The 123,393-nt window shown below is 35.4% G+C and overlaps 1 protein-coding gene across 1 annotated transcript; it reads right to left on the minus strand.

The window, feature by feature from the left end:
- Positions 1-39,840: 39,840 nt before the first annotated feature.
- Positions 39,841-121,659, minus strand: LOC145665993 (uncharacterized). Its single transcript, XM_081733099.1, has 5 exons — positions 121,228-121,659; positions 100,379-100,570; positions 48,344-48,528; positions 47,614-47,721; positions 39,841-40,051 (listed from the first exon to the last, which is right to left on the minus strand). Exons 1-5 carry the CDS (start codon positions 121,657-121,659, stop codon positions 39,877-39,879), a joined length of 1,092 nt encoding a protein of 363 aa, XP_081589225.1. The 3' UTR covers positions 39,841-39,876.
- Positions 121,660-123,393: the final 1,734 nt, after the last annotated feature.

Here is a 123,393-nt window from a genome sequence, read left to right on the forward strand (position 1 = left end):
TTTATTTCGTTTAGTTCTGTCAATAGATTCTCTGAAATCCTTCGATGGACAACCGCCAGGATTTGATTGACGTACCATCTGTCTCCGGAATTTAAATGTCAGTTCTTCATCAAACCATTCTGTATGTGTCTTTAGGAAGATGTCATGATTTCTGCCACTCTTATACAGTTTTTGGTACACTTAGCTTCAAAACCTGGAAACAGTTCGTCAAATGTCTTCAGTAACGTGGGCTGGGAGATCACCAAGGTCCAATTACGTCAAAACACAGGTCTGGACATGCCGTGTTTGTTCCTTTTGACAACGTACTTACATTTCTTTCATTTTCGTATTGACCTGGATGCGTCTCAGCATCATTATGAACTATAGATGTCCTGCACGTAAAAAGTAGGAGTAATTAATTTCAGTGTCCTCTCACCACACACAATCACAAAGGAACACATATTTCACGAATTCGCATATATTCGCACCTAAAATTCCTGAAAAACAATTCATTATGGATTATTCTTTCAGGCCATTTCAATAACTCTGCTGGGGAATGCTGGGCACTATACTAAATCTCTGTAGTTTTGTGGATCTTTTGCTAAAGGAAATTAGATTTTGTCACATTAACATATTTTGTTCAAGGAAACGTACATATGGAAGATACTACATAGCCACTTTGGACAGTTGCAGTCCTTGAGAGGTATGTTGGTGCCATATACAACAAATGTTTCTTGTAACCACTTATTCTCATATACCAAGCCATGAACTTGAATGACAAATACTCTATTTCGCAGCTATTTCACAGATATGTCCACAATGGTTCACTTTCACCCTTTCTAACTCACATGTTACGTGTTACTCGTATTCATTATTTGCATATAAGAAACTATGGATATTTCGTAACCCATACACTAAACCAGTGTCCTTCTAACGCAGTTTTCAAAAATTGGGTTTTGGCCAATATTGCACGCATACTAAACAGGCGGCTGGAAAGTAAGATAGGTGAGCGGTTAGAAGAAGATCAATTTGAATTCCGAAAAGAAAATACATCAGAGATGCTATTAGATTGATGAGAATTATATGGGAATTACATCAGAAAGAATTCTTGATGTAAATGAAGAGTTGTGTTTATGCTTCATCGACTGGCGAAAAGCTTTAGACGAGTCAATTGGGCGAAACTTCTGGAAATACTTAAAGAAATCGGAGTCAACTGGAGAGATCGACGACTCATTCGAAACCTGTACATAGGACAACGAGTGGAGTTGCGCTTGAATGAAGGGAAAACCAATAGTGTGGAGATTCGAAGAGGAGTCAGACCAGGATGTAGTATGTCGACTCAATTATTCAACATTTACAATGAATGTTTAATGAAGGAAGCATTAATGGGAATTGGAGATTTCAAGATTAGAGGGCAGATCATTAACAAGATCAGGTATGCAGATGATAAGGTTATAATAAGTAAAACCGAAGGAGGACTACAGGAGATGATTGACAAAATAGTTGAACCTGGAAAACTATATGGAATAGAAATCAACATTGAAAAGTCGAAAGTCATGAGAATATCCCGTGGAAACGCGCCCTTACGGATCAGAGTAGAACAAAGACAACTTGAAGAGGTCGATAATTTTAAGTATCTGGGAAGCATTTTGACGAGAGACATTTACTGCAACAAAGAGATCAGGTCAAGGATTGCCATAGCTAAAGAAGTATTCAACAAGAAAAGATCACTCCTAACTAGCAGGCTGCATATTGGACTTAAGAAGAAGTTGGTCAAGTGCTATATATGGAGCATTGGACTGTATGGTTCAGACTTGGACATTACGGAAGATAGAGAAGAAATATTTATAGAACTTAAATGTGGTGTTGGAGGAAGATGGAGAAGATTAAATGGACGGACATGAGTAGTAGTCCCCCCGTTATGGCGAACTGAGTCAGCAAAAATTTTTGTGACGTCATAGGTCAAAGGTCAATGACCTTGGCCCGGGGTCAATGACCTAGGGGTACCTAGGACCACCCCCTCTAAATTTTGGCAGGGGTACCATGGCTCACCCCCTAAATTTTGGCAGGGGTACCTAGGACCACCCCCCTTAAATTTTGGAAATTGCCAAATCTAAAAATTTGGTATGGTAGCCTAGGACCACAGTATGTACCTCTATCAGTATTGGGGGTCTATGTCGTTCCCTTTTATGGGTAAAAAATTGCCAAAAATTGAATTTTCGGAGGTTTTTGACCTAATTTATCCCCTTCGATGAGGTGTTTTTTACCCTATATGGTTATATGGGCGTATACAGGGGTCCATTAGCTTTCATAACATATGGGTATATTAATGCACCCCTTGAAAAATTTGGGAGGGGTACCTTAGCCCACCCCTTAAATTTTGGAAATTGCCCAATTTAAACATTGGGTATTATAGTACAGGACCCTAATATGTATCATGATAAATTTGGGTGGTCCACCTCGTCCCCTTTTAGGGGTACAAAATTGCCAAAAATATAAACGTAAGCCATACGTTATACCACGTGTTTGGTTTTCGGCCTAATTTATCTCCTTGGATGAGGTCCTATTACCTTATATAGTTATATGGGCGTATACAGGGGTCCATTCCCTTTCATAAGACATAGGTATATTAATGCACCCCTTGAAAAATTTGGGAGGGGTACCTTGGCCCACCCCTTAAATTTTGGAAATTGCCAAATCTAAAAATTGGGTGTGGTAGCCTAGGACCATAGTATGTACATCTATCAGTATTGGGGGTCTATGTCGTTCCCTTTCATGTGTAAAAAAATTGCCAAAAATTCAAATTTCGGGGGTTTTTGACCTAATTTATCCCCTTTGATGAGGTGTTATTACCTTATATGGTTATATGGTCGTATACAGGGGTCCATTCCCTTTCATAACATATGGGTATATTAATACACCCCTTGAAAAATTTGGGAGGGGTACCTTGGCCCACCCCTTAAATTTTGGAAATTGCCCATTTTCAACATTGGGTATTATAGTACAGGACTCTAATATGTATCATGATAAATTTGGGTGCTCCACCTCGTTCCCTTCTAGGGGTACAAAATTGCCAAAATATAAACGTAAGCAATACGTTATACCACGTGTTTGGTTTTTGGTCGATTTTATCCCCTTTGATGAGGTGTTATTATTCTATATAGTTATATGGTCATGTATAGGGGTCCATTACCTTTCATAAGATATGGGTATATTTGTGCACTCCTTTAAAAATTTGGGAGGGGTACCTTGGCCCACCCCTTAAATTTTGGAAATTGCCCAATTTATATATTTGGTATTATAGTACCGGACCCTAACATGTATTATGATAAATTTGGGTGGTCCACCTCGTTCCCTTTTAGGGGTACAAAATTGTCAAAATATAAACGTAAGCAATACGTTGTACCACGTGTTTGGTCTTTTGGCCCAATTTATCCTCTTGGATGAGGTTCTATTACCTTATATGGTTATATGGTTATGTATAGGGGTCTATTCCCTATCATAAGACATAGGTACATTTGTGCACTCCTTTAAAAATTTGGGAGGGGTACTTTGGCCCACCCTTAAATTTTAGAAATTGCTCATTTTATATATTTGGTATTATAGTACTGGACCCTAACATGTATTATTATGATAAATTTGAGTGGTTCACCTCGTTCCCTTTTAGGGGTACGAAATTGCCAAATTTTACTACAACCACGTGTTTGGTATTTTGGTTCAATTTATCCCCTTGGATGAAGTCCTATTACCTTATATGATTATATGGTTATGTATATTGGTCCATTCCCTATTATAAGACATGGGTATATTGATGCACCCCGGGAGGGGTACCTTGGCCCACCTCTTTATTTTGGAAATTGCCCAATTTAAACATTTGGTATAATAGTATAAGACCCTAATATATATTACTATAAATTTGGGTGGTCCATCTTGTTCCCTTTCATGGGTACGAAATTGCCAAATTTTAGTACAACCACATGTTTCGTTTTTGACCTAATTTATTCCCTTGGATGATGTCCTATTACCTAATATGATTATATGGTCTTGTATAGGGTCCATTTTCTATCATAAGACATAGGTACATTGATGCACCCCGGGAGGTGTACCACAGCCAATCCCTTAAATTTTGGAAATTTTTCAATTTAAGCATTCGCTATCATAGTACATGACCTTAATATGTATCATGATAAATTTGGGTGGTCCACCTTGTTCCCTTTCATGGGTAAAAAAATTGCCAAAATATAAAGATAAGCAATATGTTGTATCACGTGTTTGGTTTTTGGCCCAATTTATCCCGTTTGATGCGGTCTTATTACCGTATATGTTTATATGGTCATGTATATAGGTTCATTTCATAAGACATGAGTACATTGATGCACCCTTTAAAAATTTGGGAGGGGTATCTTGACTCATCCACTCAGTTTTAGAAATTGTTTAATATAAGCATTTGGTATCTTCGTACAGGTCTTCAATATGTACCACTATAAATTTGGATGGTCCACATCGTTCCCTTTCATGGGTAAAGAACTACCAAAAATCAAATTTCGGAGGTTATTGACCCCTATTTAATACGTTATATGGTTTATTACCTCTATATGTTTATGTTCTCTTTTAAATTTGGGAATTATCAAATAACAAAATTCGGTAAACGTTTTCTAGGACCCATTGGTATTCCTCTTATGACCAAATATTCAAAATTTAAAGGTTATTGACTGGCTTTATTATTGAATAAGTACAGGATTTATTACTTTTTCATAAGACACAGGTGTATTTGTGTACCAATCTTAAATTTTGGGGGGGTACATTTCTTATTGTCATATCAATAATTGGTAATTGTTCTTTGGGTAAATCATTGTGATCACGTGATCAGTTATTGACCTATGATGGGATTAGGAGTCCAGGACATTGGTACATTTAAACTTTGTAGGATAATTTGAGAATGCGTCATTGGTATTGATTATTACAGCCAAATATAAACGTAAGCAATACGATGTACCACGTGATTGACCTTGATGAGGTAGTGTACAGGGATACATAGCTAACCTTATTGAATCTTATGACTCATAGTCTTAAGGGAATATATGCTACAACACTAGCAAAGTTATTGTTAATGCAATTTGATTGGATGATCACTATCTTTCGTGCAATCTGATTGGTTGATCACTATCTTTCGTGCAATCTGATAGGTTGCTGATTTTCAAATCTTTGCTGCATTCAGTTTTAAGTTTTGTTTAACATTTAAAAATCTTGGTTTCGTTCAACATTTTGCACTCACTGATAAATATGATCAAAACCGTTTATTTGTTAATCGAATAGTTAAAAACCGGATAAAGTTTGACGGTTAACCGTGAAACGTAAAATTTTTTTGTTTGAAATTTTTGTTTGAAAATTCTTGCTTTCAAATTTTTGTTTGAATTTTTTGTTTGAAATTTTTTTGACAACTTTTGTTTCAAAATTTTTTTGTTTAAAAATTTTTCGTTTGAAATTTTTTAAAATTTTTTCGTTTCAAAATTTTGTTTAAAATTTTTGTTTGAAATTTTTCGTTTCCAAATTTTTTTGTTTGAAATTTTTTGTTTCAAAATTTTGTTTGAAATTTTTTTTCGCTTCAAAATTTTGTTTGAATTTTTTTCGTTTCAAAATTTTGTTTCAAAGATTTTTTGTTCTAAATTTTTGTTTCAAAGTTTGGTTTGACATTTTTAAAAGTTTGTGCACCCATTAGTAAAGAACCGGAACTGTTTAGAACAAAAACCTCTGGCAACATTGTGGTGCAATAGTACACGTCAGGACATGATAATGCAACGTCATCAGTTTTTCATCATCGTTCGAGTTAGTATTCATGATAACGTCATCATGGCTACTTGTCTGCAGTTTCTAAACACGCGTGATGTGATGAAATCATTTACCAAGATTACTGATTTACAACAGAATGTACCTTATAGAATCTTAGCTAGCCAAATGATCCCTACAGAGTTTGGATTAAGAATCGTAGTGAAGCTTGAAAATGATAAGAATATAATTTTACCAGCAAGATATTTACCCATGGAGGCATCAAAACAAGAAGAACTGTTACGTTTCTTAAATACTGGATCTGTATCTTTATGCTATAAAAGACTCTTGGGTCGAAGTTATCAGTTTGAATTTAGTACACAGCCGGATTCGTCAGCAATTGTGATGAAATCATGAATTCAAACGTCAGCACATTTCTTTCCAATGACGTCAGCCGTAGTTGTATGAATGTGGTTGGTCGGCATGACGTCAGCAACTGTGATGAAATCATGAATTCAAATGTCAGCACATGACGTCAGCAATAACTATAAACCAGCAAATACAGTGTCATCCCACGAAATCATTTGAGCAAGTGCTTTTCAGGAGGAAAGATGTGTACTTCTAACGATAAAGAGTTTATCTTCGCAAGCTATTATCCAATAAATATATTTCAAACAAAACATGTGATGATTGGTATCAGTGCTAGAACATTTGAACCTGTGATTCGATTGGGCAAAGCAGAACAATTTGGTGTACAACTGACCTGTGAAGAATGGCAAATATTATGATCACGAATCGACCAAATGAACGATTATTTTCATGATGAGCTAAATGTGACCATAGTCAAATCATTAGGCTCAAATCATGAAGTGGTGCTGCGTACAGTTTTCGAAGAGAAGATGGTGCTGTTACGTAAAAAGAGTACATTTCATGTCCCTCGTAACATGGTGTATCTAACGGAAACAGAATGGAACAAATTTATCAGCGTATTTCAGTGTGTGAAACATGCAGTGGAAGTGTGCAACAAAACTAGTATATTCCTGAAAAAGTACTATTTTGAAAAATGTGTTATGCATATTGTACAACATGTATCTAGATATTGTGATGGTTGTCAACATCGTTCGTGGGTGCATACCTGTATTGATAAACAGTTTATTTGTGATCAAATGGACATTGAGTTTCCACCAATTGATATTGCATTAGACCTTAAAAGACTTCAATTGGAATTAAAATTATATGCTAAAGACAAACTAGTGCAAGAAGTTCAAAATACATTGTATCGACAATATCCAGAACCACAATCTGGTATGGATGTATGTGGAGTGTAATAAAATGATCCATTTCAATGAATTGTGTTTTTTTTTCATTTCAAGTTCAACCCCAGGTTCTGACGTGTACTATTGCACCACAATGTTGTCAAAGGTTTTTGTTCTAAACAGTTCCGGTTCTTTACTAATGGGTGCACAAACTTTTAAAAATGTCAAACCAAACTTTGAAACAAAAATTTAGAACAAAAAATCTTTGAAACAAAATTTTGAAACGAAAAAAATTCAAACAAACAATTTCAAACGAAAAAAATTCAAACAAAATTTTGAAGCGAAAAAAAATTTCAAACAAAATTTTGAAACAAAAAATTTCAAACAAAAAAATTTGGAAACGAAAAATTTCAAACAAAAATTTTAAACAAAATTCTGAAACGAAAAAATTTTAAAAAATTTCAAACGAAAAATTTTTAAACAAAAAAATTTTGAAACAAAAGTTGTCAAAAAAATTTCAAACAAAAAATTCAAACAAAAATTTGAAAGCAAGAATTTTCAAACAAAAATTTCAAACAAAAAATTTTAAACTAAAAAAATTTTACGTTTCACGGTTAACCGTCAAACTTTATCCGGTTTTTAACTATTCGATTAACAAATAAACGGTTTTGATCATATTTATCAGTGAGTGCAAAATGTTGAACGAAACCAAGATTTTTAAATGTTAAACAAAACTTAAAACTGAATGCAGCAAAGATTTGAAAATCAGCAACCTATCAGATTGCACGAAAGATAGTGATCAACCAATCAGATTGCACGAAAGATAGTGATCATCCAATCAAATTGCATTAACAATAACTTTGCTAGTGTTGTAGCATATATTCCCTTAAGACTATGAGTCATAAGATTCAATAAGGTTAGCTATGTATCCCTGTACACTACCTCATCAAGGTCAATCACGTGGTACATCGTATTGCTTACGTTTATATTTGGCTGTAATAATCAATACCAATGACGCATTCTCAAATTATCCTACAAAGTTTAAATGTACCAATGTCCTGGACTCCTAATCCCATCATAGGTCAATAACTGATCACGTGATCACAATGATTTACCCAAAGAACAATTACCAATTATTGATATGACAATAAGAAATGTACCCCTCCCAAAATTTAAGATTGGTACACAAATACACCTGTGTCTTATGAAAAAGTAATAAATCCTGTACTTATTCAATAATAAAGCCAGTCAATAACCTTTAAATTTTGAATATTTGGTCATAAGAGGAATACCAATGGGTCCTAGAAAACGTTTACCGAATTTTGTTATTTGATAATTCCCAAATTTAAAAGAGAACATAAACATATAGAGGTAATAAACCATATAACGTATTAAATAGGGGTCAATAACCTCCGAAATTTGATTTTTGGTAGTTCTTTACCCATGAAAGGGAACGATGTGGACCATCCAAATTTATAGTGGTACATATTGAAGACCTGTACGAAGATACCAAATGCTTATATTAAACAATTTCTAAAACTGAGTGGATGAGTCAAGATACCCCTCCCAAATTTTTAAAGGGTGCATCAATGTACTCATGTCTTATGAAATGAACCTATATACATGACCATATAAACATATACGGTAATAAGACCGCATCAAACGGGATAAATTGGGCCAAAAACCAAACACGTGATACAACATATTGCTTATCTTTATATTTTGGCAATTTTTTACCCATGAAAGGGAACAAGGTGGACCACCCAAATTTATCATGATACATATTAAGGTCGTGTACTATGATAGCGAATGCTTAAATTGAAAAATTTCCAAAATTTAAGGGATTGGCTGTGGTACACCTCCCGGGGTGCATCAATGTACCTATGTCTTATGATAGAAAATGGACCCTATACAAGACCATATAATCATATTAGGTAATAGGACATCATCCAAGGGAATAAATTAGGTCAAAAACGAAACATGTGGTTGTACTAAAATTTGGCAATTTCGTACCCATGAAAGGGAACAAGATGGACCACCCAAATTTATAGTAATATATATTAGGGTCTTATACTATTATACCAAATGTTTAAATTGGGCAATTTCCAAAATAAAGAGGTGGGCCAAGGTACCCCTCCCGGGGTGCATCAATATACCCATGTCTTATAATAGGGAATGGACCAATATACATAACCATATAATCATATAAGGTAATAGGACTTCATCCAAGGGGATAAATTGAACCAAAATACCAAACACGTGGTTGTAGTAAAATTTGGCAATTTCGTACCCCTAAAAGGGAACGAGGTGAACCACTCAAATTTATCATAATAATACATGTTAGGGTCCAGTACTATAATACCAAATATATAAAATGAGCAATTTCTAAAATTTAAGGGTGGGCCAAAGTACCCCTCCCAAATTTTTAAAGGAGTGCACAAATGTACCTATGTCTTATGATAGGGAATAGACCCCTATACATAACCATATAACCATATAAGGTAATAGAACCTCATCCAAGAGGATAAATTGGGCCAAAAGACCAAACACGTGGTACAACGTATTGCTTACGTTTATATTTTGACAATTTTGTACCCCTAAAAGGGAACGAGGTGGACCACCCAAATTTATCATAATACATGTTAGGGTCCGGTACTATAATACCAAATATATAAATTGGGCAATTTCCAAAATTTAAGGGGTGGGCCAAGGTACCCCTCCCAAATTTTTAAAGGAGTGCACAAATATACCCATATCTTATGAAAGGTAATGGACCCCTATACATGACCATATAACTATATAGAATAATAACACCTCATCAAAGGGGATAAAATCGACCAAAAACCAAACACGTGGTATAACGTATTGCTTACGTTTATATTTTGGCAATTTTGTACCCCTAGAAGGGAACGAGGTGGAGCACCCAAATTTATCATGATACATATTAGAGTCCTGTACTATAATACCCAATGTTGAAAATGGGCAATTTCCAAAATTTAAGGGGTGGGCCAAGGTACCCCTCCCAAATTTTTCAAGGGGTGTATTAATATACCCATATGTTATGAAAGGGAATGGACCCCTGTATACGACCATATAACCATATAAGGTAATAACACCTCATCAAAGGGGATAAATTAGGTCAAAAACCCCCGAAATTTGAATTTTTGGCAATTTTTTTACACATGAAAGGGAACGACATAGACCCCCAATACTGATAGATGTACATACTATGGTCCTAGGCTACCACACCCAATTTTTAGATTTGGCAATTTCCAAAATTTAAGGGGTGGGCCAAGGTACCCCTCCCAAATTTTTCAAGGGGTGCATTAATATACCTATGTCTTATGAAAGGGAATGGACCCCTGTATACGCCCATATAACTATATAAGGTAATAGGACCTCATCCAAGGAGATAAATTAGGCCGAAAACCAAACACGTGGTATAACGTATTGCTTACGTTTATATTTTTGGCAATTTTGTACCCCTAAAAGGGGACGAGGTGGACCACCCAAATTTATCATGATACATATTAGGGTCCTGTACTATAATACCCAATGTTTAAATTGGGCAATTTCCAAAATTTAAGGGGTGGGCTAAGGTACCCCTCCCAAATTTTTCAAGGGGTGCATTAATATACCCATATGTTATGAAAGCTAATGGACCCCTGTATACGCCCATATAACCATATAGGGTAAAAAACACCTCATCGAAGGGGATAAATTAGGTCAAAAACCTCCGAAAATTCAATTTTTGGCAATTTTTTACCCATAAAAGGGAACGACATAGACCCCCAATACTGATAGAGGTACATACTGTGGTCCTAGGCTACCATACCAAATTTTTAGATTTGGCAATTTCCAAAATTTAAGGGGGGTGGTCCTAGGTACCCCTGCCAAAATTTAGGGGGTGAGCCATGGTACCCCTGCCAAAATTTAGAGGGGGTGGTCCTAGGTACCCCTAGGTCATTGACCCCGGGCCAAGGTCATTGACCTTTGACCTATGACGTCACAAAAATTTTTGCTGACTCAGTTCGCCATAACGGGGGGACTACTACTACATGTTTTAAAACGGATGGGAGAGAAGAGGACACTTCTAGCCAGCATCCTTCGTAGGAGGCCAATTGGGTTGGACACATCTTGCGAAGAAATTGTCTTCTTCACACTGCCATAAGAGGAAAGATGGAAGGGAAGCGAGGAATAGGAAGAACACAACTGATCGATGATTTGAAAAATAGGAGAAAATATTGAGAGTTAAAAGAAGAAGCTGAAGTTCGAGAAACGTGTAAGAAACATTTCCAGGCCCAAATCTAAAATTAAATGAGAATCCTCATTAGTCGCAGGGCGTGCCGATAGCCAGAACACCTTAATAATAATAATAATAATAATAATAATAATAATAATAATAATAATAATAATAATAATAATAATAATAATAATAATAATAATAATAATAATAATGCATTCAGCGTTGCAAGAATAGGTAATATCTCCGTTGTTACATCTTAATTGAAACCAGGATTTAGCAACATCGGTTACAATATGGAATCTCCAACATGTAATGTACTTCCACAATATGAAAGATAACTCACTTGTAAAATCCTTAGTAGGTACGCTAATCACATGAAAAATTGTTAAAATATGGTAAAAAGTCTCTATTATCATTTACTATGAACTTGAATCTTTGGTAAAGTGAGATGATAAAAACAATCTCAGGTAACTAATATATTCAAAATTTCACTTCAATTGGTTCAGTCCTTTTATCATTTTAATATAACATACAGCATTTCTTTTTTTAAAGAATAATAATACACTAAGTGCACAGGAAGAACAGGTTAATTGAAAATATTTGGATCCACATGACCTTAGCATGCGCATTTCAATGAAAGTGTAATGGCAGGAAAAGTATAAGATACTCCACTTTTGCATATAATTTAAGAATCTCTATCCCCCTTAGGGTACGTCCTTTACTCTAAGTGGCGTGACTCAAACCCAGCTTGAGGTAACACTAAGAAAGCTGCAAAGATAATTTTGAACGGTTCATTCGTTTATCCCAAATGCTATCCCAAATAACAAATAACGTCAATTGAAGGGGTGAGCGCAACAGTGTTCTAACCCACATTTTTTTTTTTAAAAAATGAAGAAAAATCAACTTAAAGTTAAGCACATGTGCTTTTTGTACAATACACCAAAAGCAACCAGAAGTAGTTGAATGTGTCATACGTTGTACACTCCGCATAAAAAAATGCGACAGCTAACGCCACCAAATTAGGCCACCCAATAAACACCTTCTTATCCCATAATCGTGTCAGATAAAGAGACCCCCTCTCTCCCCTCCTTTCTTCTCTCCCATACTAAAATTAGATAACAAAATGAGCACAATTCTAATTTCAAACTACGCATGTATTAGTTTCGATAAAATGAAACAACCAAACCGAGACGAAACAAGATTCATAGGTTGATGTATGGAGAAACTGAAACACACACAATGAAAAATTGAAACCAATACGTGTCTATTAAACAGAGATTCAGAAATGAGGCAGAGAGAGAGAGAGAGATTAAGAGAAGAGGAGAGAAGAAGGAAACGAAAAGGTAGAACAGATAAAAATGTGAAATTCAAACGTAGTAAGAAAAGAACCTAACATTATAAAGTTCCGTTTCCACAAACCCAACAGTAATATAGCAATAACGTTTGTTTTTATATTTTTTGGAACTATTCGAATATATATAGCATGCTTTAAACATTCATTAAGTCACTTTCATAAATGACAGCATACTCAATTTCCAGTAGAACAGTAGATCTCCGAGACACATCTAGGATATACCTAATGTCAAAAGTTTAACACACATGCTTTGTTTCCGCATGGTTCGATTTCAAATTTGGTAGTGTTCATTGGAAGTACTGATCCAAAATACAGTCTAATAAATCCAGTAGGTAGCGTTGGTCATATCCTCCATTTCAGACTACTCATGCAAACTGAACAAAAAAAAAGCGAAAAGAAAAAGGAAGAAAGAGAAAATTGAATGAGTGCTATTTTACTGCTAAATTTCTATCAGAAATACTCTATATTAAAATCCAAACTATATTTAATGAAAAGTTACAAATGTTCGAAAGGAAAAGTTTATGTTTCTCATAGATGTAGCATATTTCAAATTTCAACGTGAATGAAACACATTGAATTATAGGATGGAAACAAATTTTGTGTCGAGCTAGTATAAATAAAATTTTGTTTTCAAATAACCAAAGAGGTTACCATTTTCTAGTCTTTCCGAATATTTATCTGTTCCGATCATCCAGCATCAATTTCCTCTCTTGCGGATATAACGTAATTTGCACGGATAGAATGAACACGCTAGACCTCAAACAGATTATCGTGTCAGTCGGATTATGTTGGTTAGATTATGGGTCGAGGATTCAACCCCATAATGACCCGTAGTGATTCGGTAATTCTACTGAGACTCGGTAACCCAGAGAATAAAAAAGATATTTTACGTATTCGCTTGCGTTTTAACAGTATTTTTGTCAGAAATGACTAGGACTGGAGATGTTATCCACAGAGCACGAAGAACACGACGCCGAAATTCCCAGTTAATTAGATTTTCTTGCTCCGTTTTAACTTTGGAACATGCACACGCACGGGTGTGTGTGTGAGAGAGATAGAGTGGGAAGAAGTGAAAGATACAAAGACAGAATATGGAATCATCAAGGAAGAGAGAGAGGGGGATGAATATAAATATGAAACATACTTATCATTACAACGTATGATATAGAATCCACAGACTGTTTATTCGAATTATCGCCAATGATGCCTTCAATTGCCCTTTCCCAACCAACTTTCGTAAATCGTCTCTATCATGATACACGTGTTGATTGGGCGTGTTGTTTCTTTTACGAAGAATCAACTTATCTTACTGGACAAGCAATACCTAAGAATGTGAAAGCAAACACCTGTATCATGATGGAGACGATTTACGAATGTTGGTTGGGAAAGGGCAATTGAATTGCCAGGACATTCCAAACACATCATTCATCTGTAGTATTCACTTTTCGTGTTATCGTTCTCAGAAAGAAACACTACACCATTTGTTAAACAAGGTTTTGTTAAAGCAATTGATTGTGTAGCGGTAAAGTGCTAGACTTCCAAATGGAAAATCTTGGTCCGATTCCCCTTCAGGTAGTATGATTTTTTTTCGCATAAAATAATGGCTGCAGATATTCATCTTCTATTGGAGAACTTACAAGGCATCACTGGCGATAATTCGAATAAACGGTGTGTGCGTTCTATATCATACACTATAATGATAAGTATGTTTCATATTTATATTCGTCCCCCTCTCTCTTTCTTGACGTTTCCTATCCTGTCTTTGCAGTTGTCACTTCTCCTCTCCTCTCTCTCTCTCTCTCTCTCTCTCTCTCTCTCTCTCACACACACACACACACACACACGCACTTCATGTGCGTGTGCGTGTTCCAAAGTTAAAACGGAGCAAGAGCCCGATATACCTCGTCTGGAAAATCTAAGAAACTGGGAACTTCGGCGTCGTGTTTTTTTTGCTCTGGGGATAATATCTTCAGTCCTGGTCATCTCTCACAGAAATACTGTTTAAACGCAAGGGAATTTATAAAATATATTTTTTATCCGGGTCACTACGGGTTTGAATCCTCGACCCAGTGGTGGTCTATAACCTAACCAACATCATCCGACTGACACGATGATCCCTTTCAAGATATATCCGCAAGAGAGGAAATTGATGCTGGATGATCGGAACAGATAAATATTCGGAAAAGACTAGAAAATGGTAATCTCTTTGGTTATTTGAAAACAAAATTTTATTTATACTAGTTCGACACAAAATTTGTTTCCATCCTATAATTCAATGTGATTTATTCACGTTGAAATTTGAAACATGCTACATCTATGAGGAACATATTTTTTTTCCTTTCGAACATTTGTAACTTTTCATTACGATACAGTTTAGACTTTAATATAGGGTATTTCTGATAGAAATTTAGCAGTAAAATAGCACTCATTCAATTTTCTCTTTCTTCCTTTTTCTTTTCTTTTCGTTTTTTTTTTTTATTCAGTGTGCATGATTAGGCTGAAATGAAGGCTACCTACTGGGTTTATTAGGCTGTATTTTGGATCAGTACGTCCAATGAATACTACCAAATTTGCAAGCACACGGAAACAAAGCATGTGTGTTAAACTTTTGACATTAGGTATATCCGAGATGTGTCTCGGAGTTCTACTGTTCTACTGGAAATTGAGTATGCTGTCCTTTATGAAAGTGACTTAATGAATGTTTAAAGCATCCTCTATATATTCGAATAGTTCGAAAAAAATAATAAAAAAAAGACGATTATTTCTATATTACTGTTGGATTTCTGGAGCAGAACTTTATAATGTTAAGTTGTTTTATTACTACGTTTGAATTTCACATTTTTATCTCTTCTCCCTTTTCGTTTCCTTCTTCTCTCCTCTCAATCTCTCTCTCTCTCTGTCTCTCTCTGTCTCTCTCTCTGCCTCATTTCTGAATATCTGTGTAATATACACCTATTGGTTTCAATTTTTCTGTTATTCTGTTTCAGTTTCCCTCTACATCAACTTATGAATCTTATTTCGTCTCGATTTGGTGGTTTTATTTTATCGAAATTAATACATGTGTATTTTGAAATAAGAATTGCGCTTATGTTGTTAGCTAATTATAGTATAGAAGAGAAGAAAGGAGGAGAGAGAGGAGGTATCTTTACCTGACACGATTATGGGATAAGGTGTTTATTGGGTGGCCTAACTGCATGTCGTTAGCTGTTGCAATTTTTTTGATGCGGAGTGTACATATACGTATATATTGTACAAAAACCCACATATGTTTAACTTGATTTTTTCTCCATTTTTAAAAACGTGGGTTAGACCACTGTTGCGCTCATTCCCTCAATTCCACTAGGCAAATATATATATATATATATATATATATATATATATATATATATATATATATATATATATTAAAATACTCCTCCCTGGAAGTAAATCTAGAATTTCAGAAAACGCTAAGCACATGTCTACATCTCTGTAATGAGAAGTTTATATGACATTTAATCTTCTTAACTTGGTTTAGTCGTGATAATATACCCTACTTTTTGCGTAAATATTAAACCATCCCTAATCCCTATAAAAATAACATGACAAAAACATAGCTCAAGACCTGTACTAACTATGTTCCAAAAATTCATGTTAAATTGTTGTTTTTTCTTTATGCGATCACAAACAGGACACAAGATCGTTTCAATATGGCAAAAATATAGGAAATGTCCCTCTTCCCCCATTTAAACGGAAAGTTTATAAAACGCTGGAACATATTTCCACTTATTTTTAATGAGAAGTTTATATGTCGAATTTCATCATCCTAATTTGATTGGATCGTGAGAAACCCTATTTTTTAATATCTTCTTTGTTTTCCCTACCCTCTTAAGATTTGCCTTTTAATCAAAGTGGTGTGAGAAAAGCCTAGCTCAAGGTATGTATCATGTAACCTCTTTCAGAATTAATTTCGAATTGTCGTAATTCTTAATGTGATCACAACCAACAAACAATACCAATCCTATACCAATACCACAGAAAATTTTCCTTTTGAACCCCTTCTCCCTCCTTAGGATAGCCATTTTAGTCAAAGCGACATGATAAAAATAACAGTTGGAAGTACGTACGGTATTAACTGTGTTCAGAAATTCATTTCAAACGATATATTTCTCTTTCTTTTGTCTGTAATGCTGTAGCAGACATCAATTTTATTTGTATATATATTTAGATGCTTATGTAACATTACAATATTTCGCTCAATGGGAGTCTTTCAGTAAGAAAATAAATGGGTACTACATTATTATTAATAATACAACCACTACTGTAAAATATCCCAATCTTATCAGTATAACACCTAGTAATAGAGTAAAGCCTCGATTATCCTAGCCCGACTAACCTAGTAGGGACTAACTGAAGGGATCCTAAAAGAACCAAAAGAAAGAATAAAGAAAATATATCCTCGGTTTGTTTCTGTTACTGTTATGTTGACAATGTAACCTCTATACCGTCTTGAATCCGGTATCATGCAGTATACCAGTTTTTGCATGTCAATTTGTATATTTACTACGCAGCAACGTTCAGATGGTCTAATTCTATTAAAGAATAATCATGTTGCTCTATAACAGAATGAAGGGAAAATATAGTAAACTTTCCTTGTAAACAGACCCAAAGGACATGGAACAAGGTTCAACATTTTGGATTTAGTCTCTAGAAGGCAGTCTACATGTCTGTGAGCAAAAGTGTATCATCATCTCAAATTATATAATCTTTACTGTCACTATATCAAACTCTATGACTATCTTGAAATCAAATCTCTTGCAGCAACAAAGGAATACAAGAACACAGTGTTCATTGATAAATAATTGGAGACAAAATAAACAGACAGTTTACTTTAACCGAATGTATTATTCCGAATTTCACCTCACTAAACAACAAAAATCTATTATATATAAAGAAAAATAAACAATCACTCCTGAAAGTATTTATAAGAGATTATAATATATTCTGTACAATTTGGTGTTATCTGAAAGTCTAAACTGCTCATAGCCTTCACTAAGAGAAACTTTATAATATGCTTTGCAAATTGTAAATGGTAACGGAAAGTACATTAGTATGTACTATACTTGTTTGTACAGCTTTATTATAATGGTATTCCTATTAAAGTAGCTTTCTATTTTATAAATTTCCAGTATGTTATCCAAGCAGAATGTATATTTTCATGATAATTACTTCATCATTTGCATCTGTATTCAATCAATCTATAAAATATAGTGGCTTCTGGTTGTTTTTAGTACTACACATTCCATTAAATTAGAGCAGAGAAAACCTTTTAATTGATGTAATCATATTAGTAGCAACTGTGTACTTTTGTCCTAATAATTTAAAACTTTGTTCAGTCAATGTTCATTACGGAAAACATTTAGTATAAATCATATAATATAAAATACTTACAGAAATATTAATTTTATAATTTCTTCTACAATTTTCTTCCTTGGAACGTTTACTTGTGTCGCTTCGCAAATTGTTTGCAGAACACATGCTCGTCCATCAAGATTCTGACTGTGAAAAAAAATCTTCAATTTCAGTGGACATCTCGATTTTAAATTTTAAAAGTACATGGCTGATTAAGGAAAACATTTTAAAAAGTACTTTCGCATTACAATTGTATTTTATCCTATAAATGTTGTTTTTGATTAACGGATTGCAGTTTCTCCTGCTTTTACACACCCATAATAATAATAATAATAATAATAATAATAATAATAATAATAATAATAATAATAATAATAATAATAATAATAATAATAATAATAATAGTAATAATAATAATACGTGTTGTTATACACAATGATAAAACTGTTATCTTAGTGACTGGCGTCTCTTTTTAAAGTAAAGGTTATAAATGAAAATTATAAATGAAATAGAAAAATGTGATTGGTGAAAGGATATAAGGAGAAACTTAGTAGATGAGATTACTGCATAATGTTTCACCTTGTACAGCTCAATGTGTTTAGATAGAAAAACAATGTCTATAAATGTTGCAGTAGCAATAAAATATACTATATGTAAAAATAAAGATTGTTTGCCCATTGTTACTTACGAGTAAAGCATTCTCTCCACTTTGCTATACATGAGAAATCTATCCCTTCTCTTCCTAGCAACAGACGATGAAATTGATCTACGAAAAGGTACACTGTAATCGGTAGGCAGAGGGTATCCAATTGTCATGTCGTAGCCATATGCCCATAATTCTAAATGATGCATCCAGTTAGTTGTTAAACAAGCTGAGAGCTAAGAAAGAAGGAAGAAAGAAAAAAAAGACATTGTGGTGATACTTTTGCCTCCGTTATTATTACACCAGAAGGAGCCAAATAAAAGTGGACCTTCTCACCAGGTTCTTACGATGCTGGATGTTATAACACAAGTTTTCTTATTTGGCCTTTTATCCTATCTTTTGTCCAGGTTCTTCTGATAAGGAAATAATTTCGGAAACCTTTATTAAATAAAAAAATACGTTCTACTTTAAAACTCAATGTCACAGGGAAAAATCATACAATTCAAACAATATAGGAGTGTGGAACACACCAAAAGTAAAAGAACCTGTATACGTATATAAAACATACTGTATATATATATTAGACAATTTTCCTCCTGGTGTAACACATTACTTCTAAAAGTGAATCCGATAGGAGTGGATAGATAACATTTTCCATAAAGAAAAATATAGAATAATATTGTAAAATTTTCACATCTCATACAATATAAATGGTTCGTCCATCACGAGAGTCAATACTCATAAAGATCTCGGAATTACTTTTGAAACAAAACTAACTTTCACAGAACATGTAAACAGCATCATTAAGCGATCGGTGCGCATACTAGGACTTCTGTACAGATTAACATAAATACGGAACCTCTCTACCTTAGCAACATTCTACAAGGCAATAATTTCTCCTAAAATGGAATATTGTTCACCTGTCTAGACAATAGCAGCTCCCATAAACCTATCCAGGCTAAACTGTTATACATTTCTTCCTTGCAGTAGTACGTATTAGAGTGCTTCGCACACGTGCGATGACAAAACGCGAACTGTTACAAACACTAAATATTCAACTACCTGACACTCGTCATAAATCAGTGACCTCCCAAATATCTCTATAAACTCACACACGGTCAACTCAGATTCGAAACACTACTTTCATATCTGTATTTCCGAATTCCATTGAGACAAACACGTAACACACGTCTTTTTCATATAGTTCGACCTAGACTTTCAATAGTTCTCTGTTTTACAGGCTTCCTAAACTATACAACGAATTGTCACACACACCTGTAGATTTATTTAATTCTGAAGCTGCATATAACTCTGCACTATGACGTCATTTTAGGGGCTCAACTTTAAAATCTTTTTAAGTTTTAGGCTATGCCAGCTAAGCTAAAGGAGACGGTGATAATGAGTAATGAATGAAATGGTGGAATGAAGAAAGTAGATAAACTTTAGTCAACTATTTCTTGTTATTACGTAGAAATTATTATGTTATATTATTATTATTATTATTGTGTTATGTTACCATCTGCTAGATTTCCTAGATATTCCAGTGTAAACTGTCATTCAGCTGTATCTGGAATTATGTTCGTAAAATAAATATATAAATAAATAAATAATTTGTGTTGTATAAAAGTTTCCATGCCTGTTACTTCCAATAACCTTATACTCGTCAGAAATGTCCTTGTCCCCTATGAAATCGAGTACAATTAAAATTAATAGACTTGGAGAGCTCCCTCGTAGCTATGTGAATAGCCTACATGGGTTTGGCGTTGAAGACCTGGGTTCGATTCCCGACAGGGGCTCACGAGGTTCGGATTTCATGTTAAGCTGTAGGTCCACGTCTCATATAGCTTCGCTAGTGAAAGATATTTTAAACCCTAATCTGAACAAGTAACTAATTAATTACCTTGAATTAAATGATTTTATAAAATATTAGCACATTAATGAGACGAGAATTACAGATCTACTACCGTAATGCGTTCAAGTTTGTTAATGCTCTTCTCTTAGGAATCGAACGCCGGACTATGTGCACAAAAGGCGCATGCAATAGCCATTAGACTAGTGTGAAGAAATCTACTGATATATTGGTTGAAATGTGAAGAATGAAATTTTAATCTGATCTCTGAAGGCTTGCAAACGACGCATAAAGTGAACTGTACTCTCATATACGCGTCAGTCTATGTCAATTATACTAGAGAGAAAAAAAAAGTGGTTGCTTGATCATTTTATAATCAAACGATTTCTTGATTGTGGATTACTACATAATTACAGAGTCCAAAAATAATATTTTTTTTTCTCCTATTGCCAACTACAATGGCAGCCATTTTTGTTTGACAACAGAACTGATTTTTTCCTTTATAAACGTTTGCGTTAACTTACATTACTCAGACCTGACAAATGCAACTTTGAAGTAACAAAAGCCATTTTTTAACGACAGAACTGCCTATTTTATATTTAGTACATATTAAATTAAAGTTGTATGCAAAATAGCTTAAATCCACCTAAACAGTTGACATAGAAATTGACAAATTTTCAATATTCGAAGTCATATCACTCCAGAAAAGGTTGTAATCTCAGGCATAATTGTTTAGGAGTATATAGCTATCTATATGTACTAAATGAAAAACAAACAAAAAAAGGAAGAAACACCGACAGTTTCTACATTTATAGCTTACAATGTTTTAAAAACGGAAAATTTATAAAATAGCAATCAAGATTTGAACACTCCGTATCTTTTTCGGGTCAAAGTTTAAAAGTCTTAAATTTTGACAGATAAACTCACTATTGCATATTATGCTGCTATGCAGATTTTGACTTTGAGCATTGTCTACTAGTCAAATTTCAAGACCAACCCCCCCCCCCAAAAAAAAACATAAATATATTGTTAGCTCAGGACAGTAATATTTAAGATGGGCAAGCAAATGTCAGAGATGAACTTGATTCATAATTAACTTATCGATTGATGTTATTAATTTTACAATGAGTTTGTTCTTAAAAATACGTACACTCATGTCCAAAATTATTGTCGCATATCTGTAAATATGTTGTTGTAGGAATATAATTTGATCACGAATTCGCCCGGTTTTTATTATAATGTTAGTATGCCTCAGGGAGTGATTTTCACCTTTCCAGACAGTCTGTTTCCCTTTCATTGCAAACGAGCACGTTACATTTGTTCCAGTAAATGCATGAAAGCCCCTCAACGCAATGGCTTTTTGTTCAACCATACTATCAAACATATCATTAATGCTCATGAATCTCTGACATTTGCCAAAACAAAAGAGAATCCATATGTTCTAAAATCCAGCAGTTTTAAAAGTATGAGTTTTATGAAGAAAAAGATTGAGGCAAAACATCTACATCAGTATCTACTATGTAAATCTTTTTTTTTTGTTTGTTTGTTTGTTTTGTTTTGTTTTGTTTTCGTGCTCAACACTGTCTTTATCTTGGAGGACAATTCTGCCATCAGCTTCCTCCTGTTGCCTGCATTGTACTCCAGCAATTGAAGTTTCATCTGGCAGAGATGAACAAATAATGCCATTAATCTCAGTATTGATATGAATCCAATGAAAATTTAAAAATACATGTTTTAAAAGTAACTTGAAGAACGCTGTCTTATTCTGATCACAGCAGAGGAAATCATTCCGATTCTTTTCGTAGCATATTTCTTTCTGCTACTTGGTGACGAAAACCAATCGTCTTTTCTCTGACACATTTCTTCAGGCAAGTTTTCGAGTATGTATCCCACGAAATGTGAATTCTGTTTGCACGGAATCTCCATGAATCATTAAAAATTCTGTCCTTGAATTCCATATTACAGCATTCTCAAAACTTTCGTGACGCTTTGAGTGGAAGAGCATGTACTAGTGCTGCCCGAAAGTAAATGAGTGTATCACAGAATCCTTCGAATCGTGGTGAATCAACAGCTTTTTCCAAGATTTTAAGTAGCTGAGATTTCTGACATGATCTCAGACAGTGGCGTAACTTGAAACTTCAGCGCCTTACCCCACAATCCTTAGTTATGTGTCCCTACGTTCTATATATTTTGCGCCCCCTATATAAATTGCACAATGCAGGCGGGGGTGCAATTTACGCATATGATTGCAGAACACCATTTGATGAAGAAGGTCGGGAATTAGTATCCTCATGTTCCAAAAAAAAAAAAAAATTGTCCAAATCCAAGTTTTGTTTTGACTCACAATGATAGCCCTAAAGAAAAGCTCTACATCATCTACTTCAAAACGTAGCAGTCTACAAAGTCTTCCCCCCAGCAAAAGAGGCACTAAGGCAACATTGCCTTTATTCAGTATACCAAGCTGGTAAAGTTTGGGGTCGTGCATGCTCAGGGAAGAATAATATTCCAAACCCAGAAGGATGGAAATGGACCATTGTTGATGGGCAGTGGACAACCTCCTCCTATTATGAAAACCTGCAGAGAATTCGTTAAATGGGGTTGCTCCGGATGTGTTGCATGATGCTTTTGCTCAAAAGTCAAAGTTCCATGAACGCTGCTTTCGCGTAAAATGCACTGGTGGTAGGCAATGCAACAATAAATAAAATAAAAGGTTGAAAGAAGACGATCAAGAATCATGAAAGTTGTACATAAGCAGTTAATGTTTCAGTTGTTAGTAAACATTTATCACATTAATGTAGTATTTACTACTAAAAATAATTAAAATCACTGCTGTTTATAAAAACGAGTCTTTCTTTACACCTACAGAACCCAGTGCGGAAAGGAGATATTAAGAAAAAATAAAGAAGTTACTTATCAATGAAATTTGTGAGTAAAGTGAAAAAATTCTGGTTTTGAAAAATGTGCAGCACTTTTAAGGTATAGAGTTGAACGTGTAAGGACAGAAAAGTTCCCTCTTAACAAGAGCTTCAGATGTTCTTTTCCGTCGTCACTAAATAAGACATCGGAATGATGTTTGCACGAAGCATTAACAATACTCGGCGTACTTTTTGTGCTTTTAGGGTTGCGTACTTTTACCTGGGGCCGCTCTACGAGGATCCAAACGTCTAAAGAAATGATTTTTTCGGAGAAATTTCGCGCTTTTCTCAAAATTTCCCCTTTCCACTTTATCGGGATATAAACAATATTGTGATTGAAAGATTATGTCATTCTGAAGAGAATGGCCTACGAATCATAAAATTTGGATGGATTGTACTCACTCAAGGAATTTTAGGTCGTACTGTTCCCTATTGATATATATTTTCTAATTTCAAATAGGATTGGGAAATATTTTTCCCACGTCACTATATTTAAGATATCAAAATCATATTTGGCAAAAACATTACCAATAAATAAATGTATTTTCCAGGGTACAATGTGATTGTGTACTCTTACGTAAGGTCGCTCCAGGAGTCCCCAAACTTCAAAAAAGGTATTTTTTTCTGAGAAATTTCTCGATTTCCCGAAAATTTCCCTTTTCTCATACGTCATACGCACATGCACGATTATGTAGTTGAAAGATATTTTATTGTTAAGAGAATGCTGTACTATTCATTAAATTCAGATGAGGAGTGTTGAGGCAATAGCTACTTTAAAAATGCAATACCGTGGCTCATGGCGACCATCTTGATTAGCCGCCATTTTGGTGTTGTACACGGATTTCGAAGTGGATCTTCGGCTCAAATGTTAAATTTTACATAAACTATGACCACAGTAAGTGGCGTATTCCAATCACAAGGTGGAGTATTTTGTCTTTTGCTGCAATATGAAATTGAGTTCACTACAAAAGCTCTACAAATTATACTTTCGCATGTATATGTGATGATCAGTGGTGGCTGGCAGAAATAAATGACATTAATGACGAGACGTCAAATGTAGCACGACGTATATTTTGCCTCCAATTTTATTAACGCTTTCTTCCTCATAAGATTCCCTTATAGGTTCTATGTCATTCATGCTAAAATTATAAATGTACCTACTGAATCACACTGATTTATTATTCAATACTCATCATAATTTGTATTTTCTAAATTTGACAGCACCAAAATACTACCGGAAAACAATTTGTTTCTGTATCTTATTCTGTTTTGTAACCAAGACTGAGAAGAGATTAATTTATAAATTATATTTTTGAACTAGTTGTAGAAAGACAACATAATTTCAATTATTTAATACTTACACAAAATAACTTATAAATAATGTAATTAAGATTTCTGATTACAAGTTACGATTTCAACAGGTGCTTCCCAAAATGTGGCACTGATTATTACGTGTTATATAATTCGCTAATATTAATTGAATGTTTTATTGTACGTGGCAGTGGTTAGCTTAACCCATCATCTTTAATCAGACGTACTTTTGTTGGAGTGAAGTAATTTGTAAGAGGGATATTGCATCATGAATTATAAAGGACTTATTTCTCGAGTGATAAATACGTTAATAAAGGAGAAAAGTTTATCGCAGATGATTTAAGACAAGAAAATGAGCCTAAAACAACTATATATCGCTATATTTGCCGTTGGGGAAAGGGAACATCACCCAATCGGAAATCAGGATCAGGTCTGAAGGCAGTTGTAATAAACAATACCAACATTCGTCGATTGGAGCAACAAGTCAACAACAAAGCTGGAAAATCAATGAGAATGTTAGTCAAAAAATTCAAATGTAGCCAGTCTGTATACTAAAAACTCTCAAGAAGAAATGTCAAATGCAATAAAGAAGAAAAATACACATCCCGGAGAAAAGTGAGAAGCAGCAACAACAACTTCAACCTAGATGCAGAGGGAAAATCTCGTAGGAAACAATTTATTCTATATGACGAAAGTTATTTTACTTTCACGCATTTAAATAGAAACGCTAACGTAGGATTTTACACGATTGATTGTAACAGCCCCTGAAGATGTTAAATGTAAAAAGAAAAGCAAATTTGAAAAAAAAAATTCTCGTATTGGGTGGCCGTTTCACCTGCTGGGATTTCACAACCTTCGCGAATGGCAATCAATCAAGAAGTGTACTAAATGATTGCATTAATAAACGACTTATTCCATTTATCAAAAAGTACCATTCCGATGATAGTTATGTCTTTTGGCCAGATCTTGCCTCATCTCACTATGTAAAATCAGTGTTATCATATGTAACCGATGAAAATGTAACTTTTGTTGCTAACTTGTAAGCAAGATAACCCACCTTGTACTCCAGAGCTTCTGCCAATTGAACAATTTTGGTTAATCCTTAACTTGCTTGTGTACCAGAACGGATGGGAAGGCAAAAATGAAAAAAATCTTAAAAACAGAATAGGCTTACAGTATTGTTTGAAAAAGTAGACTTGGATCTCATACAGCGGATGGCAAATAGTGTACCTAAAAACTTAGATCACGTTCGAAGCACTGGAAGAATTAGTTATTCTATGTTATTTCTTTTAGTTCATTATGTACAAAAGACTGTAATAAATTAACATTTCAAAAATTTTTTGTTCATTTTTTCATTCTTATATTGAATCGTATTTAGTGCCAAATTTTAGGAATCACCCAAGATGAATGACACAAACTAACATTTTTGTACAATTGAAGCATTTCCCCGAATAACGCTTTATGGCGCATTTCAGTAAAATCAAGAAAAACAAAGAAAATTGTAGTACGCTTGAACAAACTGTAATGCTCCTCCCAAAGTTAGCCAGCATTTTAGTGCTATAACTTGGGTAATGGAGAAACGAGCCTTTCAATATACCTTATGTACTCTAGGGCATGCGTCCACTGATAACTCGGTAAATTTTAAAATGTTTCATACAGCATTATTCGGGGAACTCTTCAGTTGCCAATAATACAGTATATCTAACACGATGCAAGTAAGTATTTTCATAACTTACCGAAACAGATGAGCCATCTGGGAAAGCAAGATATCTTTTTTTGCGCGACAAAATGCGACTTGAGTTCGTTCTCGTTCTCGTTGATAAAGCCATGTTCATTTCATCACCGTTACAACAGTATAGACGATCCAGGCAGAAACATGCAAGTAGCAGGAAATATATGTCTATATTCATTTCGAAATCTAAAAATAAAGATGAAAATGATTGTTCACACAATAATAATTGACCTTTCAAGAGCTCAGTTTAGACCAAAATACAGAGTTTCTTAATGTGTGCCAAGACGCAAAAAGTGAAACTTAACCAAGTATATCTGTCGATTAAGTCTGCCTTCTTATCATTCTATCTGCGAACGGAGGTAAAGTATAAATTTACCAAAAGAAAACTGGTTTAATAACACAATCAGCCAACAATTATAAATATTTTTGAATTTATCTAAGATTGTGTTTCGTTACTATGGAAGAATCTTTTCCCTTTTTTGGCATTGAGAATAGTGAGACATACACAGACTCTGAATAACCAGGTTAATAGGAATCAGCCCTAAGGGGAGGGATGATCCAACAGTTGAAGTTATAAATATTTTTTTTACTATCTCATCTAGGTTGATATTAAATAACAACGTTTGTGAGTGTCAGAATGACTGTCGAACCCATCTTCCAGTTATACTCTTCTCTGCCATTTCTTCCTCTAACTCTTCTTCTTAAACAATATTCAGTTCTAACGTTTCCTACAACTCCCATCTATGCTTTCTAGTTCACTTGGTCAAAAACCTCTTCTACATTGATAAACACAGTAACGAATAAAGTATATTAAACTAAAAGATACATGGAATCGAATGATAAATTTGATTAATTTCTGTTAAGAAATGCGTTCTTTTTCATTCGTGATACGCTCGATCTCTATAAGTTTCAATCAAATCGCTTCATTCTAAAAAAACACTTCTTCACATATGAAACAAAATGAATGAAATAACATTTCCAGTTTAATCTCCAACGATTATACATCGAAACAAGAGAGAATATGATGAAGATAAAGAGTGCTGCTAGAAAGAATAAAGTGGAAAGAATGGAGAGAATAGCGAGAAAATAAGCACATACGATATTTGTCCACCACATTGTCCACTTGACATGAATTGGGGTCGAACTAGAGACCCCACACACTAGAGATGAACATTATACAACTGAGGCACAGCTGCCCTTTCAGCTCAATATGAGTTTGACCTTGGAATAAGCATTTCAGGTCGAAATATTATTCTACGGTAAACAAAAGTGGCCTCCATTCGAGACAAGTCACAGTTTTAGGGCTGGTTCCGTAAGTTAGACATTTAATGAGGTGATGTAGTTAATAGCTCGCTTCCGTCCCCTTTACCCTCAGGTTACCTCAGATACTCAATTTAAAGAAGCGGACGGAACTCAGAGGATAGAGCAAGAATATTCCCGCGCTTACAGGGGCGCCCGAAGAAAATTTTCTAGGGGTACATCTCCATGGTTACTGTATAACGTCTGGTATTTCCTGGTATTTAACATACGTAGTTTGCTATATTACGTATACATTTTCGTGAGCCAGAGGGGGGAACCCTGCTCCCACCTTCGGGAGCCCATGCGCGCTTACAAGGAATTCAATTTGCGTCACACGGCTGGTAGGTGCCTTACCAACTACGCCTTAGTGGCTCTCGGAATAATATACCGAGAATAATATATTATTCCACAAAGGAAAGGCTGTCTGTCGAATTCATCATTAATCATTGCATTATCATTAATCAGAGAAGCTAGAAATCCCATATCCTTTCAAAAGACATCAGTTGCACACTTCTTTCCATAATATTTACCTGTATTTAGTGCAGTACACATATATTTCCAGCGATCAATGATATCCAATCACTAGTATTTTCAGGTTAGTATAATGCTTAAATGAACATACAGTTCTTTAGTTTGTAGAGGATGTCCGAAAAATCCACGTATTCTTAAGTTTGATTGCCATATACAGCAATGTTAGGGTAATTTTAGTTTAATTAAGTACATATTACGATTTAGTTAAAAACATCACATCTAACCGAGTGACGGCAGCACATGTCTCCTAGCACATTTTCTATGTACGTTACGCGCCTGTCTTTGACATAGGCCCTATCCTGAAACAAACACACGTTTCTCCCATTCAAGCAGAGTTCCTTTACAAATGGGTCATCTCCAAAGCTATCTATAAACAGTCATTAACTGTGCCATTGTTTGCCCTGTATGTAGTCGTTCGTGCACACATACGTATGCAACTAACCGTTCGTCAACTTTGTAATTGCAACCATTCATATCAGCCTTGGCTTCATACCTGAAATGTTCCACGTGACCTTGATCACAAGGATACCAAGCAGTGCTGTCTGTTACCGTTAAAGCAGTGTTACCAATAGAATTAAAATTACATACTGTTCTCTGTGGTACTCTAGCTTAGGGTACACCTTGCGCAGCTACTTCGTTTTCCCCATTAATAAAGCGATGGTAATGTAGGAGTTGATTGATTAGAATTTGACCTCCAGGGTGCTCGATTCCAATTCAAATTGAGCTGTTAAAATATTATTTGAATAATTTAATTAAATTCTACTATTCTTTAAACGAACTGTATTTCACTCATAAGGCCAATATTAGAAATTTTAGCAATTTTTTCATTTCTTCGAATAATTATATTATTAAAATAATTATATTATTAAAATTATTTTGTGAAAAATTATTTCATTCGAATTACTCGAACAATTCGAATCGAACTCCCTTCTTAATAATAATGGAAATAAATGCAATCACCAGGATCAGTAAACTGATTGTTGTTTTTATAGATGTTGAGAAACATTTAAAAATGTGGATTCGAGAATCATGTTCAGGGCACTTAAGAATCTGAAGATGTACTATAGAAACAGAAGAAAAATATACCTACTGTACAAAAACCAACAGTTCTAATAGGAACAGAACAAAATGAAGAAGCAAGAATAAACAAAAGAGTAGGACAAGGATGTGGATTGTCTCCACTATTATTTCAACATCCATGTAAAAAAAAAAAAAAAAAAAAAAAAAATCTTGGCTAGTAAGAAAAAGACAAAAAATAGTCGGCCAGATTTCCAGTACAATTAAATTTGCAAACGGCACAGTATTAACACTGGAGAACGAAGAGGATTTGCCTAAACCGTCTGTAATTTGAACGAATTTAAGAAAAATGCAAACTGAAAATATTTTTTTAAAGATATTAACCGTCTTTCAAGAGAAAATGCTAAAAGGTAGAAAGTACTAAAAGCTCTAAAAACCAGAAAATAATAATATGACAAACATCAGAAACCAGAATTATCAGAAAAATATGTTCATGGTTTGTATATAAATCCAATATGCATAAAACTACAAGTAGAGTATACACTGATCATTATACTTCAACACAGGGTTGTACGGGAAGCACAGTGGCGAGTAGTAAAACGCTCACCTCTGGTGAGAGACATCCCTGGTTCGACATCCCAGGTTATGTGAGTTTGTGGGTACCTGGGTTTTCTCGGGATTATCAAGTATCCTTAATGATTATTCACTTTCACTAATTAACCTTCTCCCTTAGTCTTTAGCCATAAACGAGGGATGTAAAACTAAAAATAAGAAGGTCCGTTGCAAATGCCATTATAGGAAATCTGAAAACTCAATTCGTAAGAAACTAGATAAAAAGACATTTCAAGTCATTTTTAACTTTCCCTTACAAGTGTTTTCTTTATACAGAAATGCCTCAATGAGTTGTTTTCTGTACTCAGTCTTGTATTAATAGTGTTATTATACAGCTTATCATTGTGTTTTACGTGACAGAAAATATCAATTACTGGTAGTAATTATGAATGCATAAAGTAACAGCATTCACGCTTAAAATCAAGAGTGGTCAAGCAAGCCACAGTACGTTACGTAACATTTCCTTCACATACAGTTTATGTACCACGGAACCTTTGAACTGTAATAGATGAGTCAAGTAATTCCGTCACTTAAGATGACGAAGATTGCGATTGAGAATTTCCTCGTAGATTTCTATTTTCCTTCCACATTCTCATTTTACTGATTCTTCCCTCGTTACTCACTTGCCTTAATCATTCGTCTCCCTTAGCCTAACGGGCATAAGCGTTGGATATTGCACTGGAAGAAAGATTTCTGATGACAAAGAAAGTACAAGGTTTCAAATGTTACATATTAGATTCTAAAGACTTTGGAAATTAGGTAAAGAAATCGTACGACGGTTTATAATTCACATTCACAATTATTTGCGTACACTACATTTCCTTACATTCTCTATCTTGAGTTAATTAATTGTTTTGTGTTGGTCAGAGCTGAAGTAACAAAAAATGAAAATTCGTGACAGCATGAACGGTGTTCAATACATTTTCATTAGTTCACGTATGTTTATAAAGGGAAATCCATTATCGATTCTATAGTTCATTTTAACATATTGCTATACACTTTTTTTTTTTATTTTCATCATTCTCATTACAGAAGTCAAAAATAAGAAGAGAAACTTACCTTCTTCGAAATAGAAAATTGTAACACCGCCAGCCTTCTTTGCATACACTTTTTGTTCTGTGTAGTAAAGTATTCTGTGTATTTTAAGTCCAGGTGGTGACTATGGTGAAAACCGAAAATAAAAAGGTTTTCTAAAAATTATCCTTTTCATTCTACTTTGTTAATAAACCTATTTAGACCAAAGATGTAACTGCATAACGTTGAACTGAAGTTCAATCTGATTTAAGTTTTGCGCTTTAAATCTAATTTAAATCACCTACCTCTTCTTAAATAACTACGGGTATTATATATACATCCTATAGGAACAATTGTGTAGTAAAGTTAATTTCTGTATTGCTTGTTACCGAGCTGATACGATAGATTGATTATCTTTCAAGCTGGTCTCTTGTCGCTTTTCTGCAATACTTCTTCTTCTATCTCATTATAATTCAAAATGGGTGGAATGAGTAAGTAATCTTTAATTACATTAGTTCGTTTCGTCAATATGCTAAACAGCCCAAACGCTAATGATACTGCAAAACAGAATATTAGAAGAAAATAATCAAAAGTACAAACACATTTAATCAAAACACCAAACGTGCAATGAATATTAGAAACTGTTTAAAGGAGTGTCATAGGACTTGACACTGCTAGCGGATCTTTGATCGTTGCTCGTAGACCGTTGCTAATCGTTATACAATGTAATAGCTATATATTTGTACTATTCATATACGTGTGTAGGTCTACACTACTGCCTGAGAGTATTAAGAATGTTGTTCCTAACTCATTTCATTTGTTTAATATAAACATAGAGATTTATGTGTAAAGTTTCTACTATAACCAAAGTAAATCCTTACATAATTGTTCAACGAAATTCCTGCCTTCTTTTCTCTATCCATGCAAAACTATTACTTTACCAACCTATATTCTTTTTCTTTAAAGCTTTGTGAAAGATTGTATCCAAAAACATCATATTTTATTTATTTACTTTAATTTTCCTTTTGCTTAGCAAAATTCTAAACAGATATAAATTTGCAACACAATATAGAAGTTTCACTTAGTATTTTTGGCAGCCGAACATTTATTATGCCATTAAATTTACTGTTTCACAAGGACATGGAATAATTAAAAAGAACATTTTCTGTATATCGGAAACAAGAATGATAAAGATAAGTATGATAGAGGTAAAGTAATGGCATATAGTTATACATGGCATAGTTATTTCGGACTGCCCGGAGCAATTTTAACCAAACGTGGTACACATATTACCATCGAAGTAGGACTCTCCTAACATGCCTACAGGGAAGTGCGAGGAAGTGATATATAAAAAATTATCCAAAACGGCCGATATTAGTGACGAGTCCGTAATTTCGTTGTCACTGAGTTGAATAGTGACATTTCCGATGCCGTTTAAATCTAAATTCAGTCTTCGTTATTATTCCTGAGGAGGAGGAAGAATTAGTTAAATGTAAAAATAACTCAAAGTTACTTACATTTGTATCGAATTCATTGTTTTTCAGGTTCTAAGTTGATTGGTAACATTTTTTGTGCCATTTAAGTCCAAGGCCAGTTCACAGTTGGACTCAGACTTCCCCAGCACCCTTAGAGGGAGAGAAGAGGAAGACATATAAAATGATGGAAAATGACAGGTATTAGTGTCAGATTTATAGTTTTCGGGGTTCCTGAGTTGATTATTGGCAGTTCAAATTCAGCTTCCAGTAGAGGTAGGACCCCCTTGGACACTTAGGAAGACTGGAAGAGGGTTGGTTGCGCGTTGAAAGTGCAGTTAATCGGAAACCTAAATATTAACACCCGTATTTTGACACTTGAGTTCTACTTATTTCTCCGTCTAAATTTAAGTGAATTCCGAATCGCTACACGAGGTCGGCTACGAATGAAAGATTATTCTTTGTCTCCACGCAATTTTTAAAATAACGCAGTTAGCTATTTTGGATTTTACAAATATGGTATGCGAAAGTAAATAAATCAGTTAAAGTGCCGACACTGTGTACAATATCAGAAAATAGCATATGTGTTGAGAAGCGTATTAAATGTATACGTTTATTTCCATTTGTAACACATGTCGCCTGCCTGGCTTGATTCTTCGATACTTTTTTCTTTTGTGGATACTTAAAAAAAACAGTCCATCCATGCTTCTAAAATTTTTTTGAACATCTTCGACCTTTTGAACATTATTTTGAGAGGAATTCAATTCCTACCAAACTTTGTCTTATAGTGTGTGAAAATGTTAAAGTTCTTCTCCAATACGAACAATCAATCATATTTTACTGCAACATGACAAGAGTAAGTTTCTATCCTAAGATACTAGGGTTCTTGTCTTTATTGTGAATAAAATGATTGTGGGTGTTTTGCTGTTCATATTCCACCTTAAATAATTTAAGGTGTTGTGCATCAAATGACCAAGCGCCAAAACGCGGTTCTGAGATATTGAAGCAAACACAAACATTTCCATATAAATTTCATATTTTGTGCTAGCTGAACTTTTTAAATGCTATATTTATTAAAATACTCTATTTTAAAACTTTGCACTATCAAACTATGTACAAAATAATAACATTGTGATTTGTATGAAAATGTCGCTTGATCAATTGATGCTTTAATAAGTAATCTTTCTGTGTACATTTCGTATTAACTGGCCACGTGTTAATAAATACCTTATTACGTTTATTAGGGAAATATGTTATTGCAAATCTTGACACCGGAGAAACAATAATACTATTGAAGGGTATTAAAATTTTATTTTTAATTAGTACATAAACAATACACTAACACATTTTTTCTGATTTTGCAAACAGTACAATAACATACACGCTACAACATTCACAAAATCTATTGAAGTTCTTCACAGTACAGACTGCTTTGATAAAACTACTCGATACTTCTTAACCCGCATTTTCACTGTCAATATCAAAATCTAGTTGAATGCAGTCAAAACCATCAATATCATCCATGACGTCAGGGTGGCAGCAAAGCTTGAGATAGAACGCATGTGCATCAGATGGAATAAGTCTCACAAGGTACATTCGCAAAGTGTCCTCTCGGGATTCGTCTAAAATGTATTTAAATGCAAAGTTCTCCGTGGCCCAATTTGTATTGTACTAATTTTAGCGGCCCATACGGGTAATTTGCATATTTATGGGCCTTCATATATCCGGAATTCATACACTACTATAACGCTTGGACACAAAATTGCTTTTAGTTTCTTTAGATGTAACTGAATATGAATGTGGGCATATGCAAAATAAATTGGATCAAATACTGCTTCTCTGGCACGTATTATCCACACCAGCCGCCATCTTGGATTCTCCATATTGGATTCAACTTTCGGTTTCTCAAATGGGAATAGGTACATGTGTTACATCAAATTAATACAAATTTTCTTAGAAATTCATTGGTGTAGTGAGTTTTACGGTAGCTTGAACCATTTGCAAGATATTGCGTGTTAAATGTGAGGCACTTCACAAATTCAACCATTAAAAAGTTGTGCAGGGTTCCGTATGTATATACGATCTTTTATGTGATTTATTGTACGGAATGTTTTCTGAACGTACATACACCCAGCCGTAAATAGTATATGGTAGATCTTCACCAAAATCTGATCGTATCTAGATTTACATTAGGCATTTTGTTCGTAATACAATAGTTCCTTGTTCGTAGTATAACATGGAAGTAATAACAATCACTCACAGAAATGTTGTAATATTATGACACCAATGTTGTAGAGAGTTTATTTATACTTACAGTACTTTCCCGGTTAGAAATTGTTTTGATTTGTCAACATCAAAAACGTGAGCGTAACTGATATTACTCTGCAATATCTATTCGCGAATTGCCTAGAGGGATTTAACATGTAATATCTCGCAAATGGTACAAGCTACAGTAAAACTCACTACACCAATGAATTTCCGAGAAAATTTTATAAGAATTTGATGTATCACATGCACCTATTCTCATTTGAAAAACCGAAAGTTGAATTCAATATGGTGGATCCAAGATAGCGGCCGGTGTGGATAACACGTGTCAGAGAAGCAGTACTTGATCTAATTTGTTTTCCATATGCCCACATTAATGTTCAGTTACATTTAAAGAAACTAAAAGCAATTTTGTGACCGAGCGTTATAGTAGTGTATCATTGAATTCCGGGTATATGAAGGCTCATAAATATGCAAAAGACCCATATGGGCCGCTAAAATTAGTACAATACACATTGAGCCATGGAGAACTTTGCATTTAAATCAGTTTTACATGAATCCCGAGGGGACACTTTGTGAATGTACCTTGTCAGTAAGGACTTTATGTCGTTAGGTTTCTTCTCAGAAATAAGCTTTCCATTTGCCCAGAGTGGTTCCAAGAGGGCATAGAATCCCTCATTTTTCTTTCGTGAGGGTCGACCAGCCATTTTCTTTTTAATGTTGACCTCAAATGGTTCAACATTAAACTGAGTTTTGAACACAGTACTAAATGGTTTGTCTTTCTCAAGTTTTATCTCTCTCACCTGCAGCCAGTTTATTTTCTCATTTTCAGAGTTGTTTTATCGATTAACTATGGTTTTCTCGATACAAGAAGTACTTTGGAAATCTTCACTTCATTCTGTGAACAACTAGAGGGTTTCTTTTACGGCAAATTTTCATTATATTCATGTAGTCCTCAGCTGTATAAAGTCTCTGCTGAAGCTTGAGAGCGCATTCAATATCTCCAAAATCACTGTCATTTGGAAGGAAGCTATGGCCTGGTATAAGAAATCTCTGCGTAATTTTCTGCAATGAGGGATGCACATCTAAAATTGCTTTTAGCATTAAAACCATCTTTATATTTCGATTTTGTCCGCCCAGAAATCAGACCAAAAAATGACTTCTTTAGCTGTAGGTACTTCTTCCGTTAAATGCTTCATTAAACAGGGTGCTATTTCCTGTGCACCGCACCCTGAATCGCCTTCTAACCAGATATAACAGTGTTCTTTGCCGTAAATACCACTGTAGATACCGAGATTATATAACCATAATTGCCTTTTATAAAACACAATGCTTGTAGGAAATCTAGATAAAGGCAGTGTTTTCTCCAAATCAAAACAAAGTACTTCTAGATTCTCCTCATCCTTTGCCCTTATAAGGTCTGAAGCATTCAGATCTTGAGAAGCTGTCTTCGCCATATCCAAATGAACGCTTCTGCTCGTTTCATGAGCTTCTGCCCCTTGACCATTTGAATTTCTAATGAGAACATCTAGACTGTCGCAAACGTTACAGGTGTCATTTTTAGGCTTTTTTTCTCTGTAAATTAAATTTCGTTAGAAACATTTTCTTATAAGATGCATATGACACAGGATCCAAATGTTGTCCTTTATACAAGTTGTACATGACGCTTAATGTGGTTTCATGGGTGAGAAATTCTGGGCCTGTTTCATATCTTCTGTAGTGAAATTTGTACTTAGGAAATTTCGTAATATGATCTATTATAGAGACACGATTTTTTGGTGACACGCGAAAACGCGAAATGTATCAGTTTTGTGCGAAAACGTTGTGTACCTAAAATATATACTTTTTCACTATTTGTTAGGCCATGTAACGCTCGCGATTAAATGCGAAATTCTGTCGAATTAGCGAAATTTGCACCAAGTTCCGATATTCCACGAAATTTACTTAAAAGTGACAATTTTTCAACGCAATGTGATGAAAATTATCATTTTTAAAAGAAAGCACCATGAACTTTTGAAATTTTACATGCGAGCTCCAAACGGTATCTACGGATGAAGTGGATAGTGTGGAAAGAGTGTTGCGCGGTATGTCAAATGAGCATTCAGAAATCGCTGGAAACTGTCTCCAACTAATGTACACTCCGGTCCAAAATTATTGTTGCAAGTCTATAAATATGTTGTTGTAGGAATATAATTTGATAACGAATTTGCCCCGTATTTCTTAGAATTTTAGTATGTGTATAGTCGGCAAAGACATGTATGTGGCATATTTCATGTCAAAAGAGCAGTAAATAAGAAGAATAAAACGAAAATAAAACTTTCTTGTCCATTGAGCAACATTTTGTTTCACTCATACTAATTTTCATATTTATAATTCTATCCGTATGAAATTTACCACAAATATTCATTTCCCGATTATACGTATAGTATCAGTATTAAAAGTATCCTACAAAAGCATTATCATATTATGTCTTACAAGAAGACAGTTAAAGACATACGACAATCATTTTGGACATGAGTGTATATATCAGTTTCGAATGTTGATGTGGAGAGGGCTCTCTCTTCTTACAATGACATACTTACCGACAAAAGGACAAATTTAACACCAGAAAACATTGAAACAATGCTTAAGTGTTATCTGCATAAGTAAACTGTGAAAACTAAAGTTATTTTTTTCTATTAATGTTCTCCGTGTGTGTGTTTTTTCTTTAAATGATACTTTAATTCAGTGAGGATGCTTAGTGTTAGTTTTTAAAAGCTCACTTATTATTTGATGTAGTCATGCATAGCTCATATCATGGTGATTGATGAGTGGAAATTAAGGTTAAATAAAAGGTAACTAATTGTAATTGCCAAGGAAAATAGTGTTCTTACATTGAATTTTTATTCATGATTTTATCCCGCTTTACGCGTATTTTTTTTATAACGAAATTGCGAAATTTATTTACCACATAATCGTGTCTCTGTCTATTACTTCTTGTATCTTGCTTTCAGACAGCTTATTTTTTCCACTACCCACTCCACGACGATCCTTAATCCTATGTGGCGATTTAAGTTTTTTCAAAGCCAGGTGTACTTTTCCACTTGAAATTCTGAATGTTTGAAGGAAAAAAGATTTACACACTGGTATTCCACATATTTTGTACACCCTTGTTGTCGTCCGCGTTGAACTTTTAACTCTCTTCCTTTTTATTGCGTTTTCTGTCACAATTGCGCAAATAAGCGCTGTTTGAGCATCATGTGAATCTGTGTTGTAAAACTTTTGGAACTCATTCTGCAAGATTTCCCCATCTTTACTTAAACATTTACAAGGACAGATATAATGTCTAAATTCCTTTTCTTCCTTTTCTTTACTCCTTTGTGTTGTAGATGTCTCATTCCTAATACATTTCATCTTTCTAATTTGCCTGTTTTGTGAGAGTTATTTCCTTTTCCGCCCCCTTCTTGGCCTCCCTCTGGACATTCCTTCCACAGTGCTCGTAGCACACTTTTCGGCATTTTCTGAGATTTCTTCATTAGTTTCGGAAATTACAGGATCAAAATCATCTTCGTTTTACTCCACATTACTGGTAGCACACTTTTTCGGCATTTTCTGAGATTTCATTATCTTCGGAAATTAAAGGATCAAAATCATCTTCGTTTTCCTCTACATCACTGGTATCGCACTTTTTGACATTTTCTGAGATTTCTTCATTAGCTTCGGAAATTACGAATAATCTTCATTTATAATACTATTTTCGTCAGAGATGTTTGCCGTGCGTTTCTTTGGCTTTTCCGAGTTTATAGATCTATCTCCATTGATTTTGGAACACTCATTTACTTCATAAAAAGATTTCACAATAGCCACAGCATTAAAAGCACTTTTTATTGGACTTAGAGGCGTGAGGTCAATAGTCGATTGATGCTGTTCGTCTGATAACCCAGTGACAGGTGTCACACATGCGGTTGGTTTCAGACTTATTACATCATTCTTTACTAATGTCATTATGCGTTCAGCACGTGTTTTATATAGATCCATTTACACCACACAGAGTGTAAAGCAACCACAGCTTCATAGGTTCAGGAAACATTATAAACTAAGAAGAAACAGTGAGTCCCGAATGCGAGTATAACAACTATAACAATGACATCTACCGAACGAAACTTGAGAACACGGGAACAACAACAATCGACTACAGCTTCTCATTAACCGAGATAAAAAAAAATAGCGCGTTTTCACGTGATGAAAAATGAAACCATAAGAAGTTGTTCTTTTGTCACTTGATGCAAAAAATCCGTCAAAATATTGTCTCTTGGTCAAAGATGCAAAATGAAACTGCTACGTTACATTTTAGTCAACTGATGCAAAATGTTACTATTAAGATACTGTTCTTGGCGCTTGGTCGAATAACGTTTCCTGAACGTTTAAGCAAATAGTAGGGTTTTAAACAATTTTTGAAAAAAAATATTTACATTGTCTCTTATACATTGATGTAAAAATTTTGAAAATCGAAAAATGGCGCTAGGTCAATTGATGCTTAACACCGTCCATATTGTATGTCATTGTCTCAGCAAACTAAATATTGAAAAGGAATATTAAATACGAATACTTTAACAAACAAATAAAGTATTGCATTATTTAGTTTGGCGATTTCAATATTGTACAGAATTTATCATAAAAATACTCATCTCTGTATCCTTCTTCATCCAACCGAATCGCTTTCGTGTAGCAAGGTTCCGGAATAGTGAGGTATTAAAATATCTTTTGTATTATATTACTTTGATTCATTTACGGTAATTTGTGACTTCAAAAGCTAAATGGCATGTCACTTTTAGTCAAGATATTAATGTCGTTTCCTGTTAGACTGAAAATTGAATCTACGCATTTTTATTAGAATAAAATAAAATTAAATGTTTAGTTTTACGTCCTACATTTATACACAATAGACTAAAGGAGACGAGTCCTAAATATATAGTAAATTAATGATTTTGAAACAATGGTTAGAATAAAGGTAATGAGAATAGCCATCTGTCCAACATAAGCTTACATGGTCTTCGATTGGTCAAATAATTCCCTATTGAAGAAGTGACCACTCTGCTAAAGAGCTACCATGCCCACCGCGTCAGCATTATGTATTTCAAAGATGAAGTTGGGAATATACTATAAGATGCAAAATAAAACTATAGTAATGTTGAGCATTTAATTTTATTGTTACGAATATACAATTCTGCATTGCACACTGATATTATCCAGCAAGAAACTTTCCTGCTTTGAGTAAAGAAGAAAATTCAAGATCGAACAAAGAGAATGGACATCCAGGGAACATAGTTTTGCAGTTTCCTTTCACCTTCCCTACATTATGAGCCTCATCATAAACTGCGTTCTCTTCAGTGTTTGTATCATTAGGGTCTACTGGCATCCTGCGAAATATACAATAATAGTTTTCAAATATTAATTATACTGTACTATGTATTTAGTTATTTAGATAATTAAAAAAAGCTCTCCGAATATCGCTTCACAAAGAGCTACAAATGGCTATGATGCATAACAATGCTCTTATATTCGTGGTATAAGTCAAATGTTTTGAAAACATTACCTCTAAACCGCCTAAACGTAGGCCTAGCTCTGGAATTGGAAGGAATTGAAGTAAATAAACTACTGGTTCTTTTTAACTTAGAAGGTATAACATATTAATCTATAACGTAGTTCGTATAACCAAAATCTACTGTTGAAAGTTCTAACATGACAAGGGGACAATGGCTTCATAATTTCGTATTGTCGTTATCACAACTAGGAAAAAGTATGGCGGTAAAGAAAGCAATAGATTTCGATATCTCAACATAAACTGCTCAGCATTAAAAGTGCAACGCGCAGAAGGAGATGAGATAGAAATGCGAAACTTTGCAAACAGAGAGGTGCTAATAAGACAAGAAAATTATTGCACTTACAGGTCGGTAGTGTGACATTTGACGTGCGTAGCAGGGTTACAGAACCTCCTAGAGCTAGTAGCTAGTAGAGCCTCCGCGGACAGCCGAAACTGCTGCAACACGTCACGGCATGAAGAGAATAAGCCCATCGATGTTTGTTTGAGGTTTGGAGTCCCAAGCGGCTTCTACATAGCTTCAAAGTTTCCCAACATTAGGTGAAGGAAATCTGTGTTGAGCCAACCAATGACCAACCATGGATCAGACATGCCCAATCGGATAGACATCTGGCGAAAGTGCGGGTCACGGAAGCAGGGGCACGTGCTTAGCTTCCAGAATTGCGAGGGCATGCCTTCCACCATGGGGTTGCTCGTTATCCTGTTGGAAAATGACGTTATGCTGCCCATGGATTAATGGGACAGGAACAGGGTGAGCACCTCTGTGATATACCGTTGGCTATAAGAAGTGAACGAACACTAGGGCGACGGCACCCCATACCATGATGCCCAGTGAAGAGCTTGTGTGACGATCCATGATGATGCTGGTTGTCCAAGTCTAGTGCCACGCTGCCGCCAGACACGTATACGTCCATCATAACGCTGTAGACAGAAGCGGGATTCGTCGGAAAAGGGTACGATTCCATTCCATACGCCCTGTACGATGGTGCTCATACAATGTCTGGCGCGCACGCCTATGTTGTACCTGGAAAGGAATCCGCATCAATAGACAGCGAGAAAAGTTTCCCCGATTAGTCACACGACATAGCACGGTTTGTGGAGACACTAGACGTCGTAAAATTCCCCTAGTTCCTGCCTCAGCTGTCTTGATGTGACCGTACAGTCTGTTAGGGTAATCCATACCAGGCGTTTGTCCTCGCGGTCCGTCGTCTGATGCGGACGTTGAGTACCTCTAAGTCGCTCTATTGTGCCTTCCTGTACCCACTAGTTCCACACACATATCACACACGTCCTACTCTGGCACCGGTTTCTCGGTACGATAAACCGCAATCACGGTATGCAACAATTCGACCCCGATCGAACTGCGAAACCTGCCGGAAGCACTGCCGTATTTGACGACGAGGCATTGCTGACGGCTTTTTACATACTACATTCACGACCACGCACATTCCCCGCACCTCTGCCCATCCCTGGCTTGCTCGAGGTACCTCTTTCAAGATGACATGACATTCGTACCTGACGCACGATGACCTTGGCTTCCTAATCATTTCCTTTTATAATCATCCCCTACACACTGTGCAAATTTCGTGCTTTTGCGATAACTCTTTATGGGTGTTGCAATTTTTATGACGAGCAGTTTATTTACATGTTTCATGGTCCCTACAGGTTGAAAAAATTATTATTCAATGTCTATCCGCCTGTTGGTCCGTTCATCCTGGAGTTCACTCACTATAGGCCGTTCAACGTACCTAAACCACATTTCAAGCTTAAGGTTCTTTTATTATTCACCAGCTTTTTTCTATTTTTCGAATGTTCTTCCCCTCCTCCCCCTCCGAAAAATATGACTAGTTTACTGAAAGTAGAAAATAAAGAAATGCGATTTCTTGATAAAACTCTGAAGACGTTGTTCTTTTTTCATAAATCAACACTTCATCAAAAATAGTATATGTAGTTTCTCTGGACAAAATCCAGAAAGAGTACTTTAGTTTGGGGTGAATTTTCTACTGACGATTTTCTCAAAAATTATCCATGCGATTTTGTTCATATTTTATGAATAAATATCTCATAATTAATTTGAGAATGTGGCATAACTTATTAGTTATGAGAAAATATACACAAGAGGAAGTTTACTCTTTGGGGTTTGTTGTTCTCTTATTTTTCACAAACTGCTCCTTTGTTTTTGCTCTTATTTCATAAATAATTAATTTAATTAAAAATCTTATAATACGGCATAAATCATCTTGCAAAACGAAGTCCACAAGGAAATGCTTATTCTTGGGGATAAGTTCTTTCTGTATGATTTACCTCCGTATTTTGTTCATTTTTCTTAAGTATGCTATTAATACTACTAATGCATTAATAACCTGACCACATGACATACCAGATTTGTTCTGCAAAAATTCACAAGCGGTAGGTTACTCTAAGAGTTGACTTTTGTTCAGGACAAAAATCTCAAAAACGATCCATACATGTTATATATTTCATAAATAATGTTTTGTTAAAAATTCTACAATATGGCATAAGTCATTTTGCATGGAATAGTCCACAAGGGGTAGTTTACTCTTGAGTAAATTCCTTCTCCAATAGTCTGATTGCAAATTATCCATTGTAGCTTTGGACAATTCAAGATTACTAATAAAACTCCAACTGACGAAAGCAGTATATATTTTTTAAGATTATATATACTGCTTTGGTCAGTTGGAGTCTTATTAGTAAACCTTCTCCAACATTTATTCAAAATACTGTTCCTTTGATTTTGTTCTTATTTCATAAATAAATATTTCCTCAACAATCGCACAAAGCTGTATAAACCATGTTGCATGAAAAGATCCACAGAGGATAGTATACTTTTGGGATTAAGTTCTTTACGGACGATCTTCTTTATGGCTCGTACAATTGAATTGTTAATGAAATACTTACTTATGATGTTTGAACAAAATCACCCTTGTTATTGTTGAGTTCTTCCGAACAAAATCCACTCTGCCGCGAACACATTAAACGAAGCCCTTGTTGATTTTGCAAAATAAAATCATATTCAATTTTCTTCGGTGGTTAATGAAATATTTACTTTGAGTCGTCCATTTCCAAACTACATCTTGTCCACTTAACAAAATTTTGCAGAAATCGAAAAAAACGTTTGGAGCATCGAATTTTCACTAATATATGCTATTTTCTGCAGAATTATTGATCAGGGGCAAATAAATGTTTGCTAAACTTTGAACAAACTCTATGCAATAGTTTGAAGGAAATATTAAAAAGTAATTTGGACAAGACTCGTTTTGAAACTGTTTGAGTGACAAAGTACCTTTCGGAACTGTACGAAGCCATTTTGTCATGGAGATAAGGCGTTACGGAAACAAAAGTGATATAATGATGTAATGTAATTATTTATTTATTATAATGAACACAGAATAAAAGTGTAGCTATAAATTATTGTTGTAATGTCTGAAATAGATTGACTTATGAATAAACAAAGACTGGTTTGAAGCGTTCTTCAAAGCAGGTGATAATATCGTGGTACGCTTGTGCTACTGAGGCTTACCTGGGCTCAGAGGAACAACATACACTAAACGCTCTTTTCCAGATGAGGTTTCAGTACCTACACATCTAGAACGTATTTCCATACTTATGCTATTAGGGAGCTTATTCGAGTAAGTAAAAGGTACACAAATTTCGCGAAGGAAATGTAAGTAAAAAGGAAACATCTATTAATAGCAAATGTAGTGTGTGAGGCTCAATGCGAGTACTTTTGTTTTTAAAATGAGTCTAATTTGAAAGTTAGTATTTGGGAAAATGTTGATAAGAGTCGGACTGAAGACGACACTTAGCCTAAAAGCAAACATTCAGGCGGGAGAGCAGAATTGGTAGGCATTTGTAAAAGAAACTGCAATAGACTCAGATGTGTCAATAAATGATTACTACTTACCGATATAAGTTTCTACATTTCAGTTTGTAGTAATTTGCACAAACAGACACAAACACTCCACTAATAACACAATTGGAAGAAGTTGTTTGGCGGGCACTTGGTTAGTCCACAAAGTAGCACGGAAAGTCCTCTAATTTATTGGGTATTGAAATTGATTGAAGAACAGTTCTGGGCGATGACCAATGAAAGACAGGGACTCAGGCATCGCAGTCAGCTAACGAGTGCAGCTTCTCTTCTCTCCTGTGAGAGCAATGTGTTTTGGCGAAACTTCTCTCTTTTTGGAAGGCCACGAGAGCATCTTCTGAATATTTTGAAGGAACCAACGATGTCTAAAATAGTCCTAGTTAGTCCTTTTACAAGTTTGATATCTTCTTCTGAATCTTAGTCTAATTTTCGGTAATATACAAAAACAAGCATAATCAGCGCTAACACACAGTTGTTGCGGTGATGAATTTTGGAGGCAAAAAGCTTAATGTTACACGTTGTCAGTCCTATTTCTAACTTCGTATGATGTTCTAAAGAGGTGAAGCGTCCATATCTCAGCATAATGACAAATCAATTTCATAGCGATGGGAAAGCTCTTCTCGGTGCGTTTCAGTTTCGTTAAATTTTTATATTTTCTGCTTTGCTTGCATGTCTGTTTCCTGTCTAATGTTGAAGGCCGATTGTATGAAGCAAGAAAAGTAACCTTTTCTAAGCAATGAAATGTAATGACAAATAATTTGGAATAATCGCGTTTTTCCCCGAATATTTCCTTTTTACTTGTTCTTGTTTATTTTTGCTTTCATTCTGTATTTCTGCAAATTACAAATTAGATGAGTTTTACGATATTGTTAAAAACAAATGACAATTCCTCTTAAAACTTCACGAAACTAAACTTAAAAAATGACCGCGTGAGCGAAGCCTGTTTACAGGGTAAACAACAGTTTCTAAAGATTACGTGTGTGAACCATCATCTCGTTGAGGGCCTACGTATGCTGTATATCAAAATTCCTCCATTCTTCGTCGGCATAATCATTTTCTGCTGCTTCTTCCTTTCTAAGGGTATCATCGCATTTGATATCCATATAGAATTTCAAGGAAGGAATATCCGTTCCAAAATGTAGTTGAAGCAATCGTCTGATATCACCTGTTCTTACCCGTTTACGATGTAAAATTCTATCCTTAGAACCTACTGTGTTATGAGAAAACAATACATTTTTAACTTACCTGAATCTAGCTGTGACTTGTGGAAGAAAGTCGTCTAGAAACTGTTTTTATGTACACACTACAGATATCTAAATAACAAGAAGCGGTTTGTGTCTGTAGATATAAAAGATTTTTTTCTTCACCATTTTGGTTTGTTGGACGTGGATAAGAGCCAATTTGTAATTGTATGACAACATTTCTCACATTTCAACATAGTTTGCACCGCTTATCGGATTTTTTGGAACTATAAACCATATATCATATGAATGCTATCAATACCATTGATCCAATTGTGCCAATATCTCAAAATCGAGTTTCCTCCGACAAGATGCCGTTTGGAAATGGACAACTCAATATGAACTATTCATCGTAACCATTTTTGTGGCGACAATCCAATAAATACCACCGCACCAGAAAACTATAATATCAAGACTTTCCTAATTTGGTTGGTTGAAGTTTAGTATTCTTTTCAGAACCGATGCTATATGAAACGTGAAATGTGCACCTATAGTACAAAATGGAACCCAAACCACCGTAATGCGTTCAAATTTCAGGGCTACTAGACAAAGAATCGAACCCGGAACTCCGTGCACCAATGATGCATACTATTCACTACACCACCAAGGATGTGATTTTTCCTCAGGAATGAATTTTGCATATTATAGTATTATTAGTAAGTTATTTTTTATTAAATGTACAAAAAATCATTACAACCATTTTAAAGAAAATTGCAATTCCTAACCAAGGTCCCTCATATTTGAATTAGGGGAAACTTTGAAAAAGCACTTGGGAAAGCCTATGTAAATCTCCACTTGAATTAAATTACTCTTCAATATGATGAAGATATTGTATTAAATGAAAGAATTGGGAGAAAAACACATTACGTACCTAACAGATAGAAAAGTATGTAGTGTAACGTTTCGATATTACAACATTGTCTTCACCAGACACAAAAATGAATTTCAAGAGCATTATAAGTTACGTTAGACAGTGTGCCTTGTGGATATTACATAGAGGAGTAGTCACTAATGGAATTTGTAGACGTGGAAACTGTGTAATATTTTAAAATTACGTTTTCTTTTACGATCATAAGAATTTCTTCATTCGAAAGCATTTTTTTTCTGATGATGATCATAATCACCAGTCTCTTCATTTTACAATTTCCTTTAGTTTCGGATTTATAAGAAAATGATTATTTTACTTAAATCTAGAACATTTGAGCGTATTTCGTAATATTTTGTTAGATAACACTTTTTCATTTAGACTTTTAAGAATCGGTGTACTAGATTCTCTAGCTAGTATTCATTTTCTACAGGTAAATGCTATCGAGTTTGGACACTACTTGAATGAGTATCCATAGAGGAAAACAGATGATGTTTGTAGTGTGGAACTAAATCATGAGGACAACTAAAGATATTTCCGAAAGGAACAGATATCGGAGTTCGGTTAAGGATACCAGTTATAACGATGTTGGGACTAGTGGTGTGTAGACCCTAACTTGAAGTAATAGGCTAATCTATTCAGGGCTTCGTACCAGGGAGAGTTTAAAAGATAGTAAATATCTTTTATTTTCACTGTCAGTTATTTCTGAATATAAATTTTTCCGTTAAACTTAATTATTCTCTTAGAATAAATACTTTCAAGAAATTCTCCGTGGTCACAGTTAAGTTAAATATTTAAGTAAATCATATTTTTGTTTCTATTAATATTGTAACTTAGTTAGAGAATATAGAAAATTAGTAAATATTTAGACATCAAATTGACATGAGACATTTTTCTCTTTAGCTCTAGAAACTTCGTACAAAATTGAGATCCCATGCTGAACTACTTATAATACGATAAGGCTAAGAATTTGATGGAAACGCTATTAAATGGAAATCTTTAGTTATGCCCTAAGATATGAAGTATTATCTGGGTTAACTTTACTCAAGTTTAATCATTATTATAAAATATTTTAGTTGATTTCAATCACTTAGTGAACTTGGTTTAACATTTAGGATAAACATTAAAGTTATACTTAAACAAAAGCATAAACTCTCTACGACAAATAAATTTGAGTTGGAGGTAAATAAACATTTTCTTATTTTCACTTTAATAATATTTCTTAATATTAAGTATATTTAAGTTATTACACATCACACCCTTAGATAGCTCCTTGGATTTTTTAAGTATTTAAAATCCAATAGATAACCCCACAGTATTAGAAGATGACTTAATATGTGCACTATCACATTTTGATAGAAGAAAAGTTAGTAGTGGAAACTTACGAAAATATTAAAGTTAATATTTGCTCCATGAGTTTGCTCTTCTTTGCTAATCGCTTTCCTCCCTCACAAAGAGCTTGTAGCACACATGCTCGTCCGTTAATGCCTTGCCTATAAAGTAAATATATTGTGTCAAATTATGAAATAAAAATTACGCTTTTAGTTTAAATTGATAAAGATTACCAAGATAAATTATCATTTTGGCAATATATCTCAAGAAAATTATAAATAAATATTTATATACTAATTAAAACTCGTACATTCCTCCAGCTATAAATATGTTTGTAGTGGGGTACTTCTACACCACTATAATTTAACATTTTAAATCATGGGTTAATCTCATTATTTGTACTATGTGTATCAATATGCATATTATTACAGTATTAAACTGTAATTGTTTAGTGTTAATTAACGTAATCATATTAGATTACGTTAATAATAATGAATTCCGTTAAATTTATCTCAAAGGAATTCATTTTGGAATTCATTCTTATAATACTTGAATACGAAAGAAAATTTAACGTTTAACTCTTAGCTATTCAAACCTTGCAAAACTTTAGTAGTTCTCTACTAAATACTGAATTCTGTATACTTTTCAGTACAGCACTGGATAATAATTATCCCTTTCTATTGTAGCTTTTTCATCTAATGAAATTTTAATTTTCCTTAAACAGTGAACACAACTAAGGAACATTGAATTTCAAATACTTACTTAAACAAAATTATAACTTACGAATTTAAAGCTGTTTCAACTTTCTTAAATACTGTTCTCCTGTCATTTCTCCTCACTGTAATAGTTGTATATTTCTCAGCCAGAGTTCTTGTGTCATTTGGTAAATCGTATGAAAAACCAAAATTAAAGCCCCAGGCCCAGATGTCACTCGGATCATAAGTTTTCGTTGTTACACAAACAGTTAACTGTAAGAAAAGAAAAAGCTCGTCATACATTAAATTGTATTCAAGATTAGTAGTAGTACATGGTCAAGTAAGTTGTAGCGTCGATCTTAACACTCAGCGAATGAAATTATGTTGTTTTACAAGCAAACTTAATTATGAAGAAGTCACAAAACAAATAAGTCAGTTTAGACGTTCCTTTATCCTTATTATGAAAAATGAAAGTTTGTATTTAGTACATTGTTAATATTATTTGTCCTTTACAATAGTTAAAATGTAAACTATAAGAACTTTATACTAATAGTTAAAACAAAATATAAATTTCTGAAAGAACAACTGAGGCCTAGTAATTTGTTAATGATTTGAAGACAAAATCAGAATTCATTGTAGAAAATAATAAATAAACACATCCATAAATGGTTTCCAGCATGCAAGTTTGCAGCTATCAGCAATAATAAAGTATTTTTTTAGAAATTGAAAAGTTAAATTCAGGGAAAAGCCATCAAATCGAGAATAGATATGTTGGTAAGTTACAACTTCATTTACATGCAGCGCCAAGCGTGCTTGGAAATATGTAATTCTTTCTTTGGAGTGTTGGATCAAAAAGAATTCAATTCTGTAATAAATGTGTTTAACCTGTATAATTAAATATAGTTTCTTGGGTAGCTAGACTTTCAAAGTGTTTTGTACTGCAGAAATAGTAAAGAACATTAATATTTTATTTAAATTACCGAGTACATTATAAGATTTACAATAAGCTGTTATATAATTATTATTCTTACGTAACTAATAATCATTATTATTAACCACTTCCCGGATTAACCCGAATATTTACGTTTAAAATATAACATGTAAAACTGGATTAGCCTGAGTTATTACGGTCATTATAATTTTTTACGTTCTTGTCTGGATTAACCCGAAATATTGTGTCGTGATAAAGGAAAGTGCACAGAGCAAATATTTACACGATATTCAACCGTCTTATGTTTTGGTTTCCTGATTTAACATCAAGGGTCAGTGTATTACTCCCATAATAGTCCCGTGTTTTTTCAGTATTATTGTTACGAGGGAGCTGTTAGTGAGTTTCTTTTCTTTTCTTTTGAAGAAGTTTTGTGTTTACGACTGCATTGTTGAGTGCATTTTGCAAACAATGAGCAGTGACGAAGAAGAAAAATTTGTAGTTACAGTGAATTCGCTACAGACATTTTTTTTTTTTTATTTTAACATTTCCAATTTGTACGAGGATAAATAAAAATATAAACGCAATTTATAAATTACGCTGAGGACTAAACGCAGAGGAACTGGCACAACGAAAGTCAACATGAGGTAGTGTTAACAGTTCTCTAGTCTGATTACAGTGTAATTTATAAATTATCTTTACTTCTTTATTTGAATTCGTATTACTAACTTTTACATTGAATTTGCTTGTAATTAATGAAAATAGCATATATTACGACAATATAGTCATTATATTATGACATATGGAAAAGTATATGACTAAATATAGCATATTTTCGGCGTATATTTTATTTCATTCTTACTTTTTTTATTTTTTAGTGCCCGAAATACCTAGGTAATTCGGGATAATCCAGAAGGTGTAGTTACTTTTTTAAATAACTCCATATTAGTATTACACTGAACTTTGTTTCTGTTCGGTAATAAGTAGATAAAGATGTTTCCAAATAGAGCATATCTTTTTAGAGCGCAAATCCATTCTATTCTTACAGTTATTGTATTTTGAACTGTGAGCATAATAACTCGGGATAATTCAGAAGAAGTTTTTTGAGGAGCTATAACTTTCGAAATTTAGTTCTGAATGGCAATTAACATAGATCATGAGAGGCTGCATTTATGATAGATTTAAAATATGAAATTTTCTTTTTTTTTTTAAAAAAAAAAGACTTTTTGGGACGTTTTTATGCAAAAATGTAGACCGGGAAGCGGTTAATCGAACTAATAATAAAATACTTAAAACATGCCTCAGATTTACTGTCATGTTCAGAATAAATAATGCCTGCGTTTTTCAATATTTGGCACTTTTTACCCTAATTCTGTTAAAGTTTGATACATGCCTGGTACTAATTGTTTCATCGGGTTTTGGAGTAAATTCTTAAAATGACACTGGTTAATTCAAGTACCTGACATGGTCTTTATGGATTTAAATAAACCGAGAACAAGTGTAAAAACATCAAAAACTGATATCAGACTTCTGCTCACGTAACTTTTGTCTAAAATTGCAAACGCTCAAAAAATATATTTTCAGGAAGGATTGTTGAAAACATAATGCGTTGATCATTACTTGGTATAAATATCAAATATATCAGGTGTACATAGCACACATAGAGATTTTATATATATATAACATCGTAGATCAGATTTACTGTTTTGAAAATAACTGTTCTGTTTACATCGTAGACGTTACGTTTATGTTTCATTTTTCTTGTTCATCTCTTACTACCATGAAATGTGTATGTTATAAAGTTAATCTTTTTGAGTTAAATTGCAAGTTTAAAATCTTGCAGACTATCAGATCACAGTGAATAACATTTACCTATTTAGTCCAAAAAATAGATACAGTTCAATATCTATATGATACATAAAACTATAATTTATAGTGAGATCCGAACATAACCTGTCGCCTTGAAATAAACAAATGAAATGAAATCTTTCAGTTTAACGTCCCCGAATTATGTCCTTAAGGGTTAGGAGGAAGAATGATTAAGGCAAGTGAATGATGATGGAAGAATTGGTGGGATGAAACGTGGAAGGAAACAGAAGTACCCACAGAAAACCCATGGACACGATGTTGTCCACCACAAACTTAATTGGCCATTGATCGAAGCAGAAATCCTACGCACAGGAGGTAAGCGTTCTACCACTGAGCCTCGACATAGTGAAAAGACTTAACATACATTCCGCTGACTTAACTAATAGTCAATTAACTAACTTTTTAATATCATTATTCGCCTTATGTGAATAAGAAATAGAGACAATTGAGGGGGAAGCAAAGCAAAGTTCCATAATTATCAAAATACGAAGCTCGAAAGCATCCACTTCTTCAATCATACACTAAAAGAGGATATTTATTAGTTCATATAATTCGTTAACTAGGTATATTTTCTCGTGTTAACATACTTTATAACTACTTAAAGAAGCTGGTTCTTTGATAATTGAATACGACAACTGGTATGCAAAACATAGAAAACAAACATTTTCGCAACTATAGCCAAAGGTAGAGAAGAAGGGATACAAAAGGTATACACAGTTCGTTTATATAGAGTAACTGGAAGTCAAATACAGAAATCTACAAGCAATACGTCCTTTCACTTGAAGGGAAATTACAGACCTGAAGCTCTTAGCCCTTGGTGCTTGCAATGTTACCAAACGTATTTTGAGATGGAAAATATGTTTCTTCAAATGCACTTGGGTGTAGGTGGTCATAATGTTTTACTGGTCAGTGTTATTATTAACGTGTAATGTAACAAATTGTCCGAAGTTGAGACATATATGAATCGACATGTATCACTGAGCTGAACAAAATTGCGTGTGTCAGTATTAAAGATTGGTTTCTAGAAAATCGGGTGAAAAGGTATTTTTTTGTTTAGGACCTAAATAAAAATTGATGTTGTTCAAGAACTACTCCACCCATTAAGGTGATACTGATACTGGAGTATACTTCATCAACTTGTTCATTATGACGCTAGCAAGATAACAGCATAATGTATGACTAATGAAGTAAAGCAAAAATTATCATTGTGTTGCTCATGAGACAAGAAATTTCTTGTCTTGTCTCGATTCTCTTCTCCAAAACGAGCAACATATCTCATAAACTAATTTTTCTTGACCCAAAATATTGTCCAAATATCATTTATGTATCAGTTGATATATTATATCGAGCTGAACAAAACTGTTCGCTTAAGTATACATTCTTACGCGTATACTTACGTATTCTTACGCGTATACTTACGTATTCTTACGCGAGAAAATCGAGAAAAACTAATTTCTTTATTTATAAAAATTATTCATCCTAACCAATTTCATTATTTTTATTTTCCTGAAATCACTATCTTTATTCATTTACTGTTATATATGGAAGACATACACTATGATCTATCATATTGTTTCTATTGTTGGTGGATTTCTTCTAAACGTGGCGCACTTATTATTTGTAATATGTGTGTTGGGTGAGATACAGGTCTGGAAGTACAAATGCACACAGAGATGAATAATACAGAATTAAAGATTTTAAAACTGGAGTGATGCTATGTGAATGCTAAGCCGAATACAGTAATCGACAAGAAACGTACCAGGACGTAAGATTTGACATAAGTATGTCTATTCATTACAGGGGCAATGGGTTCTGAAGTGTGTTAAAATAATTTTAACATCTTTCGTTCTTATTCCAGATGGTCGTTAACCTTCTCGGAATTGATAGACTATTCTTTATGAATGGTAGCCAAAGCATCTGGATGATTGCAGAATCTTTTTTAACAATTCATCTTTATAAACATAATGCATTCCTCCATTTTCTACGCCATCTTAAAAAGTGAAAATGAAATGACATTATTTTAGTTTAACTTTCCATGGTTATGCACTATAGGCCAAAGGAGGACAATAATACGAAAGTTATGATTGTGAAATTAAATTTGTGTGTTCTCTCACCGAAAAACGAACTCTGGACCACGAGTACCAAGAGGACACGCGCTAGGTATTTTTTTCTTTTTTAGAAAGCAGCCTATTCACTAGACCTCATCTTAAAACTGTAATGTACCATTACAGTTGAAAGTAATGGCAATTTTTTTTTACGCATCCTGTACCTAGTAATTTTTTTTTATTCAATTTCGGTTTAGTTACACAATTTATTTACTCTCTTTACTTCGAATTAAATATAAGGAACCCAAAGGTTTCGTTAGTAACCATATTCCCACTGTATAATATATTTATTTATATTTTGATTAAGTGTAAATCCCATTTACGGATATATAACTTGAATAGTTACAAGGTTTACCATTCTGACGTCATACCGAAACATAGTTCCGTTATTGGATATAAATTTCCTTAATTTCAGACCAATGTAGAATTTAGCCAGGTACCTAATCTTTCCCTCACCCCCTCTCACTAGTCCATAGTCACTTTCAGATCCGGTTATATCTGGATTTGCCAAATTTCTATTTGCTTTGTAATTTCCGCGGCTAAAGTTTTCGTTCTGATTGGAGGAATTCTCCTACCTCTGGCTTTTTCGGCGCAATGTTATGAGAACAATCGAAGACACCTTGCAAGGAGCAGCTTGTGAATTTTGTGCTACATATTTTTCGGGAAGAATTCCAATTTCCAAGGACAACTAAGGTAACATATAATGTAATTCAATAGTTAAAGATTTACAACGGAATAGGAGCCCGAAAAATCCGCAAATTTTGGTAAAGAAGCTGCAATTCAGTGAAATAACAAATTCCAGTTCTGTTTACTAGGAAGCCATGTTTGCTGCCTATCGAGAATAGACAACAGTGAAAGAGTGACTTTATTTTTTTTTATTTCAAACTCAAGTAGGGATTAGGGAAATTACGACCTGTTTGGTGCATGTTGTTCGTGTATTAAGTAAATGTGACTTTCTATTATTTATTCAGTAATCGCATGTACGTAGGTTTGATGGTTGTAAAGTGAATAATAATAATGGCAGCTTAAGTTAGCTTAAAAGGGCTCCTATCTCCTTTTCCAAATTGAACCAGTTCTAGCGGGGGAATGGGTTAGTTATTGTTCGTTTTAGGGCCTTTTCCCCTTTCAGGGGAAGGGTCCCTCCATAAACCTCGTTAAGGTGCCCCCAGGGCATCAATTTTTGGCAATCATTATGTAAACAATTGGTCAGGTCAATTAGACCTAGTGTTTACCTTTCTCATTTTACCCCCTTTAAATTAAATAGAGCCGACTATGTATATATCGACGAGTGAGTAATGTATTTTAAATTTAATGTGTTAGGTTATTTTCGTCAACATGCATGTAACTAAATGGTGCATGTTTAGTTTAGTTAGTTGTCTTTATGTATAGTACTAACAGTGGTGTATGTAGTTAGTAGTTTTGTGTGAGTGTGTGAATTTTCGATTTGGACAGTGTATAAATATGCTTTAATTTAGTACCATTTTTCTAACATAAATAAACCAGAGTAAATATTAAATTTCTGATTAATGAGTACAAGTATACATTTCAGTACACGGTAAATTATGCCTCCACTACAGCGCCATAGCGTCAGTTTTCGGTAGTCAATTGTTTGTTGACAGTACGACATCGCATGACTTAGTGATTTAGATTGTTTGATTTTGGACAGTTATTCTCAAATTACTTCCCGTGGACATGGTTTTCGGTTCGGATGAGTATACCTTCGTATAAAATAGCATGAGATCTTACTGTACTGAAAATTTCAGCTTGCTAGGTCCAGTAGTTAATGAATAATCCGCTGAAATAAAGAACACCTATTTTCTTAATAGAAGTAAAGCCCATATGCTGTTACTGTTTGTTTAAAAATGTAGTATTAAATTCTTTTTTCCCGTGGCTGTCGAAAATTCCATTGTTGCTTCAGTTTTATCAACAAATCAGAAATAGATTAATCATTGACAATTTAACTTTCCGTAAATACATGTATGATTTTTTTTTTAAACCTGCAAGGTAAATACAATTTGGGTGCTTCGAAATAAAGAGTACGTGGTTCGATGAATGTGATCGTGTGGTGGTTTGAGCGTGATAGATTGTGATAGTTATATATATATATATATATTTATTACTACGTAATGTAGATATGTGTATGGCCTGCGGGTAAAATGTACGAAATAGGGTGTTTATAAAATATTACTTCGTGCGAAAATTAGTAGATAATGAATGAATGTAATGATATGTTAATAATATGATATATAATATGAACGAGATGACGACCCCTATATTTAAATGGATAGGCCTAGTGAATTTTATATAGTGAAAATATGAATATGTTTACGAAAAAAAAAAATAAAATCTCTCGCGTTTTGACTTCCACACCAGTGCATTCATCCAACCGAGTTTGCTACTTGAATGTAAATTATAGTTGGGAATTGTGTGTTACTTTGCATTTATGTACCTCATAATAACAGCCCCAGATCTTAAGCCTTTCAATAGATAGAGTAGTATCATGTGGGAATTACTTCTAAAGGATGACAGAAATGATAATTAAGAAAACCAACTGCTATATCCTGTGATCATCGAAAAGTACAGGTTTCGGTCATTTGTACCTTTAGCATTCATAGCCTCTCCGAGATTTTTTTTTTTGTTGCTTACCTTATTTATTTATTGTGCAGTGTTCATATAACTCAGTTCGGACTATCCGATTAAATTAACTGCTACTAAATATCGCGTACCCGGATGTCGACCCCTAGTCCCCTTAAGTATTTTCGTTTCTTTTCTTAGTTTAATTAGATGAGGGAAATTAACGACATCCCAGACTGTGGCGTGTCTGCGCAGGGTAGCTATCGGTGATGTTTTGGTTATTGAAATCACCGATCCAAAATTCAGTTTATTTAATTTTTTTTAATTTTGGCAAATCACTAATTAGGGATATCTTAGCTATTACTCTAATTTCATTACTATTCTGGAATCTTCTAGTTTCCAAGTGGTCGGATGATTTTTTTTTCCCTTTGAAATCCTAAATTAACGCCTACTCCAACCTTCCGGACGATTTTCGGGACCCTGTTGGTTTGGGCCGGATACGGTTACTAGATAATAATTTTACAAGCAATAACTTGTGAAGTTATTATTTACAAGACACAGACTTGCTCCTTGGCAGCAGGGCGCTCCTTGAGTCTACGTATTTGAGTAGACCACCCTTTTGGCATTTTAATAATATTTTGGCTAAGGATTTGTTGAGAGTGAAATTCGACTTCTGTCTTTGTAGCGTTAGTTATTTCTCACTTAAGTCTTTGGCGCCCCTATTCTTCGTCTTCTTTCTTTTCTATCTCTCTCTCTGTCTTCATTACTTAGAGATTTTTTTTTTCAAATTTTTCAACCTTGCCCCCCCCCCCCCCGGTTTCTGAAACTCATAAAACATACAATATTCATTTCACTTATTTCGATCGTATGTACTAACTGAGACATCGAAGTATGCAATTCGTGGAGGTATTGCAGCACAACTCAGGACCATTTTCGCGATATTCAATCCACCACGGGAGAAATTGACGGGAAGGTACACTATGCTTTCAGATTCCTAGAAACCTTCGTTATTCATTGATCATACAACTTATATCAATTGATTACTGATTTCTGGTTTTTATTTCTATTGATTGGTCATATAGTGTGTATGTATTAATAGTTTGGGCCCACTAGTTTCGAATAACATTGATTTTTTTTTATATACATATATATATGTACTTACATAGTTTTAAGAGTTACGTGCCTGCTCTATTTGTTGCATTTTCCACCTCTTATATCAACTCATTAAATAACACCAGCTATTTTTTTTGTATATATACGCGGATTTTTAGTAAATTGAAAATGATTATTGATTATCGGGTTTATTCATATGAAATACAATGTTGCAACCTTATGAAGGAAAAAAGGTGAATTTTGATAGTCAGGGTTTTTGTTTTGTCTTTGAGCCAAATAAATATAAATATTTATAAAATATGAATACTTGTCGAATATGAACGGTTATGTAGAATTTAAACGTCGACGAAATATTAAAGTGAAATTTATTGTATGGATTAATATGAATATATATATATATATGCGAGTATGTATGTAATGGGCTCGATATTTACCCTGGTCTTGTTAGGTTGCCATAGATTTTTGACACTCGGTATTAATTAACTATTTGTGATATATAGTATTCCCGCGTAAATTGTCATAAATTACTTTTTGTTGAGTTGTTATTAATTTTTGTAACTATTAAAGTGGAATATAATGTTAACTACTGCATGTGAATAAAACAAGTAGCGGGTCGTAAGATAAATAAGAATAACCCTAATCCTTACCCAAATTTACTTTGCGAGTAAAATTAGCAACCTACGAAACAGTGCGCCCCTCCAACGACTTTTTCCATCAGTAAACATGAAACAAATCCTTCCCCTGCGATCGGAAACCAAACTATTCAATATTTAGAATCTTTTGACTACAAGATCTATACTAGGAAAAAATTAGTGATCTTAAATTCAACGAACTGAAAGCTGTTTAATAAGTTAATGTGAATACCGGAACATGGAAATATGTTCCCAATATCTGTGACTGGATTTGATAATTTTTCTTTAATATTAACAAACTTTGAAATTTTAGATCAAGTGCGTCGAGTGACAAAGTGAAAAATATAAACATATATGTGATATGAAGTAGTTAGTTGTCTATAGTTAAAACAAAACCAATTGAATACTCTCATGGACACAAACCACAGTGCGTAAAGAGAGTTAAGAAAAAAAAGAGGAGCTATTATCGACGTAAAAACAAAGACTCATAAAACTGTCGATATGTCTCCTATTGAGACAAAGACTCAATAAAATATTACTAAAGTTTTTTTTTTGAATGATTAACCAATTATTTTTTCTCTTTTGCCTGCAACGATATGTATTCATTGCATTGAATTTTAAATATATCTTGACCCTTGAAGTTTTTTTTTCTTCTTTTTTCTTGTTTCGTCTTTGGTTTAATTCTTTTTCATGTAATTCAACTTTTAATATATATATATAAAAGGGAAATGTGTTATTTGATCTTGTTGCAAGTAGCGAATTTCTGTGCATGTTTATGAAACATTCTTTTCATGTATTAAATTTTTCTGTTATGTCAAACTAAATCTTCTTCTATTGAAATGTAATAAATGTCTATAGCAATGTAGTTAGGTTAGTTTAATTTAACTAAATACAACCCGAAGTATACATTGTCCTGTATGAATGTGTGTGTGAGTGAAATGTAGGTTTAGTATTAAGTGCATCCATTATCTTGTCATACATGTGTAATTTATTATAATTATTGGTAGTTATCAATTGAACTCATTGAATGTTAATACTAACTTAAGTTGGCTCTATGAAGGAAGTAAAAAGGACTGAAGTAGCCTGAACGAATGATCATCATGAGAGAACTGTGAAAGTCAAAATCTTCGACACATATGTGATACTCTGATTTTTTTTTTCCTGTGGTCGTTTCTAACATGCCATCAACTTCGTCGTTCATTTTTCAAATATTGAATATTAGTCTAAACTTTCTGGAAATATTGAATAAACGGTAAAATTAAACTTTCTCATCTATCTCCGAGCTAGATTGGGATAATTCGGTAGTTGGGGTCAAATGGATCTAGATCGGGGATGTATGGGTTAACATGTGTCTATCTTTGATCACCCTAATACCAGACATTCACCCAATAGCTATTGGAAATGATCCCAATTAGATAATTATTCACTTTCCTTTACCATATTCCTCAAAATATCCAGTAACAGTTTCCTCTTTAGCACCTTCTTACTTTACCTCTTTCCTTTGCTATCTTCCTCTTCCTTTCTTCATCTTCTTCTTCTATTTTTTTTTAATAAAACTGAAAGGGGGGTCGTGACTGGGAATTCTATATGTAACAAACACGGTCATGTATTTATTTGATTTTATTTTCTTTAGAAGTCCGATAAAAAGTTTTCTCGTTTCGATCGAACCTAGTATGTTTCGAAATTAAGAAATGGAAATTATATTCCAATATAATTAGGCATAAGCTGATAGCTTCATGAACATCCCCACCAGGGGTGAAGGGTTCCCACTCACGACTTATTCTGTGCCTCACTTTTGTTGCAGATTTTTTTTTTCAATCAGTTTTAGATTGACGAGCGGTGACAGGATTCGTTGTTATGGCAACAGTGGTTTCTATGACAACGGCCCCTTTTTCCAGTTTTAGAATGGCGACACGTGACAAGACTGTTGCCATGGTAACGCATGTTTACTGTGGTAACGGATCTGAAAATGCTTATTGAATAATACCAGTTATCATGCCAATCAGTTTGAGTTGGTGAACCGCGATAAGAATGGTTGTCATGGCAACGTTTGTTTCCATGGCAACGGATCTCCGTTTAAATGGCGACCGATAGATTTGAAATTTTTTAAGAATGTCAAAGAGTGAGGTTGATGGCATGTTGAATTGATTACAACATTGAAATTAATACGAGAAATTTTATAGTCAAGTGAAACAAGTAGAGTCGTTGGCTACTTTGTCATTTTTGTTTCCTTTTCTAAGGGGGAAAAAGAGAAGGAGTGTCAAAATTTTTCTAAAATAGAACTAAACGCTAGAAGGGTTTCAAGGAAGGAAAGAGAATGGGAGTCCTTTAATTTATGAATAATACTTGTCTGGATAGCGAATAAGTATTTTATAGTATATGTGTATTTCTGATATATATCTTGTCTTTTGTAAAGTGTAAAGTGTCTCAAAACTATGGCAACAAAAAAGGTTGTTGTGTCACAGGACGAGTGTGATGTCACGTGCACTCAATGCACATTAAACGAAAAAGAGAAAAGATCTCGCGCCCCGCGGAGACTTATAAGATGTACCGGTTGTGGACTAAAATGGATCCACTTTGCTTGCTCCAATTTGGACGATACTGCTGAAAATGCAGAAAAAGTTCAAACCGGCGAAATAATGAAATATTGTGAGGAGTGTGAAAGGGACCGAGGCCAAATATCTCCAGCGGAGATATCTGACCTCGACGATGAGGAAAAGAGTGGAAATCAAAGTGATTCTCGGGATCAGACGACAAACCCGAAGGAAGGAATGTCATCTGGAGGGTCTGACACGTCTGCATTAATTCGCCAGATGATGGAGATGATGAACGAAAGATTCACTAACATGGAACAAAATAATACAGAAATGAGACGTGAAATAAATGAGAAGTTTGATACCTCGAAACGAGAGACCGACGCTCGATTCGAGGTATTAAACAATAAAATTGACCAGATCTGTTTAGACTTTGCTTCTTCGATGAGCAAATTGAAAGAGCAAACATCTACTGAACTGGAGCAGGTTAGATACCGGGCCCAACAGTCTACCGAGCAGCTCAGAGACGAAACAAATAAGAAATTCAACGAAATAGATATAAGGTTTGAGAGTACAAACAAAAGATTTGGTGACATCGAACAAAAAGTTGAACAGCAGCAGGCTGAAATAAGTAGATTGAATGTTGTAATATCCGACCTATCAATAGAAACTAAACTAGAGTCGGTTGACCAAAGAATTAGTCGAATTCAAACCGAAGTAGACAGTATTAAGGGGAATATTACTAAATTGCAAATCGCCAAGTCTGATATCTCCTATCCTTTTCCTGATGGCGATTCTCCAGGGAAAATTCTCCCAGAAACAAGTAACGTCCTCCCGGGTAAGAGTCAAGTGTTGCCCGATGCACGGGACACAGCAATGTATTGCCCCCCGCATCAGCCAACCTCGAAATCATGGTTGAGTAATTTTGATGTACCGATGCAGTCGAGTGTTGTGACTACAACAGTCACTAGCGTAAATGCTCACTCTACCTTTGGAATGGTACAATCGTACAGCGTGCTGCCAGGAGGGGAAAGGAGATGTGCCGGACCGTCGGTTACTACCGTGGTGGGTCCTAAGTTTGAACCTTACATGGTCAACACAAATTACAAAACCTCTCTTGGTCATATGGGAGCGTTCAGTTCAGTGACCACTCCGTCGGTGGCAAATCCGGTGACAACCCCAACTGCTCAGGATAACGCGTTGATTCCACTGGATTCTTTTCCTGCCCCGTATAGTATGAGCTCTAAAGTTTCCCTCCGGGATATTGAACGTTTTCCCACTTTCGATGGGAACATTACTAACGGGTTACCTCGAGTTTTCCTGCGGAGACTGCAGCAATATTTAGACATGTATAAACTTACTGATGGGGAACGCCTGCAGATAGTTGAAAAATGTTTGATCGCCGCTTCGGGCGCATGGTTTGCTTCGGTTAAATACCAAATCCGGACGTTTAGTGATTTTTTGATTCTTTTCAAAGAAGAATATTGTAATGAGCACATCGAACGGCTCCAAAAGAGAAACTTACAATCACTCCGGTATGATCGCTCCAAGTATGGGTCCCTCTTGGACTATGCTTGGAAAATTATCGAACTATATTATCAGATAGCTGAACATCCCTCTCAGGCTGAACTTGTAGATATTATAGTTAACGCTCTTCCACCCGATGAGTCCCGGGCCATAGCGTCCCACTTGTGCCAAACGGTGCGAGAAGTCACCTCACGTTTAGCTGCCTTGTGCGGCAAGGAAGTTGGTGGTCCACCAAAACGATACTTCGCCCGACAGGCAAAAATTCTAAAACCGACGAAGACGAAGGTAACGGCAAGTTGCCAGACAGATTTCCTGAGTTATACCCAAGCTGGATCTCGTTATCCTAGTGGGTATGGCTCAGAAAACAACAATAATGGCCGGCGACTATTTAGGAATCGGCCCATGTTCAACAATCGCCGGAGTTATCGTCCCTATGACCGTACCAACATGGAATCGGACCCGGGCAGGGGCGATAACACCAGGAGGAATTTTAACAGGGCGTACGGAAGAAGGGAGAACGGTAATAGTCAGAATAATAGTAACAATAATGTAAATCGACCCCAGAATTCAGTCCCTTCGCAAGTGCGTGGTAACGGTGAGCCTAGAACAATATTAAATGGCAGTGATAGACGGGAAACTGCGGCCTAATGTCATCAGATATACTAGTCAGCGAGTGAAGCCTTACGAATTGTATCTGTCGATTTCTCAGTTATAACTTCTGTCCGTTCTATTGCTATATGAACACTACTGAAAAAATTATTAAAAAACTGCGCTGTTTTGTATAATCTCAAAGGTGAAAGTATCGGAACTCACAATTTTCGAAATTTAAAGATTTTCAATTGTACAGAAGATAAACGTAGTGAATTACTTGCGCAATACCCCAAGTAGATATAATACACTGTCCTAGAGTGACTGGTAACGTTTGAATGGGATGAATGAGTGTGTTAACTTAACAAGCATCATTAGTTAGTATTCCCAATTAGCAAAATTTTGTTATTCTAACAAAATTTTGTTAATGGGCCGGGGAAAACTGTAATGTACCATTACAGTTGAAAGTAATGGCAATTTTTTTTTACGCATCCTGTACCTAGTAATTTTTTTTTATTCAATTTCGGTTTAGTTACACAATTTATTTACTCTCTTTACTTCGAATTAAATATAAGGAACCCAAAGGTTTCGTTAGTAACCATATTCCCACTGTATAATATATTTATTTATATTTTGATTAAGTGTAAATCCCATTTACGGATATATAACTTGAATAGTTACAAGGTTTACCATTCTGACGTCATACCGAAACATAGTTCCGTTATTGGATATAAATTTCCTTAATTTCAGACCAATGTAGAATTTAGCCAGGTACCTAATCTTTCCCTCACCCCCTCTCACTAGTCCATAGTCACTTTCAGATCCGGTTATATCTGGATTTGCCAAATTTCTATTTGCTTTGTAATTTCCGCGGCTAAAGTTTTCGTTCTGATTGGAGGAATTCTCCTACCTCTGGCTTTTTCGGCGCAATGTTATGAGAACAATCGAAGACACCTTGCAAGGAGCAGCTTGTGAATTTTGTGCTACATATTTTTCGGGAAGAATTCCAATTTCCAAGGACAACTAAGGTAACATATAATGTAATTCAATAGTTAAAGATTTACAACGGAATAGGAGCCCGAAAAATCCGCAAATTTTGGTAAAGAAGCTGCAATTCAGTGAAATAACAAATTCCAGTTCTGTTTACTAGGAAGCCATGTTTGCTGCCTATCGAGAATAGACAACAGTGAAAGAGTGACTTTATTTTTTTTTATTTCAAACTCAAGTAGGGATTAGGGAAATTACGACCTGTTTGGTGCATGTTGTTCGTGTATTAAGTAAATGTGACTTTCTATTATTTATTCAGTAATCGCATGTACGTAGGTTTGATGGTTGTAAAGTGAATAATAATAATGGCAGCTTAAGTTAGCTTAAAAGGGCTCCTATCCCCTTTTCCAAATTGAACCAGTTCTAGCGGGGGAATGGGTTAGTTATTGTTCGTTTTAGGGCCTTTTCCCCTTTCAGGGGAAGGGTCCCTCCATAAACCTCGTTAAGGTGCCCCCAGGGCATCAATTTTTGGCAATCATTATGTAAACAATTGGTCAGGTCAATTAGACCTAGTGTTTACCTTTCTCATTTTACCCCCTTTAAATTAAATAGAGCCGACTATGTATATATCGACGAGGGAGTAATGTATTTTAAATTTAATGTGTTAGGTTATTTTCGTCAACATGCATGTAACTAAATGGTGCATGTTTAGTTTAGTTAGTTGTCTTTATGTATAGTACTAACAGTGGTGTATGTAGTTAGTAGTTTTGTGTGAGTGTGTGAATTTTCGATTTGGACAGTGTATAAATATGCTTTAATTTAGTACCATTTTTCTAACATAAATAAACCAGAGTAAATATTAAATTTCTGATTAATGAGTACAAGTATACATTTCAGTACACGGTAAATTATGCCTCCACTACAGCGCCATAGCGTCAGTTTTCGGTAGTCAATTGTTTGTTGACAGTACGACATCGCATGACTTAGTGATTTAGATTGTTTGATTTTGGACAGTTATTCTCAAATTACTTCCCGTGGACATGGTTTTCGGTTCGGATGAGTATACCTTCGTATAAAATAGCATGAGATCTTACTGTACTGAAAATTTCAGCTTGCTAGGTCCAGTAGTTAATGAATAATCCGCTGAAATAAAGAACACCTATTTTCTTAATAGAAGTAAAGCCCATATGCTGTTACTGTTTGTTTAAAAATGTAGTATTAAATTCTTTTTTCCCGTGGCTGTCGAAAATTCCATTGTTGCTTCAGTTTTATCAACAAATCAGAAATAGATTAATCATTGACAATTTAACTTTCCGTAAATACATGTATGATTTTTTTTTTTAAACCTGCAAGGTAAATACAATTTGGGTGCTTCGAAATAAAGAGTACGTGGTTCGATGAATGTGATCGTGTGGTGGTTTGAGCGTGATAGATTGTGATAGTTATATATATATATATATTTATTACTACGTAATGTAGATATGTGTATGGCCTGCGTGTAAAATGTACGAAATAGGGTGTTTATAAAATATTACTTCGTGCGAAAATTAGTAGATAATGAATGAATGTAATGATATGTTAATAATATGATATATAATATGAACGAGATGACGACCCCTATATTTAAATGGATAGGCCTAGTGAATTTTATATAGTGAAAATATGAATATGTTTACGAAAAAAAAAATCTCTCGCGTTTTGACTTCCACACCAGTGCATTCATCCAACCGAGTTTGCTACTTGAATGTAAATTATAGTTGGGAATTGTGTGTTACTTTGCATTTATGTACCTCATAATAACAGCCCCAGATCTTAAGCCTTTCAATAGATAGAGTAGTATCATGTGGGAATTACTTCTAAAGGATGACAGAAATGATAATTAAGAAAACCAACTGCTATATCCTGTGATCATCGAAAAGTACAGGTTTCGGTCATTTGTACCTTTAGCATTCATAGCCTCTCCGAGATTTTTTTTTGTTGCTTACCTTATTTATTTATTGTGCAGTGTTCATATAACTCAGTTCGGACTATCCGATTAAATTAACTGCTACTAAATATCGCGTACCCGGATGTCGACCCCTAGTCCCCTTAAGTATTTTCGTTTCTTTTCTTAGTTTAATTAGATGAGGAAAATTAACGACATCCCAGACTGTGGCGTGTCTGCGCAGGGTAGCTATCGGTGATGTTTTGGTTATTGAAATCACCGATCCAAAATTCAGTTTATTTAATTTTTTTTAATTTTGGCAAATCACTAATTAGGGATATCTTAGCTATTACTCTAATTTCATTACTATTCTGGAATCTTCTAGTTTCCAAGTGGTCGGATGATTTTTTTTTCCCTTTGAAATCCTAAATTAACGCCTACTCCAACCTTCCGGACGATTTTCGGGACCCTGTTGGTTTGGGCCGGATACGGTTACTAGATAATAATTTTACAAGCAATAACTTGTGAAGTTATTATTTACAAGACACAGACTTGCTCCTTGGCAGCAGGGCGCTCCTTGAGTCTACGTATTTGAGTAGACCACCCTTTTGGCATTTTAATAATATTTTGGCTAAGGATTTGTTGAGAGTGAAATTCGACTTCTGTCTTTGTAGCGTTAGTTATTTCTCACTTAAGTCTTTGGCGCCCCTATTCTTCGTCTTCTTTCTTTTCTATCTCTCTCTCTGTCTTCATTACTTAGAGATTTTTTTTTCAAATTTTTCAACCTTGCCCCCCCCCCCCCCGGTTTCTGAAACTCATAAAACATACAATATTCATTTCACTTATTTCGATCGTATGTACTAACTGAGACATCGAAGTATGCAATTCGTGGAGGTATTGCAGCACAACTCAGGACCATTTTCGCGATATTCAATCCACCACGGGAGAAATTGACGGGAAGGTACACTATGCTTTCAGATTCCTAGAAACCTTCGTTATTCATTGATCATACAACTTATATCAATTGATTACTGATTTCTGGTTTTTATTTCTATTGATTGGTCATATAGTGTGTATGTATTAATAGTTTGGGCCCACTAGTTTCGAATAACATTGATTTTTTTTTTATATACATATATATATGTACTTACATAGTTTTAAGAGTTACGTGCCTGCTCTATTTGTTGCATTTTCCACCTCTTATATCAACTCATTAAATAACACCAGCTATTTTTTTTTGTATATATACGCGGATTTTTAGTAAATTGAAAATGATTATTGATTATCGGGTTTATTCATATGAAATACAATGTTGCAACCTTATGAAGGAAAAAAGGTGAATTTTGATAGTCAGGGTTTTTGTTTTGTCTTTGAGCCAAATAAATATAAATATTTATAAAATATGAATACTTGTCGAATATGAACGGTTATGTAGAATTTAAACGTCGACGAAATATTAAAGTGAAATTTATTGTATGGATTAATATGAATATATATATATATATGCGAGTATGTATGTAATGGGCTCGATATTTACCCTGGTCTTGTTAGGTTGCCATAGATTTTTGACACTCGGTATTAATTAACTATTTGTGATATATAGTATTCCCGCGTAAATTGTCATAAATTACTTTTTGTTGAGTTGTTATTAATTTTTGTAACTATTAAAGTGGAATATAATGTTAACTACTGCATGTGAATAAAACAAGTAGCGGGTCGTAAGATAAATAAGAATAACCCTAATCCTTACCCAAATTTACTTTGCGAGTGAAATTAGCAACCTACGAAACAGTGCGCCCCTCCAACGACTTTTTCCATCAGTAAACATGAAACAAATCCTTCCCCTGCGATCGGAAACCAAATTATTCAATATTTAGAATCTTTTGACTACAAGATCTATACTAGGAAAAAATTAGTGATCTTAAATTCAACGAACTGAAAGCTGTTTAATAAGTTAATGTGAATACCGGAACATGGAAATATGTTCCCAATATCTGTGACTGGATTTGATAATTTTTCTTTAATATTAACAAACTTTGAAATTTTAGATCAAGTGCGTCGAGTGACAAAGTGAAAAATATAAACATATATGTGATATGAAGTAGTTAGTTGTCTATAGTTAAAACAAAACCAATTGAATACTCTCATGGACACAAACCACAGTGCGTAAAGAGAGTTAAGAAAAAAAAGAGGAGCTATTATCGACGTAAAAACAAAGACTCATAAAACTGTCGATATGTCTCCTATTGAGACAAAGACTCAATAAAATATTACTAAAGTTTTTTTTTTTTTTGAATGATTAACCAATTATTTTTTCTCTTTTGCCTGCAACGATATGTATTCATTGCATTGAATTTTAAATATATCTTGACCCTTGAAGTTTTTTTTTCTTCTTTTTTCTTGTTTCGTCTTTGGTTTAATTCTTTTTCATGTAATTCAACTTTTAATATATATATATAAAAGGGAAATGTGTTATTTGATCTTGTTGCAAGTAGCGAATTTCTGTGCATGTTTATGAAACATTCTTTTCATGTATTAAATTTTTCTGTTATGTCAAACTAAATCTTCTTCTATTGAAATGTAATAAATGTCTATAGCAATGTAGTTAGGTTAGTTTAATTTAACTAAATACAACCCGAAGTATACATTGTCCTGTATGAATGTGTGTGTGAGTGAAATGTAGGTTTAGTATTAAGTGCATCCATTATCTTGTCATACATGTGTAATTTATTATAATTATTGGTAGTTATCAATTGAACTCATTGTATGTTAATACTAACTTAAGTTGGCTCTATGAAGGAAGTAAAAAGGACTGAAGTAGCCTGAACGAATGATCATCATGAGAGAACTGTGAAAGTCAAAATCTTCGACACATATGTGATACTCTGATTTTTTTTTTCCTGTGGTCGTTTCTAACATGCCATCAACTTCGTCGTTCATTTTTCAAATATTGAATATTAGTCTAAACTTTCTGGAAATATTGAATAAACGGTAAAATTAAACTTTCTCATCTATCTCCGAGCTAGATTGGGATAATTCGGTAGTTGGGGTCAAATGGATCTAGATCGGGGATGTATGGGTTAACATGTGTCTATCTTTGATCACCCTAATACCAGACATTCACCCAATAGCTATTGGAAATGATCCCAATTAGATAATTATTCACTTTCCTTTACCATATTCCTCAAAATATCCAGTAACAGTTTCCTCTTTAGCACCTTCTTACTTTAACTCTTTCCTTTGCTATCTTCCTCTTCCTTTCTTCATCTTCTTCTTCTATTTTTTTTTTAATAAAACTGAAAGGGGGGTCGTGACTGGGAATTCTATATGTAACAAACACGGTCATGTATTTATTTGATTTTATTTTCTTTAGAAGTCCGATAAAAAGTTTTCTCGTTTCGATCGAACCTAGTATGTTTCGAAATTAAGAAATGGAAATTATATTCCAATATAATTAGGCATAAGCTGATAGCTTCATGAACATCCCCACCAGGGGTGAAGGGTTCCCACTCACGACTTATTCTGTGCATCACTTTTGTTGCAGATTTTTTTTTTCAATCAGTTTTAGATTGACGAGCGGTGACAGGATTCGTTGTTATGGCAACAGTGGTTTCTATGACAACGGCCCCTTTTTCCAGTTTTAAAAAAGAAACAGCATTGTTAAAGTGCTAACTCAAACCTTTTCAAGTGTACAAAGTAAACTATTTCAGTAAATCAAACTTGTCACCAAAATGGACCAGGAATACATATGAAGCGCGAAACATAAGCTTACGGTAACATTTAATACAGTTGTGTGTCTTTCTTGACATCAAAATAGGCCCTGTTACAATTATCCACAAGTTTTAATTCAAAGTGAAGCAACTTATGCAATTTCAAGTAATTAATTCATAAATGAGGCCCCTAGTATCAAAATCCGCCACATCCATTTCGCTTGGTTTCGAGCAATCTCGCAAAACGCGCAGTGAAGCTCCATATACACGCGTACAAAGTCCTATATTTGAACTAATTTTTTAGTATGAAATGTTAAATTTTTAAACAAAATTTTGTTTCCATGAAATTCCTTTAGATCAAGCATATAACAAGCGATATATAAGTCAATTTCGGTAAAAATGGATTTGACGGCATTTGATACTAGGCTGTTCCTATAGAAGCACGTACTCAATAAATGGGGAATAATAGTTTATTGGTGTATTTTAATGCTCTTCCCAACTTCAAAGTTTTAAGGCATGCAACCTATGTTAAATGAAAGAAAAGCTCAAGAACTTTTCTTACATTCATACGCATTATACTTTACATGAAAGATGCTCAAGATGGGTGCCTTTTGTAATTCGGCACACATGAATCCGACAATCTGATTCTTGCCACACACTTTCCAACATCACAGTGTCAATAGATGCAACTGCTTCTTGAATACGTACTCGAAATTCAGGTAAGTTGTTGGGTAGGGGTAGCTGATACACTTGGTTCTTTAGCATATCTCTAAAAGAAAGTCGCACGGCGTGATATCTGGAGGCTTGGAGCAAGGGTGCCGATTTCTCTGTAAATTTGAGGGGGCCCATTCAGGTGCAGAAGGCATTCTATGAGGATCTTAAGGTAAATTGCATTCAAATTATGTCAAATATATATTCATAAAATATATTCATATATTCATAATATATATATATATATATATATATATATATATATATATATATATATATATATATATTCAATTGTATATTCATAAATACAATGCAGGGCTACATGAGCTTTGTGGGGGTGGAGCCTCCTGCCCCCCGCCCCTTACAGAATCGTCGCCCTTGGCCTGGAGAGGGAGGAAGTAGAACCTGATTCTCACAACTAGCTCGTCCTATCCATTGATTTGATAACCTTCTGTTGAGTCCTGTCATTCCTGTGTTAATGTGGGTGTCCCTTCCTGCTGGAAAATAAAGTTTTCCATGTTCTCTACCAGTTGCAGGGAAAGTCGTGTCTGCAGTATGTAAAGGTACATAAGTAGATTACAATGTCTGCAGTACGAAAAGTTAGGAAAGTATATGAGAATGACTTCCTCGAAAAACTATGCGATACACGTTTTTACGGCTGACTTTACAAAACACTTTCCCCTTGGAAGAATGTTCTTCATAACCATAGGGAAATCTCAAAGCCCAGATCCGCATATTTTGTTTGCTTACTTTTCCCGAAAGGTGGAAAGTAGCATCATCACTAACACAATTGAATCAATGAAACAATCTCTCTCCATAAGGATTTGCATCGTAATGCAGACTCTGTTATCCTTGTCCTACCCCACTGCCCATAATGCCGGTCACGCAAGCGCTGGTTCCGATGTCCAGGTCTGCAGCCCCGAAAACATCCTTACCGTTGACAAACGTGTGACATTACATCAGACTGGAGGTGGCAGTTGTTGCGCAACGGTGATTTTCTGTTCGACGCCCTCTGTCTGCAATTGCTGGAAATAGGAACGTCAAACACGGCCCATAGATCGCCACCGGATTGTTCTCCGGAAAAAAGTTTATCTTGAGTCCATCGGATGTTGGACGACAGAGATATTAGTTTTAGAAGTCATGTACAACTCATCAGAATTGAAATACAGTTTATCACATGAACAAAATGTAAACAAAAGTTTTATCAGAGACATGTATTAACGAATTAGGAATATTCAAAATTTCACAATATGGATTAGTAAGATTATTTTATCGAAATTGCTATCGATGTAATAATTACATCACAATACATATGTAACATGAATTACGAAATTATTGCTGAAATAAAACGTATTAGCAGACATCACACAAAATCAAATTTGATACATATATTACAGAATCTCAAACAAATAAATATAAAACATACATAATAGGTTATATGAGAAAGTATAGGTAGGAAAAGCATATCTCATGTACGCAACTTAAGCTGATGATTCGTTAGGTTAAAGTATGATAAGCAATGCAACTAAAATATCATAACAATAAGTATAGTTTATGATGGAAATTCAATCGTCATAATCATCAAACTATTCAATTACTATTTATTTATTATTATCAAATAGCTCCTTTCCATTTATTTACTTTATACATATATATATATATATATATATATATATATATCTTTATATACTTCTACAATTACTCATTTACGTATAACTCATTTTACTTATTATTCCACACTGCATCATAAATTCCTTGTTGCTTTATTTATTATTCATTTCGTAGTATCCTATTTTGATTTTAAATAGCAATTTACTTCATGTATATTATAGATGATGAGATGACGATATATATTATAAACTCCATATAGTTATTTTCTGCTGTTTCTTTTATTTTTAAAATACGGCGATATTTAGCTCCATAGTATTCAACATACAGTAAAATATATCATATTAGAAATGGACTGTTGATATCTACCTAAGTTGCTGTATTATTCTGGGATACTGAATATGATATGAAATAAAAAAAAACTTGTCGAAAGAACTGTTGATTTAGTTGTTTGGCCTAAAAACTGAGAATTCCAGTTACTCTTATTATTTCATTAAATTTAGTACAGATTCATTTTGGGGAAAGATTATGTATTCAGGAGGCTTCACCTCCTGGACAAGATTAAACTGCTTAGCTGAACATCATTTTTTAATGTTCCCCTTCAATAGCTTTAAATATAATATGAACAAAAATACAAGTTACCGGTGGTTTTGCTTCGTAGCTATAATTCCATTTTCGGTACTCACAAAGTCCATCAAATTTCCATCTAACTTGAATTTAATAATTTTTTTGGAATTATATTTCTCCTTCCAATAACAAAATCACAGAAATGTACGAAGTTACTTAAAAATTGACGTTTCACTAAGAAGACTCAAACTTTATACATTACAAAACCATTTTTTATACGTATATTATTTAAATTTTTAACTTGCTTTTCTCTTTTTCGTATTCAGGTGCAGAATTTATACACATATCACCTAATGTTTGAAAACACTATTATAACTAGAAAACAAATTAGAAGTTCATTACTATAAACTGGATTAATATTACAACAAAACTTGAAACAACTAAAACATGAAAGTAAATAAATAAAATAAACTTAAATATCAACATAAATATGAAATCGTACTGACATAACAACTGTGCAGATTTATAATGATGATGACAACTGTACAGGTTCACTTTAGTGGAGCAGTACAGTTTTCCCCCTGCTGAAAAATGAAAAATGTTATATTTATGTAAAGATTTTTCATAATTTAAGATGTATTTTATTTTGTTAGATATTTCTCCAATAAAGCAGCTTTCGTGTCATCAGATAAATTGTACAGTTTTAAGTTACGAAAGTTCTGTGTTCCTGCAGCTTGTTGGTCTAAAGTTTTTTTGTGTTGCACAATTTCTCAGGATTTTGTCGATTATATATGGTCCCACATAACAAGGCATATATTTTGTTTTTGTTTTCTAAGTGCTTGTTTACTTGCGAACTGGTTTCCTTTTTTACAATTAGTTGTGCTAAGTGTTTATCGAAGTAGTAGCATTGCTTAACCCAGACGAAATGGTAGGATGCTGTTCCAAATTTCCAGTTCCTGAGGAAGTCTTTGGTTCGTTTACACTATATGTCTGTGTAGAACTACTCTTTCCATATGGCCTTTTCCATGGCCTAAACCCATAGCTTCCACGGTATTGTCCTCTTCTATTACCATATCTCCAATTGCCATTTCCTTGACGACTATAATCCGAAGCCAACGTGGGACTTGGCGGCTTTATATTAAGCTCATTTCCAGCAATATCCGTTTGTACTGAGGAATCAATTCGAAATCTCTTAACATAATTCACTTTTGGAGATCGAAGGAAAGGTCTTCTGTTGTCTCGGTTGTGACTGTACCTACTAAACGAGTTGAAAGTATTATCATCTATCTCTTCTATATCTGTTAATCTCAGCATTAAGTCATCCAAATTATTACTTGGTGTCGCTCGTAAAATTTTCGCATCAGCTGGTGGAATGCTGTTTAAAACTAGGTCCATAAGTTCGGCATCATCAGGAGTGCTCGAAATACTCTGATATCGCTCAACAAGATCCCATGCGAAATCAGAAACTGAGGCATATCTTGACTTATCATAACGCATGTGTTGGAGTTGTCTTTTATGGGCGCGCTCTAGGCGAGGTGATAAATACTGACGCCTAAATGCTTTGACAAAATCCTCGTAAGTATTAAATTCCTGGCGTAAGCTTCTGAACCATGCGCCTGCACCTTTTGTTAGGCATCGTTGTGTTATGACTAGCTTCTCTTTTTCATGTAGCTCAAACAATTCAATTGTTTCTGTTAACTCCTCTAGAAATGATTTCGCAGCTCCGGAATTCTGTCCATTAAATCGTGGAAAATCACGTAAATCTTTATATTTGATCTTATTTAAGCAAGCAGATGAGGTATTAATTCCGGGATTATTTTGATTTTTACTTGATATCAACATGTTTTCCGGCACGTGCTCTGAATTCGACGTATTAGCGACTGGCGTATCTTCGTTATTAATTGGTGGTGAAGTAGCATTACTATAATTTATCGTTTGATAGCTAAGAACGGTGTTTACATTTGGCCACAACGTTGGGCTGACAATGGGTTTAAGCGTACTCACAGTATTAGTAATTGTAGTAGTAACTATTGTTTTAGTGGTTGTGACACTCGGTTGAACTATTGTGTTAGTGGTTGTGACACTCGGTTGAACTACAATTGAAGCATGATCATTTGTGAGTACATTCACTTTTTTCTCAACCTCTTGCAACCTTGTCTTCATTTCATCCTCTAATTTCCTCAAATCATCTGAATTCTGAGTAACTAGTTTCTTTACGTCTTCGTTTTCCTTTATTAGATTCTCCAATCTTGACTCGGAGACTTCCTGACACTCTACGATATCTTCCAGCTTCGTTTCAATGTTCTCAATACGATGAGTGCGTTCTTCTTCTCTCTGCTTAATATCTCGGATTTCTCCATCCAATCGTTGTACTGTCTGGTCCATATCTCCTCGAATCTCTTCCCTCAGTTTCCTAATATCATCTTTCAATTCTCTTTTCAAGTCATTGTTTATATCCACTACTTTGTTGAACTTCGAGGTAACTTCACACTTCAGTTCAGTAAACTGTTGCAATATCAACTTAAGGATGTCGTCTGGATTTGAGTTCAAAGCTTCCTTTGGTTTTCCATTATTATCATTTGTATAACCACTTCCTCTCTCATCTAATATAATTAGATTGTCATCCAATTCTTCATTTTCATTCCCAGTTTTGTGCGCAACAACAACAACATTCTGGTTCTCCATAGAATTGTCAACTTCCGTACTCATTACATGTGTTTCTTTCTCTGTTCCTAACTTCAAACTATCTCCTTCTGCAACATCAGTTACTCTACATTTCGGACAAAACCATCTAACACCTTCTTCACTAAGATGATCATATTCATCATCAGGAATTCCTACACACGAAAAATGAAACCAGCCTTGGCATTCATCACATTGAATGGCTTTTGCATCTTCCGACATATTTATCTGTTCGGCTGACATACTAATATTACAACATGTATACACTAATTCACTGTCCACATTGTCCTTACTTTTCGAACATAACGCCATTATACACTTTTTCTTAAAAAATCTTCTCCAGTTGGCTATTCCTCTGAATACAATCTTCCCCTTTAATCACGTAAATCTATTTTCATTACAAATAAATTTATTTTAATTTAAACGGCATTTGCTTACTGAACTTTCTTCAGAGCGTACTAAAGTTGTCGTAACTTCTCGACGGACTTCTTACAAATTCTTAGCTCCAAATTAAGGATACTGAACATCCTGGCTGCGGTAGCCACCCTCTGTCCTACCCCACTGCCCATAATGCCGGTCACGCAAGCGCTGGTTCCGATGTCCAGGTCTGCAGCCCCGAAAACATCCTTACCGTTGACAAACGTGTGACATTACATCAGACTGGAGGTGGCAGTTGTTGCGCAACGGTGATTTTCTGTTCGACGCCCTCTGTCTGCAATTGCTGGAAATAGGAACGTCAAACACGGCCCATAGATCGCCACCGGATTGTTCTCCGGAAAAAAGTTTATCTTGAGTCCATCGGATGTTGGACGACAGAGATATTAGTTTTAGAAGTCATGTACAACTCATCAGAATTGAAATACAGTTTATCACATGAACAAAATGTAAACAAAAGTTTTATCAGAGACATGTATTAACGAATTAGGAATATTCAAAATTTCACAATATGGATTAGTAAGATTATTTTATCGAAATTGCTATCGATGTAATAATTACATCACAATACATATGTAACATGAATTACGAAATTATTGCTGAAATAAAACGTATTAGCAGACATCACACAAAATCAAATTTGATACATATATTACAGAATCTCAAACAAATAAATATAAAACATACATAATAGGTTATATGAGAAAGTATAGGTAGGAAAAGCATATCTCATGTACGCAACTTAAGCTGATGATTCGTTAGGTTAAAGTATGATAAGCAATGCAACTAAAATATCATAACAATAAGTATAGTTTATGATGGAAATTCAATCGTCATAATCATCAAACTATTCAATTACTATTTATTTATTATTATCAAATAGCTCCTTTCCATTTATTTACTTTATACATATATATATATATATATATCTTTATATACTTCTACAATTACTCATTTACGTATAACTCATTTTACTTATTATTCCACACTGCATCATAAATTCCTTGTTGCTTTATTTATTATTCATTTCGTAGTATCCTATTTTGATTTTAAATAGCAATTTACTTCATGTATATTATAGATGATGAGATGACGATATATATTATAAACTCCATATAGTTATTTTCTGCTGTTTCTTTTATTTTTAAAATACGGCGATATTTAGCTCCATAGTATTCAACATACAGTAAAATATATCATATTAGAAATGGACTGTTGATATCTACCTAAGTTGCTGTATTATTCTGGGATACTGAATATGATATGAAATAAAAAAAAAACTTGTCGAAAGAACTGTTGATTTAGTTGTTTGGCCTAAAAACTGAGAATTCCAGTTACTCTTATTATTTCATTAAATTTAGTACAGATTCATTTTGGGGAAAGATTATGTATTCAGGAGGCTTCACCTCCTGGACAAGATTAAACTGCTTAGCTGAACATCATTTTTTAATGTTCCCCTTCAATAGCTTTAAATATAATATGAACAAAAATACAAGTTACCGGTGGTTTTGCTTCGTAGCTATAATTCCATTTTCGGTACTCACAAAGTCCATCAAATTTCCATCTAACTTGAATTTAATAATTTTTTTGGAATTATATTTCTCCTTCCAATAACAAAATCACAGAAATGTACGAAGTTACTTAAAAATTGACGTTTCACTAAGAAGACTCAAACTTTATACATTACAAAACCATTTTTTATACGTATATTATTTAAATTTTTAACTTGCTTTTCTCTTTTTCGTATTCAGGTGCAGAATTTATACACATATCACCTAATGTTTGAAAACACTATTATAACTAGAAAACAAATTAGAAGTTCATTACTATAAACTGGATTAATATTACAACAAAACTTGAAACAACTAAAACATGAAAGTAAATAAATAAAATAAACTTAAATATCAACATAAATATGAAATCGTACTGACATAACAACTGTGCAGATTTATAATGATGATGACAACTGTACAGGTTCACTTTAGTGGAGCAGTACATCCTTGTCAGTAATTCTAAACGCCTGCAACAATTTCAATTGATATGGATGACATTTCAAACCTTTTCGCAGAATCTTTCTCACTGTTGTCTGCTTCAAGTCCAATTCTTTGCTTCCATGAACCGATGATTTTTGTGGGCTTCTGGCAAAAGTCGCACGCACACGATTAACTGTTTTCTCATCAACTTCTGGCTATCTTGTTCATTTATTCTTGCAGGTACACGCACTTTCAATAAATTGTCTGTACCGCTTCCAAATTGATGTTTGCTTGGTGGATTTAACCCGAACTTCGTCCTAAAACTTCGTATAACACTAACTACAGACTGTTTGACATTAGATTCGAGAACACAAAAATGCTGTCTTGTCCTATCTTCTCTTTATTTCCTACCATCTTTTTGTTGTCGCCCTCGCGGCGAAGTGCTTAACTAAACATCAGCTTTACCAGCCACTAAAATGTTTTGAACGCTTTTCATTTGATGTAAGTTGCATATCATTATAAATAAATAAACGTGAATAAATAAACTTTGGAATCGGGAAGATCAATAGCCCTATATAATGTTACTGCTGTTAAAAATCTTTAGGTATATAGGTTTAGTAATTACTCAGGAATACTACTGTTTTTGTTATAAGTAACATATTCAACAAAAAAATCTTTAATAACATTAATATTAATTTACCCGTGAGTGAACACATTAAAAAATCTAATATGTTACAGGAAAATATATGAATGAATCCATGTGAAACTTTAATTTTTGTTTCATCCTAGTGTTAATTTTCCAGAAGAAGCGAATTAAAGTAAATTAAGAAAGCAGGAGTTTCCTTCGGAAGTCCTACACGTATCAGTCTTATTTGGGTATCAGTTCAAATTGCTTGGGAACACAGAGAGTTCTTTAAGTAAATAACATTTCGAAAACGCTAGTTGTTTCTAAGTATGACGAGGTAGAAAGATGCCAACAGCATAGCACTCGTTGCCATAACAATTCTTGGCATCTTTTTCTAAGACTTTTCTATAACATCATAATTCCTGGTAACTAATTTGCCATCAATTTCTACTTCCTTGTCTAATGAAGTGTGTGTGTCATCGACTAGTCCTCGAGAGCTTCACAAGTGTTTCTGAAATGCAAATTGCAGTCAAAAAATGTAAGCAGATCGAACTTTCAAGGCAAATATTTCGTTCACTGGAAAAACTGCAGGACATCAGAGAGCTGATATCAACAGCAACAGAAGTCCAGTGGTATCGATCTCCAGTGAAGATATTTGGGAGCCGCAGTGTTAACGTACACGAGTTGCTCTGCATCCCTTATGGTTGACTAATACAAGTTGAGGTGATCTGAAAGTGGCAGGTAATGTCCAATCTAATCTAAAATAAAACAATGTAATCAGTAGTGTCTCCTGTTGGTTCAGGAGAAGCTTCAAAGTTTATAACACTAGATAGCACAAGCATACCGACAGTAGACATAACGGCTGATGGACCAGCTATTTCATCTTGGATGTTTTCAACTTCTTTGGCTGCGTCAGTTCCTATCAAAATGGCCACTGTTTCTAGCACATTGATAACATCTGAATGTGTAATGGGAGAAACATGTTGCATTGTCCGTAACATTGACGACAAAAGTGATTCATAATAGAAAGTAAACATCACCTCTTCCTAGCGTGGCATTTGTTGGTAACTTGTAAACATCCTGAGTTATTACCTTGATCTGCCAGTTGTCGGTTCTCTTTAGTGGTTCCATATTACATAAATGATTCTCCAAGAATGTCCTAGGACTATTGTCTTTCTCCATTTTGCAATTATTAGTTATTTTCTTCACTTTTAGTTTGGTTGGACTAAGAAAGTTATCGTTAATAACATCAACTCATGTATTTGTAAGTATTTAGCATTTTGTTTCTCGTAAATATTTTAGTCTGTCTAATTAGAGAAAAATCATCACTTTATCTAAAACCATGGCTATCGCAGTGAACACACTTTAACAATCAATAATTAACGATTAACAATGAAGTTATGTGAATACTGCATTTACCTAGGAATATTTTACTTTTCGTTGTGTAAGCATTTTTTAAGAAATCTTTTTACATTTTGAATCTTCTATATGAGGAAAGCGATTCAAAACAATATCGTATAGATAGTAGCACCACTTTTTCAAAATGTATAAGAGGAAAAAAAAATTATCTAAGCAGTTTTATCTAAGAGAAAAAACTTGGGATCCGTTGAGAGATGGAGAATTATGAGTAACGTCCATAGGAAGCAGTTTTGTGCCAAGGGTAAGTGTATAAATGTCCATTGCTTATTTTCCAAAAGCTTGTAAATATCAAATTATCTGACTATTGAGCTTTTGTAGATGAAAATTAACCTTTTCGGACCCAGGTCACTTTTGGCGTTTTCCTACATTTTCAGTTAATGACTTATTGCTCACAAACTATTTACCCGATTGCAGTGTTGGGTAAGTTACTTGTAAAAATGTAACGCATTACAAGTTACTTTACTTTTCCTTAAACTGTAACGCGTTGTTAACGCTTTACTTGCCCCAAAAGTAACTGTTACCCTACTTCGAAAGTAACGCGTTACTAACGCGTTATTTTTAGGTCCGAAACTGAATATGTGAAAACTCTTATTACTTCAATCTTCCGCACTAGTACTACTACTACTACCATTATTATTATTATTATTATTATTATTATTATTATTATTATTATTATTATTATTATTATTATTATTATTATTATTATTATTATTATTATTATTATTACTGCACGTTCTGAATCTCTTTATGTAGATGAAAGAACAAATTTTTACTTGACAGCTATATGAACATTTTCATATAATTTAACACTGACTAAAGTGCCATACTGCGTTACTCGTAGGAATGGGCACAAGCGAGTTCGAGCGAATTTTCTTTGAAATTAGACTCGATTCGAAACTGACATCTTTGAGCTCGACTCAAGAACTCGGCTCTCAACTCGAATTCGGGTCGACTTTCGAGTCGAGTCGAGCCAAATCGAACCAAATCCTGTGTGTAGTTTCAAGTGCTCTCTTCGAGTATGCTACATGGACAATATAATTATCAATGATGCTACTACTACTACTAATATTATTACTATTACTACTACTACTACTACTACTTATTATTATTATTATTATTATTATTATTATTATTATTATTATTATTATTATTTATAACAACACTGTGTATAAACATGAAAGATAGGCAGCTTGTATTCAAATACTAAAACACTAGTTGATTGCCAACCCTCGCTAGTCGTGAAGTCTAGGAGTCCAGAACATTGTTCACGAGCTTGTGAATTTGGGTTTAGGGTCTAGATTGAGTATTCGGGCTCTAGATTGAGCAGTAATAACAATGTTGTTAGGTAAAATTAAAAATACAAAATATAGGGAAGCATTACACTACAACTAATAAAATGAGAACACATGAACTGGGGCTGAATAAAAACTTGCCAGTAACTCTAAAATTGATACATTCTTTTTGAAGCTAGTTGTTTCAAACTCTATAACCAACGGGACTCTAGGATACGCAAACTAGTCTGAAAGAACTCAAATATTACATAACCATCAACAAACTATTTTCTAGTAATAAAGTAGGCCTGCTCATCAGAACAGAATTTATTAATATTAACCCATTATTGTATATCGTTAATTATGGCACTCTAGTTGTTAAATATTTCCCGCCGGGGCACTTCAGACACTTTACTTTTTAATTCTGTCCACCATCATCCTCACCTTTTAGGAAAAAGTATTCATTCAAATGTTCGAACAGTAAAATATTTTCGTTCCCCGTCTTTATTAAAACAGCACCAATCAAAGTAAAATAGACTTCCCGTGCCATTGCACTCCTAGTTCACTCACTGAATGTATTGATTTGGAGCTTTCAAAATCTATGACAAAATCTTCCAAGTACTTGCAATCAGTACGTGATTTCCCTGAGACTGTCCTCATCTTCCAAAAGTCCTAAACGGCACTAGTCCTAAACGGCAGAAGACCTAAACGGCACGACCTAAAAATCATTTCGCGGCAAAAGTCCTAAACGAAAAGAAAGTAATAAAAGAAGAATCAGCGTTAAAAATAAAAATCTACAGCAAGTTTTTGGCTATTCTTTCTTATGAGAAGATTTATATTACTTGCAATACATGGTGGCGAATAAGCAGGATATCCGGGAAAAGTCAGGGAATTTGAAATTTCTAGAAATGTTACGGAATTCTCAGAATTTCTGCTACTAGTCAAGAAAATTTCAAGCTTTTCAGAGCATACTGCCGTTCTGTAAGAGTGTGGACATTTTTTTTTATAATTTTTCGTCACCGTTTCTCTGCAGTATCGAACATGTTACTTCAGAAACGGTTTTCTACTACTTCTTTAACCTGTCATTAAAAACAGACAGTAGTTGAGGAACTAATGAAAAAAAAAGTTATGTGGAAAGAAAGTTCTGTTAACATTTGATTCATCAGAGAAAGGAACACAGATATTGTAAAATCCTTTTCAATGCCTTTTTATATTCTTTTACTCGAGGTTTCTTCATAGTTTGTTATTAAAATATGTACTAATATATCCTCATGTTATTGTGCTATCAAATCAATACATGTTGCCAGTAAATTAGTTTAGATTGATCGACGTCCTGGGCCTTTAGTATTTCATGTCTCGCCGCCCCCCTTTCACCCGCTCATTACGAAATTCTGGCTAAACGAACCAACATATATTCCAGTAAAATATTTAGAATGCTCGAGCCCCTGATGTAATGACCACAGTTTCATGTCACGGACCCCCCTTCCTTTCCGAAATCCTGGCTACGTGCCTATGTGGTGACAAAATGTTAACTACCTATCAAATGTGATTCCTAGATCTTTCATAATGTCTGCTTTTTTATTTTTTATTTCAACACCATTGACCTCATACTAGTAACATAATGTGTTTTATTATACACATCATAAATTTTGCTTCTTTGTGTTGATTACAAGTAAATTATTTTTACACATATATTTATCATATCCAACTCTTTCCGTAGCAAATAATTGTCATACTCGTAATTAACTACTCTTTACTCGTTACCATTATTAACAATAGTTTTAGTATCACTAATATAGCTGTTAGCGTTGGAATTATTTATAATTATTATTATTATTATTATTATTATTATTATTATTAATAATAATAATAATAATAATAATAATAATAATAATAATAATAATAATAATAATAATAATAATAATAATAATAATAATAATAATAATATTGTTCAAATATGCTATATTTTTGAGACCTGAGCCTTGATTGTGCAATAGGCGCAAATCTGTCTTCAACATTGGGGGGACGGGTAAGACCTTTCCCATATATATATAGGGGTGGATCCAGAATATGATCAAGGGAGGGGCTAAACCATATTTTGCTGTTTTATCTAGTGTAAAGCAGGATTGAAGCCCATTTTATCCCCCTATAGCCCCTATAGCCCCCCTTGGATCCGCCACTGGATATATATATAAGCGATGCTCACAATATTTATGAAATTGAAAACAATGCTGTTGAGGATCTTGGTAACAGAATTGTCTTCAGTGGTGTATTTAGGGGCTGTCGGGCTCAAGCTCCCACCGAAATAAATTTGTTTGCTTTTCGGATTCCACGTACAACAATAATCCTTCTGACCATTTCTAAGAATGTCATTGACTTTCCACTTTCTTATGTTCTTTGTTCAGATATAATACTGTATTTGTCAAATTTCATTGCGTGCGTAGTCCTGGCCCCCCCACCATCACGCAGTTCTTCGAAAACAATTTCAATCGTTTGTACTTCGTTTGCTCCAATTTGCTCCGCAGTAGCTCCGTTTGCTCCCTTACCGTTCCCGAAAAAAAGAAATTTAAAGTGGGGTCCAGAACAACATGGTCCCAGCCCCCCACCCAATAGCAGAGAGGAACGGATGGTGACATTCGTTTGTACTTCGTTTGCTCCCATTTGCTCCACAGTTTCTGCGTTTGATCCCTTACCATTCCCGAGAAAATAGAAATTTAAACTGAGGGGCCAGAAGAAGGTGGTCCCAGACCTTCGAAGTAAAAACAGTCACGGAGAGGAACAGATGGTCGCATTCGTTTGTACTTCGTTTGCTCCAATTTGCTCCGCAGTAGCTCCGTTTGCTCCCTTACCGTTGCCGAGAAAATATAAATTTAAACTGAGGGTCCAGAAAAAGTTGGTCCCAGACACTCGAATTAAAAACAGTCATAGAGAGGAACAGATGGTCGCTTTCGTTTGTACTTGATTTGCTCCCATTTGCTGCGCAGTAGCTCTGTTTGCTCCATTACCGTTCCCGAGAAAATAAAACCTTAAAGAGTGGGGGCAGAACAACTAAAAATAATCGCTGAGGGGAACGGATGGTAGCATTCGTTTGTACTTAGTTTGCTCCCATTTGCTCCGAAGTGGCTCCGTTTGCTCCCTTACCGTTCCGAGAAAATAGAAATTTAAACTGAGGGTCCAGAAAAAGGTGGTCCCAGACACTCGAATTAAAAAGTCACAGAGAGGAACAGATGGTCGCATTCGTTTGTACTTCGTTTGCTCCCATTTGCTGCGCAGTAGCTCTGTTTGCTCCATTACCGTTCCCGAGAAAATAAAACCTTAAAGAGTGGGGGCAGAACAACTAAAAATAATCGCTGAGGGGAACGGATGGTAGCATTCGTTTGTACTTCGTTTGCTCCCATTTGCTCCGCAGTTTCTACGTTTGCTCCCCTATCATTCCCGATAAAATAGAAATTTAAAGTACGGGGCCAAAATAACATGGTTCCAGCCCCCCAATCAATAGCAGATAGGAAGGATTGTGGCATTCGCTTGTACTTTATTTGCTCCCATTTGCTCCGCAGTTCCTAAGTTTGCATCCTTACCGTTCTCAAGAAAATGGAACTTTAAACTGTGAGGGGCCAGAAAAAAGGAGCCCGGGAACTTCGAGGGGCCAGAAAAAAGTTATCCCAGCCCCTCGAATAAAAAAAAATCACGGAAAGGAACAGATGGTCGCAATAGTTTAAACTTTCTGTGCTCTAAATTGCTCCGCAATTTGTCCGGTTGCTCCCCTGGCGTTCGCGAAAAAATAGAATTTTATACTGGGAGATTCAGAACAACATGGTCCTAGCTACCCACTCAATGGTAGAGAGGAACGGATGGTGGCATTCGCTTCTACTTCATTTGCTTTAATATTCTCCGCAGTTTCTCAATTTGCTGCCCTGCCGTTCCAGAGAAAATGAAACATTAAACTGGTGCTCCAAGAAAGCGTATCCCAGCCATAAATGTTCATTTTACTTCGACCTCACTCACCCTCGCAGTAGCAGTTGGCCCTCGCCCTCGTTCACCCTCGCCCATGCGAATGGAATTGTCCATCGCCCTCGCGCGCCCTCACCCTCGCTGTCGAAACTTGTCCTCGTCCTCGCGCACCCTCGCCCTCGCGTCCAAAACTTGTCCTCGCCATAGCGCACCCTTACCCTCGTCATCGAAGCTTGTTCTCGCCCTCGCGCACCCTCACCCTCTTCGTCGAAGCTTTTCCTCGCCCTCACGCACCCTCACCCTCGCCATTGAAGCTTGTCCTCGCCCTCGCGCACCCTCGCCCTCGCGGCCAAAACTTGTCCTCGCCCTCGCGCACCCTTACCCTCGTCATCGAAGCTTGTTCTCGCCCTCGCGCACCCTCACCCTCTTCGTCGAAGCTTTTCCTCGCCCTCGCGCACCCTCACCCTCGCCATCGAAGCTTGTCCTCGCCCTCGCGGCCAAAACTTGTCCTCACCCTCGCGCTCCCTCGCCCTCGCGAGGTTATTTTCTGCATGTAAAAGGATAAATAAAGGAAAATAAAACAAACAAACAAACAAACAAAAAAGAGAAATATGAGGGCATGGTTTTAAATATTAGGTGCCATGCTGAAAAGAAATGTGCCTCACCTCAATCTGCTGAGGTTTGACAGCCGAAAAGACAGGGAGATAATAAAGAAACATCAAGTATAAGAGAGAGAATAAAGGCAAGAGGCAGTTGCGTCTGCCATAAATAAGACCGAAAGTAATCGGCCATGGCAGGGGGAAGGAGGCATTAAAAAAAATGTCAACACGTTGGCCATCCCTGATGTATGTAGCGTAACAGGAATTTGAACAAATTCAAAGGGAAAGATCTAAAGAGCTTAATTTTGAAACTCATTCAGCAAACAAATAAAATACTTCAGAACACTATTGTTGAATTATCACTCGGAAATATATACCCACTCTAACCTATAACATGAATGACTTCATTGATTTGAATGTGAATGGTTCTCTCATTGATTGTGTTTGTTCAGATATCAGCGCTCTTGTCATTTACTGCTGAATGACGTGAGTGACTGACTGTCTGTCTACCAATACTCTTTAAACATGACAGTGTAGTAGACACTTCTTATCTAAAACGTCTCCAGCACAGGGAGAGCAACAATGAGGCACACTTACTTCTTAATGTAGCGCTATTTCTACCCGGAAACTTTCATGGGAAAAATCAAATATTATTCTAATTTGCATTATTATTTTTAATAATTATGTACGTACACACGAGAAATTTTCTACTGCAATTAATTGAAAGGAAAAATACGATTAATGTATAATCTTGCTATGACACTAACTTTTCATCTAGGGGACATGGCAGATGATATTTTAAATTTTGCCTCTCTCCAAAAGAGGTCAAACAGCAAACTCCAAAACAGTTGCTTTTAAGGAAGCTTGTCCTCCTCCCTCGCGTGCCCTCGTTCTCCTGAAGGAAGTTGTCTCTAGCCATCGTGCACCCTCGCTCCCGCAGTAACACTTGGCCCTCACCCTCGTTCACCCTCGCCCTCTTCGTCGAAGCTTTTCCTCGCCCTCGCGCACCCTCACCCCCGCCATCGAAGCTCGTCCTCACCCTCGCGCATCCTCACCCTCGCTGCCGAAACTTGTCCTCGCCCTCGTGCACAGTCACCCTCGCCATCGAAGCTTGTCCTCGCCCTTGCGCACCATCGCCCTCGCTGCCGAAACTTGTCTTAACCCTCGCGCACCCTCACCCTCTTCGTCGAAGCTTTTCCTCGCCCTCGCGCATCCTCACCCTCGCCATTGAAACTTGTCCTCGCCCTCGCGCACCTCGGCCTCGCGGCCAAAACTTGTCCTCGCCCTGGCGCACACTCACCCTCGCCATCGAAGCGTGTCCTCGCCATCGCGCACCCTCGCCCTCGCTGCCAAAACTTGTCCTCGCCCTCGCGTCACTGTAGGCGAGGGAACTTGAGGGTGAGGACGCCCTCGCGAGGGTGAACATCTCTGATCCCAGCACCTCGAATTGAAATAAGTTCAATGAGGAACGGATGGTGGCAATCCTTTGCACTTGGTTTGATTCGCGGTAGCTACATTTACTTACCATTCCCGAGGAAATGGAACTTTAAAGTGAAGACTAGAACAAAACTCTCCCAGCATCAAACTCAAATAAACATAATAACATAGGGGAGCGGATCGTGGCATTATTTTGTACTTCTTTAGCTTCGATTTGCTTCACAGTTACTTGGGTTGCTTCCCTAACGTTCTCGAGTAAGCAGAACTTAAACACGTGATGTCAGCCACCGTCCCGACGTATATAATCGCAGAGGGGAGTGGATGTTGGCTATATCTCGTTTATTCATATTTGCTCCACAATTGCTCTGAGTACTCGTCTACTCCGATTGTTGTTAAGAAAGAGGAATTTTGAAGCGGTTGGTGTGGAAATGTGATCCCAGTCCTCAACCTCCTAAAAAATGTAGTAAAAAATAATTTTTTGCGTGATTTGCCGCGAATTTTTCTGGAATTGTTTCACTTTCTTCCCTACTGTTCCCCGATTTTTAGGAATCAAACTAACTTTCCTCCGTTTCACTTTAAAGTTCCATTTCCTCGGGAATGGTGAGTAAACATAGCTACCGCGAATCAAACCAAGTACAAACGAATACCGCCATCCGTTCCTCATTGAAATTTTTTCAATTCGAGGTGCTGGGATACGCTTTCCTGGACCACCAGTTTAATGTTCCGTTTTCTCGGGAACGGCAGGGCAGCAAATTGAGAAACTGCAGAGCAAATGGGACCAAATGAAGTAGAAGCGAATGCCACCATCCGTTCCTCTCTACCATTGAGTGGGGGGCTAAAACCATGTTGTTTTGGAACCCCCAGTTTAAAATTCTACTTTCTCGAGAACGGTAGGGGAGCAAACGGACAAACTGCGTAGCAAATGAGAGCAAAGGAAATACAAACGAATGTGACCATCTGTTCCTCTCTGTGATTTTTTTTAATTCGGGGGCTGGGATCACTTTTTTCTGGCCCCTCGAAGTTCCTGGGATCCTTTTTTCTGACCCCTCACAGTTTAAAGTTCCATTTTCTTGGAACGGTAAGGATGAAAACTTAGGAACTGTGGAACAAATGGGAGCAAATGAAGTACATCGAATGCCGCCATCCGTTCCACTCAGCGATTATTTTTAGTTGGGTGAGGGGCTGGAACGACGTTGTTCTGGCCCCCCAATTTAATGTTCCATTTTCTCGGGAACGTAAGCGGAGCAAACAGAGCTACTGCGGAGCAAATGGGAGCAAACGAAGTACAAACGAACACGACCATCTGTTCCTCTCTGTGACTGTTTTTAATTCGAGGGTCTGGGACCACCTTTTTCTGGCCCCTCAGTTTAAATTTATATTTTCTCGGGAACGGTAAGGGAGCAAACGGAGCTACTGCGGAGCAAATGCGAGCAAACGAAGTACAAACGAATGCCACCATCCATTCCTCTCTGCTATTGGGTGGGGGGCTGGGACCATGTTGTTCTGGACCCCCACTTTAAATTTCTAGTTTTTCGGGAACGGTAAAGGAGCAAACGCAGAAACTGCGGAGCAAATGGGAGCAATCGAAGTACAAACGAATGCGACTATCTGTTCCTCTCGGTGACTGTTTTTAATTCGAGGGTCTGGGACCACCTTTTTCTGGCCCCTCAGTTTAAATTTATATTTTCTCGGGAACGGTAAGGGAGCAAACGGAGCTACTGCGGAGCAAATAGGAGCAAACGAAGTACAAACGAATGTCACCATCCGTTCCTCTCTGCTATTGGGTGGGGGGCTGGGACCATGTTGTTCTGGACCCCACTTTAAATTTCTTTTTTTCGGGAACGGTAAAGGAGCAAACGCAGAAACTACAGAGCAAATGGGAGCAAATGAAGTACAAAGGAATGCCACCATTCGTTCCCCTCAGCGATTATTTTTAGTTGGGTGGGGAGACTGGAACAACGTTGTTCTGCCCCCCCCCCCACTTTAAGGTTCCATTTTCTCGGGAACGGTAAGGGAGCAAACAGAGCTACTGCGGAGCAAATTGGAGCAAACGAAGTAGAAACGAATGCGACTATCTGTTCCTCTCTGTGACTTTTTAATTCGAGTGTCTGGGACCACGTTTTTCTGCCCCCTCAGTTTAAATTTATATTTTCTCGGGAACGGTAAGGGAGCAAACGGAGCTACTGCGGAGCAAATGCGAGCAAACGAAGTACAAACGAATGCCAGCATCCATTCCTCTCTGCTATTATTTTTAGTTGGGTGGGGGGCTGGAAAGACGTTGTTCTGGCCCCCCCACTTTAAGGTTCCATTTTCTCGGGAACGGTAAGGGAACAAACGGAACTACTGCGGAGCAAATTGGAGCAAACGAAGTACAACCGAATGTGACCATCTGTTCCTCTCTGTGACTGTTTTTAATTCGAGGGTCTGGGACCAACTTTTTCTGGCCCCTCAGTTTAAATTTATATTTTCTCGGGAACGGTAAGGGAGCAAACGGAGCTACTTCGGAGCAAATGGGAGCAAACGAAGTACAAACGAATGCCACCATCTGTTCCGCTTAGCGATTATTTTTAGTTGTGTGGGGGGGCTGGGACGACGTTGTTCTGGCCCCCCACTTTAAGGTTCTATTTTCTCGGGAACGGTAATGGAGCAAACGGAGCTACTGCGGAGCAAATGGGAGCAAACGAGGTACAAACGAATGCGACCATCTGTTCCTCTCTGTGACTGTTTTTAATTCGAGGGTCTGGGACCACCTTTTTCTGGCTCCTCAGTTTAAATTTATATTTTCTCGGCAACGGTAAGGGAGCAAACGGAGCTACTGCGGAGCAAATGGGAGCAAACGAAGTACAAACGAATGCCTCCATCCATTCCTCTCTGCTATTGGGTGGGGGGCTGGGACCATGTTGTTCTGCCCCCCCCCCCCACTTTATATTTATATTTTTTCGGGAACGATACGAGATCAAACGCAGAAACTGTGGAGCAAATGGGAGCAAACGAAGTACAAACGAATGCCACCATCCGTTCCTCTCTGCTATTGGGTGGGGGGCTGGGACCATGTTGTTCTGGACCCCACTTTAAATTTCTTTTTTTCGGGAACGGTAAAGGAGCAAACGCAGAAACTACAGAGCAAATGGGAGCAAATGAAGTACAAAGGAATGCCACCATTCGTTCCCCTCAGCGATTATTTTTAGTTGGGTGGGGAGACTGGAACAACGTTGTTCTGCCCCCCCCCCCACTTTAAGGTTCCATTTTCTCGGGAACGGTAAGGGAGCAAACAGAGCTACTGCGGAGCAAATTGGAGCAAACGAAGTAGAAACGAATGCGACTATCTGTTCCTCTCTGTGACTTTTTAATTCGAGTGTCTGGGACCACGTTTTTCTGCCCCCTCAGTTTAAATTTATATTTTCTCGGGAACGGTAAGGGAGCAAACGGAGCTACTGCGGAGCAAATGCGAGCAAACGAAGTACAAACGAATGCCAGCATCCATTCCTCTCTGCTATTATTTTTAGTTGGGTGGGGGGCTGGAAAGACGTTGTTCTGGCCCCCCCACTTTAAGGTTCCATTTTCTCGGGAACGGTAAGGGAACAAACGGAACTACTGCGGAGCAAATTGGAGCAAACGAAGTACAACCGAATGTGACCATCTGTTCCTCTCTGTGACTGTTTTTAATTCGAGGGTCTGGGACCAACTTTTTCTGGCCCCTCAGTTTAAATTTATATTTTCTCGGGAACGGTAAGGGAGCAAACGGAGCTACTTCGGAGCAAATGGGAGCAAACGAAGTACAAACGAATGCCACCATCTGTTCCGCTTAGCGATTATTTTTAGTTGTGTGGGGGGGCTGGGACGACGTTGTTCTGGCCCCCCACTTTAAGGTTCTATTTTCTCGGGAACGGTAATGGAGCAAACGGAGCTACTGCGGAGCAAATGGGAGCAAACGAGGTACAAACGAATGCGACCATCTGTTCCTCTCTGTGACTGTTTTTAATTCGAGGGTCTGGGACCACCTTTTTCTGGCTCCTCAGTTTAAATTTATATTTTCTCGGCAACGGTAAGGGAGCAAACGGAGCTACTGCGGAGCAAATGGGAGCAAACGAAGTACAAACGAATGCCTCCATCCATTCCTCTCTGCTATTGGGTGGGGGGCTGGGACCATGTTGTTCTGCCCCCCCCCCCCACTTTATATTTATATTTTTTCGGGAACGATACGAGATCAAACGCAGAAACTGTGGAGCAAATGGGAGCAAACGAAGTACAAACGAATGCCACCATCCGTTCCCCTCAACTATTATTTTTAGTTGGGGGGCTGGAACGACGTTGTTCTGCCCCCCCCCCCCCACTTTAAGATTCCATTTTCTCGGGAACGGTAAGGGAGCAAACGGAGCTACTGGGGAGCAAATGGGAGCAAACGAAGTACAAACGATTGAATTTGTTTTCGAGGAACTGCGTGGTGGTGGGGGGGGCCAGGACTACGCACGCAATTTCATTCCATATAAGAACTACATCCGTTTGTTCTTTCCTTCGTCCTTTCTACTTTTCTGTTTTTTTTTTTCTTGATGTCACTTTCTTTCGCTTCGCCTGTCATACTTTATCAACCGTTGTCAGTTGTGATTCAAGTGGGCCGCCATCAGTAACACCAAAACTAAGAGGAGTTGATAAGCGAAACTGGTGTTCCACACCAACTTGCGCGGATATTAACATGACGAGACTTAGTTATAACAAAGGAAAAATTATACTGTTTAGGTATTTTTAAAATAGGGAAGTGTCTGAATTAAAGAAAATCAAAACGGGGGATAATTAGGCCGGAAAATTAGGTAGGCAAAGAGGATGCTTCCTTTTTCTTGTATGAATAGAATAAAGGGTTAGATTCACTCCTAAATTTTTGTATCATATCATATATAGGATTTATCGTTCTGCAATTCTTGCCATTATAACTTCAATTTATGCATAAATTAAAATATATTTTATTCTCAAACTCAGGTTGACAATTGCCCACTTCCTTCCTTGTATTAGGCACAGCCCCTCGAAACAAAATCCTAAATACGCCATTGGTTATCTTCAACATTGGGAAGTGGGCAGATTTGTGGCTTATTCTAGGAAAGAGAGATGAATCTCATATTACGGTAGATGAATGTGATTTCTTAGGTGAACAAATTGTAGAGTATATTATATATCAGGCGATGTAGATGAAGTAGTAGTACATATCAGTATTACAAATCATTGCCGTGAACACATTCTGAAATCTGAAAACATGCATATTTATAATTGGTATGTTTCTAATTAGGCATCCACATAGATACACGTTTAAAATGTTTTATAATAATATAAATAATGACTTCCCCAAAACTATCAAGATAGAATATCAATGATGTATGACGCAACAATACACTTATTTGAGCAACATGATGATAATTTCAATAGCATTACAGACATCTTTATAGAAATCTGACGCATGTCATATACTCTTTAGTTAACAGATGAAACCTTAAAATTATGGAGAAAAATATTCCAGCAGTTGAATTATTTTCTTTGCTTACGAAACATCCTCTTTCAAAAGAAAAATTGGGACACGCGGAAATACGTAGGAACAAACCATGGTTCGACCAAGAATGCGTTAAATTAGCAGAGAAAAGAAAACAGGCAAAATTACGTTGGCTACAAAATCCCAATGAAATAACTACACAAAATTTCGTAGGCATCGGGCAGGAAACTTCCAAAACTTTTAGAACAAAGTAACGTGACTTTCTGAAAGCTAAAATTAAGGAACTTGAAGATAATAGTAAAATAAAAACATTCAGGATATGTACAGATGGTGATCAGAAAAATGGAAACACCTGAACGAAATTCCAACTTACCAGATTAATATGGTGTCGGGCCACCTTTCGCCTTCAGAACAGCCTTGATGCGACGTGGGATGGAAGCATAGAGGTCGTGAATGGTAGCAAGTGGAATTTTACACTATTCCTCGTGCAGGTCATCGGCCAGTTCTGTGAGAGAGGATGGAGGTGGAAATCGTCGTCGGAGTCGTGTTTCCAAGACAGACCACAGATGTTCAATTATGTTGAGATCTGGGGATTGGGCAGGCCAGGGGAGGTGTTGAACTTCATCCCGATGTTCTTCAAACCACGCTGCAACAACACAAGCTGTGTGAATGGGTGCATTATCATCCTGGAAGATGGCGTCATTGTCCGGGAACAACATCCGGACCATAGGATGCAAGTAGTCTCCTAAAATTGCGACATAATCGTTGGCAGTGATTCGTCCGCTAAGTCTGACCACAGGACAAAATGAAAACCATGATATGGCGGCCCACAGCATTACCGAGCCGCCGCCATGTTTCACAGTTGGGCGGAGACACTGCAGACCATAAGCTTCTTTGGGCGTTCTCCAAACATAAACACGGCCCATGGTTGGGAATAGGGTGAAGGATGACTCATCCAACCATATCACACGTTTCCAGTCCTCAACGGTCCAAGTTGCATGGTCGCGGCACCATTTGCGGCGTGCGAAAGCGTTATGTTCCCTGATGAGCGGTTTGGCCCGTGCAACACGACCCCGTATGTTCATGTCATGTAATTCGCGGCTGACTGTGATTATCGAAACAGGGTGGAGGAGGTGCTGATTGAGTTCCTCCGTCACTTGCTCCGCAATGGAACGATGGTTCTGCATGACAATGCGCTTTAATACCCGGTGTGACCTGTCACTCATGATTTTCTTCCGCCCACTGTTCCGCTTCCCTGATGTGGTTTTCCCGTGTGTTGTGTAGGCCGTCATCACCTTCGACACTATCCCACGCGACACACCTAACACAGTAGCCACAGCCGTCACATCACTCCACATAACCGCGCACCAACAATTTGCCCACTTTGAAAATCTGAGAGGTCTCCCATTTTACACTACCTCCGTCTGCTGCAGCCACTGGACACTGCTGTTCCACTGCGCCTGACGTAGTATGGAGACCGACCTAACACACCACCACCAGTAGTCCGGCGCTGCGGGCGCCACGACACCACTGCCAACCCATACATCTGACGTGTTGCCAACTACAGGTGTTTCCATTTTTCTGATCACCATGTGTATAAAGATCAACGAATTTAAGAAAGGCTATCAACCTCGTTCTTATATATTAAAGAAAGCTGACGGAACAGTTCTCACTGTTACAGATAGCATTTTAAATAGATAAAAAGATTTCTTTGACGATTTGCTTAACACGCAGCCAAAAACTAGTGTGCGTGGAGAAAAGGAGATACACACCGCACAACCGTATATTCCAGAACCCAACCAAATAGAAGTAGAAATCGCTATAAAGAAATTAAAGAAACACAAATCTCCGGGTGTAGACGAAATTCCGGCTGAGTTAATTTTAGCTGAAGGCGAAAAATTGTGGAACAAGATAGGCAAACTCATCCTCCTTACCTGAAACAAGGAAGAATTGCCACAAGAGTGGAAAGAATCAATCATTATTCCAATCCACAAGAAAGGCGACAAAACTGACTGTAGTAATTATCGAGGCATCTCTCTTCTGTCAACATGCTACAAAATCCTTTCAGACATTCTATTAGCAAGATTGACTCCATAGGCAGATGAAATGATTGGAGATTATCAGTGTGGATTTAGACGAAATCGATCAACTATCGATCAGATATTTACCATTGCCAAATACTCGAAAAGAAGTGGGAATACAATACCCCGGTACATCAACTATTTATTGATTTTAGAAAGGCTTACGATTCCGTTAGGAGAGAAACATTATACAACGTTCTTACAGAATTTGGAATAACAAAAAAGCTTATTAGATTAATGAAGGCATATTTAAATGAATCCCAAAATAAAGTCCGGGTAGGAAAATTTTTGGCCACGAGCTTTCACGCCGAGAATGGCCTGAAACAAGGAGATGCGTTGTTGCCAATATTATTCAACTTTGTCCTGGAATACGCTATAAGGAAAATCAAAGATAATAACCAGGGCCTAGAGTTGAACGGTGTTCACCAGGTTATGGCGTACGCTAATGAAGTAAATTTAATACGAGATTATAGGAGAACAACAGAAAGAAATGCAGACTTCTTATTAAACGCTTGCAGGGACATGGGTTTAGAAGTAAATGCAGAGAAACCTAAATACATGGAAGTGCGTAGGAACCGTAATACAGCAAATTATGAATGCGTTAAAATTTTAAATAATACTTTTGATAAAGTGGATACTTTCAAATATATAGGATCAATATTAACAAACCAAAATCATATTCACGAAGAAATTAAATGTTGACTAAAAACAGGGAATTCGTGTTATTATTCAGTTCAAAATCTCTTGTCGTCGCGAATTCTGTCGATGAATTTGAAGCTTAAAATATATAAAACGATAATCATGCCTGTTGTTCTGTATGGTTTCGAAACATGGTCGCTTACTCTGAGGGAGGAACATTGACTGAAAGTATTTGAGAACAATCTCCTGAGACGAATATTCGGGCCCAAGAGGAACGGGAATGGGAAATGGCTGAAACTTCACGACGAGGAACTACATAATTTATACGGATTACCAAACATTGTTATGGTCATCAAATCTAGGAGGCTTAGGTGGGCAGGTCATGTAGCTAGAATGGAAGAGAGTAGATACGCTTTCAAAGTCTTGACTGGAAGACCAATTGGAAAACGACCATTAGGAAGAACAAGGCGTAGATGGGAGAACAATATTAAGATGGATCAAGCAGAGATAGGAATACAAAGTAGAAACTGGATCCAGTTGGCTGAGGATAAAAGTCAGTGGAGAGCTTTTGTGAACGCGGCATTGAACATCCGGGTTCCATAGGCCATAGAGTTAGTTAGCTTACGAAGCATGAGTAGATGCCTAGGCTGATATTACAAATAGATGAAATGCGTATTTACTGAAAAGATGGGTTCTGCTGACATTGGATATTGTATATACTCTTCGTATGCTAGGGCCTAGGGGAGAGGAGGAGATGAGATTTCACATCAGGTTACGTCACTCATAGTTGCACGTCTTCATTTTCATTAAAAGTGAAAAAGCCAAGAGAAAGCAACTTCATCTCACTTTCCTTTGTGGCAGTCGGACACAAATCATCACACTTATCCCAAAAAGCACTTTTCACGTCAGATTATTGGGGGGACAGTCCCCCCCAGGTCCAAGATTGGTCGGTGTTTAACAATAACAGCAAATTAATAATGTTTATAATAGAATGTGATAGAAACACTTTTTTAAAAATTAAACTACGTTATGTTAAAATAATTAAAAGAACATAATTAATTATCCACTTTGTACTCTCATTTGTTTAACTGGACGAATCCAGATCTAAAGAAAAAGAGTTTTCTGCCCAAATCTCATAAGCAGTGGGAAATTTTAATATTATAGAAATTAACCTTCCTTCCCTCTTAGAAGTGTAATTTTCGGGATACTGAAATATGTATTTTATTACCTTTAGTTAAAAGTTGAAATACCGACTTTCACACATCCAGCTTAAGCAAATCATTCTTTACTTTATGAATATTTTCTGAATAAGTAATGGGAATTCTAACATTAAAGAATGTGCACGATTTTTTCTTTCCCTTTTATGTGTTGAAATTTGAGGTTTTTTTTTTGTTTGTTTGTTTGTTTGTTTTACAGTGGAAAGTTTATATGCCAAGTTTCATTTTACTAACTTCAGAGATTTGCGAGATAAGCTACTCTTTAAAAACATCTTATCCCACCCTTTTTACGATACGTATTTCCAAAAATTCCTTCTTGTATCCTGCTTTCGTAAGAAAATGATTTTTTAAAATTAAAATTTAACGACTCTACTTGTAACATTATGCCCAGAAAGTCACTTATCTTAACTCTTTTATATAAGAGTACAGAAGATGAAGGAAGTCAAACAAATGGACTTTCATGAACAGTTTCCGATTTCTTATTCGTACATTTTGCACAAGCTGCAGTTTTAAATTCACGCACTGTCAAGACCCAGGTTTCAAAAAGGTAACAAACTGAAAATATAATAATAATAATAATAATAATAATAATAATAATAATATAATAATAATAATAATAATAATAATAATAATAATAATAATAATAATAATAATAATAATAATAATAATAATAATAATAATAATGTACATGTGTAATATGTATATATTTATTGTCTTATTGAAGCTTTCATAATTTGAAAATATACTTTTAGTTTGCTTTTAATATGAAAAAGCCTGCTCCCTTGGATAAGTTTGCAGGTTACATCCCTAAATGGCAATGTATTGGTTTCTTCAAACGTATTGTGTTGCGCATTACATTAATAATTTAGTGCTATTTGTTGATTTTTCTTACTTATACATTATTCTATTAAAAAGCTGTGAAATATAGTAACTGTCTGCGTTCTTAATGTATATAGTTGGTATTTAATGTTCATTTGTGAAATATCTAGTAGACTTTTACCCTAATTAAGCAAACTTGGGTGTGCTTTTGTACTATTTTTGGAAAATTAGAGTGGGCTTTTGTCCTACTCTTAATAAAATACACTCCATCGAGTATATATATTGCAATTCTGAATGCTTGCTTGGTTTCAAAAAAGTCTGGTAAAATATACTGATTAAACATTTTTATTTTATTTTATTTTTTATTTTTTATTTTTTTTTATTTTTTTTTTTTTTTAGAAATTTGTTATGGGATTCTCGTATCTCTATTTGAAAGAAACGAATTTCTTAACCAATTATATAATTAATTCTTGCAGAGCAGATAATGATAATAACAATTTTAGTAGTACAAATATAGCTGTTACCGTTGTAATTAGCTACGTACGTAAAGAATGTTATTGCCAACTAGTTACTGCATCGTCGCAATTTCGTGTGGTGGTGCCGAATTTCGGAACTAAAGCAGGTGAATGAAAAAGGCACAAGATCTAAACGGCACAAGTCCTAAATATCATTTCGCGGCACAAGACCTAAACGCCACTAGTCTTAAATGACGCAAGACCTAAAATTTAGGACTAGTGTCTATATTTTTAGGTCTTATGCCGTTTAGATCTTGTGCTGTTTAGGACTTATGAATGTTACCCGTTCATGCTCCATTGTTCCATTTTGAGAAATTCACTTACAGGAAATAAACATTTGTCTCCCCCCAAAAAATACATACATTGTAGTAAATGTAGCGCGAAAAAAGTGACGCAAGCTAGTTACTTTACATAAAAATTTGTAACGCGTTACCATTACAGTTACTTTGGAAAAAATGTAACGCGTTACTTCCGTTACGTTACTTCCCAAAACTGCCCAATTGATATAGTTAAGGCCTTGTTTTTTTTGAAAAGGGGTGTGGCTATTTTTTATATAAGTTACATTGCAGTGTTGGCAACGGGAGGGAAATTATTGAGGGAAATGTAGAGGTGAAAACTTTAAAAAAAACCCTAACCGAATTTCAAGATTTTTGTAGATGGCACCACTGTTGCCACGTAGGTCCAAGTCACCTATTATTTTTTTGGTGTGCTGACAAGGTACAGTGAAAACCTTGAGTTGCTTTCTGCCATATAAAGAGAGAAAGAAAAAATTCTCTGTCATCATACACATGAAATTTTGACACTTTTTACGCCTCAGAAGCAACTTAAGAGATATGCCGGGGCTACAGCATCCCTAATTATAATATTGAAACTTTTTATGGTGTATTCTGTAGGTCAAAGAGAAGGCTTTCAGATAGTGGTACGTTTATTCCAATGTAGCCAGCAAGAGGGAAATAATAGAAGGGAAAAAGGGAGATTTTCCGAATTTTCCACTTAAAATCGAGAATTAATTTTTTTGGCTGGAAACACTCCCCACCAGGCAGACGCAAACTATCTGAAAATAAACCTTGGTACCTCACTAATATATCCTACAAGTATCATGGCGATATCTAACAAAGTGAGCATGAAATTTATATATATATATATATATATATATATATATATATATATATATATATATATATATATATATATATATTTATATATATATATATATATATATATATATATATATATATATATATGTAATTCTACCTCGGAAATTCACCATTTTCTTCCCATTTACAGAACATGGTTTATTATGAACCTCTACTGTACTTCTCCTAATTATCCTACTGAAACTTTTTATGGTGCATTATGTAGGCTAAGGACGATAGTGGTACGTTTGTTCGAATGTAGCCAACACGATATATTTTGAAAGGTTCAGTAGATAAAGTGATAACTGGGCTTCTCGATTCAGTGCTCTTAGATCCAAGGAACTTAGTTAGTGTGGAAACGTCAAATAAGCAGTTAGCCACATATTTCTGAGCAATAGTAGAAACAAAGGCAAACAAAACAGGCAAACGAAATAAAGGCATTAGAATGCTCTCGTTAAGATGACCTTTAGCATTGGTGGCGGAAATGTATTCGACAATTTTAACCTCTTGGTTACACTTTTCTCTTTGAAAGGTTGAACAGTGCCATGCAGAATGACCACTCTTACGGTTGACACAAGTGGGCTTCGTAGAAGTACAGGAATACAATGGCCTCAATTTGCACAAATAAAAACACCCGCATTACATGGTCTACTGGTGTTATTGAAATGCTGATACTTAAAACAACGAAGTATTAGTAATGTAGGATAGAAAATTTACTAGGCCGTTATATAATGTCGACAATTTCGATAATGTCCAGCCTTTACAAATTCCGGGAGCGTAGGTAACTAGAAGTATGAATCAGTGATTTGGTTGGAAGCAGTTCATTTGATTTCTACTCTTAGTTCGAGCTACTTCTACAACATGTTAACTGCCAAATTAAGTTTAATCTCTTCATTATTAACGTTCCGGATACCCTATCACGAAATTACTCCGTGACTAACATTCAGTAGACCATGTCGTTCTACGAGTCTACAAGTGATCTAGCAGTCTAGTGTAAGTAGCTTCTCAGTATGCTTTTCATTGGTCGTTTCCATCAATGCTGTAACATTCCTTAGTTTTCTAATGTCTTTATCTGTCCGTGCAATGTACGTATTACTATTTAATATGTTAATTACAAAAGAAACCAAGCTCTTAATCCTAGTTGAGTTCTTATACTCGCTACTGATTCTTTCATTTTATCTTTATATTTAATAATTAAGTAGCGAACCAATATAGGTGCAACATGTCTTTTTTTTTTTAATTTTACCTTTATGCATAGAGAAATCATGCTGTTGCTCTTGTGTTTTGGAACTCCTTCGGGAAAGACTGGGTCTTGAGGAATTTAAATACTATATACCCATAATTGAGGTTTTTAAAATATATAATAAGTTGAAAAGTATGGGTAATGGCCACAGTACCACACCGCAGCGTTCGCAGGTAGAATAAACGTTATTCTCTTAGAAATTTCGGAGCCACATTCTTACCGAAAGACCACTGTGGGGCTGATATGGTCAAGGATATTGAGAGAATAGTATTTCACCATTCCTGTAAACAGAAACGCATGTCCTCAGAATCGAAATGATAAAGGGAAAACGAAGAAAGACTTAAATAAACAAAAGTTCAACCAAACCAATTAAGAAGGTAGAAAATGGTGCGGAAATCTAAAACGTTTTTATATATAAATAAATATGTGCTTTCTTTCATTTTTAGATCTTTTCTATTCAAAAATAAACGAGGTGCTAGACTGAAGCAAAGCAGGAGGGAACGATGCATCCCATCATAGAGAGAGAGGAAGTCGTCCACTGATCATTTTTTGTAAGGCTCCCAGCAAAAGCCCGCCAGTCCTGCAGTATTTGCAACTGAGAGAGCGGTTATAGAACATGGTGATGTGGTGAATGGAAAATGAAACTGCCCTTTAGCTCCATTACTTTTCCGACGATGACTGGTTGGATGTAATAAACAGCTAACTTCTCAAGCATACTTATATTATTTTTCGATTTAAAAGGTGTGTTTCTCTGTTTTCATATTTTCTTTAAGTTTTGCTTTCGATCTTTATCCTTTAGTGGATGAAAAGCAACAACTAATAGTAAATTAAATAAGGAAAAACATACTTTATAACTGGCAAATAATGTAAAATATACAGACATTTTGGACACCTGAAGTCATTTCACTTTGCGAAAAGACGTTGCATGATTGCTCCTGATTTCATAATAATAATAATAATAATAATAATAATAATAATAATAATAATAATAATAATAATAATAATAATAATAAACAGGATGTTGTTTGGTAATCTTAGCCTAATTTAATGACTCATTTATTTGGATTCATACTCTCAATAAGATAAATAAGGTGATGATGATTATAATTATTGGTAGGACAAAGCTAGTGGATATTAATATTATCTTTTATTATATCCCTTATATTATCCCATTCTAGTGGATATTAAAACATATTTGAATTCCTTTATGTTGTTAAGTGCTACTTACTACGAATGCTGATCCTGTTGGAAATGTCAGGTAGCGTTTTTTCCTTGAAAGTACCCGAGTGGACTCCGGTGGTGGATACTCAAATAATGAAGAGTTATTGTACTCTATTTCTTCATCTGAAGATGCAGGAGACTCCAGGAGCAGAAATGCCAAGATTACAGTAACAGCTATATTCACAAGGACGTTCATTTGCTGTAAAGGAAGTATATAGTCATACACACGGTAAATTAGAACATGTAAGATTGTAGTTACTTATATTTAATGATGTAAATATCACATATTATATTACAATGAATAGTATTACCTGTACACACAATATCTAAAATCAAGCAGTCAGCACCAATGATCGAAATACTCGAATACTAAATATTTCTCATAACTGCCAAATAAATTGACAAATATATTCACAATTTTCTCCCGTGTATTTAAGTGGAATATACATATGCTGCCCCGACTTGTTCTCATCAACCACAAATCAGTCTATTATGGTACACACGTCACCTCACCATTATCTATAAATAAGAATTGAGTGCGGTAAGATCAGGTGAGTTGGCAGAGTATTTTAGCGTCAGAGTATTTTAGCGTCTATCCTCTGAGATTATGTATTGGTGAAAGTAATCTTGGAGAAAAGATTGAAGGTTTCCTAAGCTGTATGCGTTACCGACCTCATTGCTGAAACAATTGTCTATTAAAATGAATTCCGAACTTGGCAAAATATCTAAAGATCATACACAAACCATGAAACCACTAATTTATCTTTGCTTTGAAGCAACTATAAGTGAGACTCATGATTATTTTCGATAAATAGAGACCGATTATGGCATTGCTGGATATGGCACAACACATGATAATCTTTTACTAGTATAATGGTTGTATCCTTGTCTTAGTAAGCCGTTTAAATCCCAAATATCGTGTTGGTTACTTGTTCCATTAACCATCCACTGTAACATGGCATTCATCTGAAAAATATCTTGGTAAAGAACAGTTCGTCTTTCTACATATTAGCCAACGCATAAGCACAGAAAAAAAAATCCTCGTAACTGCTGACGCTTATTCATACAAAGTGAAAAGGTATTCAATTCATGGGTACCAGTGTGTACAACCAGCTTGTAAATAACCAGTCCTTCAGCAATACTTTACGGACTTATCCTTGGTAATCGAGGAATCTCTTCACTTGTGTATACTCATTGTTCGTGTTTCGTAGTTTTCCCTTCGAGATTCTAGCGTTGACACAATTGTGATCCCATTTGACGTAAATTTGTCATTAATGCCAATGCACTGCATGTACTGGTCGGGATTACTTGCTCGAACAAGTTCAACACATGTTTTGACACTAGGCCTACCCTTATGGCAGCATCTGTATAAGCTCAAATATTGTTTATCAACAAGCACTTTTTTTCTAGCACTGAAAATAACTACAGACCGTCTCTCATTACACCTGTTACTGAAGCTACACTTCCTCGGTTACGCACTATTTCTAGTGGCACACACAGTGCTGTCTTTAGGTGTAGATTCCACTTTATTTCCGACCATACTAACATATTTATAATAAAAATCTTTTCTGAATGTGATGCACAAGTTCTTGGCATTTATTTCATGCACCAAACTGGAACAGCTAATCTGTTTTTCTTGTAGTTCTATAGAATACACGAAAGCTGGAAACTAAGAAACTGCAATTTAGTAATAGATTGAGAATTAAGGTAAGGGTAATATATATTAACGAACTGTGTCTAGCTTCATTACATATATTCATTTGAGTACAGCAATTAATATAACTCCGATAATGCACTTTGACCTCTTGTAACATAGAGAAGACAAATCTGGAAAGAGGTTATAACAAAAGAAAGTGTTTGTATAGATATCGAAACAAAAATCTATATATTTATGTAACTGTTTGATTATGCTAATGATTTAGAAAACAATTTCTATGAAGAAATTTGACCACCCCGTAGTTCTCTCATTCTGTAGCTGTATTTGCTGATTCAAACTTGCTGGTAGTGCAATGCATCGAATGAATCCCTATTCTGATGAGCAGCGTTAGGATTTATATGAGCTAATATTTTTCAAAATATGAACTACCATATATATAATACATGAAGAAGATTTTTCATAGTTATTTCCTAATGTGTGTGGATTTCCTAATGTGTGAGGATTTCCTAAATTTATAGAATATTTTTTATATCATCTTTCTTTTTGTTCATCTTTTCAATTTTTGTACAGTGCGAGTGGTCCCGGTGGGGACACTCGGTCGAAAAACGTATAAAAGCTCTTTCAGTCCAACCATCTTGAGTGAGTTTTCCTGGTTTTTCTCATTCACACCAGGCAAATGCCGGGATGCTACCTAATATAATGATCCCACGATGCTTCCTTCTTTCCCCATTCCTTTCTTCCTCTCCAATTGAGCGAGTAGTGTGATTGCCGAGGAACGTTATCACTCATACGTTACGGGCAAACATGGTCATAGGTGCCGAAAGCCCAGATATCTAATTCCTAATCCTAATCCTAATTTTTGTACGTTCAGTTCTAAAATGAACATTTTTTTGTACACAAATAGTTGAACGCATTAATAATCTTCATTTATTCATTTTCTGTTGCAAAACTATTTAAGAAAGCACTGTTACATTATTTTACGCTCATTTTAGAAGTATTTAAATACAGGTATTAAGAAACTACTTACCGAAATTGCCTATTTGCAAAGGAATGACTACAAAACATTGTTTTAATTTTCCGAATATGAAATTTCGCGTATTGTCTCTTAATATTGCTCTGTACTGAATGAGAGATTGCTCTACGTCACAAACCGTAAGAGGCCATTTTAAAGTTAGCAACATTTTGACACGTTAAATTTACATCTAGTTCTATATTTGATTTACCTTTCAAGGTTCTGTTGATTTCTCTTACATCACTACAGTCTGGATTCTTGGCTATCAATGTGTTGAACTAATCTGTCACTATTTCTGTGACTTCTCCAACATGAGAGTTGAGATGTTCCCCAACTTTTTCAACGATTTTGAGGCTCTCGTTCAGTTGGATGCCTTGTTTCTGAAGAGCAGTTAATGCACATGTGATGCATGTGACGTCACCAACAAGAGATATAGCAGACTGAATTGAAGCATCGCTTTTAGAATTTAGAGCACTAATGCATTTTGGATGGATTCGTGGTGATTAGAATAATAGTTCATTGCCTCCAACCACGTTGCCGGGAGGCAGTGGCATGTCATGGTACATATCTTTCAATAACTTAATCGTTCAGAGAGACTTCTCTTTATTGAAGAAGATAGCACTTCACTTTGAAGTAGAAAGCACCAATAATTTAGGCATCTCTGTGAAGGGCATGGGCTGTACAGGTGAAGTGAATCATCTTCGAACAAATTATCTTCAATGTTTCTCCAACCTTCAACATGTAGGGACCTGCGTCACTGAGAAACATGAGTACATTCTCATATTTAATACACTCAGGCCACGGAATAGACATCGCATCCTCGGTTATCTTGACAAATGTCTTGTTACATTTCTCAATGACCTTATACGTTACAAGAATAGGTGTACATCACTTATAAGTCATTTCGCTGACGACGACATTCATCATCATCATATCCTTATCTGTAGTTTCAACAACTAAGACCTATATTGCTTTCCTTGAATCTCCTTCCTTATAGGGCCCACACACGGTCCACGGTTTGCGCAAACATCATGTTTGTGCAAACTTCGTGTTTGCGCAAATACTCGGCCACACACGATACAACTGTTTGCACAAACTTCAGTTCAATTTTGAGTTTAATCGCGTAAGCATGTCCACTGAAGCAGCTTGTTTAGCGATAGTAATTGCTTGTGCTTTGGAAGCGGAAATACCCGCGAAACCAAAAAGAAAGAAGAGGGTGTGGATGAAAGAGTGGTTGATTATGACACATACATTGGCAACATTATTCACAATGTAAATGTACTATTCCAGCAAACTCAAGAATTTTGACTGTGCATCCTAGAAGTATATATAGCAACTAAATTACTTACATGTTAACTTTTCCAGTGAAAATGCTAAACACTTGTCTTCAATACTACTTTCACTATCATCTATGTCAGTTAATATTTCGTCTTTGTCTGAATCTGACTCTTGTAAATTTATTTTTATGGGTTCCAAAAACTGTAAGCACAAAAAATAATTCTTCGAGCTTGACTTCGTAGCACTTGAAAGAAAAAGAAAAAAAGGAAGACAGAAAATAAAACTTCTGCTGTACTCGGTATGCTTAAAGACATTGTCAACTATAATTTTGGAGAATAAACAAACTACCACGAAAGAAAGCAACGAGACACTGATGAATTCTACACTAGCCCCTTTCTTTCCTTCTCCGTTTTCATAACAAGTAGCACGCTTGTTCTTCGTGTAGGTGCCACGAAAGTAATCCATCTGATTCCTAAGCAACTTGATATGCTCGAGTTTGTTTTGGGTCACGATAATTTATGACACCATTCAGACGCCTGATGCTTTTGATTCCCTTATAGAGGAGAAAAGAGGGTGTTAAAAGTCGCACATAAGGCAGTGGAACGTGAAAGAAAAAAAGAAACAGAAAACATACTGCGTTCCTTCTGTCGAATAAAAAAGGGTCTATCTTGAAGTAAATTTCAAAACAAATTACAAACTTCCCATGCTTTATTCTTACGATGATGGCAAAGATTGCAAAGGTATGTAGCCATGGGGGAAAAGGGGGCTTTGTCTTTCCGAACTATTTCCAGCTCCAAAATGAGGTTCGTCTGGTATATGTTTAATAAACTTATTTAACAGTTAATGCAAATGAAGGACTTTATAATAAAATATGAAAATTTTTAAAAAAATCAATAATCATCAATACGTTTTCTATACCTAATTGAATCAACTAAAATTAATCATATACTTTATATTCTCATTTTCCCAACTGGGTGCACTGTGAACTCTCTACTATATTATTGCATAATAATATCGGAGTTAATATTTTTTTCGTTTTTTTTCCTCTTTAGTATTTTAACCTACATAAACACAAAGTCAGATAAACAGACTGCTATAAACAGCATTTATTTTCTTATGAATAGCTTATTGATTCATCTTTTACACTCCGGTTTTTAACTTCAGTACTGTCACGATCCGTCTTTTGATAAGGAAGCATTGTGAAAATATAATATGCGCATAGTATGTATGTATGTATGGTAAGTTAAAATGCTTTCATGTTGTGAAAGAGGTAATTTGTTCTGCTTTTAATATGTGAAAAGCTTGCCTCCCCCTGAAAGTAATGTTCTCCTAGAACAACTTGCTGGCTACACCCCTGATTATCCTGTAATAAAAGTTGTGAGTTCTATTTGCAAATCGAAACAAAATCCACTGGAAATTAGACGCGGGACTCAACGCTCGTTTTACTAATTGTTTTATATGGAAACCTTTCAAAGCGTCTATCATGACAACCAGTTGACATAGAAAGATGTAGTTTCCACGTATTTGTTCGTAATTCTTTTCTCTACTTGGTAAAGCGAGCAGTTAATGTGGTAGTACAATATTTCTAAGTAGCGCCTGTGATATTGTGAAGATTCGCAGTAGCGCGAGAAGACAGCGTGCATAACTGCTTGTCGTGAACTGTCAACACCGCTCAATGCCAATTGGACGCCGTGTGAAGCCAACACAAGGCCATGTCGTTTCTCATCTGAAATCTGCAATAACTTCTCATATGCCGCATTTTTCAAATTCCTGTTTTTATAATCTTCACTCTTTACCTTCCACAGTTCAGGTAAATTTCGATAACGGCCAATAAATTCTCGCCAGAATTCTTGATTCCTATTCATTGACGCCATAGCGCAAGAAATAAGCGTCTGTACACTAGGCTTCCTACTCGGAAATAAAGCTCGTGTTTGCACAAACATGCCCATACACGGTCCACGTGTTTGCGCAAACATCATGTTCGTGTAAACAATTTTCGAACGAGTTCGATGTGGAAAATGTTTGCACAAACGTTTGCGCAAACAGTTCATACATCGCCACACACGGTCAAACTGTTTGCACAAACAGCCTTGTTTGCGCAAACCATGGACCGTATGTGGGCCTCTTTATATTGGTAAGGTTCTTCGAACAGATGTGGTTCTATTATACTGGCATAATATTGACTGGTCTGGTATACTCAGTGCTTTATATTGCTCTACGAAATATTTAAAGCACGGTTTGTTTAACACTTAAGCACACGCGCTAGCAGGGATTCCTCGCATTTGAAAAGAAAAAGTGATTGCTTTACAATAGCTTTATGCTCTAAGCTTAAGCTCCTTGTATCTTCCTAATTTGTTTCCTTCTGCATGTAAATATCACGCTCAGTTTTCTTTGAACTTTCGTTGTAGAAAGACGAAGTTTTGCGAGGAAAAGCCTTCATCGCGTGTGGATGCGTTTCTATTTTTTAGTTATCATACTATACTCGTGTTATTTATATCCGTGACTAAAATGAAGTATGAAGAAGAACAGAGACGGGTTTTAGAACTGTTTAACTCAATAAGAGAAGATGAAGGTGAATACATTGCTGAGCCACCACAAGCATCGTTTCCTATGCCAGATCGTGAAGGTGATGCGGATTCCGTGTGTAGTGGTAGATGAACCTACAAATATAATAATTTTTCAAATGTCTTTACATTGTAATGTTTCATGTGTTTTCATTTAGTATAATCTAATTTTGCATACGTAGTTTCAAGTAAGAATAAAGATAGCTTTTGGAAAATAGTATTAGAGGTTACAAGGAGAATAAATTACTAAAGTGCTGGCAATCCCCGTCAACTTTCTTGGTGTTTTAAGAAATAGACGTATAGGTAATGTTGTAGTAAAAAAATCTAAATAAAATACTTTTAAAGTAGAAATCTATGGGCACTTATTCTCAGAGTGAGGAAATCCCCATACCGTGTGTGGTTACGGCAAAAACTAGGCGCGTGTGCTTGAGTGTTAATTTGTCGAGTGGTGTGTCTGCGCCTATGAGGACTCGGCATAGGTTTTGTTAAATTTGTCTTTTATCTGGATATATATCCGACAGGAAAAGGTGTTCTTTCCTTCTTTTATTTTACTTCTAGCTGGTGTTTTACTGTCGAAATACATTGCTGAACCACAAGTCAATACTGTTGTCTGGCATACGACTTTTTCATACGTTGATAGTCTCTCGTTTGGAAAATCAGTTACATAAGATTTTAATTTTACACATGTTGGTTTACGTTCGGGTGGCATTTTAATTATTCTGTTCGAATAATCCCGTCTAAATTATACTAAAAGTAAAACTTCAAGTAATGCATGACTGACAATGTCACCGAGTTGAGGGAAAAAAGTAACATGAAGACGTGTTTAAAAAAACCTTGAGCATTAGACCACAACTCTAATTTTTGATCAAAGTATTACCTACAACTGCTTTTACTGTAATATTACACAATAATAACAATAGCCGCTAGACGATAATATGCGTTTCGTTTCCTTTTAGCTATAAGCTGCCGCAAGTCAGAGCGTCAAAATGTTTTCGAAGTTAACAACATGCAAAGTAACATGCAAAGATAAAAGCAGCTTCTATTATATATTTCTTATGAACGTGTGCCAGAATCAAGAATTGAAAAGCTCACGAAGTCACATTTTTTCTTTTGAACTATTTCAAAACTATAAAATATGTACAATATGTCAGGTAAACCTATTCATTTATGAAAAATTAATAGATTTTCCTTAAATATGTAAAAAAAAAGAAGAAGAAGAAGAAGAAGAAGAAAAGAAATGCATTATAGGTAAAAATATGGAATATCAAATGTCTGTTAAATCACTGCAAACACTATTATTCGTAGAGAGACAACAAAATTTCAGTGGTCACTATCTTGTTATTTGTTGATGAGGGTATCACTTCAATAGAATCTAGCAAAACAAAATGTGTGCCATTCAGTTAGTAAAAGTTACTTTCATCAGATAATTCTACTCAAATGTTCACAAAGAGAACAAAAGCTCTAGCTAACATTAAAGAAATAAACATAACTTTTCTTACCAAAATGCAAAACAGAACCTAAGATACGAGTATTTAGTAATATTTTGTCTTCGCACTGATAAGGGAAGGATCATGAAGTCATCTATTTTGTGTTTGTATAGCTGGGAATATTTTCACTTATGCATAATTATAGTGACTTTTCACTTTAGGAATTATTTGATTTTTAGCTTCATCAGTACCAGTACTGAATTTGTGTCAATTCCAAACAAGTTTGATTTTTCCTTATTTAATTCTATGTAACCAGTAAATATATTGAACAATCCACCAAATTTTGAACATTCAACTTGCTTATTTTTGATTATCATGAAGCTTTATCTACTAATGTATAATATTTAATGTCAATCAAATGCATTGACGAAATAATCACACTTCTAGATTCAAGAAAAATGTTTAACTTTTCCACAAACTAATTGATTTATACAATTCTTGTACAGAAATGATTACTCTAAATACTTTCTCAATGTATAAAAGTAGACTCAAATTCTCTACCAAGTTCAGGAGCTAACGAATGCGTCATGAAAACATCTTTATCCATACCATGAATTTGGGGAAGCTCTTTGCAGAAAGTAATGCCCAGGTTCGTTTCTCATGGACCTTAATCTCAAATGGAAAACTTGGTCAGCTGTTAGATAGGTCTGATCGCCAGATCTACAGTTCAACGAGCCTTGATAAAAGTTGGTCATGATACTTGCTTTGCAATACTAGGTTTCACCTATATATCATACCATAAGCATATTATTACTTTAATTCATATTCTTAGATTTATTTTCTTCCTGTGCTCATCATTAATATTTAACTGATTCTATGGACGCTTTTATTGGTGAGTTTGTTCTTTATTACAACTTCTTATTTGATATTTAGTTTCTATTTGTAATGTGCTATTGACTATAACTTTCGATTTTGTAAGATTTCATTTGTGACTTTTTCCGTCTTCTTTTACCAAAGTGTAGGGGTTGAATATTATACACTATTAGATTGAGCTTCACAAACTCTATCAAATACAGGGGCGCGGTGGCTCAGTGGTAGAGCGTTCACCTCTGGTGCATGGGGTCCCGGGTTCAATTTTACAATTATGATGAATGAACAAAATAAATACTCGACGTTAGAAAATTATGTTGTTAGAGAATCAGTGTTCAAACTAAATTGAAATAATTTTTGAAGAAAAGACACAGCAATTGTCTCCGAACATAACACTTTCTTAAGTACTCAAGAAAATCAACTGTCTTCACATCTTAATCATCATATAGCTGACTGATTAACAGAAATATGAATTCCATTATCTAACTAAACTATTTTCCAGCTTACAACAAAACATTCCAAGTATTAAAATATTTTTGGGGGAATACCTTTGTACGGACCCAAATGTGAATCAAAGTTAATACTTTCCAATCAAATGCTACAAATGATAATAGAAACAAGAAATATATATATATATATATATATATATATATATATATATATATATATATATATATATATATATATATATATAGATGCATGTATATTAGTAGAGGATGAAAAAATAGCATATTTCTGACCAATACTGTTCGGACGAAAAATCAAAACCACAAATTTTCTTAACTAGTCTAATATTTCGATCAATAAATAAATAAACAAGCTAGCGTTACAAGTAGTATGTGCGTCAATGTTACGGTAAATCAAACAACAATAAATATAATCTGATAATTAATAGTATAAAATTTTTGGACGTAATATATAAACAATCTTTTTCAGAAACATATAAAAAAAACTATCAACTGCATCAGATTGTATATTGGCAACGAACGACACCTATTTAGAATCACAAAAAATCGTTTTTCTCGAAACCGAATCATGGGTGTCTATTCTTACGCATAGGCCCTATGCTATTTGTTAAGCGAAATCTGATCTACCCACGGATATATATATATATATATATATATATATATATATATATATATATATAGTAGCAGTGGTGTATTTAGGATTTTGTTTCTTATGTGAAGTAATACACAAAAATTTAGCAATGAATTTATTCTATTCATAGAATAAAAGGAAGCATCCTCTCGGCCTACGTAATTTCGCAGGCTACTTATTCCCCTCCTCTTGATTTTCTTTAATTCAAACATTTACCTTTCTTTACAACTAAACGATGTAAATATTCCTTTGCTATAATAACTAAAGTCCCGTTATGTTGATATTGGTGCAAGTTGGTGTGGAACACCAGTTTCGCTTATCAGTTTTTCTTAGTTTTGGTGTTACTGACGACGGTCGACTTGAATCACAACTAACAACGGTCGAAAGTATGATAGGAAAAACGAAAGAAAGTAACAACTAAGAAAAAGGAACAGAAGAGCAAAATGGACGAAAGAAAAAAATAATGCAGTTTTTACATGGAATGAAATTTGACAAATACAGTATTATTTCTGAAGAAGAGCGTAAGAGAATGTAAAGTCATTGAAATTCTTAGAAATGGTAAGAAGGATTATTGTTGTACGTCAAATGCGAAAAACTAACGAGGGAAGAGGCTTGAGCCCGATAGCACCCTCTAAATACGCCACTGTATATTTTGGGCAATATTTTATTTGAACACAGATTAAAGTTATTGATAATTTTGGATGTTATCTCAATAAATATCACGTTATGTCGGCTTGCTAAGTATCATGATGAAGAGATTGATAAGGGCATACTGTACTTCAGTAGCAGTTTTACTTTAGTAACTGGCATGGTTCTTCTTCTATGTCAATTTTTAGATTCCTTCTGAATTATCTCGAAAACTACACATGAGCATTTATGCTGACATACGTATGATGAGTGTAGTGCACAAGAGAAACAAATCCGTCATTGGTCATTTTGTACAAATTTCATTTTTAACCTTCATTCAGAACTTAAAGGTTTCGTGTTCAGATATAACTCTTATAGTGTAAAATTTTCCATATATTTAAGCGTTCCTTACAAACTTTATCCCTCTTTTCACTCACAACTTTGGAAATTGAGCTTGATTCCCTTGTGCTCTAAACGCTCCAGGGGATCTGCTATTAAAAATCAATCCAAATTACTATTCAAGTTTCTATCCGATTCGTTATATTCCCAGTCGATTATGACGTCATGCGTGTATTTTTCTCAAGAGTTCTTCTATTTACAAATTCTGTCTCACCTCCCTTTGTTCATCATCGATCATTTACAATCATTTTCGTCTTACTTAGTATAGAGGTCGTTCAAAAAAGACATTATTTGACGTTAAGTTGATTGTTCATTTATTAATTTCACTCACAATAGTACTATAGCAGTTGAAATAAGAAAATAAGGTTTTCTTTCACTGAACAAAATAGAAAACTTAAGTGTAATGCTAATTCACAATTAAAGAGCTTCTTTCCAAACACTACTTAAGTCATTTTTAATGAGATACGAAAAACTGTTGTTCCTTTATTAATAGGACGTGTTTCAGCGGTATATGTCAGCGTTCCTCAATTTTTTTTTCCTTTGGGGAACACCAAAATACGTTTTAAACTTTCGTGACAGCACTGCATGTGATTTTTTTTCTGGATGCAAAAACGCAAACACATAAAAATACATACAATATATTTTTCTATTATGAAACGACTATGAGGTATTAAATCCATAAATAGCTTCTTAGCAACAGTATATTCAACTTCATGATATGTAGTCGTTACACTTGCTATCACTGCTATACTGCAATTCTGTAGACTGGAGTATGCTATCTCTTAGCTCACATAGTATCCCAGTTGCCTCACGAAGTTGATACAACACAAAAAATTGTTTCAACACGGTATTGAACCCTAAATAATTCGCACGAAAGACACTGACGCTAAATGTTACGCTCAGGGCCGGATTTAGTCATGGGTCACATGGACCCGGAAACAGGGCGGCATTTCTTTTGTAAAATATATATATATATATATATTTAAAAACGGTAAAACTATTGAAAATGCATATTTCACCAACGACTCAAAAGCCATTTTTTTAAATGGCCGTGACTACGATAATATTGTAGCAGATTAGTCGTAGCAAATATTGTTATAAGTCAGTTGGTTATTATGGTGGTTTGATCAGTTGTAGGTGGATGTGCTGAAACGGGCGGCAAGAGGCTGCTCGCCACTCGTACTTTCACAAATTGGCGTGTATTTATTTATTTATTCAACAAATACCAGATACATCCCAGAGGCCATTTTACACTGGATATAGGACTATAACAACGAGGGAAACAAATAGGGTAAATCCCAGTTAGGATGGTCGGCGGTGACGATCGAACCCACGACATTCCAAATGCAAACCCAACGCTCTATCAACAGAGCTATTTCGCTCCGTTTGAAGGAGTATGGCCTACATTAGCACTATTTTTGCTTCGGAAAGAAAAGTTAGTTACAGTTGACACCGAGGAATCTTCGTTTGTTGTTGAGTGTCTTCATTCAAAAAGAGTTTTAGCTGAAGAGAAGTTGGGAAGTGCTGAAGAAATGTCACTATCGCAACTTAGCCGATTTCTCATATCGAAAAATCTTCAGGACTTTTGCCTTAAAGTGTTTTTATGTACACCAGCAATTAACTGTGTGGAGCAAAGATCATTTTCCACACTGTCAAGAATCAAAAACTATTTGGAATGTACTCTTTCTCAGAAGAAACAGGTTCATCGAAAATGACTTGACTGTTAAACTTAATTTTGATGATGTTATTAATGGTTTTGCCAATGTCAAAGCAAGACATAAACAATTTTAATACACAAAAGTTTCAGAAACGTAATTTCTAATTTTTAGGTACAATAATATAACTCTTTATATCATTTAAAATTGTTTTATATTTTGCTGTCTTTTACACCATATAATGTTAAATGGGTTAGGCAGAAGCCTGGTAAGTTTTAATGAATCTACTTTAAATGCTGGCCAGATATAAGAATTCAAATATATTACATCAGATGAGTAATAGGAAATAAGAACAGTAATAACTAGTAATAGTAATAATTATAATTTAGTAACAAACGTAAAAGTAATATTTTAAGAAGTGGATCCTGGGGAATGGAAGCTTTGGAGAACGATGCGATTGGTGTAGTTGGGGGCGGCAATTTCGCTAGGGCCCATGGGCGCAAAACACGGAAACCCGTCCCTGGTTACGCTGCATTAAAGCACATAATTATATTACATTTTCTGAAGAAACAATAAATGTAGATAATAAGGATAGGAGTAGAAATGAGATATCTGCTATTTCAGCATCTAATGCCATGATAGACCGTTATGTATTAGGGATAAAGTTCCTTGGTGATCAGCTCAGTGGTTAGCGTACGCGCCTTTGGCGTAGAAGACCCGGGTTCGATTCCCGGCAGGAGTTCGTGTGGTTCGGATTCCACGTTAATCAGTAGGTCCACGTCTCATATAGCCTCGCTGTTGAACAGGATGTTAAACTCGAAATCAACTCCCTTGGCGATCACATTGCCGGGATAATTGGGAAGGAAGGAAGCGAAAGGGCCCATTATGTTATATACCTTCCCAGCATTTGCCTTGTGTGAATGAGGAAAACCTCACTCAGGAGGGTTGGACTAAAAAGCTTCTACACTCTCTCGACCGAATATGTCCGTCGGGAATCGAACCCCAGACCGCTCGCATCACAGACGAAAGCGGTAGCGACTACGCTACGCGGGCCCACTAAAGTAATAAAAATTAAATATCATATACATTGTATCTCTAGATGGTGCATCTAAATAAAGCATGGTTTTCAATAATAGACCCGCTTTGTGTATTTTTCGAGCATCTGTAGAATATATTTAAAAATATATGTTATTTTTACTTACTATGGTAAAATTTCCAGTTCAAGTTGTATGTTATAAAAATCGCTCCTATACACTGACACTGGCTACGTACCGAAGTATGATATTATCATAGTCACCGAACGAACTAAAATATCCACTTGGTCTGGAATGCAACTGTTACACTCCGTACCTGGCTATGGAGGAATGAACAGGAATTATAACAAGCCAATTATGAAAATCCAGCATCATAATTAACGGACTTTCTTTCCTATTTAGATATTCAGAGTGCTAATACGTATTTTCGCAAGTCAACAAAAAGTGAGAAAACACATTAAATTTTATTGACCTGCTAACAAATAGTTCTGGTAGTCATATTTGAAGTGGAGCAACAGTAACACAAACATGTTCTGACCAAGTCTTCCTCGGTTTATTACATATGTCTGACCAAGAATAAGCTCATTGATGAAACCCTCTCCAAAAGTGGATACTCATTAATATTTCCATTCAATCAGCACAGATAATGTATCCCATTTTTGTACTGAAAGTACTATTTTAACATTTTCAATTTTATTTGCAGGAGCGTGACATCTCTTTCAAACATCGACAACATTAAATTTAACTCACTGTTAAGTGATGGTAGAACCAACCGCTTTTAATGTTTTATATTTGTATAAGGTTGCTACTCTCGCCAGTTGTAGAACCCGGGAGCAGGCACAGAAAAAGAACTTGCGTTATCAACTTGCACACGGAGGAAACTGTATGTTACAAACGATGTTTTTGTAAACGAAAAGAATCAAAGTAATCTCTGAATATGCGGGCGAAGTGTTTTCCAAACCATGCCACAATAGCCCTGCTGTATAAGTAGGCTCATTATGATTATTTATTTATTTGTTTATTACCTATATAGAGGTTTCCCCCAATTTACAATAGGTGTACAAGACATATGTTTCCAAATACTATTACAAAAAATCGAATAAAGAAGACGTAACGTATATAAGTGTTCGTTACAGTATTAACTACAATAATCAAAATAATATTGCAATAATACAGTCATAGCAGGATTTTTTTTTCTACAGTACATTATGGTTTTACAATTTATAATTACAAATATAATTAATTACTATCAATTTTATTTCCACCTTGCTAGTATAACTGAAACTTCTCACTTCCATTCCAGAAATTTTTAAATATATTTACCCAGATATGTATCAAAAAAAATAAAGAAAGAAAACCTTTATATGCAATACCATCAGCAAGTAGCCTATAAATCTAAATTACTTCTTTAATTTTTGATACATATACTTTAAATGGTAATGAAAAATCAATATTTGAATTACATTTGTTTTGTTTGTTTCATTGTTTGTTTGTTTGTTTGATTCATTTGTTTTTTACTAAGTCTTATGGCAGGTGAAAATTGGTGAAAATTAGCGCGTGAGATACCATAATAAAAGGGTAACCTAATACGCAATACATCTTTTTTCACATTAAAACAAAGTGAGCCCAGAAAATCGGGATTACCAATAATACGATTAACAATTTTATAGAGGAAGATATGTTGATCTATAAAACACGTGTTGTCTATTTCTCTTCTGATATATAGCAAAGTGACACCAAATTCTTATAGTAAAGATTTATAAGAAATCGTTTCACAATACGAGGACTTATTGCATTTTTTATACTAAAGAAATCGTAGAAACTTATTTTGCATGCGTTCAATTTTATCTATATTCTTTCTAGTGTAAGGAAACCATATCACTCTAGCATATTCTAATTTAATTCTTATTAAATAAATTAGTCAAAGCAAGTTTGCTTTTCATCACTTGAGTATTTCTGAACACAAATCCTAGTAATTTGAAAGCATCATTACACATTTTGTCAATATGTAATTCAAAAGCTAATTTATCACCCAATGGGACTCCAAGATCTTTTACAATATTACATCTTTTTAAACTTTTTCCGGACAGTTAATTATCGTAACATAATGTTTTTCTCTTTCCAGAAAAAGATATAACACAGCATTTATTTGAGTTAAAATATAAAATTTATTGTCTAAACTCCATTTATAAATTATAATTTAATTGATTGCAGTCAGTTCGTGTTTTTATCTCTTTTGATAATTATGAAATATATCATTGCCAGCGAACATCTGGACCATAGGATGCACATGCTCCCTTAAAATGGTAACATAACTATGGGTAGGACACGATTAGTAAGCGTCAGCACAGAACCTGCTGAAACCCAGAATAATGCAACCCAAGGCATCACAGCATATCCATATTTTCCCATTGGGCGAAGACATGCGGATCATATAATTTTGGGGGCCTCCATCAAACATAAGTCCAGTTCATGGTTTGAAATAAGGTAAATGATGACGCAACTGCTATATCGTTTTCAGCCATCAGCAATCAATGGTGCTTTTTCACAGTATCATTTGTACCGTGCTAAAGCGTTGTAGTCCCCTATCAGCGATTTCACCTATGTAACCTGACCCCGTGTATCAATGTCACGTAACTCGCGGCAGACTGTGATTTTCTATATAGGCTCAGTCTATGCATACTGTGGAAAGTGCTGCTTGAGTCCCTTTATCACTTTCACCACAGTCGCATGACTGTTTTAACTAACAATTCACTTTAATGATTGGCGGGACTTGTCAATTAAGGTTTCCTTCCGACCACCTTTCCTCTTCGCAAATGTGGTCTCGTAGTGAGTTTTATAGGACGTCATTACTTTGAACACTGTCACTAGCAACACATCTAACACTTGCTACTTTCGTCACGTTTTCACCAATATCCGCGCCCTAACAATTTGCTCTCTTTGAAAATCACAGGACTCACATATTTTACACTATCACCGTCTGATCAGTTCACTGTATATTACCGTTATGCTGCTCCTCATGCATTACGGAGTTTGCCCTAACGTATTGCTGTATTGCTGCCTAGGCGTTGTCAACCTACATATCTAGCGTACTGCCAATTTTAGTTGTTTCCTATTATGTGGCAACTTACATTAATACAAAAATATGAATATGCCTTGATTCTTATATTATTATATGTAAAAACTCATATTTTAACTAACACATATTTAGGGACGCCAGTAGCCAGTCATAGATTGCTTTCCTGTCTGAACTTGTTATTGGATAACTTACGTTAGCTTTAAGCCTGTTCTCTACATTTGAAAATCCTTAAGACCCCTGCTCTTAACAATTTCACGAATTTTTTTGGCTTAATTTTCATTACAAATATTAGCGTGGTCTTTTAATCCAGCTTTCTTTGAGGTGAGATAGAGTGGTGAGGAACGGCCTATTTTGTGAAGATTGATATTACATAAACATGTTTGCCCCCGTCAAATCCTTCAAATTTAACGTCCGGTTGTAGTGCAAAAACTGCTCTAATAGTAGATCCCTTCCATCACATCTTTGGTGTTACATAAAGACAAAATGCAAACTCTCATTAACAAATATTCCTATTTATAGAATATGAGTTCTGAAATATTACGTATAAAGATGCAATAATAAAGAAGCATTATCTCAATTTCAATGATGTATGGAGATTTTATTGTTAACCCTTCGTTTTATGCATATTGTCAATCTGGGATAATACTCTCCTAAATTTCGTTGAGATGTAGCATTAGTTGTAGAGTACTTTGAGTACTCCCAGATTGTTTTCAGTAACACAGGGTACATCATATATTACCCATTTTATTAATGCTAGAAGTAAGCATCTATAAATGTGCTCTTAGCTACTGTTACGGAATCTCCACCACTGATTGTTAACGGTCAATCAGAACCGAAAATGTAAATGATAAACCCAATTTAAAGATGAAGACACTTTGTATTTCGAGTCATAAATATGCGTATTTTAGAGTTGTTTCTGTAACGATATGTCAATTATGTGACAGTAAGTTACTGCTGTCTAGCTATAGAAGGAAATGATAACAGGTCCATACCTGACGCTGTTCATGAATTCTGCAAAAACTTGGATGTCCACAAGATGAGTGAAGTTGACAATATTGTGTAAATGCCAGTCTGGGCGAATATCTGGTTGATTACTGAAATACTATGACGAATATACTACTTAAGTACTTAAAGATACATATTAGAGCTCGTCTCTCTACAATTCTCTTTGAGTACCTACAAGTGACTTGATGTGATGAAGAATACATCTTCTGTGTACCTTCTGTATACTTTCCGATGTCTTAAGCAAATTGACTGGAGCATTTGCACAACTGAAAGCCGCTTACACTGCAACCAATGGTTACCAAAATCCAGACAGAAATCACTACATGTGGGTATGAGATTTCCTTGAAGAAATCATTGTTAACTAATACTTCTTAAAGACTGAGCATCTTGTCAACACTCAGCATCTCACGTAACTTACATAACCTTGTCCGACAAAATGTGTATATGTTTACAATAACATTGTAACGTTATTTATATTATCCTTTTGTTACATATATTGCCCACAGTTCGATTAACTAGATAAGTCAACACGATTCAGTAGCTTGATTTTTACACTTAATTGCAAAAACTAACAATTGCATACCTCGGAAATTAGGCTCGTCAAATATATAGAACAACTAACTTTTATTCTCAAAACTCCATGAATAATAATCTTTCTGCTGTCATAGCAACACGAAACAAACAATTGTCTCTAGTTATATCCCCTACCATTACATGAATATCAACCTTTCTCAACATATATTCTACATTTTTTCTTCTTCTTCTTCATAACATATTGTGCACTTTTAAGCACCGTTGCCCAAAATAGCTACAATTAGAAATGGAAGTAAAGATCAGATATACAATATCGATGTATATATGGCTCCCGACGAGGACTTCTTAAATTGATTACAATTGAAGAAAGAATCCTGGACAGTTACATGTCTTACATACGAGGTTACTTTACTTTCCGAATATCCCTCACATATATAGAATATAATGCATATATATATTAATTTAATTTTGTCTCAACAATTATCTTACATTCATTTAATAATCAATTCCATTCTAATTCTATAAAACTATCGACGAAGAGGACTTATTCAAAATACGATCCTTTTGCTGATTATTTAGGTCCTAAAATAGATTCTTCAATTCAATATCATCGAAGCTCATAGACAAATTAAATTAATGTATATTGAAATGTTACATAACGTATTTCTTCCATTTGGGCATAATTAAGATAATTATAAAGAATTTTGAAAACACAATATTGATAAGTGAAGCGAATTACAAAGAAATCGTAACAGTACTGAAAGTGAAAAAAACAAGATTTGATTAATATAACGGAATAATACAAATAAATAAATTATTATATTAAGAAATAGCAAAGTTTATGTGGGTTAGAATACAATATAACATGTATAACATGTATTCGTATTCATTTACATTAAGAACATTATTTATTTTATTTGTATAGAATTCAAAGTACGAATGACAAATGAAATCATTACGATATTTTAAGTGAAATAAAAAAATCAATTGAATATATTTTCTCGGACGTCACAACATTAGCTTAAGTTATATTACCAAAGAATTCGGTTAAGTTACATTGCACGCCACAATCTTGTATAGGACTACAGTTCTGCCTATTATTTGCTTCCACGGTACCTTGGTTTCTTCTTCGAGAATTTCTACCACCTATGAAATTGTTACAAAATCCATTTTAAGAAAAATTAGATGTACTGTTTACCTGATTTCTAAATGTTGTACGATTACTATTTCTATTTCTTCTGAAATTGAGTTCGGTTCTATTACCGGTATAATTAAATATATATTACTTCGTACACTAGGACTAAATTCTTCACGCATATTGATATTTCGGATTGGAATATGATTGGCTTGGCTTCGGTTGGTGTTAGTTTGGTTTTGTTACTGTTACTTTGCACCATTGATTAATTTTCAAAATTTTATACTATCATAATTAGATGATTGAAATTAATGCATTGTGCAGAAATCAACATTTGCTGCAACCTAAAAGGTAACAATATCCGAACCGATGCTATGATTCGTGATTCCTGTTGGTATGGATTAATTAATTTCAACTCATTATATACGGAAATCACAAAATCAGTAAGATTCTTATCAATTTGGGGATCATACCGTCTGTTTCGAACCAAAGCGTCTCGGTTTGCCAACATAAAATCATTCTCAAAATTGGAAAGCAGTGAGTTTTTAAAATCTAAATAATTGCGTAAACACCCCCTAATCGCTTTGAACCAAACAGAGCACGGTGGTAGCAAAACGTGTGGTAACATTTTAAGAAATTTGGATCCGTCTACCCAAATTAAATCGCATTCTTATTCGAACTTTTCTAAAAGATACACTTGCAGGTATGTCTTCTGACCTTCCACTATATTTCGTTAAAGAGCTTATTTCACTAAATCTGAAATGATGATGATTAAGAGACTCTTTCAAATGATTAGACTTTATGTATCTGGTTTTCCGGCGATGTGATGAATACGGTCTTCTTTCTTCTTTCCTGGTGCTTGAAGCACTATAATCCCTCTCACAAGGAACGTACTTGGGCTAGAACGGGTGAATACGCACAAAAACGGTAGCATGGGTAATGTTAGCATCCCGAAAGCAAACTGTGATATCCGTTTTTCTGCAAGATTGTGTAAACGTCCGCAAGGGCAGGGAAAAGTAAAGCACGTGGCCCCGGGCCATTTTTGAGGAAAAGGGGTTGAGTGGATGGGAAAATGAGCGAACACGTATCCTATTATTTTTAGAGGCACGCATTTCGAATGAAAAAGTTCTGTCCCAGGGTGCCCCGGAGGGTCCCAGACACGATCCAACTAAAATTTTCAATTGTTAAGGGAGGTCAAGTAGTAGATCGTTGGAAAGATATTATTAAAAGAAACAAGATTAACAAAGTCCCCTTACCTTCAAGCAAATGGTGACGTTCCTTTGTTTTCAAGATCTTGGAAATCTCCACGAGAGGTCACAATAGGAGACACAAGTAGATAACTTGACGTAACTATAAGTGCACATGAGGATTCTCAATAAAATGATCAAAACAATACAGAAGACTACAGAACGCACAGGTAACAAAAGAACAATTGTCACATGTCAACACCGCACACTCTGTTATGTGCGTATGGAAACCTACATCGATTACACTTTTCAAAGCCTGTACAAGTTCACCATTGTCATAACCAGCTTTCTGCCATGCGTAACGAAGCATTGGTCGATAGATATCTGCCGAGAACTGGTTGTAGATGACAGAATGTAATTTCAGGAGAAATAACAGATCATGTAAATTCGGCTGCTGCACACGGGAACGTAACTGGAGATAGTCAGTAATTCGCTTGGCGTACAATTTGTATTGGCGAAAGAAGTATACGTCCAAAGGTTGAGCATATTTTGTGGTTTTTGGTGGGATTATGTTCATATCAACAAGTTTTCCTACACAGGCATCCCGGAGGATACGTTCATCCTTGTGTCCCGACCAAGAGTCACACAGTACGAGCGACGTTTCGTTGTCAGATAAATGTGGATTTAATACCGACACAAAAAATTTGGTAAGATGCTCTTTCGTCATCTCCACGCTCACATTTGCGTCCAGTACTATATTACGAGGGCACCTTTCGGAAGACACATTTCTTCCACGTCCCGTGCAACACGGGGGCCGAATTTACCACTGGATTCCTGTAAGCGTATATACAATTTGTCAGCTAGACGCCCATCCAGTGAGATTGCAACGTCAATAGTGTAGCTGTGTGTTGCGTTGTGCATCGACTGCAACGTCGCGAGGACACCTTTCTCTCCCATTTTCAACAATATACGGTCTGACGATACTTCGTAGTTGAACTGGCTTTGATCACAGTTCCACACAAATTCCGTTGATATGTTTCTCGTTCTGATGTGCTCATTTACTTGCGTCACAAATGCTTCCGCAATGTTTGTTAATTCTCCTGACTTGTCATGTTCTTTCTGTGATAGTAACCTAGTGATTTGACGGGATGTTATTTCATACTACTGCTTCAAATTTGTATTAAATCCTACTGAAGCTGTGAAATTTGGCAGTCCAATATTTCTGGCTATTTCTATCGACCAAAGTTGTGAATGCCAATAATGGACGCTAGCTCTCATATCACGCGCTTCATCAAACTTTGCTATGGTACCCTGCTTGATTGTCTTTAACTGTAGTGTACGATTTCCTTTGAACGGAGTCGTGTTTTGCCGTTTATTTGCTACATATTGTAACACGCATTTAATATTGCTTTTTGATTTCAGTTTCGGGTATCGTTCCAAGAGTTTTTTTTTATATGAGTTGAATCCGCGCAGATGATAATCCTCGAATATGTTCTCTAATGTAGCATCAGTAAATTGTGTGATCACACTGTCGACATTACATTTTTTCGGCGATGGTTCGTATTCACTCTGGCTACTTTCACTGTCTCTTGCAGGACTCACGGTGTCATTACATGTTCTCACTTCTTTCTCTTCATTCTCTTCACAATCTTCACCACTGCGCTCTAACGTTCGGACACTTTCGGTTTCTAACTGATTTCCATATTTTTGCATAATTAATCCTTCTAGAAAACATGCAAATGTCTCATCTTCCAGACCTATTCCTTCCTCATGACGTATCTTGCGTCGCACTTTCACTCCAACCAATCTCACTACATTCATTGGATTGATCACCACTCTCCGCGCCATTTGACGTCTCACTATATATTCAACCTTTACTAACGCGAAGAACAAGCGTTTGTAGCTTCACTGTTGGGAGTAGTGTAACGGTATACATGAGGTGGGCTCTCTCTGCCACTATGTAGCGCCATCTATTGGTGCAAGTATGCTTCATCTTTCGGGCATCATCTATCACTTTAGGAGTACTAACACTATTCATACTCTTATTTCTACGCGTATTTGTTCGGTCGCGCTCACGTACTGTCCTGGACGGGCAAACACACACAAACACGAAATAATGTGTAATGTTAGCACCCCTGAAGCAAACAGTAATGTCCGTTTTTCTGCAAGCTGGTGTAAAGTCCGAAAAAGCACGTGCCATACCAACAAGGCGTCTCTAAAGTCTGATCCCGAGTCATTTTTGCGGAAACGGTTGGGTGGATGGAAATGTCGGCACATATGTATCCTATTATTTTTCGGGGCACAAATGTTGGATGAAAATGTATTGCCCCAGGATGGCCCGGAAGGTCCCAGACAGGGTCCACCTTGCAATTTTTTAAATGGTAATGGTGATCAAGTATATCGTTTGAAAGGTATTGTGAAAAGAAACAAGCTGCAACAAGTCCCAAGTCTGTATATTAGG

Source organism: Thermobia domestica, chromosome 12, assembly GCF_964235325.1.
Source record: "Thermobia domestica chromosome 12, izTheDome1.hap1.1, whole genome shotgun sequence".
Classification (NCBI taxonomy): Eukaryota; Metazoa; Arthropoda; class Insecta; order Zygentoma; family Lepismatidae; genus Thermobia; species Thermobia domestica.

What these genes read in the sequence shown, in the direction of transcription:
- LOC145665993 (XM_081733099.1), bottom strand. Translation starts at nt 121,659, where the DNA reads ATGACGAAAGAGCATCTTACCAAATTTTTTGTGTCGGTATTAAATCCA. An exon ending in CTTTGAAAAGTGTAATCGAT is followed by an intron (nt 100,571 to 121,227) that starts GTAGGTTTCCAT and finishes CTTCCTTTACAG; the next exon opens with CAAATGAACGTCCTTGTGAA. An exon ending in ATATTAACTTTAATATTTTC is followed by an intron (nt 40,052 to 47,613) that starts GTAAGTTTCCAC and finishes TATATTTCGCAG; the next exon opens with GATGCCAGTAGACCCTAATG.